This window comes from Schistocerca americana, chromosome 7, assembly GCF_021461395.2.
Source record: "Schistocerca americana isolate TAMUIC-IGC-003095 chromosome 7, iqSchAmer2.1, whole genome shotgun sequence".
In the NCBI taxonomy this organism is placed as follows: Eukaryota; Metazoa; Arthropoda; class Insecta; order Orthoptera; family Acrididae; genus Schistocerca; species Schistocerca americana.
In genome coordinates, this window is record NC_060125.1 from 218600798 (window position 1) to 218744976 (window position 144179).

At 43.1% G+C, this 144179-nt stretch overlaps 1 protein-coding gene across 1 annotated transcript; it reads left to right on the forward strand.

Moving 5' to 3' along the window:
* Positions 1-7920: 7920 nt before the first annotated feature.
* On the forward strand, positions 7921-96696 carry LOC124622848 (insulin-like growth factor-binding protein complex acid labile subunit). The gene is made up of 6 exons (XM_047148640.1): positions 7921-8100; positions 44868-45089; positions 56033-56194; positions 68563-68949; positions 83254-83500; positions 96581-96696. The coding sequence occupies exons 1-6, from the start codon at positions 7921-7923 to the stop codon at positions 96694-96696; spliced, it is 1314 nt and encodes a 437-aa protein (XP_047004596.1).
* The last annotated feature ends 47483 nt before the right edge of the window (positions 96697-144179 follow it).

The following is a 144179-nucleotide window of genomic DNA, read 5'->3' on the forward strand; positions in this document are numbered from 1 at the left end:
CGTCAGCGCGCCCATACAATGATTTATAGGAGGGCATGGACCTGTGGCCATGGTATATTTTTAATATTTTTGAAGACGAATGGCAACTTGTAAATAACCATTAAAATTTTTCGGAACCGACTGTGTTAAAAACCAGTGTAGCATTGTCTTTTAAATCGTTGTCTCGAAAATAAAACACCTGTATACCCGTATATGCTATGTCGTTGAAGCTCTCTTAGAAGCTTATTTCAAATGTCACAGGAAAAGTATGTATTCCAATTAGAAAAAGCAAAGTCAGTGTCGTAATTCATCGACTATAAACGATAAAAAATCACTTAATAAAGTCAGAAAATTAGTTATATTGTCGCCTATAACATAGTGAAAACCGAACCTAGGTATATTTATTCATTGTGGATAAATTTGCGGTGACCTGTCTTAGCTGCCTCACCTTGTATATGTAACTGAAGAATGAATGATTTATTATACGTTTGTGCCATACTCAATATATGTGATGGGTTACTCGTACTGGGCAAAGGGTTATTTCAGCGGTTTGATTTTCAAAAGTTAACAGTAGAGGGGAATATTGCATTCTCTTGCTGGAATATACCTCAGTTTTAACATTCTTGACATATACTCCGAGCAGTGGTGGCTGCCGTGTAAGAGCACAAAAGCTCGTGAACACCTTAACTTTCGACACCTAGCGGATTTATTGGTTATTTTTCTTTGAACGAAATTAAACGTACCATAGATGCTGCAATCTGAAGGATGTGACACTTACATCTACCGCGCTACTGCTCCTCAAGACTCCCTGAAGCGTGGTAACAGGGTCGCGAGCACACCTTCGGTGCACGTTTGAAGGAGCTTTTGCGCATGTGCTACCTGAGTGACGTAATTGCCTTACGGGACAAGTACGTATGGTTTTGATTAAGAACGTGCACAACTCTCGATGTGCGCAGCTAGCCCTTGCCACTCAACTAGAAGCTTACGTCAGTGCCACCAGGTGGTAGCACACTGCAGCAGACTTTTATTCCCATGCATTCGGCATAAGTCTTGCTAGTCGGTGGCACAGTCGTCGGATATGCTAATTCTCTCGCTACATACAGATACTCGTCTTCAGACCACAAGTGGCCCATCGAGACCATCCGACCGCCGTGTCATCCTCAGATGAGGATGCGAATACGAGGGGCGTGTGGTCAGCACTCCGCTCTCCCGGTCGTTATGACGGTTTTCTTTGACCGGAGCCACTACTATTCGGTCGAGTAGCTCCTCGATTGGCACCACGAGGCTGAGTGCACCCCGAAATGTGGCAACAGCGCATGGCGGCCCGGATGGTCACCCATCCAAGTGCCGGCCATGCCCGACAGCGCGTACCTTCGGTAATCTGACGGGAACCGGTGTATCTACTGCGGTAAGGCCGTTGCCAATTCTCCCGCTACATACCGCAGTAAAATCAGATCGTTCGTCAGTATACGTTATACTGACAGTAAACCTATTTTTGGGTTTCTGATTGTATTATAGCGTATTAAGGTATGGATTTTATCATACCGTAATCCATTTGAGCCTCTGACAGTGGGAACCCCCAATAGCAACCCCCTCCGATTTTGTGGTAAGAAGGTCCAGTGGACAGCCTTATAAAACCTGAACACAGATCAAGCATGAAAACGGAAAGAAGGTGTACTGTATTACGGGAAAAAGCAAAATAGAAACAGTCAACGGTTCAAGGAAAAGAAGTGAAATATAGACCAAGCTCACAGACCTATGGCGTCGTCGTTAAGTGATCACAGTATTGGACTACCAAGCATGTCAAGTTCCCAGGGTACTAATTTTTTTTTTCGTCTGTTCGCTGTATTCAAATTTGTGTCTGTGTCGCGGTGTAACGTCCGTTTGCAAAAGAGGGTGTTAGGAAAGGACCTATAATGACAGTTCATTCTGCACAACTGTTCGGTTAGCAGCTGAAAGGAAGTGGCTTTCGAAAGGGAACCGCAAACGTTTGATGACAAGGCGACAAGTCAACCGAATCCTCCGCCGGTAATTACGTCTGGTGTGTCATACACGTCATCAGTGGCAGTACGTGCGTCATATGATAGGAATCCCTTACCGACGCAACTAATTTCTACGTATGGTGACTGAAATATGCCTCTTTGCTCGATTTAGGTGTTCGTATGAATGTGAATGTGATCATTCCCAAGGAAAAGATAAAAACATAACAGTTCGCCACATAAGCTGCCAAAAATAACACAACCGTTTCACAATCACACAGTTTCTCTGTGCTCTGTCAAAAGATATGTTGTTAACGTTTTTGAAGTGGCGTTTGTAACACCTCCGATTGTATCCCGACCTGATCTGATCGAATAGCAGCCCAATATTTATTATTAACATGACCGTGAACCTAATGGGGCTGGTAATCGGAATTGACTGCTACGGAAGTTGTTACTTTCCAGTTCGTTCTGCTCAATACTATAATACTGAATGTCTGGTAATAAAGAACACTAATACATTTTACTAATTACCAACTTAAATTCTTCTCAAAACACAAAAGGAGACAGCCACTGCCTTCGTCATACATATCTAATTACGGCTAATCTCAGCACAGGCTTTCTTCATTTTCCATTATCGTCACACGCTAATCCATCACTGCATCCAACACTGCAATCCAAGGTTAGGCCGGCGCGGTAGACGCGAAACCAAATATCGGCACTAGTAACGTCACTGATCACTTTCGTAATGATACTTCTTCACTTTCCCGGTATTAATCTATTACATAGGGGTCTAACCACGGCGATGGCGACACCCTTCTCCGTTAAAGCCCTGTATTTCAACAATGGCCTTCACACACACACTACTTCCGCCAACCACTCTGGCGCAACTCCACACTCGATCTTGCAACACGTCACAATCGATTGTTCGTCCTATCGACCTGTGCCGAGTGCAAAGTTATAGTAAGGGCCTACGGACCCCTTACACGTTCCGTTTGGGAAGTTTTGACTCTTGAATTCCTTTGTTGTACCATAGTTCACACCCGTTTATTTGTGCTCTTCATTTCTGTGAGACGTCTATGTGTTATCTCGCCTGCTCTCACTATTCATCACGTTTACTTGCAACATGATTCATATTCTATTACCAATGTGTAGTACCACAACTGCCAAGCCTGCAGCAGGAGAACAAACATTTCAGTTACCGGATGGACAGTTGATAATGTTGTGAAAAAAATAATAAAATAAAAATGAATGGCACGGAAGACTTATACCCAAGACGTCACGTCTCTAAATACGCCCTTAATATTGCACTGTTCACCGTCTTTTATTTATTTATTTATTTTATTTAAACAGTTCAGTTCACCTTCTCCCTGGTTTCACGCTTGATCTGTGTTCAGTATCTGACTGGCTGTCCATTGGGCCATCTTGCTACTAAACCTGGAGGGAGTGCTATGGGGAATTTCCCTAGTGAGAGTCATTAGGGTCCAAAGCACATCACTGTCTATTGTGAGCTCGTAAGATTTATTCATGCTTGTGAAATCTCTTGATCTTGTGGTGAGTCAGGTGTATCTGTGCTGTAGACCCACGCTGCAAGCATAAAAATTCACGAAAAGCTATATCATGATTTCTCTGATATTCACTTAATTGTGAGATTGACGGCGGTGCTATTTAAGCCCTTGTGGGTTTCAGCGCCTCATTTGTACTGTAATCAAGTGACCATGCTGGTAGATATTACTGCTTGAGCGTTATCATTTACACAAACGACATTTTGTCTTTGGAGTTGGTTGTTTACTGGGCGGGAATTGGCTTTCATGTGCAGTGTAAACATGAACTACGTTGAATCTATTTAAATGGTAACAGCTGTGAGGACGGGTCGTGAGTCGTGCTTGGATAGCTTACTAGTGGTCACACACTAGTAGTACGTCAGTCCTAAATGACACTACAGTTTATTTTGAGATTCTTTTTTCGGAATATTACAAAATTATGTGCTGGACTCCATGTGGAAGCTTGCTGCGCTTGATGCACTTACGGCTCGTGAATTTATATCAGCCATACGATCGTGGTGTTACAGCAGGACACGTTGCAGGAAATCTTCGTAATTTTTCCCCTGGTGTAGTTTTCATCTATTCTACATTACGACATGGAATGGACGGTTGGGCAAGCATGGGTATAACTCGTAGTGACTTGGTTGTACCACCATTTTCTCGTTTGCCTGGTCTCATTATTTCTCATAATTGTTATCAGAAGCATGGTCATAATTCCCACTATATATTCTCCAACTGATGTTTTACATTTGAGAATGAAGACGTAGTTCATTGCAACCGCTAATGTAACCCCTTTTTCAAACAAAAATTTTATAACAGTGTCTATGGTTTCACTATTTTAGAGTCAAACAAACATTTATCTTGCATTTCTATTGAGAAGAAAAGCACGCGGTTCCCCTAAGACGCGCAGTCAAGAGAAAGAAAACCCAAACAATTCAGCGTGGCTGCAAGGCCTTCATGGTCCGCGGATACGACGCTGAAGAAGAGAACTAGGATCCAGGCAATCTCTGAAATCGCAGAAAATGCTGGGAAGAGGAAACGCAGGAGAAGGCGATGCAAGAAAACCGCGGCTTCGTTTCCAGAGAAGACGAAGGGCGAGACGACTGTGAGCCGCCCTCCCGCGCGGCCTGCCGCCACCGCCGCTAGAGACAGTGGTGAGGGTGGCGAACGGCTGCGCACGAATGCACCACGGCAAGAGACTTAGAATCGCCGAGTGGATCAAGTCGTCGCAGTGGCAGAAGGCAGCACATCACCAATATCCGATGAAGGAAACCCATGCGCGGACATCGTCGCTGCCCTGATGGCGGCGGAATTTCGCTTCACAGTCGTGCTACACGCGTTTTTTCCCTTTTTTTTTATCACTCTACCAGTCTACTGACTGGTTTGATGCGGCCCGCCACGAATTCCTTTCCTGTGCTAACCTCTTCATCTCAGAGTAGCGCTTGCAACCTACGTCCTCAATTATTTGCTTGACGTATTCCAATCTCTGTCTTCCTCTACAGTTTTTGCCCTCTACAGCTCCCTCTAGTACCATGGAAGTCATTCCCTCATGTCTTAACAAATGTCCTATCATCCTGTCCCTTCTCCTTATCAGTGTTTTCCAAATATTCCTTTCCTCTCCGATTCTGCGTAGAACCTCCTCATTCCTTACCTTATCAGTCCACCTAATTTTCAACATTCGCCTATAGCACCACATCTCAAATGCTTCGATTCTGTTCCGGTTTTCCCACAATCCATGTTCCACTACCATACAATGCTGTACTCCAGACGTACATCCTCAGAAATTTCTTCCTCAAATTAAGGCCGGTATTTCATATTAGTAGACTTCTCTTGGCCAGAAATGCCTTTTTTTCCATAGTGAGTCTGCTTTTGATGTCCTCCTTGCTCCGTCCGTCATTGGTTATTTTACTGCCTATGTAGCAGAAGTCCTCAACTTCGTGACCATCAATCCTGATGTTAAGTTTCTCGCTGTTCTCATTTCTACTACTTCTCATTACCTTCGTCTTTCTCCGATTTACTCTCAAACCATACTGTGTACTCATTAGACTGTTCATTCCGTTCAGCAGATCATTTATTTCTTCTTCACTTTCACTCAGGATAGCAATGTCATCAGCGAATCGTATCATTGATATCCTTTCACCTTGTATTTTAATTCCACTCCTGAACCTTTCTTTTATTTCCATCATTGCTTCCTCGGTGTACAGATTGAAGAGTAGGGGCGAAAGGCTACAGCCTTGTCTTACACCCTTCTCAATACGAGCACTTCGTTCTTGATCGTCCACTCTTATTATTCCTTCTTGGTTGTTGTACATATTGTATACGACCCGTCTCTCCCTATAGCTTACCCCTACTTTTTTCAGAATCTCGAACAGCTTGTACCATTTTATATTGTCGAACGCTTTTTCCAGGTCGACAAATCCTATGAAAGTGTCTTGATTTTTCTTTAGCCTTGCTTCCATTACTAGCCGTAACGTCAGAATTCCCCCTCTCGTCCCTTTACTTTTCCTAAAGCCAAACTGACGTCACCTAGCGCATTCTCAATTTTCTTTTCCATTCTTCTGTATATTATTCTTGTAAGCAGCTTCGATGCATGAGATGTTAAGCTGATTGTGCGATAATTCTCGCACTTGTCAGCTCTCGCCGTCAGTGTGTAAACTTTTAGATGGCAGACCTCTCCCTAGTCCTGAATCGGTAGAAGTCGGTAATCGTCGGGAGGTTCGGTAGGCACACAGTTTCGACTGCTGCCAACATTACGTAGCTGACTGTGTTGTACAAGGTAGCCATTGTCGTCTGCATCGTTATTGTTTTGCGCTGTACTGTTCTGCGTGTTTTAATTGTGCAGTTGTGCTAAACATTATCAAAATGAGTGTAGAGGCAGTTGGTGGCCCATCTCGGGAGTCGCCAACAACCCCTACCGGTAGGCCTACGCAAAATTATATTGCGTATGATTGAATGCTGCGAAAGGGAAAGGGAGCAGAAAAAATTGCTTCACCGCATTTTCAAATCTTGAGTGAGAGCTGCTACATACACAGGAGAAAGCATGCGTAGCATTGGAAGATTCAAATAGTTTTCCAACAATCATCCTGGCGTATCACCACAAACGCCTGGCAAGAAAAGGTGAGTTTCCATTTCAGATATTTCGTTCGCGATCACTTTGAAGGAGCCCCCTATTTCGTAAGAATTACCTTATATTTCATTTTTCCTTGCTACCGTATATATTTGTATGGAAACACCACTGGCTACTGTATTATTTCGAAACACATTCATATTACAGTACATTTCCAAATTCAAAAAAATACATGCAGTGCAGAAGGGATGTTCTTATAAATCTTTCTCTCTCTTTTAACTTAGGAAAAGAAGTGGAGAAATCGAAGTAATGATCGATGATTTCAACCAGCGTGTCATTCGCGACACGATAGCGGAATTTTATTCAGTGCAGAAGATTGTGCCGAGCCTGCGAACACTGCTTCCAGTTTTGCACGACAAAATAGGCTGGAAGTGGAGTATTGTCTCGCTGAGAAAAGTACTTTTGCCTATGGGATTCATATGGCGTAAGGTGGAAAACAAGAGGAAGTTGTTGTTAGAACGTCCAGACATTGTGCACTGGCGATCTCGTTTCATTGTTGACATGAAGAACTTCAGGGAAGCAGGCAGAGAAATATTTTATCTCGATGAATCGTGAATCGTGGATCGATAGTAACTTAATGTTTAATAAATGTTGGCAGAGGAAGGGTGACTTACGTGAAGAGAGTGTCGTTGGTGTCATTGCATGGGGGAGCTCATCGAGAGGACTGATAGTTGCAAGTGTCGGATCCAAGAATGAAATAAAATGAAAAACAAATTGCGAACAGTGGGTATCAAACCCGGGTCCGCTGCATGACAAACCTTTACCTAATCAATTGCGCTCTACATGCTACATTAACTCCACTTCCAAGAACAACTTATCAAAGCTTCATTGCAATCGGATGAATGGTTTGTGAGCGCATAGTAGAGAAACATATATATATTTTAATGTACATGATGATTTCAGTTTCGTTTACGAACAACATTTGAAGCGAGTTTTACTTCCAAGCCTTTCGTCTGCTTTCGTGTAAGCATGACGCGCAATTTGCAGTGCCAGCACTGCAACTGGTAGGCGTGCCTCGTTCCCCCCCCCCCCCCCCCCCTCCCTCCAACGGCTCCAAACCCCTCGCCAGCAAATGCTTGCTTCCTCCTCTCCCCGCACTCCCCTCACAACTCTGCCATCTTACAGTTAACACACTGTAGTTGGAGGTAGCCTGCCTCATGCTGAGACAGGCCTTCTTCCGCTCCAGCCATGCGTGGAGTAGAGGGCCACGCAGGTGGAAGCATCAAGGGCAATGTGCAACCACACAAACCGAAGATCAGAGCAATCAATACAGACAGCACGCGACCGGAAAAAGATGGTCGTGAACAGGGCGTCCCAAAGCGACACCTCTGGAGAAATCAAACCAGGCAGACAGCGTCCAGAGAAGCAAACAATGGACGAGGTAGTCATGGCAGAGGAGATCCTCAATTTGTCCAGCAGACTACAGAAGCTGCAGAGTATCGCCTGGGACAAACAGAGGTTCGAAGAAGATAAGGCGGCAGGGAGATGTCATGCTAAAGCCATTTTTATCGACCCATACTGGAAGAGAGACAGACACAAGTGGTGGGAAGAGTACAGCTCGCCACGGAGCGACCAGCAAGATGACATGCACTAATTAAATGTACATCATAACGGTGGTAAACCACCAGCTGCTCCAGTCAGGCTTTGCAGATTTTCCTCGGGCAGTAAGATGAATACTGGAGCTGTCCCCCAAACTCCCTACACGTAAATTCCCAATTGGGAGATATAGGCCTCCCCCTTTCCCCACACAGAAATGCAAATAAATCGAGCCCAACAGAATAATCAGAACACCATTGGTAATTAGTGAACAACTCTTAAGGCACTAAAACAGCCCGCCTTCCTCCTTAACAGGAAGGAATGAAACTACGGGAGGGTCCGAAGCCGGCTGGTCCTTGAGTCAGAGACAAAGCTCTATTGTCCGACAGGGTGGGGTGGACACAAAGCCAGCACGTGTTCAGGCCAGCTACAGGCAGAGGCCTGTGAGGGAAAGGAAAATGCTATACGTATCAACAACTCTTTTATCTGCTTTCACAACCGCGGATATGAAAATACTGTAAGCCCCTTTAAGCCGCTCGGTACGCTGGCGTTTCGACGGCAGGGCTGCGCCTGGATTGGATTTTAATCTGCTGTAATCGGACCTCGTCATTCACATTACATAGACAAAAAATGGAGAGACCGCTCGCGAGCACGTTTAAACACAACATGGTCTCTTTAATTTTTAAAGTATTCATTAAGTTACAACTTTCTGTCGTAATTACTGAAACAGATTTTACATACATCAAAAAAAGCTTTGCATCACTCCGGTTCGCAGAACTCCTGAAGACAGACGTTGACTGTGAATATTGTATCAGAGACACAGGCCCTCTTACTGTTCAGAGATGTCACTAAACCCACGCTAAGATGTAAACAATCGTGCATGCGCAGCGTCTATCAGATGGAGGGGGTCCGATAGCCGATCAGTTGCAGCCATTCCACCAGGATGGAGGTGCACGGCTCCTGTACCTAGACGATTCGATCGAGTCCGCATTGTTACTTTGTGTCAGGAAGGGCTCTAAAGAAGAGAAGTGTCCAGGCGTCTCGGAGTGGACCAAAGCGATGTTGTTCGGACAGAAGAGATACAGAGAGATATGAACTGTCGATGACATGCCTCGCTCAGGCCGCCCAAGGTCTACTACTGCAGTGGATGACTGCTACCTACGGATTACGGCTCGAAGAACCCCTGACAGCAACGCCACCATATTGAGTAATGCTTTTCGTGCATCCATAGGACGTCGTGTTACGACTCAAACTGTGTGCAATACGCTGCATGATGCGCAACTTCACTCCAGACGTCGATGGCGAGGTCCATCTTTACAACCACGACACCATGCAGGGCGGTACAGATGGGCCCAACAATATGCCGAATGGACCGCTCAGGAGTGCCACCACGTTCTTTTCACCGACGAGTGTCGCATATGCCTTCAACTATACTCGTCGGAGACGTCTTTGGAGGCAACCCGGTCAGGATGAACGCCTTAGACACACTGCCCAGCGAGTGCAGCAAGGTGGCAGTTCTTTGCTGTTTTGGTGTGGCTTTATTTGTGGCTGACGTACGCCGTTGGTGGTCATGAAAGACGCCGTAACGGCTGTGCGATACTTGAATGCCATCCTCCGATCGATAGTGCAACAAATCGGCAGCATATTGGCGAGGCATTCATCTTCATGGACGACAGTTCGCGCCCCCATTGTACACATCTTGTGAATGACTTCCTTCAGGATAACGACGTCGCACGACTATAGTCTCCAGCATGTTCCCCAGACATGAACACTATTGAACATACCTGGGAGAAATTAAAAAGGTCTATTTATGGACGACGTGATTCACCAACCACTCTGATTGATCTACGCCGAATCGCCGTTGAGGAGTGGGACAATCCGGACCAACAGTGCCTTGATGGACTTGTGGATAGTATGCCACAACGAATACAGGCATGCAACAATGCAAGAGGACGTGCTACTGGGTATTCGAGGTACCGGTGTGTACAACGATCTGGACCACCACCTCTGAGGGTCTCGCTGTATCTACATGCAATATGTTGCTCCCACGAGCAATCAAATGGGCGGAAATGATGTTTATGTTGACCTCTATTCCGATTTTCTGTACATGTTCCGGAACTCTCGGAAACGAGGTGATGCAAAACTTTTTTTGATGTATGAATATCATTTTCCGCAGAAAATTTCTTCAAGAATGGGAAGTCCGCTGAAGTCATGTAAAAATATGTCGTCTCATCTTCCTTTTTGTTAAATGTTAGACACATTGTTCTTATATCAAGTGTACTCCATTTCACCATAATGTTAAGTCGTGTTGACATGCTACAATTTTCAATTATGTTAGCGTTGCATTGTGCTCTTGTAAATATCTTTAAGTGATACTTTAATAGCATCACTGATTCCATACTACCAATGGTTATGTCGCATGAGAAACACAAACAGGAGTGAGACCACAAAACGAAGACTCCAATGGACTGCCCTAAATCAGCCTTCCGTTAGATTTGTGGCAGGTTTTGGTCTCTATGTTTAAGTGCCTCCCTTTAAAGTAAACCATATGGGAATAAGTCAGAAGTAAGGCGGCTGATGGATGAACGGGCAGCTGTGTGGAAAATCAGTAAGATCGCCATATCTCCATCTTCAGCTCTTGCATATCTCCACAGGGCATCCAGCGTCTTCAGAACACCGCTCATTGAAGCCAATATGGTGGCATTCAGTCCGTAATGGGTAATACTTGTGCTGGCGTATTCTGGTGGCAGCACACAATGCGGCTTAGAGGTTACGAAAGTATCGACAGAGACCAACAACTAGTCTCGCTGGAAACATGCGCCAATGTCCTCTCAGGATCGCCGACGCGGACACGAGGGCCAGTTTAGCCAGTTATTTCGAGCCTGTTACGTCATTCATTTCGAGTCCGTACGTCATGAGAGTCCCAGCGCGTCACCGAGATGGAGCCGCAGACTTAACCTGTAGCACAGAGACAGCCAGCACAAATCGTTCAAATGGCTCTGAGCGCTATGGGACTTAACATCTGAGGTCATCAGTCTCCGAGACTTAGAACTACTTAAACCTAACTAACCTAAGGACATCACACACATCCATGCCCGAGGCAGGATTCGAACCCGTGACCGTAGCGGTCGCGCGGCTCCAGACTGAAGCGCCTAGAACCGCTCGGCCACACCAGCCGGCCAGTCAGCACATAGCAACCTTATAGTGAACACAGCAGACTTCTACGAGGGTAAGTCAATTATTACCCGCAAAGTAGTTATAAAATTTTATTGTAATCAAATAGGAAACATACAAGAACATCATTTTTCGACATAGTCTCGTTGCTTTTCAACGCCCTTGGTCCATCGTTGTACAACGTACAGCGCATGCGAGCCAGCGTACGTCAACACTGTCTAAGGATTCTTAACGAAATACAGAGACTGAGTTTAACAAACATCTACGTCATTCGCAAAATAATTTATGTGACACAAGTCCTGCCTTTGCCGAAAGATGTTGCCAAGAGAATTTCATCCACTTTTAGTCACTTCATCATCAGCAGAGATAAATTTAAAATGAAATTGATACGCTGACATTGACGACAAACACTGGCGGTTTAGGCCTTACAGATGCGCACAACAAGACGCAAGTGCTGTGCATCTGTGAAACGTACAAACAGCGGAAAAGAATTTCCTAGTAACATGACGGCATCTCTATTAAATGAAACCTTCGATCCCCAGTAGATGTCCACCATATCTGGAATCAATTATATCATCTGAAACAGTTCCTTATGGAATACAGTTCAATGGAAATTAGGTCTGAAAAACGTATGACCAGAGAGAAATATGTGTACCATAACTTGTCGAAAGGTGAAATTAGGAATGTCATAGAACAACAAGTATAAAGATTTCAACTGGCATAAATTCTGGAAAAATGTCCACAACAAACTATTAGCAACCAACGTAAGGGGAAAGTTGTACTACGCTGTTCACAGAAAAATCCCAGCAAAATCAACACTCCTCTTCATTCTTCTGGAAGATGCTTTAAATGGCTCTGAGCCCTATGGGACTTAACTTCTGTGGTCAGCAGTCCCCTTGAACTTAGAACTACTTAAACCTAACTAACCTAAGGATATCACACACATCCATGCCCGATGCAGGATTCGAATCTGCGACCGTAGCGGTCACGCGGTTCCGGACTGGACCGCCAAGAACCACTCGGCCATCCCGGCCGGCCATCTGGAAGATTCTCCACTGTGTGCCACCTGCAATCTCACTTACACTGAAGAACACAGATTTGTTTGTGGTAATACAAATAGCGCATGGTTTTCCATCAGAACAAAATTAGCGAATATCCAAAGGATATCGCCGGCACGATAACACCAATTAGCCTTCTACGCTCAGATGAAGAAGCTTACACGAAAATGTAGAAAAATTCCATCCACTGGCTAAAGAGTCATATGATATTTTACATATTCTCAACAAAAAAAAAAGAAAAATAGTAGAGACAGTGAGAAGAGGTTAGAAATGGCTGTAAATCCCACAAATTACAAATAAATTACAGTTATATTTCAAAAGAACTATAATGCGAAATCTACAAAAGTTTCACCTAAGAGATTCCTCAATGGACATTTTATTACAGATATCCACATTAAAGACCGAAATGTGAATGTGTTGTAGATTACATACCTGCTCAAATGTTTTGCCTGGTGATATTTTACCGTCAGCAGAAAATATGTCGCATCGGAAAGTGTTAATGCAATTAACTTTGCAGTCTGCTGCATAAAGAAGCAGTGAATTTCGTGATGTTAACAGCTACGTTGCGCAAAAACGTAGCAATGTAAACTGGGATATTTAGAAGAAAAATGAAACCACGTTTTAGCTGCGGAACTCTTTGCTTTTTTTGAAAAAGGTGTGATCCGATAGGAAGCCAAGTGAATACAAGCGGTAATTAAATGCATCACCTTTACCTCTTTTTATTGCGACACTCATTCCTGTTTTCGATAATAAAGAAATAAATAAAATCCAAATAAGCATCAAGAGGCATTACTTGCGGCAACTAGCATTAAATAAACAAAGACGAAAAAGGCAACTAATACCATTGGGTTTCAATGATAAAGATATAAATCGTACACATTCACGTTATAAGTGAAGATATACGAGGGTCATTTCAAATTATGCACATTGTAGTATACAGTTGAAGAAAATAATTTGTTTTACAGAATACCTTTACAGGCTACAATATAGTCTCTATTCTTGCTTATGACAGCTTCCTAACGTTTTGACAACTTCTGTATTCCGGATAGGGCACCTTCATTGTTGATCTGATTACTCACGGGGAACTTCATCGGTTGTATAAAAAAGTTTCCCATGGAGCTGTTCGGTTCAGTTTGGGAACAAATCAAAGTCTGGTAGGCTCCTATGAGGACCGTATGGTATGTGGGGAAGTATTTCCTATCCATATTTGTCGAGCGTTTCTCTCTCTGGTAGGGCAATATGCGGTCTTGCACTGTCGTGGAAAGTGGACCAGCTCCAAGCGTGAACTTTCGGGCGCAAAAATTTTTGCAGGAACAGCTTGCAGTATGCGCTTGTTACAAACGTCCCCAGGGGCCCTCCGTATGTAGCTATGACTATATTTGTGTCATATGGAATGATCATAGTCATTTCACAGTTGACAATCGGCGGTGGATTTTTTTCGGGCATGCAGAGTCCGAACTTTTAACTGTGACAGCTGACACTCCAGTTCTCGCTCAAAATTTCGCAAGCAACAGTTCTTTTCAAAAACTTTTCTTCTTCCGTTCGATAACGTTGAAGCAAGCCTTCCGCGATTCTCTTACGACCTGCTTTCTTCTCCTAACCAAAATCATGCGGAACCCCTCTGGCAAAATTTTTTTTTCGTTTTTAACTGTTTCGCCAACATTTTTGTGACAATTTATTCTTGGTGGATGGTAATTTTCGTTCTCATCGTGCTGTTCTGGTGAACACGTTCCTTCAGCATGCAAGGATCTCTAGAATGAAGTGGCCTGCCTGGTTCCCGGACATGAACCCAGCCAAACATGTGTGGGAACGACTGAAACGAGCTGCTGTTGGACGTAGACAACGACCACGTACTCTGCGCGACTTACCCAGAATCGTCGTTGAAGAGTGGGACAATTTGGAAGAGAGATGGCTTGATGACCTGATCAGTGCTACGCCATGACGAATTTAAGCCTACGTCCGAACAAGGGGACGATGCTTCGCGTTATAGAACCTCTAATGTTTTCATTGTACACAAACCTTCTATAAGATACGATCAGCAGCACTACAAGTTCGCTGACAGTTGCATTCTGTACAGGAAGGAATCGTCACTGTTCGAATTGAATAATTGAAGAAAGACTTAGAAAAAAATTAAAACTACTAGCCGAAATGAATGTGGATAAATGTAAAGTAATACCTAATAAGAAATAACAACTGTATTGTGTCTCATTACAGTTGTTACAGCACAGAATAGTAAGACGTAGAAATTAGAAATTTTCTTAAGACTCATTTACATTGCCACACACAAAATCAAGTCGTGTCAAAGATGGGAGCAGGAAGCGATCCAGTGTATGAAAGTGGGTCAAGTCGTCAACACATTACACCATCTGCCAAGTGGGGATACACGTTCAGCAGAAAGGAGACGGCTACCGAAAACAAAGGGAAGAGAGTCGAGCTTATTCGTTAGCTTGTAAGACAAGGAATCGAAACAGAGGTCAACAGCCTCTTAAGTGAATATAGAAGGAAATATGTAGTCATTACACACCTAACGTCACATCGTAGCCTCATGCCAGATCTTTTTACGTATTTCAGCGTTCCAGCTTTCGATCGATGGTATTCACAGTAATAGCTCTCGATTCCATGATTACGATGTTCAGCGAATCTATGTCCTAGATGCTCCAGGTTAGTGGTGAACGTCTAAAGTACGCCACATCCTATGAGTACTTATCGGTAATACAAAAAGGCAATATGAAATGAGACGATGACACAAAATAAGTATTAGTGAAGGTGAATGGAAGACGTAGATTTGTTGAAAGGATTCTTGGAAAATACAATGTACCTCTAAAGAAAATCGCTTACAATTCTCTGTAGAGCCCAGTCCTAGAGTATTGTTCCACTTTTTGGTGCCTTATCAAGAAAAATGACAACAGACAGCGGATCAGTTCATAGACACGCTGTTAGGATAGTAACAGCTCGGTGTAGCATCTACAAAAGTGCAACAGAAATTCTAGACAAATTCACAATACAAATCCTTTCAGAAAGACTCTGTAATTGCTGCGAAGCTGTGGGATGAACTATACTTCAGCCGCCAGTGTAGTACAGGGCGTCCACATGAAACCTCCCTGATCTCCAAACGCAGATGAAAAACTATGATAGATACTGTACTTTGCAGCAGCATCTAAAATACTCCAGAAAGTGTTATACTAAATGTTAATATACTTCTACATGTTTTCCTTTCGTAACCCACAAAATGTTTGTAGTTGGCTGGTTGGTTGATATGGGGGAGAAAACCAAAATAGGAAGTCATCAGTCCCATCGGATTAAGGAAGGAAGTCACCCGTGCCCTTTCAGACGTACCATCCCGGCATTTGCTTGGAGCGATTTTGGAAAATCAATAACAACCTAAATCAGGATTGCGGGGCGCGGGTTTGAACCATGGTCCTCCCGAACGCGAGTCCAGTGTGCTAACCACTGCACCACCTAGCTCGGTAAATGTTTGTACGAACCTCTAATTCAACCTGTGTGTGCAAAAGCATGGTATGGGATAATGGGGGGCATATCATCTATAATTCTGCGGAGATCACATACGTCACGTACAAGCGATGCATAGACAATGTCTGCAGGAATCAAGCCAAAGGAGCTATGTTCGGGGATCACGATGGCTTCTCGGTTGGTCTAATGCGCCCTATCCATTGCTACTGAAATGTTCATATGTGGAAATTACGAACATGTTAACTCCATTGTGTTGGTGTTTCTTCTTTCTTTTCATTTTACTTATTTTATGCTTGGAGACCTGTTGCCTCATATTTTAACAAGGGTCGTACATTTTACAGTTTGTCATGTGGTATCAGAAATGGTTCCATATTACAAGCAAAGATTGTTTTCTGTAATAAAAGAACTGGAAGTAATAATATTGACTTACTAAGAAAAATTAAATTACTTAACTTAAACGGTGGTTACTAAGTAAGAATGTTAATAATTAATTGAAGTAGAAGGAAGTTTAAACATGACAGTGAAGGTCGTAGATTCCCACCAACAAATTCCAGCGTAAGGATGGAGTGGAAGAGCCTTCGAGGCGGAGTGGATACTTCGGACACACAGCCATGGTACGTGTACGTGTTGTGCCTAAGCTGTGGGCTTCTATTTACACCATACAGGTTTTACATAGTTTTGGATACAATACCCTGTCACAACTTATGTACTGGAAAGTAACGTATCTTGGAACACTTATCAGACTTTCGCCTGTAGCCAAACCTGTAACTGAACTTTATTGTATTCTTTCATTTCGAAATGATAGCAGGCACTCTATATATTGCAGTCTCTTTCAGAAATTAAAAAAAAAAATGACCAGAAAAGTAACGTTTTCCTAAATTTGAAGCAATTTTTCAAGGTACAAAATCTGTTCGATTTTAAAAGTGTTGCAATCGAGAACGCCTTGTCAACACTGTATTTAATAGTCTATGGGTCAGTTTATTACTCTATACCGGTGATCGATAAGCCAATCAAATTAAAGAGAAGTATTAACAAAAACTAGTAACAATATAATTACAGCTTGAAATGGAGGCTATTCGAAACTAATACAAGTTTCCAACTTGAAATAGAGGCTATCCGAAACTGACACAAGTTTACAATTTAGAAAAAGGGGAAATGTTTAAGACTTAAAAAAAAAACCTCAGTTCATTTGCAAAGCTCAGCTGTTCCATAGGAGAAAACTAAATACAGTTTAAAATATAAGCTATTCGAAACCAACACATTTTTCATTTTACAAACAGGAGAAATCGTTAAGGCATTAAAGAAACTCAGTTCATTTGCAGATCGCAAATGTTCCACAGGAAAAACATTCTATCGTTTCCAGGTACAAGATATTACATGACTGACATAGTACGGCTGAACCGTCCACACGTTTTGTAGCTAGTTGTTAAAGATGAATGTAATTTTACTGGGGATAAAACCCTGTAACTGAAGAATTAACAATATCTTTCGAACAGCTTTAGTACATTATAGAAAATTTAAATCTCTAGAGCTAGAAATTTTTAGAAACGCCACACAAAACACATACTCCCGTCTGACAATAACAAAAAATTTACAAAATGCCAGAAACTGCTTATGACTGTCTGCTGTGCATTCCTTCGTGTGATTCTAAAATTGGTCGCCCACAAGAAAGAATCATTTATTTCTAGGTATTCTACCCTCCAGGTAGGACACTCTCCCATACTAGGTGATTTGATCAATGAATTTGCCATCATTATCGTCTGTATTGTTGCTTACATCAGTTCCATCACATTCCTGAGATATGTGTGTGATGTTGATTTTTTATTGCGCCCTGGGACTCATTTGTGGCTATTTTATGTACTGAAATGACTGTGATATCGAGTCTGTCTTACTATCGATATTTTCAAGCTATTTTGTCTGTAATCGCATTTTGTAAGTCATCCTACACAGACAGTTCAGTTTAAAAGGAGTGGACATGTACGAAAGGGGCAGTCACGGATGTTGGACAGACAGCCACAGGTTCAAGGAAGGTAACTGAGAGGAAATTTTGGGTAACAAAATAAAAACTTAAATTGATCGACGAAAGGAGGAAGTGCGAAAATGATCATGCAAAGACATGAATAAAACAGTATAAATCCCTTAGGAATGAAATAAATCGGAAGTGCGGGGAAGCGAATGCTAAAATGGATGCAGGAAAAATGTGAATAAATAGTCAAAGAAATGATCATCGGATGGACTGACGAAGAATATACGAAAGCGAAAGCAATCTTCGGTGAAATTAAAACCAAGGGTGGTAACATTAAAGGTGCAATGGGCCTTTCTCTGTTAAATGCAGGGAGCAGAGCGGTAAGGTGGAAAGAGTACCTTGAAGGTCAGAGGAGGAATTGTCTCACGACGTGAGGGAATAAAAAATTTGGATCGACATGGAAGACATAGGGAATCCAGTATTAGAGTTCTGGAAGACTCGAGATCATATAAGGCAGAAGGAATAGATAACATTCCATCGGAATCCCTAAAATCATTTTGGGAAGTGGCATCAAAGCGATTATTCAAGTTGGTCTTTAGAGTATACCAGACTTTCGGGGGAAAATCATACACACAGTTCCGAGTATAACTAGGACCGATAAGTGCGAGAACTATCGCACAATCAGCTTAACAGTTCATTCATCAAAGCTGCTGACAAGAAAGATATCCAGAAGAATGGGAAAGAAGATTGATGATTTGATATATGACAATACGTTTGGCTTCAGCAAAGGTAAAGCCACCAGAGAGTCAGTTCTGACGTTAAGTTTCATAATGGAAGCTGGACTGAAGAAACAAATCAAGACACGCTCATAGTATTTGTTGAACAGAAAAAAGGTTCGACGATGTAAAATAGGGCAAGATGTTCGAAAGTCTGAGAAAAATGGGTTTAAGTTATAGGGAAAAACGGGTTATAGACAGTCTGTCCAAGAACCAAGAAGGAACTCTAAGATTTTATACCAAGAACAAAACGCTCGGTTTAAGAATGTAAAACAAGGATGCTGTTTTCCACCCCTACTGGTCAATGTATACGTGGAAGACGCAATGATGAAAGAAAAGGCGGCTTCAAGAGTGGGATTGAAATTCACTATGAAAGAATAGCAGTGATAATATTCGTAGATGATAGTGCTATCCTTGGCGAATGTGAAGAAAAATGGCAATCTAATGAGTACACAACGCAATAAGACCACAGTAATGAGAAGCAACATATATGAGAACTGCGAGAAACTTAACATCAAAATTGGTGACCACGAAGTAGACGAATCAAGGAATTATGCTACCTTGGAATAACCCATGATGGACGAAGCAATGAGTACATAACTACAGATAGCAGATGCAAAGAGGGCATTAGTGGCCAAGAGAAGTCTACTGGTATAAAAAAATAGGCATTTATTTATTGAAGAAATTTCTGATAATGTAGATTCGGAGCACAACATTGTATAGTACTGAATCAACGACAGAAGAGAATTCAAGCATTTGAGATATGGTGCAACGGAAGAATTTTGAAAATTACGTGGACTGATTACATAAGGCATTGGGATTTCTCCGTGAAATCTGTGAAAGAAGGAGCACACAGAATACACTGACAAGAAGAAGGGACAGGATGATAGGAAGATATATTGAGATATCAGGGAACAACCTTCATGGTACTAGATGGAGCTGTAAAGGCTAAAAACTAAAGGGGAAGACAGAGACTGGAATGTATCCAGCGGTTAATTCAGAGACGCTGGGAAGAAGAGGGTGGAGCACGAGAAAAAAAAAATGTTGCCGATGAAGGGGAAAAAAGGGAGGAGGAGAGAAAAAGCAACTCTCCAGTCCTGATGACTGCTTTCCATTTCCTGTTGTCAATTATCTGACCACCACTTCGCCACTACTTTAAGTGGCGTATGTCCCTTATTTCTTCACCTGTTCTAGTAGTTAGCTTGTTTAGTCGTCCCATCTCGAGCCAATACACTTCGTGCCGGTATCTGATGGTGTAGTCTGTCTGATAGACTATCACCACCACACAAAGAGCTTCATGTGATGTGATTCGGAAAGTCCTTTATAACCTTACCACGTCTTTGCCTTCGCGCGACAGCTATTCAAATCGTTCAAATGGCTATGAGCACTACGGGACTTAACAGCTATGGCCATCAGTCCCCTAGAACTTAGAACTACTTAAACCTAACTAACCTAAGGACATCACACAACACCCAGTCATCACGAGGCAGAGAAAATCCCTGACCCCGCCGGGAATGACAGCTATTCTGTTAGTAACAAACCTCAGATGGTGCGCCTGTGCACTGGCCACGATCACACGATCGATCAAATATGGCGCAATGGTATGTGCCCAGAGTGCAAGTGCTTATTTCAGATTTTCAGTGTTTTCCTTTACTAGTCTGTAAATAGTTTTTCTGCTTCTGTGGGAGCAATGCGTATGTGGTTATGAATGTTAAATCGTTCGTAAATTCCAAGGTACTGTGCTGTTGTATTGCGCATTATGGTAGTTTTGCCTAAGCTGATCATGGGGTTCCCTTGTCGTTTGCCTTTTAGCATTACGTAGACAGTTCTGCTGGCCACTACGTTTATTTTATTGTTGTTACGCCAACTGTTTTTGTGTTTTAATAAGTTTTTTTTTTGGTTTTCATTTCTAGGTCTGCTCTTCTGTCTGCCGTTAGTCTGACCAGTACACTGTCTGTATAAGTACTGATTCAACTGCTGTATTACTTCCCCTCTACCAGTTGTAGTAGTGGTTCCAAGACAATATACCAAAAGACCGTTTCCACAGATAGAGTCCAGCTGACATCCGTTAGTCATTTCCTTCACCAACTTGCGATGTCCCCAGCCTCTCTGCTACTCCGTCTTTGTAATAGTCAATGATGGGTCTACAGTTCTGTGAAAGTACCGACAATTCTCTAAGATGAGCAAACGCCTCTCATGGAAGGTTTTAGTGGACTTGTTTTGCCGTTGCTTTTTCCCGATCTGCTATGAAGTGTTAAATGCGTATTGTACCTGTATAGTGTTGGGTTGTCGTTGTTTTCGAAAGGAATGGAGTAGGAGAAATCCGGCGCCGGTACATAGCCTACACCTGGCGACTAGCTGCAAGGCGGCGACCGAGCTAACATCCCCATCTGATGGACGGGTCATCAATGGCGTCACATGCTGTCACATCACGAAATACTTCGGACTTGTTTTGATTTTAATCTAGGACACATCTCAATTGCAAACTGAAGACGTAGCTGCAAGTCGTTTCGCTTCAATGCTTGCATAATCTGAAATTTTCAATCGTGCAAGCGGGGCCGTTTATGTAGCAGCTTGTGGACTATTGAGAGCGGGTTGCTTTGGTCCTCTGATTCCCGGAGAACTGACATTGATGGGCTTTTTGGAATGTCCCTTTGAGCTCCTCTAGCACATTATCAGCTCTGCGTTTTATGCCAAAACATGACTCCCAGTGGCCAAAATTTCTTTTGAGAGCTGTGGACGATTTCGTTACCGCACGCACCGTGTTCCGGGATATGTCTTAAAGTGTAGCTATTTTTCGTTATTATTTGCCAACCAACACAACAAAAGGAATCGTCTGGAAAGTAAATACAACTTTTTCTGCTGTTTTCCATGATGCCACCAACTGCAAGCACATAAGTATCATTTATCTTAATTGCATTTGGAAATTATGGAGGTGTCATGTGGAGACCATGTTTATCGCACGTCGTGGTCACGAGGATGATATACATTAGGCACGTATACGCTTTGCAACTGAAAATTTCCCGTCGAATAAATAAAAGAAATAATTGAACTTACTTTCCGTCTAATGAAACAAAGAAAGAGAACTGAACTTTTTGTGCTTTGCATCTTTCCTGTCGGGACTTGCTTTTGACAACGTGTCTGATCTTATAGTCTTTGGCGTACACAATGTTCTACGCCTTGTGCCTTTATTGGTAACAATATCAATGTGACTGATCAAATGAAGATTATTTCGACGTGAACACTTAAGCTTACGCCATGCCCTTAGTACTGGGTGTCTATGCAGTGAACCTGAAAACATAGATATATATTTTCCTTACCTTTTATTTTACTGGGTCGCCTCTGGATAACGTCATCTGACTGCATGTCTGAATATACTCACTCTGATCTATTGTTGATAATCATTGGGGTTGGCATTCATTTACTGGGATTGCAAATGTGTCAGCTAAAACTGTACTTAATATTCATTTGCTTCTTTTGGCCGGCCGGAGTGGCCGAGCTGTTCGTGGCGCTTCAGTCTGGAACCGCGCGCTACGCTCGCAGGTTCGGTTGGTTGGTTGGTTGTTTGGGGAAGGAGACCAGACAGCGTGGTCATCGGTCTCATCGGATTAGGGAAGGAAGTCGGCCGTGCCCTTTCAGAGGAACCATCCCCGCATTTGCCTGGAATGATTTAGGAAAATCACGGAAAACCTAAATCAGGATGGCCGGTCGCGGGATTGAAACGTCGTCCTCCCGAATGCGAGTCCAGTGTCTAACCACTGCGCCACCTCGCTCGGTAGCAGGTTCGAATCCTGCCTCGGGCATGGATGTGTGTGATGTCCTTAGGTTAGTTAGGTTTAAGTAGTTCTAGGTTCTAGGGGACTGATGACCTTAGAAGTTAAGTCCCATATTGCTCAGAGCCATTTGAACCATTTTTTCCTTTTTTTTTTATGGAAGTTACTGGTGAAAAATTCAATGTCATTATTAAATAAAAAAATTGACAAAACTCAACAAAAGTTAAATCTTGTAGTTACTGGTTTCAATGAAAAATAATACGATATTGACTAAGATAAACTGATCTATTCTGAAAATGATTGAATATAAATATTTAGGTCTTTATAATGATTTAATTTATAAAACTTTAGTTCGGGGATCGTTTACATAAAATAGATTAAAAATGTGACAACGAACTTTCGATATGCAGTTAGCGCTTAAATACCTTTGATGTCTTCATGACGTCGATTTTTAATAATTCATACATAATTAACAATGATATTATTATAGTATTCTTCATGTAATATATAGCTGGTGGTGAACAGGCTCACTGCTCTGTCTCTCCACACAACTTCTTTGCACAAAGGTTAACTCAAGGGTGTTCTATCGACAATGCTGCGTGCTTCTCGCCACGCTCCCTACGTATCAATGTGCGGGCTCTCCCGCCAACAAAGAGCTTGGTGCGGGTACTTCACTGTCACCATCGATGCGCATAGAACTTAAATAAATTTTACAAAACATTTTTCTTAACATTTTTCTTACACACTAAAATTGTTACTTACTTATTTCTTAGCTTATATATATTTTTCATGCCCTGTTTGATTTTCTACTGACATATTTCACGACAGAAAAAAGAAGAAAAGCAGCGCACGATAAAGGAGTTAGCCATTATCCGAATGGGACGGAAATCGGTAAATGTGACGTACGTGTACAGACAAACAAATGGTTGTAATTTAATAAAAGTGGGATGATATATTCAAAATGATGATGCCGTGTGGCTAGAGCCTCCCGTCGGGCAGACAGTTCGCCGAGTTGACACCACTTCGGCGACTTGCGTGTCGCTGGAGATGAAAGGATGATGATAAAGACAACACAACACCCAGTCCCTGAGCGCAAGAAATCTCCGACCCAGCCGGGAATCGAACCCGGGTCGTTGGGCAAGACATTCCGTCGCACTGACCATTCAGCTGCCAGGGGGCGAACATATATTCAACAGAAACAGCCTCAAATATTGACTAAGCTAATAACGTTTTGTTCCCCCCATGGCCTTTATGCAAGCACATGTTCTGACTGGTATTGATTGATAAAGTTGTCGCATGTCCTCTTAACCTCCTGAGTGATGGCGTGCCACTTTATCATCAATTGGCACATCAGATCGCCAAAATCGCGAGATGGTTCGAGAGACCTGCCATACTGCACCAAACGATCTCAACTGGGAAGAGATCCGGCGACCTTGCTTGCCAAGGTGGGGTTTGGCAAGCATGAAGAAGTCTGTAGTGTTATTTTCGTAGCAGAACCACTATGGTTGTCATCTGTGGCAGCCGTAAAGTAGAGCGGCGCACTGACAATATTCTACGCCTCGGCTTGTTACCCTTCATGGAAAGTTATCATGGGCTTACATTTCAGCAAGATAATACCCGCCCAATAACGATGAGAGTTTCTACAGCATACCTTCGTCCTTGCCAAACCCTACAAGAAGGCCGTAGACCTCTCCCCACTTGATCACGTTTGGAGCATTACGTGAGGTCCCTCCAATCAGCTCGGGATTTTCACGATCTAACGTGCCAGTCAGACAGTATTTGGGTCGATATCCCTCAGGGGGTCATACAAAATTTCTATCAGTCGATGCTAAACCGAATAACTGCTTACAAAAAGGCCAGAGTAGGACCAACGCGTTACTGTCTTGCTGATTTTGTGAAGCTCTTTCTCTTGCGTAACCATCCAGTTTTTATGAAATTGTGATCATTTATTTGCCTGCACATGTACATCACATTTACTGATTTCCGTCCCATTCAGATAATTCCTTCTTGTTGCTACTTTTTGTCTTAGAATGTATATGCTTACAGGCAGTCATTTTTGTCTCTCTCGGGACGTGAATGGAATAGGAAAGAAAATCGGTTGACATTGGTACGATTTTAATCATAATGATGGATATACATTTTTTTAAATAGTTGTGTTTCGTGTCGGGTAACTGGAATTAACATTACATGAACATAAAACGATTGTTATGTACTCTTTTAACATTCCTCCGACTGACGCATCTGTTCCCCCGTATGTTTTTTTTTTTTAATGTAGATAATGCTGTGCATATGTTCTTTTGTTTTTTAATTAATAAATGTAGTTGTTGTTCTTGTTGTTGTGGTCTTCAGTCCTGATACTGGTTTGATGCAGCTCTTCACGCTACTCTATCCAGTACAACCTTCTTCCTCTCCCAATACCTACTGCGACCTACATCCTTCTGAATCTGCTTAGTCTATTCATATCTTGGTCTCCCTCTACGGTTTTTACCCTCCAAGCTGCCCTCCAATACTAAATTGGTGATCCCTTCATGCCTCAGAAGATGTCCTCCCAACCGATCCCTTCTTCTAGTCAAGTTGTGCCACAAACTTGTCTTCTCCCCAATCCTATTCAGTACTTCCTCATTAGTTATATGATCTACCCATCTAATCTTCAGCATTCTTCTGTAGCACAATGTTTGGAAAGCTTCTATTCTCTTCTTGTCCAAACTAGTTATCGTCCATGTTTCACTTCCATACATGGCTACACTCCATACAAATACTTTCAGAAATAACTTCCTGACAATTAAATCTACACTCGATGTTAATAAACTACTCTTCTTCAGAAACGCTTTCCTTGCCATTGCCAGTCTACACTTTATATCCCCCCCCCCCCCATTTCGACCATCATCAGTTATTTTGCTCCCAAAATAGCAAAACTCCATTACTACTTTAAGTGTCTCATTTCCTAATCTAATTCCCTCAGCATCACCCGACATAATTCGACTACATTCCATTATCCTCGTTTTGCTTTTGTTGATGTTCATCTTATATCCTCCTTTTAAGACATGTACCTGTGGTCTAAGGCGCAGTCTTCCGCCGGCAGTGCTGCGAGGCGGTCACGCGCCAGAGCGCTGCGGGCGAGGCGCGCACCGTGTGTTTGTGTTTACTTCGAGCGCTGTAAGTGCCGTTTTCCTTCTAGACCACCATGGCGCACAACTATCGGAAGAAGACATTACGTTTCAACTTTTGTTCCGACTTCGCCCGACCCAAGTCCCTGGAGGTAGAACGATTCATACGCGATGAAGTTAAAATACCACCAACGGATCTAATTGGTATCCACTTGTCCATAGTTAGCAGTACCGTCTATGTCAAAATGATCAACGATGCGGCGTGCGACAAGGTGCTTCAAGAGGCAAAACGTGGACTGCGCTTCTGTCATTCCGACGGCAACGTCGGACCCGTTACCGTCGATCACGCAGGTCTCGGCACATGGACGATAAGGATTTTCGAACTGCCGTTCGAACTACCTGCAGACGTCGTCATCGAGGCGCTCCGTCCCTATGGCAACGTTCTGGAACATGTTGCCGAACGATGGGTCCAATTTCAGACCTATCCAGTTTTAAACGGTGTTAGACAGGTCCACATCGAGTTGCAGAAACACGTGCCTTCCTATCTACGTATCGGAGGCTGCCGTGCCATTATAATGTACGACGGCCAACCTCGGACCTGTTCCGGTTGCGGGAAAGAAGGTCACCTACGGTCTGAATGCATTCAACGACGTGTCGCGCAGCTCCCGTTGTCGGAAGCGTCCGTCACACCCACGATGACCGCCCTACCGGTCACTTACGCAGCGGCTCTCGCCACGTCTACAGTTTCGTCCAGTCCGTCGCCCGGTCCTTCCGATCGGCACGTCCCACCGTCCCAGTCACCAACGGACGGTACATACGTCCCACCTGACAACCTTGCCGCCGAACAGGCTCCCGCACCGGACGCTGAGGAGACCAGTACATCTTCACAACACCTGTTTGACAATTTCATTGTACCCACCGACGCCTTCGAACCAGGTCGACGCTCCTCCTTGCCGTCGTCCGACACTGAGGAGCACGTGCGCAAACAACGCTCACCACGTAGGCGCAAACGCCGTCGCCGTTCACCCACGGGCTTTCAGAGCGTTGCCACCCGCGACGACGAAGACGACACCCAAGCAGCCGACATTTCCACGCGGAAGTCGGCGGACAACTTTCACGATGAACAAGACGTTTCGCAGGACGGGACCACTATGGAGGTCGCCACGCACAATGTAACGATCGGTGCGCCGGTTGAGACGCCTGTCTCCCCGCCGACAACTCCAGATCTCTCTCACCACGACGCAATTCCCATGGACATTGGACAGACCCACGGCACAGGAGCATGGGCCGACGACATTGAGGAAGGTACGCCCCCTCCTCCGGATGAGTTACCTCCGCCGGACGAGGCTGCCTGTTAACATCAAAGCGAGGCATTGCAGCTGATGGGACGGGACTTCCTGTCGGTGCCCTCCTCTTACTTCCCTTGGTGATGGTAGATGCGCGTCCACCACCACTGAAACAAACATATCGGTTTGCCACACTGAACATCAACATGATCGGCACTGCACCCAAGCTGCAACTCCTATGTGACATGCTTCGGGCCTCTGACGTCGACGTCGTCCTTCTTCAGGAAGTACGCGTTGCCACACTACCACCAGTCTACGGCTACGACTCATACACGTCCACATGTGAGCAATCAGGGCGTGGAGTGGCTTTCTACATACGCGAAGGAATCCCACTCACGGACACGACAATCCTTCCCTGTGGAAGAGGCATGGCTGTTACCATCTTCGACATGCGCGTCATCAATATCTACGCTCCGTCTGGCTCCACGAACCGTCGGCAGCGGTCCACTTTCTTCGGACATGACGTGGCGCCCCTGTTTTCTGGACGCTATGATCGCCTTATCATGGGAGGCGATTTCAACTGTGTCCTCCATCCGCAGGACCAAGTACCTGGTTATTCGCCATGCCCGGCGCTGCTCACCTTAATCGAAGATTTTCATCTAGTGGACGTTTGGGAGAAAATTCATGGCAATACCCCCGGTTTTACCCATTACACAGCACATTCTGCGAGCAGACTGGACCGGTTTTATGTCTCTGCTCACCTCGGCAATGAAGTCGCCCAAGCTGAACGATGGCCCCTTGCATTTATTTGCGGACCATTGCGCCGTCATTTGCACCCTGGCTCTGCCACCTCAGTCAGTGTGGCGCAGCAGAGGTTACTGGAAGCCTAATACCTCCCTCCTTAATGATCCACACTGCCGACAATGCATTGCCACTACATGGGCGTCTTGCGAAAGACGCCTTCCGCAGTACACATCCACGTTCCATTGGTGGCTCAAATGTGCCAAACCTGCGATCAGAAAGGCCTTCATACAATGTGGCAAGGAAGCAGCAGCATGGCATCGAGACACCACAAATTTTCACTACGCCGTCCTCCGTGAGCTCGATGCGCTCCCTCCATCACCTGACACCCACAGGGAACGACAACGTACTAAAGCTCGTCTTCTCTCTCTTCAACGTGCATGACTGCATGGTGTCGTGGTGCGCTCCCGACGACAAGACCTCCTCCACGACGAAACCCCATCCACAATCCATGCCGCATCCGACCATAGTCGTCGACGTCGGCTTTTCATCCCCAACATCACGACCTCTAATGGTGTTCACCACACGACACAGGCGGCAGTCGTGTCCGCCTTTGCTGAACATTATCGCCAATTTTATGATGATGAACCGATGGCGACGCCCATTCCTGATGATCTCCGTCCTTCCCCTCATCGGACCCTCACCGTAGCGGAGTCAACGTCCATGATGTCTGCAATCACCGCAGAAGAGGTGGTAGATGCGATCAACAAAGGGGCCAAGAACAAATCACCCGGACCAGATGGTCTCCCAGTGGAGTTTTACCGGGTGTTCACCACGTTAATGCTTCCTCGCTGGACGGAAATGATTCAGGAACTCTTTACTCCGTCCTTCCCAGTTCCACCTGAATTCGTCACTGGCATTCTTCTACCTGTGCCTAAACCGAAGGGAGGGTCTCATGTCTCTGCATATTGCCCCCTTACACTACTGAATGCAGACTATAAAATCTATGCACGCCTCTTAGCAGCGCGCATACGCACCGTCTTACCTACGGTCCTTTCACCTGAGCAGACTGCACGTGGTTGTGGGGCCACCTTACAAACAGCCCTAGGAGAATGCCGTGACCTCATTGCACTGGCGTCGGTTTGTCGCCTTCGTGCAGCACTGGTATCCGTCGATTTCACGAGTGCCTTTGATCGCGTTCGGCACCCATTCCTCCTCATGGTCGCGACACGTATGGGGTTCCCATTGCTTTTTGTCGATGCCATTCGCCGGTTACTCCTTCCCGCGGTCTCGATCGTACAAGTCAATGGGAGGCTTGTAGGACCGATTCCTATACGCCGCTCTGTGCGTCAAGGATGCCCTATGTCTACATTACTATATGCCATTGCACTTGAGCCCCTCATCACTGGACTTACCTCTAGACTGCAGGGCCTCACTTTGCGTGACCACACCTTTCACTGTAGGGCTTATGCGGACGATCTCCTCTTTCTCACCTGCTCCTCCACGGAACTCAATGACGCCATCCAATGGATCCACCAGCAGAATCTGGTAGCATTCTTAATGTCCGTAAATCGACTATGATGGACATTGGGCGCGGCTATGGTGCCGACCCCACTCCCAGTCAGTACCACCCTTCGTTACTTGGGTATCGAATTTACGAGCTCCACACACCGCACAGTGGCCCTGGCTTACCGGCGGCTTTTGCAGTCGATTCGGCACCATGTCCGCGGTCAAGTGCACCGTAACTTAAACCAACTCCAACGTGTGTCCTATGTCAACATCTATGTCGCCCCTAAACTGGTACACGTCGCCCAGATGCTCCCAATGCCGTTACTCCTTGGCCGCCGCATCCAATCAGCCTTTGGACATTTCGTGTCAGCAGGGGCACTTTTCAAAGTCCGCTACAACACTCTAACACTGCCTCCTGCAAAAGGCGGCCTCGGACTCATCAACGTTCGGGCACGCTCTTCTGCACTCTTTGTCCACACTCTGTTGCGGCACTGGCAGGGGCCGGTCCCGTCTCTTAGATATCCTCCGACCAGCTTCTCTCGATCCACCGATCAATGTGGCACCTATTTCTCCATTATTGTACTACGTCGCCAATTGTTTCATAGAACTCAGCTACGTTCGGGCCGATCTTCCAGTCACCCGTCCTCCCCGTACAAAAGATTATATTCGTTTGTTTATGCTGTCCAACCCTTGCGACCCCATGGTGCTACAGCATCCTGACATTAACTGGCGTACGGTTTGGGGGTGTGTGCATGCACCCTTTTTACCGTCGTCTGTGTCTGCACTCTGGTATGTTTTAGTCTATGGAAAATTCCCGACTAGTAGTCGACTTTATCGCATAGGACTGGCCACCTCCCCACTCTGCCCTGACTGTCAGCTCGAAGACACCGACGAGCACCGTCTTACGTGCCCCCTGAAACAAAACGTATGGCTCCTCATCCAACGAATCGTGGGCTTTTACCTCCGTGCCCCGCCAACGACGGTAACCACGGATTTCCTGTTGTTGCCCCAGACATTTCACTACCCTCTTGCTAAGCACCATACCCTAATCTGGTTTCGAGGACAGGCTTTAGAATATCTCTTTCGGAGTGGTCCGCATACAGTCCTTGACTTCTGGTACAAAGTTGTGACCGCGCATAGCACTCTCACCCAAAACCCATCTTACCGACAAACTTTTGCCGGTTATCTCCGCAGCGTCTTCCTTGACCCCCCTCAAAGTTGGGGTGTACCATGCCTACCTGTCACATGATGCAACACCCTTATCCACGTTCTCATGCATCGGCCAAAAAAAAAAATACAATTTTTTTTAAAGGAAGAAGACAGAATATGTTTTATTTTGTTGTATTTAATGTTTTTCTTTTTTAATATTTTTTTTGTTTAACTCACAGTCATTTGTATATTTTTAAATGGTACCTTGAAGAACTCTTGCATAGTGAATATATATGTACTTTTAGTTTGTTCAATACAAATTTTTAAACAAAAAAAAAAAAAAAAGGAAAGGGGTAGCGTCTTTGATTCATATTCATAACGTCTTTGGTCCCGGGTTCGATCCCCGCCACTGCCTAAATTTTGATAAATAATCAGCATTGGCGGCCGAAGACTTCCGGCATAAGAAGTCAGCCTCATTCTGCCAACGGCCTTGTCAAAGAGGGCGGAGGAGCGGATAGAGGTTCAGGGCACTCTCTTGTCCTAGGGGCGGGAAATTGCCCCTAAAGGCGGAAGAATCAGCAATGATCAACGACATGAGGATGCAGAAGGCAATAGAAACCACTGCATTAAAGACACATAACGTATATCCACAGGACATGTGGCCTGTAATAGAAGAAGTGTCATGATGATCTCTCCATTGGCAAAAGATTCCGGAATAGTCCCCCATTCGGATCTCCGGGAGGGGACTGCCAAGGGGGAGGTTACCATGAGAAAAAGATTGAATAATCTACGAAAGGATAACGTTCTACGAGTCGGGGCGTGGAATGTCAGAAGCTTGAACGTGGTAGGGAAACTAGAAAATCTGAAAAGGGAAATGCAAAGGCTCAATCTAGATATAGTAGGGGTCAGTGAAGTGGAAGGAAGACAAGGATTTCTGGTCAGATGATTATCGGGTAATATCAACAGCAGCAGAAAACGGTATAACAAGTGTAGGATTCGTTATGAATAGGAAGGTAGGGCAGATGGTGTGTTACTGTGAACAGTTCAATGACCGGGTTGTTCTAATCAGAATCGACAGCAGACCAACACCGACAACGATAGTTCAGGTATACATGCCGACGTCGCAAGATGAAGACGAACAGATAGAGAAAGTGTATGAGGATTTTGAAAGGGTAATAATGTAAAGGGGGACGAAAATCTAATAGTAATGGGCGACTGGAATGCAGTTGTAGGGGAAGGAGTAGAAGAAAAGTTTACAGGAGAATATGGGCTTGGGACAAGGAATGAAAGAGGAGAAAGACTAATTGAGTTCTGTAACAAGTTTCAGCTAGTAATAGCGAATACCCTGTTCAAGAATCACAAGAGGAGGAGGTATACTTGGAAAAGGCCGGGAGATACGGGAAGATTTCAATTAGATTACATCATGGTCAGACAGAGATTCCGAAATCAGATACTGGATTGTAAGGCGTACCCAGGAGCAGATATAGACTCAGATCACTATATAGTAGTGATGAAGAGTAGGCTGAAGTTCAAGACATTAGTCAGGAAGAATCAATACGCAAAGAAGTGGATTACGGAAGTACTAAGGAATGACGAGATACGTTTGAAGTTCTCTAGCGCTATAGATACAGCAATAAGGAATAGCGCAGTAGGCAGTACAGTTGAAGAGAAATGGACATCTCTAAAAAGGGCCATCACAGAAGTTGGGTAGGAAAACATAGGTACAAAGAAGGTAGCTGCGAAGAAACCATGGGTACCAGAAGAAATACTTCAGTTGATTGATGAAAGGAGGAAGTACAAACATGTTCCGGGAAAATCGGGAATACAGAAATACAAGTCGCTGAGGAATGAAACAAATAGGAAATGCAGGGAAGCTAAGACGAAATGGCTGAAGGAAAAATGTGAAGACATCGAAAAAGATATGATTGTCGGAAGGACAGACTCAGTATACAGGAAAGTCAAAACAACCTTTGGTGACATTAAAAGCAACGGTGGTAACATTAAGGGTGCAACGGGAATTTCACTGTTAAATGCAGAGGAGAGAGCAGATAGGTGGAAAGAATACATTGAAAGCCTCTATGAGGGTGAAGATTTGTCTGATGTGATAGAAGAAGAAACAGGAGTCGATTTAGAAGAGATAGGGGATCTAGTATTAGTATCGGAATTTAAAAGAGCTTTGGAGGACTTACGGTCCAATAAGGCAGAAGGGATAGATAACATTTCATCAGAATTTCTAAAATCATTGGGGGAAGTGGCAACAAAACGACTATTCACGTTGGTGTGTAGAATATATGAGTCTGGCGACATGCCATCTGACTTTCGGAAAAGCATCATCCACACAATTCCGAAGACGGCAAGAGCTGACAAGTGCGAGAATTATCGCACAATCAGCTTAACAACTCATGCATCGAAGCTGCTTACAAGAATAATATGCATAAGAATGGAAAAGAAAATTGAGAATGCGCTAGGTGACGATCAGTTTGGCTTTGGGAAAAGTAAAGGGACGAGAGAGGCAATTCTGACGTTACGGCTAATAATGGAAGCAAGGCTAAAGAAAAATCAAGACACTTTCATAGGATTTGTAAATCGGAGAAACACGAAGGTAATGAGAAGTAGTAGAAATGAGAACAGCGAGAAGCTTAACATCAGGATTGATGGTCACGAAGTCAATGAAGTTAAGGAATTCTGCTACCTAGGGAGTAAAATAACAAATGACGGACGGAGCACGGGGGACATCAAAAGCAGACTCGCTATGGCAAAAAAGGCATTTCTGGCCAAGAGAAGTCTACTAATATCTAATACCGGCCTTAATTTGAGGAAGAAATTTCTGAGGATGTACGTCTGGAGTACAGCATTGTATGTTAGTGAAACATGGACTGTGGGAAAACCGGAAGAGAAGAGAATCGAAGCATTTGAGATGTGGTGCTATAGACGAATGTTGAAAATTAGGTGGACTGATAAGGTAAGGAATGAGGAGGTTCTACGCAGAATCGGAGAGGAAAGGAATATGTGGAAAACACTGATAAAGAGAAGGGACAGGATGATAGGACATTTGGTAAGACATGAGAGAATGACTTCCATGGTACTAGAGGGAGCTGTAGAGGGCAAAAACTGTAGAGGAAGACAGAGATTGGAATACATCAAGAAAATAATTGAGGACGTAGGTTGCAAGTGATACTCTGAGATGAAGAGGTTAGCACAGGAAAGGAATTCGTGGCGGGCCGCATCATACCAGTCAGTAGACTGATGACCAAAAAAAATGCATTCCGTTTAACTGCTCTTCTAAGTCCTTTGCTGTCTCTGACAGAATTAAAATGTCATCGGTGAACCTCAAAGTTTTTACTTCTTCTCCATGGATTTTAATACCTACTCCGAATTTTTCTTTTGTTTTCTTCACTGCCTGCTCAATATACAGATTGAATAACATCGGGGAGAGGCTACAGCCCTGTGTCACTCCCTTCCCAACCACTGCTTCCCTTTGATGTCCCTCGACTCTTATAACTGCCATCTGGTTCCTGTACAAATTGTAAACAGCTTTTCGCTCTCTGTATTTTACCCCTGCAAACTTTTGAATTTGAAAGAGAGTATTCCAGTCAACATTGTCAAAAGAATGTAATGAAGGCTAATTAGAATTTCTAATATGATTAACTGGAATCAGTCAGTGCAGAATTTTTTTGATACATCGTGACTAAATAAATCCATTAGTAGGTAGATTAATTTCTAACGTGGGGCTTTGACACACATTCATCCTCGCAGTGCTACAGGCATCTTTGCCGGAGCCACAGAATTTTGTTGGAAACTCCTCTGTCATTCGTCACCAGGCGTGCAAATTGCGGGGCCCCAGAGAGACGTACCTACTCGACTGGCGCCAGCAGCTGCACAGAGGAACTTACGCGAGACGAAGTCGGGCGCAGACGGATGGGCCGTAAGTCGCGGACGGCGCATAATTGCTCGTTAACGGCGCGACCGCCACACACGCCGACCTCTGGCGCACCGCGGACCAAGTTCCCTCATTAGCGGCGGCGGCCGTGCCAACTGCCGCCTTCCCAGGTAAACTGGGTCCGCGACTCTCAGGTGGGCCGAAACAGTCGCTAAGCGCTCTGCGATAGTGCGCGAACAGCCCGCGCTGCAAAGTCCACTCAAATTATTGCGGCCACCGCACTTCGCAAGCCGGCAGCGTGTACGGTTGCCTGCGCAATGTGACCTGTTTTGAGACACCGCATTGATGTTTCCTACAACGGATCCATTCAGTTTCCAGATGCGATACACTTTGAATCTGTACCAGAACCTAAAACCTGTCCATACGTCGATAATTTTGGGACAAATACATTTATACCAGAAAAACTGCAAGGTATTGTATCCTTAAACGCACTTTCAAGCATTTCTTGTACACCTGGACTAGTTTTGAATATGAGACGAAATATACAACTTACGCTACATTTTCGCAAACCAACCAAGGTGTAATCTCAATTAAACTCGTGTAGTGTAAAGAAAAAACACTAGTCTACACATAGTATAAAAATGGATGTATGCATGTGAGTATGTGTTTGTTTGTATGTTCCACATGTCGTCCTAAGCCATTGGACGGATTTCACTGAACTTGCTGTACACATACGAGTAGCTGACTGTCAGGAGACAATCGCTATAGAGTGGCCGACGGTTCTAGGCGCTACAGTCTGGAACCGCGCGACCGCCACGGTCGCAGGTTCGAATCCTGCCTCGGGCATGGGTGTGTGTGATGTCCTTAGATTAGTTAGGTTTAAGTAGTTCTAAGTTCCACTGATGACCTCAGATGTTAAGCCCCATAGTACTCACAGCCATTTGAACCATTTTCGACAATCGCTATTGCCCATTAAAGGTGGGGGGGGGGAGGGCGGGGGGGGGGGGGGTGAATAACAGGAGTAGATCGTGAGGCGTGAAATCTCAGACTCATTCATCCAGTATTTGGGAATGAGAGCACTTACGTACTTGCCGCGCGGGATTAGCCGAGCGGTCTGAGGCCCTGCAGTCATGGACTGTGCGGCTGGTCCCGGCGGAGGTTCCAGTCCTCTCTCTGGCATGGGTGTGTGTGTTTGTCCTTAGGATAATTTACGTTAAGTAGTGTGTAATCTCAGGGACTGATGACTTTAGCTGTTAAGTCCCATGGGATTTCACACAGTTTTTTGCACTTACGTACTTGTAACATCCTTCACACATAATTTCAAACATTTACCAGATTTTTTCGCACTGACAACTCCTACAAAATGGTGAAAGGAAAAATGTTGGTCGCTTATCATTTTTCCACTGTCAATACCCACATTTACCACTGTATGTAAGTGCAAACATATAACACTGTACGAAACGTAGTTATTGAGATACGATTTCACAAACAATGAGTTGCGTGAAAAACTGGCGCATCATTAATGACGTGTAAATTTGTTAACGCTTTGCAACTAACTCTCTTCGCAATTAATTTTGCAGACAGCATCAAAATATGTCACTGAATGTACCTACAAAAATATATCGTTGTAAGACATATAGTTAAGGAGATATGACGACATAAACAGTGAGATGCGTGAAAAACTAAGGCATCGCGCATGACGTTTAAATTTATAACTTTGTTGCTACTACTCCAGTCGCAATACATTTCGCAGGTCGTCTCCACATATACCGCTGGATGTAGCTACAAAATTATATTATTGTACGACACATAGTCCAGGAGATATGACGTTATAAATATTAATCACAAAGCCACACGCTGCGTGGTACGGGCGTGGTCGCACAGTTATAAATAAATACCTAGGCGAGACGGGTTTCTCCACTAGTAAAAAGTAAAATATAGGGCACGTGGAATTAAAAACATTAACTGTGTTTGTTCAGAAATGGCTCTAAGCAGTATGGGACTTAACATCTGAGGTCATCAGTCACCTAGACTTAGAACTACTTAAACTTAACTAACCTAAGGACATCACACACATCTATGCCCGAGGGAGGATTCGAACCGGCGACCGTAGCAGCACCGGGCTCCGCACTGAAGGGGCTACAACCGTTCGGCCACAGCGGCCGGCTTTTGCGTGTGTTCATTGATTCATATCAATGGTGCAAACTAAAATTTTTGCCGCACCGGGATATTAACCTAGTTTCCTGCTTACTAGACAAATGCGCTGACCAATGCGCCATCCACCCTTCCTCTACTTATGCGCCAGCCGCGGTGGTCTAGCGGTTCTGGCGCTGCAGTCCGGAGCCGCGGGACTGCTACGGTCGCAGGTTCGAATCCTGCCTCGGGCATGGTGTGTGTGATGTCCTTAGGTTAGTTAGGTTTAAGTAGTTCTAAGTTCTAGGGGACTTATGACCTAAGATGTTGAGTCCCATAGTGCTCAGAGCCATTTGAACCATAACCATCTACTTATGCCTTACCCTACTGATGTAATGCCCCTCCTCATTAGCACCATTGCTCACGGAATCTCGTCGATTCTAGTAAGAGTTCAAGCTTAGGCATGTTCGGAAGGACTCTTGCCACATTTTGGAGATGGTGGCCAATAATCCCTTCAGTGCAGATGCACGCCACCCTCGAACTCATAATAATCACTGAGATGCCACCACTAATAAAGCCAGTGAGCACGGGCACTACATCAGTAGTGTGCAGTATAAGTTGAGAATTCGGGTCTGATGGAAAACGTGCTAGTACAGTCCGTGTGGTTATGGTGACCACAATGTTTGGATGGCGAGGTGGTCAGCTCTTCTTCCTAATAAACAGGAGATTCGAATTCGAATCCCAGTCCAGAACAAATTTTCAACTTGTCCCATTGATATAAGTCAGTACCCACTGGCAGCTAATATATTTAATTCCACTGTGTCTTGATTCATAGTGGACATGTTCTAAAGAACACTCACTAAATATCAGACATAGAACTTGTGACAAATTTTGTTCTACACATATACCGATGAACCGAAACATTACTGTCACCTGCTTAACAGCGAGTTCGTCTACCTATGCAACAGAATACAGCGCCGTTTCGGCGTGACATGCATTCGACAAGTCGTTTGTAAGTGACACGAGATATGTAGCCCCACATTAAGGGTAGGTCACACAGTTAACCCAAATTATGGCCGCGTGATCTGTGGGTGTGTATCTGGCGCCCGATAGTATCCCGGACGTGTTCCATCACGTTCAAGGTACGAAAATGTTGTGGACAAAACACCAACGTCTTGCGACACGGACAGTTACTCCTGGTACGAAAATGTTGTGGACAAAACACCAACGTCTTGCGACACGGACAGTTAATCCTGCTGGGAGATGCATCGCCGTCGTGGAATATATGAAACCTGAAGGAGTATAGCTCGTCCACAATATTGTTCACGTGGTCTCCTGCTGTCACGAAGCTCTTCTTTTAATACTGCAGGCCCATGGCAGCCCAGTTGAATGCTCCTCAATGCTTAACACTGCAGTCCCTACTCCCCCCTCCATCTTCCCCCATCCTCCGGCCAGTGTATGATGCATATTTCGAGAAGCCACTGGTTGACGACACATACCGTGGATCGACAGAATCGTCTCATCTGGTCGGATGAATGATCACCATCGACATGGCGTCTCAAGACAAGTGATTCATCAGACCAGCCGACACGTTTCCATTCAAACAGTGCGCTCCCCAACACATGTGCCCGCACTTTGTCGTCATATCTGCAACAGATCGCCGCCTATCGCGTTTTACACAGCGGGTGTGCCTCCGACCGCCACATCCTGTCATTAGACGTTGTCGGCTACTCGTGGTTTCATCGTCCTTCGATTAAGTTCTAGAGACACTGGCGACAGTTCCATGCCGGCATCCGAGCAGACATACCGCGAAAGGGTCCTGTAGCCACCTTTCATTAGTCCGGTAGCCCATTTTCACTAGCATTTCTCTTTCTTTCTCTGTTTCTCTTTTCTCATAACTCTCTTAGTGATGTGATTGAATGAATATCGTTGTGTATCACGTTGCTAGACGGTGGCGTAGTCTGCTGCAGAAAGTCTGCGATAGTCATACAGATTCAGCAGCAGTTGTAAAGAATAGCCAACTCTCGTAGTGGTCAAGTAGGCAAAGACGTTTGCGCTACTTGTGAGAAATCCACCTGCGTTAGGTTGGTGGCGGAAATGGGATCTTTGGGTTTTCCGGGCCATGAGGAACGTGGAAGAGCCTGGAGAAGAAAGCGGGAGGCAGTCTGCCGCCGGTACGGGAAGCGTCCACAGCTGTGCTCCAGTCGAAGAAGGGTGAGTTAGACTGACTGCGTGGCGCTTTGTTACTTGGCGAGAGGAGAGCTGTTAGCTTTTGGTCTCGCTTTTCAACTCTGAAAGATTGCTTTGCCTTGTCGCAGCAAGGAATGCAAAACTTTGGCAGATTTTTCTTTTAGAAAATTTCTATAGCAGACTTGGATCCGCCGGAAGAGCGCCACACAAAGGTGTCGATAAGAAGTGAGCACTCGCTTCTGTATGAATGTCTGTTTGACTTCAGCTGTGCCTGTATAAGCTTTAATCTTTCTAAATATTTATAGCTTTGCCTTCTCGTAAATTTTCCTTGCTTTATGTATCTTTCGTCCGTGGGGGGCCAACCACATGGTTGAACATTAGAGTTTCTTGGGCTACCGTAATCACTAACTGTCCGATCTCATGTTTGTTTTAAAGAATGTTAACTGTTCATGATTGTGTGATGTGATATTGTTACAACTTGGCCACGATACCTAGAAATTGCGTCTCCACAAACCACGTGGGCACGCGGTCGTACTGCGAAACGTGTACCGCCTCACGAGTTATTGCGATCAGTTATTAGGCAACAGCAGTTGTATGAATGATTCACACCAATTATTTTAGATGTAGACTATAACGGTGAATCTATCGATGCTTTTCTTTAATGTTTTAGGAACTAATGTTATCAGGAATTGTGTACATGCCTCACATCCATATCTTAGGAATAAATGATTTTATCTACAATTTTCTCTTGTGTTCCGAGGTTACGTTTTTCAACTAAGCCACCCACCTCGTAGTTTTCCCGTTAGCACATCCAACGCGTTTCCTTACGCACAGGTCCAATGATTAGTGTCCCCTTTTATTTAAAAAAAATGCCTTAGATTAAGTCTTATTTTCAGGTGTGTTGCTGGGAGCTGATCTTCTGCACAGTGTTCTTGCATGTGCTATTTTATTTTAAATGGTTGTTTCTCGTGAACAGTGCACGGGCAATACTATTAATTACATCGCATTCCCTATGAGCGATATCACGACGTATGCATTTTTATGAGTTTTTGGTCTGTGATCAAATTAATTTATTTTCCAACTCGGCCAAACCTTTGATTAGTTGTATGGTTAGAGTCGGTGGCGACCCTAATCTTAACGTAATAACCCGTAGAAACAGGTTAGTTACAACCGTTTCCGAGACGCTCATTACCAGTGGCTGATCCACAACGGTCTGCTCTTCGTCAAAATCGTTAATGTCAGCAAATTTTCCCATTATACGTCTGTATCGTAACTAGAATAATTCCCTATTCGTATCGCCTCCGTCCATGTAGATTCCTCACCGCTTCACGTATCTACGACCCCACCAGATGAACATTCACGGTGGGTAATCGTTATAATCTTGTGCCTCATCACTATAGGTCCCCTTTTATTACAGTGGATGTGCTGAGCATCATCACTCACTTTTGTCACTACTGGTGTCACTACTGCCAACGACCTTGCCACAGTAATAATATCGGTTCCGGTCAGATAACCAAAGTTAAGCGCTGTCAGGGTGGTCTTGCTCCTGGATGGGTGACCATCCGGTATGCCGAGAGCTGTAGGCAAGCGGGACGCACTCAGCCTTTGTAAGGCGAATTGAGGAGCTAATTGATTGAGAAGTAGCGGCTCCAGTTTTGTAAACTGACATACGGCCGGGAGAGCGGTGTGCTGACCACAAGCCCCTTCATATCCGCATCCAGTGACGCCTATGGGCTGATCTTTGAAGAATCCCAAATGCAATTAACCTTAAGGGTGACGAGGCACATTTCCACCTAAATGGGTCTATTAACAAAAAATTATCGTTTTGGGCCCCTGGGACCCTGGGCAGACTTGTTCATGAAAGACCTCTTCACTTGCCGCGCGTGACTGTGCGATGTGCCATAGTTTCTGCTGGAGCAACCCGTCCTTATTGTTTTTGAAGAATGAAACACGTATGTAACATAGCAGCGATGGCGAGGCATTGTAGCATCTGTGACCAGAAAGTATGCGCTTGACCGCGCGAGTGTTGCGAGCGGTTCTCAGTCTGTCAGTCAGTCGTTGCGAGTCTGTAGCTGTGTCTAGTGGAGGGCAGTACTCTGTCAGTAGTCGTCGCGAGCAGTAGCTCTGTTCAGTGGCGTGCAGTACGCTAGTAGTCGTCATGCAGAGCGGTCGGTCAGTGGTGGCAGCCCAGTGGGGTTGCGTGATGTGGTCTGGCGACAACACTGGTCAAGATGCTGAATGAGGTATACTGTTAATTAAGATAATCATCGGATAATGTAAAGTTTAATTATTGTAACTAATTTTCAACAAGTGCCCCCAATAATAACTTTGATTTCAAAAGCAATTTTACATAAAATTTTCATTTTTTATTGAAGTAACTATTTCGTTCCACTTCCCCTAAACAAAAGTTTCAGTTTTCAATTAGATTACAAAAAAAAAAGGGAATATTATTATTTGCAATGCAGTTGCTCCAAGCGGTGCGCAACAACAAGAGCAGAAATTTGACCAGGTGTTGCAATGAGGTAAGAATTTAATTTTGTTTTTTTTGCACAGGGCCAAAGAGCGATATTCCGGTTTAATTGAATCATTATTATCACTAATATTTTCTTGTCACTGAATGGACTTTAATTTTTTTATGAAAAACTTATACTTGAGTCAGATTGCGATTCTCACTTTTATTGTCATTAAATTTAATTGCTAGGGAGGTTACGTTTGGCTCCCATTTCTATTAAGTATTGTCATTACATTCCTTTTAAATTTTTGTGGGGAGGTTACAAGAACAACGACTTAACAGTCAGGGTGGGTTCCGAATGGTACGTAAGCATACTGAAAATGCTCTTTCTGACAGAACTGTGTAGGAGATGGAGTATATTTCTAGCAGAATGGTGCAACATGGCACATTGCGTTCAAGCAATATTGAGGAACCTATTCCCTGGACGCGCATTTCGTTCTTCAGTGACATGACGTGGTCAACAAGATCATAAGAACTGGCCGCTTTTGGCTATTTCTTGTGGGGGTATATAGGAGAGCATACCTATCAGAAACTCCAAATTTTCATAAAGTTGAAACCTGCAATTAAATAATAAGTGACTTTGTTCACCAACAAAAGTTGGACGAGTTGTAACTTCTGACGAAAATTGAAAATTGTATTCGAGAGAGTGGCCACTAATCAAATGATATAATTTTCGTGAATGACTACGTTAATCAGATAAATAGAATATGTTAATCTTTGATTTAATGTAAATAAAACTGTTTTCTTAGCGATCAACATACAACTGTTGATTTGAGGGTAGTCTGTTTTGGTAAGCCACCGTGTATTTCAAAATACTAACGCGAATTCTTTACAGACGAATGGAAAAACTCGTGGAAGCCGACCGCGGGGAAGATCAGTTTGGATTCCGTAGAAATATTGGAACACGTGAGGCAATACTGGCCTTACGACTTATCTTAGAAGAAAGACTAAGGAAAGGCAAACCTACGATCCTAGCATTTGTAGACTTAGAGAAAGCTTGTGACTATGTTGACGGGAGTACTCTTTTTCAAGTTCTAAAGGTGGCAGAGGTACAATACAGGGAGCGAAAGGCTATTTACAATTTGTACAGAAACCAGATGGCAGTTATAAGAGTCGAGGGACATCAAAGGGAAACAGTGGTTGGGAAGGGAGTGAGACAGGGTTGTAGACTATCCCCGATGTTATTCAATCTGTATATTGAGCAATCAGTAAAGGAAACAAAAGAAAAATTCGGAATAGGTATTAAAATCCATGGAGAAGAAATAAAAACTTTGAGGTTCGCCGATGACATTTTAATTCTGTCAGAGACAGCAAAGGACCTGGAAGAGGAGCTGAACGCAATGGACCGTGTCTTGAAAGGAGGATATAAGATCAACATCAACAAAATCAAAACGAGGATAATGGAATGTAGTCGAATTAAATCGGGTGATGCTGCTGGAATTAGACTAGGAAATGAGACACGTAAAGTAGTAAAGAAGTTTTGCTATTTGGGGAGCAAAATAACTGATGATGGTCGAAGTAGACAGGATATAAAATGTAGACTGGCAATATCAAGGAAAGCGTTGCTGAAGAAGAGAAATTTGTTAACATCTAGTATAGAATTAAGCGTCAGGAAGTCGTTTCTGAAAGTATTTGTATGGAGTGTAGCCATGTATGGAAGTGAAACACGGACGATAAATAGTTTGGACAAGAAGGGAATTGAAGCTTTCGTAATGTGGTGCTACAGAAGAATGCTGAACATTAGATCACATAACTAATGAGGAGGTATTGAATAGAATTGATGAGAAGAAGAGTTTGTGGCACAACTTGACAAGAAGAAGGGATCGGTTCGTAGGTCATGTTCTGAGGCATCAAGGGATCACCAACTTAGTACTGGAGGGCAGTGTGGAACGTAAAAATCGTAGAGGGAGACCAAGAGATGAATACACTAAGCAGATTCAGAAGGATGTAGGTTGCAGTAGGTACTGGGAGATGAATAAGCTTGCACAGAATAGGGTAGCGTGGAGAGCCGCATCAAACCAGTCTCAGGACTGAAGACCACAACAACAACCGTGTATTTAAATCTTGAGTCCCCATTCTCAAGCCGAGAATATTTTACAAATCTCTAATCGATAGTACTACAGCAGTTCATAGTCATGAGTGCAAAGCTTTACCGGTAAAAAGCAAACTAGACTGGGTAATGAAAATATCACTATGAATCTACATCCAGATTTTCTTGCCTCAGTAAAGGGCTCTGGTGTGAAATAAATTCTTGCAATGTGCGAGGTGCGTTCAATAAGTAATGCAACACTTTTTTCTGGAAACAGGTTAGTTTTATTCAGGACAACAAAACTCCATATTATTCTCGATTCACTTGTCTACAAGACCGTATTTTCCAACACGACTGGCTTACGCCACCTCACTAGGAGGGCACGTATACCCGCTTGGTAACACTCCACTGGTCGACGTTGGAGCCAGCGTCTTGCTGCATCAATAACTTCCCCACCATCCACGTACTGCTTCCTACGGAGTGCCAACTTTATAGGACCAAACAGATGGAAGTCTGAAGGTACGAGATTCGGGCTGTAAGGTGGATGAGGAAAAACAGTCCAGTGAAGTTTTGTCTGACATTGTATTGCTATGGAGAAGTTCGTTTGTATTTTTGTGGCAACGAACAATGTGAAATCGTTGGTTGAATTTGTGGAGGGTAACAACACACCTCAGAGTTGTTCGTTGCATCATGAGGGAGGACATCAAACAGAATAACCCCGTCAGGGTCTGAGAAGACCGTCGCGATGACTTTAACGGCTGAGGATGCGACATTGAACGTTTTGTTAGCAGGAGAGGTGGGGTGACTCCGTCCCATAGATCCCCGTTTTGTTTCTGGTTCGAAGTGATAAATCCATGTTTCATCGCCTGGGACGGTGTCAGACAAAGTTTGTGACGCAGTTTCTCACCAATGGACCTTCCTTGCTGTTCATGGTCTTCTGTTACACGGCGAGTAGCTCAGCTGGCACACACTTTTAATGATGATGTGTGATGATGATGGTGGTGATGATGATGATGATGATGATGATATGTGGTTTGTGGGGCGCTCAGTCGGCCGCAGTGGCCGAGCGGTTCTGGGCCCTTCAGTCTGGAACCATGTGACCGCTACGGTCGCAGGTTCGTATCATGCCTCGGGCATCGATGTGTGTGATGTACTTAGGTTAGTTAGGTTTAAGTAGTTATAAGTTCTAGGGCACTGATGACCTCCGATGTTAAGTCCCATAGTGTTCAGAACCATTTGAACCATTTTGTGGGACGCTCAACTGCGTGGTTATCAGTACAGATTCCCAGTCTTTTCAGAGTCCAGTCTCGCCACTTTTCCGAATGATTATGAGACGACGAAAAAAAGCACCCAGTCCGCGGGCGGAGAAAATCCCTGAAGCGGCCTTGAATCGAACCCGGCAACCCGTGATCCTGAGGCATCAACCATTAGACCACGAGATGCGGACGACACGTTTGTGTGTCCCAACTGGTGGGCGAGTGTGTCGGCACTATCAGCAGAGACGTCCGGTTGAGGAGTGAGGTGTTTGGTTCTGATCCGTCGATGACCTCGAATGAGAATGTCCACACGTTCCAACATTGCATGATTCACAGCTGTGTGCGGCTTTGCCCAATGACTTATCCTGTTCCTCCTCATTTCCAGGTGACCGTAGACATTCTGCAAGCGCCTGTGAATATCCAACCAAAAGGAACTCAATAACAGCTCTCTGGTTGGAACTCACCGCCGCTACAGACGTCATTTTGCTGGATACGTATAGCACCACATCAGAAGTTGATGAAACTATAGGGGCTGAAACGGAAATATTCCTCGATGTCCCACAATAAACTCTTCTTTTTTTCATCCTAAACTGGTGTATTGGTTAACTATTGAACGCCCTTCGGACTACCGGCCCTTCGTCACGATTGGGTGCCACTTTGTGGAGCAGCCACTACATAAGACGTCCTCACCGCAGGTGCTGTGCAACACGGGCGGCCTGACGGAGATCCCGGTGAAGGCGCTGCCGGAGACGGTGGAGCAGCTGTCTCTATCCAAGAACCACTTCCCAGTGATCCGCAGCGACGCCTTCTCCGGGCTACGCTCGCTGCGCAAGCTGTCCCTCGACGGCAACAACATCTCCGTCATCAAGCCGTTCGCCTTCCGCGGCCTGCCGCGCCTGCGTGAGCTCTCCATCCAGGTAGGTCCACACTACCCACCAACCAATTGTGCATCTAAATCTCGTACAGTGATCTCGTGTAGCGCCTGCAAGTGTTTTCTTTAACAGCTTTTATGTGGAGAGAAAACGAAGGATAGAAGATTAGGGTCTACCGTCCCGTCTGCGATGATGTCAGTGGAGTCGATGCACACAGCAGGATTTGGAAAAGATAGAGAACGAAATTGTCGGGTCGTTTTCAGAGGAATAATACTGGAATTATCTTAATTTCTTTTTAGATACCAAATCCGATACTAGACAGTAAATCTGGACGGTAATGCGAACCCCGGTACAACTGAGTGCAAGTCTCTAGCGAGCAGTGCAGTGGTAACACGATGGACTCACAGTTCAAGTCCCTGCCTGGTCATCCAGATATACAGACGAAATTGGAACGTATTACGCCATGAACCACCAGTTCGATATTTTCCAAACACTTTGGAGATGTTTATCATAGAAAAAGATATTAAATGATTAAACTTCCTTTTCATTTGCGACTGATGTCTTTCATCAACATAAGTATGAGTTGTGACCCACACGGGCAAAATGCACCTAAGTATTCATTGTGGCATGGAAACATATAGCCTCCGGATGTCAGCCTGAGGAGTGACTGGGAACTACTGAGACTCATGCTGAAGCACTTGACGACGATTTGTGCCAGGAGACTGGTATGAATATATACGTGCTCCCATCGCATCCCAAATGACAAATCAAATGAGTGCCCAGGCCTGTCAAGGATGCATACGTTTCTCAAGACGTTAGTGGTGTGAACGAGGGTGGGTCTTGCATTAAATTGCTAGATTTTTCCATTTGGTACCATGTCATTAGGGGTCAGAGAATTCAGTTTTCCTACAAAATTAAAAGAATAAACCCTTTTGTCATAACGCACCATAATTGCAAGAGTTGGAGAGATATCACTCATTCCTGTCACATTTCCCCAGGTTGCCTGCTGACAAGTTGCCGTCGATGAGTGCCACTAATAAAGGCGAGACTTAGCTTATTTTATTTATTTACTCGTTCGGCATCGCAGAGGCATAATTTACAATATTCTTATCACTATATACTAAAAAAGAAAACAATATAATTCTACACTATATTAGATACGTTTTTGAGCCACTCTATGGCTGAGTCACTGAGTCTATGTATGTCCATGAGTTCACCACCATAGCCATACACTTTGCACACGAGTAGATGGTCCATTGTCTGTATTTCACCGCACTCACATACAGCGCTGTCTGCCAGGCCCCACTTGTTCATCAGGTGTTTACATCTCCCAACACTCGTTCTGACCCGGTTTAGAGCTGTCCACACTCTTCTTGGTAGGTTGAAGCCATCAATCTTCTTGTTCGGATCGTGTACTAAATTTTTGTTCTTAAATTCACTTGCCGACCATACTTCGTTTCAGGCCGTTCTCGGCTCAAAGGCTTGTACTTCTTCACCGATTTTCCAAAAGGGTGATCTGGATTTAAGCCTGTTTGTCGGTGTCAGATCTTGGTGGATAGGGAGGTCCGGGTTGTCTATAATTTTCCTGTAGGTTTTTAGGGCTAGCTGTGATCGCCTGATTTCTGGAGGCTCTATGTTCGCTAGTACAGGAAGCCACGCACAGGGGGTGGTCCTGAGTGTTCCCGAGATTATTCGCATTGTCTCCCTCAGCTGGACATCCACTTTAGATACGTGTGCACTTCTCCTCCACACTGGTGAACAGTATTCAGCTACACTGTAGACAAGGGCTAGTGCTGAAGTTCTCAAAGTGCTCGCTCCACATCCCCATGTTGTTCCAGCCAGTTTTGAAAGGATAGCATTGCGGGATTTTAGCTTTGCTTTGTGTCTTCGAGGTGTGAGTTGTACGTTAGGGACCGGTCTAGTTTCACTCCCAAATATTTAGACTTATCCTCATGTCTTATGCTTTGGCCAATCGAAAAGATCTGTAATTTTCTGTGTGTCTCTCTGTTGTTGAGGTGCATTATAGTGCTGGTTGTTTTGTTGGGGTTGGGAAGTAGGTGCCACTTGGAGTAATAGGTGTTCAGGACTTCAAGGTCTGCATTCAGTGTTTCGTCGAGATCGTTGTAGTTTTTACTCTGATATGCGATGGCCAGGTCATCTGCATATGCAAATTTGCGTGATTTAGTTTCTGGCAAGTCAGCTATATATAGATTGAAGAGAGCGGGTGCTAGTGCCGAACCCTGTGGCAGACCATTATTCAGAACCATGCTCTTACTGTTCGTGCCATGGAGTGAGACCTTGATTTTCCTGTTCGTTGGCATGTTCTTGAGTAGTTTGTAAGTCTGCTTGCAATTTATGATTCTAGTTAGCTTAAGCAGTAACCTTTCAATCCATACTGTGTCGTAAGCTGATTTGAGGTCTATGAGGACCAGGCCAGTTTTCATCTTGTTCTGGAAGCCTTTCTCAGTATAGGTTGTGAGGGACAGCACTTGATCGCAGCAGTTTCTACCTGCTCGGAAACCCGCTTGGTAAGTTGGGAGGTTGGCTTCGATGTATGGAGTTAATCTAGTCAGCAATATTCTCTCGAATAATTTATAGGAGGTACATAGCAGGGATATTGGTCTGTAATTCCTAGGATTATCTCCAGTCTTTCCGGGTTTCAGCACTGCGATGACTTTTGCTTCTTTCCATTCCTTAGGCACAACCCCCGTGCTTATTCATTCCGTACATAGTTTGGCAACCAGCCTAGTTGCAATAATGACTGTGTGGACGATGCGGCTTATTCTACACCTTATTTTAGATCTATATGACGATGCTATGCTGATTATATTTTTATGTTTTGAAGATGCCGTTATGGCCTTATCACTTTAGGACATGGTGTAAAAAAGATCTGAGGATGGTCATTACGGACTGAAACCGGTCATCGTCTAAAGAATTCATATTGTGATCAAAGACTGGAATCAAAAATATTTGACAGTATTGGATCACTGTTTGTATACGCGACCATGTCGCAGTTGGTGAACACATAGCGTGTTTTTAATGCAGTGGTTTCCATTGCCTTTAGCGTCCTCATGCCGTTGGTTGCTGCTCATTCTTCTGCGGTTTGAGGCAGTTCCCCCTCCCCCCCCCCCCTGCCCCCCGCAAGGACAAGAGAGTGCTCAGAAGCTCTGTCTTCTCTTCTGCCCTATTTCATACGGCCTTTGGCAGAATGAGGGTGACTTCTTAAGTCGGAAGTCTTCGGTCATCATTGCTGGTACAAATTTAAATTTGTCACAGATATACAGTACATTGCTGTTCAGGTTTTCTGAACGGATTTCCTTTTATTGATCATCCATCGACTTATTTATTGTAAGTAATAGTAAGCTTAATTACTCGTAATTGTCATACAGGTAAATAACAATTTGTAACTGAATACTGATAACCTTTATATGTAGAATAAAAATGAAAATACGAAAAATATGAAAAATCACTCAAAACGAAAAATTGGTAAGAGATAAATATGCAGCATAAAAGAGAGAACGTTCCCCTAACTTATAGCGTCGTTCTATAGTGTTTCCCGGAATGACAGTTCCGGACTAGACCAAACCGTCGGTTACTTTATGCGTAATCTGTTATACTCTACATCCCGTCAACAGTGTGATGATTGTTTACGTTCAAACAGTAACTATTTCAGTCAGCCGAACGTTCACTCATGATCACACTGTAATGATTGTGTTAACATTACTCGTTGCTTTACGGAATTGAGCTGCTTCGAATATCATTCAACTCCATTTTAGGTACCAAATACTTGGCAGATACACGACCGTTTTGTTTTTTTTTGTTTTTTTTTTTCAAAATACCTGATTTCAATTGCATATACATCTTTCTATAATTTACATCATAGTATATTTATTTCATTATTATTTGACTTCGGTTTAATGTACATTATAGCTAAGGGCTTGGTACAAATACAAAAACATATGCAGAGTGTAAAGATAATATAAAGTGTTTGAACAAGGTCTAAGATTATTTAATGGTATCAACATAGGCGTAATACTTATAGCTAAAAAGTCTTGACGTGATACCAAAAATAAAGGAAATGGAAAATATAGAGATAAAGAACTCACTAGAGACTGGGGAGTGCACGCTTGAAACTTATCGTTTGTGATGATGATGATGTTTGGTTTGTGGGGCGCTCAACTGCGCGGTCACCAGCGCCCGTACCAAGTCCCAATTTTTCGCAGCCCAATTTTTAGGCAGTCCAATATAACCACTGTCACGAATGATGATGATGAAATGATAAGGACAACACAAACACCCAGTCCTCAGGCAGAGAAAATCCCCAACCCGGCTGGGAATCGAACCCGGGATCCCGGGATCTAGAGGCAGGAACTCTAGCCACTAGACCACGAGCTGCGGACTCTTAGCGTTTGTGTAACAGCAGCCCGTACATCATATTTAATAAACACAAGTTACTATCTGGATGTTTCATTAAGGGTTTTATGTTTCAGTACCTTCATGGTACTATTGAACCCGAACACTTGTGGGAGTAGGTACCTTCAATTTCACAGGGTTTCGCAGTAAGCAGTGTTGTTGTGGTTCGTAGAAACTATATGAAAACGGCAAGAGCCTTAAATCTCCTCTTCTGTCCTCTGATAGTCATGGAAAGTGTTAACCTTGCTACCTATCTAATATATGTGGAAAGAAACTGACACATAATTGGTACGCTTTCGGACCAGTGTAGATACCAGCTTCTTGTTCGCTGTAAATTTTCGAAATCTGTGGGACTTCCTACTTCAATTTGTATTTACAGATGGCCAATAAAAGGAAAAGCTCTCATGCCCACACACATACATACACACACACACACACACACACACACACACACACACACACACACACACAGCCGGACACGGTGGCCGTGCGGTTCTAGGCGCTCCAGTCCGGAGCCGCGCTGTTGCTACTGTCGCAGGTTCGAATCCTGCCTCGGGCATGGGTGTGTGTGATGTCCTTAGGTTAGTTAGGTCTAAGTAGTTCTAAGTGTAGGGGACTGATGACCACAGCAGTTGAGTCCCATAGTACTCAGAGCCATTTGAACACACACACACACACACACACACACACACACACACACACAAGATCGCACGCGTGCACTCACATGTTACTGTGGACCATCACTATGTTAAACACCTGTAAAAATCATCTGCCCTATTAAACAGTTCCGCTTGTTCAAAACGACAGTAATTGTTGCCATGCTGAGATTGAAACGTATATTTGCACATACTATATCGAGCGTTGCTGTCCCAAGACAGAGATTAACACGAGCACAGCAAAGGTTGCTTTTAGACGCTCAAACCTTTGGAGAAGATCAGCTCTTTTGATGGATCAGTGTAAGAGTAAACGCATGGCGAAGACAGTGTACGAAAACGTTGAAAATCACATGCGACAATGCATCACACTTGTTCAACTGGTTCAAATGGCTCTGAGCATTACGCGACTTAATTTCTGGGGTCATCAGTCGCCTAGAATTTAGAACTAATTAAACCTAACTAACCCAAGGACATCACACACATCCATGCCCGAGGCAGGATTCGAACCTGCGACCGTAGCGGTCGCTCGGTTCCAGATTGTGGCGCCTAGAACCACAAGGCCACTCCGGCCGGCATCACACTTGTTGTTAGACCGCCTTCCCATAGGATGTTCCATATACAATGCAGAGTTCTACGTAGCCCTTGAGGCACTGCAGCAGTAGCGGAGACTCCAGAGTGAGAATTTATAATCTGCTCCGATTTTCGTACTATCGTGCTGGCCTTGCAAGAAATGTACTCCTTGGAGAGAATGATGCAAAATGTATTGCACATAATCATCTTGGGGTTGAAGCTCCTTTTTCCTGTGTTTGCTTTAACAATACATATGTTTTTGGATGGAGTCCGCCTTTAGCAAAAGTGTTAAATGAATATGCAGCTTTCTGTAATGGAACTCTGTTCTCTGCCCTCAAAGAATTATCAGATAAGACCAACCTACAGAGGTCTCCCCCCGCCCCCCCCCCCCTCCTACACACACACACACACACACCTACTCTCACTCACACACACATACACTCTCTCTCTCTCTCTCTCTCTCTCTTTCTCTCTCTTCCTCTCCCACTCCCCCTCTCTCTCCCTTTTCACAAAAATGTAATAATAATAATAATGAAAAATTCTTAAATCTACTCTCTCTCCCTCTCTCTCTCTCACACATACATACACACACACACACACACACACACACACAAAATGCACAGACACCTCTGAAAGATTCAGAACCACAACCAGAACCACCTTGAACTGTTCCACTGTCAGCCATCTAGTTTTTACACCTTCAACTGTTCCACTGTCCGCCATGTTCGTTTTTACAGCTGGTAAACAGTGAAACAGTGCCAGTGACAGCTCAATATATAGTACTTCACAATGAAGAATATGGGGAAAAAAGAAAACATAAATCAAACATAATGTAAATAGACATACACACACATTCACACAACGTTCCAACCAGAATTAATTAATTTGAGGCATAGATATAACGATTTTCAAATCGGAATTTTGGCTTAAATAATTCGTCTACTGTAAGGTGTATGTGGCTAGAGGTGACAAACTGTGAAACAAAAGTCACTGTAGAAACATAATGCATTAGGGAAACCAAACCATGTGGTAGAAAGGTATGAATTCATAATTTTATGTGTTTCTTCAAATATCTGTAATCAAGATTTAAAAACTAATACTTACATGTGTACAAGTAGTAAATAACATTCTTTATCTTTAATAGCCATAAAATAAAACCCCACTGAAGATGCTGCAACTTCCGTGAAACATGTGTGGGACAAAAAACAAAATTGTGTTTTGCTAAAAGCGGACGCCACCCGATAAACATATGAACACTGCACATTCTTCCTTTTCTTATTCCTGAGCAGGAACGGTAGCACGTTCATTCTCCTTGGTACCAAGGACATTTAGGAATGTGGGGAACCGTACAAGGAGAGCTAGCAGGCAAGGAGATCTAAAGGAAACATTACACAGTGTGCCAATCCTCCAAAGGCCGTCACTTGGCTGTTGAATCTGATATCCACGCCTGTGGGAGGAATGGGTGGCCTTGTGGGACAATAAGCTGCAGTCGGAGTTCCCGATTATGGAACCAAAGGAATCACATACCGGTCATGCTGATGAGGTGCTGTAACTCTGACCGGCCACTGAATACTTTGTGGTGCTCACAGACCGATCCACAACAGAGCCCGAGCTCTAGATCAGATTGGAAATCGATTGCTTGATGGTGAGTCGGCGAAGCCAAAACATGTGGAAGCAGAAAGCTACCTAAAGCTTCTTGGCCTCCACATAAATGTCAACACATTCAGTCTCTTCACAAGTGTCACTCTGCACACCTATCACGAACTTTTCATCCATACTACACTCTTGCTCATAAATTAAGGATAATTGCAGAATGTGGTGCCACACAACGTGGCACTACACAAAACTGGTGCTAATAGCAAGGGCGCATAGGGAACACACATGACACGGATCTGTAAGTCCACTGTAGTGGTGATAAGTTGAGAAAGCTGTCCCGAAACACATGCGCATGTACTCCGACATCAATATGGGATATGATCACCTTGCACACGTGGTCAAGCAGCTGCTCGGGTATGACCTCCCATTCTTGCACCAGTGCCTGTCGGAGCTCCTGAAGTGTCGTAGGGGTTTGAAGACGTGCAGCGATACGTCGACCGAGAGCATCCCAGAGGTGCTCGATGGGGTTCAGGTCTGAAGAACGGGCAGGCCACTCCATTCGCCGGATATCTTCTGTTTCAAGGTACTCCTCCACGATGGCAGCTCGGTGGGGCCGTGCGTTATCATCCATCAGGAGGAAAGCAGGACCCACTGCACCCCTGAAAAGGCGGACATACTGGTGCAAAGTGACGTTCCGATACACCTGACCTGTTACAGTTTCTCTGTCAAAGACATGCAGGGGTGTACGTGCACCAATCATAATCCCATCCCACACAATCAAACCATGACCTCCATGGTAGGGTTCCTGCACTTAACATAGGATCCTCTTAGCATCTAATAAATACACGAAACCCTCCGTTGCCAAATTTACCTTTATTGTAGTTTTAATTAACGTGTAAGCCATAATAACACCGAACATGGAGGCAAAATGTACGCATTTAAAGGCTACTTAAAAAAAATGAATAAAATCACTTAAATTTGTTTCCACAAGAGGAGAATACAACGTCCCAATTCGGACCTCGCTAACCCTTACATTTTACTGAAATAAAATATTGCAAGGTAAATAATCATACATGTGACGAGAACAAATGAATAACATTATCAATCTTTACAGATGAGAATACAACTACACTCCTGGAAATTGAAATAAGAACACCGTGAATTCATTGTCCCAGGAAGGGGAAACTTTATTGACACATTCCTGGGGTCAGATACATCACATGATCACACTGACAGAACCACAGGCACATAGACACAGGCAACAGAGCATGCACAATGTCGGCACTAGTACAGTGTATATCCACCTTTCGCAGCAATGCAGGCTGCTATTCTCCCATGGAGACGATCGTAGAGATGCTGGATGTAGTCCTGTGGAACGGCTTGCCATGCCATTTCCACCTGGCGCCTCAGTTGGACCAGCGTTCGTGCTGGTCGTGCAGACCGCGTGAGACGACGCTTCATCCAGTCCCAAACATGCTCAATGGGGGACAGATCCGGAGATCTTGCTGGCCAGGGTAGTTGACTTACACCTTCTAGAGCACGTTGGGTGGCACGGGATACATGCGGACGTGCATTATCCTGTTGGAACAGCAAGTTCCCTTGCCGGTCTAGGAATGGTAGAACGATGGGTTCGATGACGGTTTGGATGTACCGTGCACTATTCAGTGTCCCCTCGACGATCACCAGTGGTGTACGGCCAGTGTAGGAGATCGCTCCCCACACCATGATGCCGGGTGTTGGCCCTGTGTGCCTCGGTCGTATGCAGTCCTGATTGTGGCGCTCACCTGCACGGCGCCAAACACGCATACGACCATCATTGGCACCAAGGCAGAAGCGACTCTCATCGCTGAAGACGACAGGTCTCCATTCGTCCCTCCATTCACGCCTGTCGCGACACCACTGGAGGCGGGTTGCACGATGTTGGGGCGTGAGCGGAAGACGGCCTAACGGTGTGCGGGACCGTAGCCCAGCTTCATGGAGACGGTTGCGAATGGTCCTCGCCGATACCCCAGGAGCAACAGTGTCCCTAATTTGCTGGGAAGTGGCGGTGCGGTCCCCTACAGCACTGCGTAGGATCCTACGGTCTTGGCGTGCATCCGTGCGTCGCTGCGGTCCGGTCCCAGGTCGACGGGCACGTGCACCTTCCGCCGACCACTGGCGACAACATCGATGTACTGTGGAGACCTCACGCCCCACGTGTTGAGCAATTCGGCGGTACGTCCACCCGGCCTCCCGCATGCCCACTATACGCCCTCGCTCAAAGTCCGTCAACTGCACATACGGTTCACGTCCACGCTGTCGCGGCATGCTACCAGTGTTAAAGACTGCGATGGAGCTCCGTATGCCACGGCAAACTGGCTGACACTGACGGCGGCGGTGCACAAATGTTGCGCAGCTAGCGCCATTCGACGGCCAACACCGCGGTTCCTGGTGTGTCCGCTGTGCCGAGCGTGTGATCATTGCTTGTACAGCCCTCTCGCAGTGTCCGGAGCAAGTATGGTGGGTCTGACACACCGGTGTCAATGTGTTCTTTTTTCCATTTCCAAGAGTGTATATCCACTAGGGTTCGCGCCCTGGCAAGGGAGATACTTATCTTCAACATATAAGGTGATTACAGTAAGCCATAATCCCACTCGACAAACGTAGTAACGATATAAGCGAGACAAATGTACTGAAGGTGGATAGCCGGATGTGCCGTAGTAAAAAGGGCCACTATCAACCGCGTCAGGACGCAACCCCCGTGAACACGTCAGTTTTAGCTACCTGCAACATACACAGAGTCATTTGTAGCTTCTTAAAAACAATCAACATGAAAAGGCACAACGCGTAACACACTAATAAAATATAAACAACTACTTCACAAACTAGCTCCTCTTTAGGCAATGCAAACAGCACAATATCAATAACACGTAAAATACTTCTAACCTATAACTAACTAAGGTACCCGTAGTAGAATATCGTCTAGAGCTCATAGAATACTCAGTTTGACTTGCCTGTTTATAGGTCTTACAACTCAACAGTGTCAGCTTAAGCAAACCCGCGAATACAAAACTCGAAAAATGACATGAATAATGACTGAACCCACTGACAGTGCTAGGCTGCCACACTGAGGAGACAATAGTAATTTGCAGCGGTACACAACCGACCTTACATTTCCAATTTAGTGTAGTCAGAATTAACAATTTTGTGTATAATAATTACTTACAGTATCATGACAACCTCCGAATAACACTTATTACCCAAGGTAGGTGCTGGTATAGAGAGGCACCTTAAGTAATACAGAGTTCGAGTGTATTCACTTATTGTCTGCTGGAATCGTTGCCATAATCTTGAGCCGGCCGGTGTGGCCGAGCGGTTCTAGGCGCTTCAGTCTGGAACCGCGCGACCGCTACGGTCGCAGGTTCGAATCCTTCTTCGGGAATGGATGTGTGTGATGTGCATAGGTTAGTTAGGTTTAAGTAGTTCTAATTTCTAGGGGACTGATGACCTCAGATGTTAAGTCCCATAGTGCTCAGAGCCATTTGAACCATTTTTGAAGGAGCCCATGGCTTGACTCATCGTCACCAACATCAGTTCGAAACCGGGTGCTACACACCGCTTAGTAGATGTGTCCGGAGCACTTATTTGAGACCATATTGAGGCAAAACCTTTACTAAACCGAACTGAACATAGCATGGCCTGTGTCAGGAGATGTGGGACTAGTGGCAGAGAACTGACGGATCTGTCACTGCTTCTCTCTGTCCCACGTGGCAGCACACGCCTCTGACGACGGTGGCGCAGTTCGCGTTCGCGGGCCTGCAGAACCTGACGGCCATCCTGCTGGCGCACAACCGCATCACCCGCGTCGAGGGCTACGCGTTCGCAGGGACCTCCAGCGTGCGGCTGCTGCTGCTCACCAACAACCCCATGCAGAAGGTAAGCGCCCTGCGCGCAGCCATATGCATATCAAAAGTTTATTTGACAGTTATTTGTTTGAGAAATCTTCTCTCGTTATCAGCCCAGGCACGGCGTCCATTTCTCGCAACGTTTCGATGAGTTTGCTACTCGTTATCTTCAGGCAAAGATGACTAACGTCGAAACGCCATGACTCGGACTAGTAACACGAGAAGATTTCATCAGCTAAATTCCCCGAGAAAGCCTAAGTTCCTTTTACTCTATTTTCTGCACGCGGAAATTATACACAGCACTAAATGACCAATTGACCTGACTGTATTAGTAAACCAAATGTCTGAGATAGCAATGTCATACTTCTCGACATAACAAAGAGATGTCGTTAATATTAATGAAATTCTTGTTATCATTGGTGTGAAACAGCAAGAATGAAGTGTGAACCTAAACAGTTCTGTAGTTTTGTTTACACGGCGTGTTCCGGGAGGAGTGGTTAATATAAATGAATATGACAAGAATGCTCATCTGAAGCAAAAGAACTTCCCTAAACCAAATGATTTCCGAGATCGAACATATTTAACGTACGTTGTTATTAATTTTCTGTATTATTCAGTGCATCGTCAGGTTTACACAAGTACACGTGTACAATAATTTTTAAGCATACAACATTCGTTTTGCAAAGCATCAATAGAAAAATACATATAGGGTGAGTCAGGAGGAAAGGTACATGCTTTGACACGCGATAGTATTAGTGATTCTGAACAAAAAACTCGATGCGGATATATGCCCTATTGCGAATGGTTTCCGATATAGAAGTCGTTTAATATCACTTTTGTAGGCTTTTCTTTCACAACTCGAAAACCGCACACTCCAATGAAGACGTGTCGCCGTACACAATTAAACTAAATTAAATTTGCTACAAGAAAGGTCCTATTTATTTTTTGTCTAGGACTAACAGTGTTCGCGGAGAAATCGTGGGAATATTGAAAGTCTAGCGCGACACGCGTGCACTGTAGCTTAGGTACTTTCTATAGGCCGGTTTGGGGTAGTTTTCTGATTTGATAGATCACAAGCTTCCGGTGCCAAAATGTTCGTCTCGACTTCCTCTATATTACTGTGGTACGTTGTAAACAATGACAATGAATAATACAGAAAGTAAATTGAAGTGTACATTAAAAGCGTTCTATTACGGAAGCCGTGCGGAATAGGGCATAAGCCCACATCAGGTGTTTTGCTCAGAATCTGTAATGCTCTCACCCTTCGAAACACTTACCTGTCTTCCTGACTCACCCTGTATTTTAATACAGTCGCCTATAAGCGTTATGAAACACCTGCCGAAAGTCGCCGTGTGCTGGTAGTATCCCTACGCGATTTCAACAATGCGTTACTGTTACTGCACAGGTTGTTGAAGTACATTTTCAGAAGAAAAATGGGAACTTGGAAAAACACCTGTTTCACTCGATGCGCCGAAAACTCTGGTAAACATAGTGTGATCAGTAATTCGAGGTGTTGGAAACGGCGTGTTCTTCGACAACAGCAGAAGCGTTACCATGCCAGAAGCCGTAAACGTACACCATATCTACGTATTATTTATTAACGTACATGTGTGACATCTTAGACAATGCGTGCAGAAACTCGGTTAATAGACAACTGTGCGTTCGATCGACTAGCTGTAACAAGTCCGATTTATGTATCCCGTTCGATCGGGAACTGAATAGCAGCCCAAATAAATATTAATTAATGTGACCGTGTACCTAATGGGGCTGGCAATCGGATTTGACTGCTACGGAGTTGTTACATTCCATTTTGTCCTTCTCAAATGCTGTAATAATGAAATGTCTGGTGACAAGAAGAACGCCAACACAGCTTCACTAATCAAGACCTATATTCGTCTCAAAAACACAAGAAAAAGGAGACAGCCACTGCCTTCGTCATACATAATTAATTACGGCTAATCTCAGCACAGGTCTCTTCGTTATTCATTATTGTCACACGCAAATTCAATCACTGCAATCCAACACTGCAATCCAAATGATGCCGGCGCGGTAGACGCGAAACCAAAAATATCGGCACAGAAATATCACTGATCACTCTTGTAATTATACTTTTTCACTTTCCCGTATTATTCTAACACAAAGGGGTTAAACCGCGGCGATGGCCACTCCCTTTGGCGGTAACCTTGCATTACTGCAACAGGCCTCCACACCGCTCGGCCCGCAACCTGGGAACTAACTGACTCAACTCTCACTCGCTCTCACAACCCGACACTATCGATTGTTTGCCCTTTCGACCTGTGCCGAGTACAAACTTATAGTAAGGGCCTACGGACCCCTTACATCCCCGCCCTCGAAAACTTCTTTGGAGCCACTGGCGTAAAAGAATCAGCAAGGGAATTAGACATTGCTACATCTGAACAAAACATATAGTGTAAATAATTAATGAAATTACAATTCACCAAGTAATCCCTCGACTCCGGTAATGGGCTGCCTCCACAATAATATTCTACAAAAGGTTATTACATCTCATAAACATGGCATTGTCCAAATTACAATTTTTTATATCAAACAGCAATAGTCCTCTATAGTTCAATATTGAATGAAACACACAACATACAATCAAAAATTATTACTTGAACACACGACATATGAACTATTATACTACAAATTAGTTGTTACAGGTTTTATACCCATTCTCAGGTAATCGTCGATATGAAATATGCAATTCTAATTATAATGCATCAGAAAACACAATGTAAATAAACATTCCCCTTTTTCAAATGTCCGTTTAACAACAAAATGTCCTAAATATATCTTAGTAGGTTTATTCGGGTCCTTGTAGCTCTCACTCTTGACCGGACCTCACCTGGAGTGTCATTCAGTTTTCCGGTCCCTCCACCTCTTCCTCTATAATCAGATGAATGATTAAAATGATTCCTTGGGTCATTACTTCCTTCTCTGTTTTGATCATTAGCTTGATTGTGTTCCTGTGATCGAACAGATTACAACTGCTCCAGTATTTCCATCAAGGCCTCCCTATCTTTAATTAGGCTCCCGGATACAGTTTCTTGCATTATCCGGCTCAATCTTCTTTTTATCGCTGATATCATTAAGTCACCACTCAGGGGTTGTTCCAAGGTCTCGTTCAATTCCCACAAATGTTCGGCAAACTCTCTCAACGTTCCTCTCCATGTACTAAGTGACTTGCGGTGGTGTAGGTCCTCAATTGCTGCACACTGATGACTTTTGGACCAGTATTTCTTCAAGAATTCCTCTTCAAACTGATCATAACTAGTAGTCCCTTCCTTCTTCCTGACTCCCCAAGTAAAGGCCTCACCTTCCATCCTATCTATTGCAAATTGAATCTTGTCTGAGTCTTTAAAATGTGCTGGGAAAACTCCTTTTAACCATTTCATAAATATCATTGATTGCAACCCTCCTTTCGGTCTAAATTTCTGCCCTGTATTATTTTGGACGTACCGATTATCAATGCTCATCAAGGTAACGACTCTACCTTCCCCATCTGTTAAAGTGGCATTGCTAATTCGTTTATCGATTTCTTCTGTCTTGCTCTCCAGTTACTGCACTCCCTGTTGTAATTGCCTGACCTCCATTGCAACCCTCTTGTTATCCTCTTCTCGTTGCACGGCTATAGCATTTCTCAGATTGACAGCCAGTTGGTTTTGCCTATCTCCTATCCCCTTAACCGCATCATTGCATTGTTTCTGCATCTGCATCACCTCGGCGATTCGATGACTGCAATTTGTTTCCACTTCGTTGATTCTTTCTCCTAATTCGGCTTTCGTTTCTTCAATATCGTCTTCTATCTTTTTTGTTAACTTTCCTTCCAACTCCTCCACGTCTCCCTGGACTTGGTCTATGCTCTTCTGTAGCTTCCTCTCTCTCTCTCTCATCGATGTTCATCTTCAGTCGTTCTGGTAACTCCTGCATTTCCTTCTTCAGATTACATTCCATCTTCGTGTATGATGTTTTGATCTCTTGTACACCTTCCTCTAATGATGCGTTAATTTCTTGTAAACCTTTCTTAAATGATTCTCTAGTTTTTTGGAAATCTTCCTTTAATGATTCTCTGAATTCTCGTAAATCTTCCTGTATTGATTTGTGGAATATTTCTCTCCTTTCTTGAAAATATTTCTTTAATGATTTGTGGAATTTTTCTTCCCTCTCTCTAGTTTTTTTTAGCAAGGCTGCCAACATCGACCGTATATTTGCATCCTCTGAAACTGACTTATCTCTCGTCGTTTGTCCCGGTGTCTCGGGATAACTAGTTGAATGTGCTAATGGGCTATCTAATGACAATCCATAACCACTGATTCCTGAATCATCTCTGTCTTCCTGTCCTATCCCTTTCCCTTCAACTACTGCCTCACAAACCTGCTTATCTTCAGTAGACATGTTTGGTTTATTTTTAATGCACAGGCAAGTAATATAAAATAACCTCTAGTAACCCAAAACACTCCTAATTACCACGAAACTAATCAAACAGTAACTGCAGTATCTTCAGTTAATCCCAAATTGACACAATATGCATGAGCACTGAACATAATAACTCTCAAAACCTAACAACTTCAAATATCAATTCTCAAAAATACACAGATTATGTAAAATGTTTTAAATAAGATAAATCACATCACTCATAAAATCTATAAATGTAAAATCCCCAAAAACAATTAGCATATCTATATAATCACCATTTAGACTGTGCAGTATGCATAAATAAGTATGCTATATTTCAGAGTATGTTTCGCAAACTTTTCGGAAATTACTGTAATTGGGCACTTTTCCTAATGTAAAATTCCGTTTACAATTGTTTATTTACCGCGAAGACTGCACACTGCAGTTTAATGTTATGCCAACCAGTCGTCTTCACTCACCAACTGACGTTACCACGAGTCGCGATGTTTTAACGTTTGAAGTGGGCGTGGCACTGCACTGCTGCCGGAGCATCGTGAAGACGTGCTGAAGATCTGTGGCGAGTCGTCGTAGTTCTCAGCCGGCCCCTCCGTGGCGCTGCAGGCGGGCGTAGTTTGTAGTTCGGCCGCTAGATTCCAGGTCAGCGCTCAGTGTCGCGCTGAAGACCGTCGGTGTAGTACGTCTGTGCTTGAACTACTCCTTGCGCAGGTAGTTGGGATGACGTGTGAAATCACCTCGCGGATCGAAGCTCTTTGGCGCAACTGCTACTCTGGACTGTGTGACGTCACTCAACAACTGCGTTGCCACATAAATTGTCGCCTGCATAACAGTTTATGGGTCCAGTCGAAGCTGCCCGATTTTCACTATTCAAAAGGCAATTTCAGTCAAAATATTACCACTAAACACTTCTTTAAAAGCTTCCGTGACAAATTCTTAGTTCGTTTTGCTATTTTAATGTTCACACGTGTCTTTCTTTAGTGTCCACTTTTCACAGTTTTTCGCAAGGATTTACACATTTGCACATTAAAACACAGTTTATTGTCACTATTATTCTTATCTAATGTGGCAAGGAAAAAGTTTAGTCACAATCGTAAGATGCTATTACTTCGTATTGTTCAAAATGCACTGTTTCTTGTCGCGATTTCAAAGTTTATGCTCTGTCTCGATCCAAAACTGGAAAAAATTATTTTCTCGCGTTAAGCAAGATAAAATTACCTATTGTTCTTTACGATTCGTCCGAAAATTGCACTAGTCCTTTCACGGTAAGCCAAGGGTGTAACAAGTCCGATTTATGTATCCCGCTCGATCGGGATCTGAATAGCAGCCCAAATAAATATTAATTAATGTGACCGTGTACCTAATGGGGCTGGCAATCGGATTTGACTGCTACGGGGTTGTTACATTCCATTTTGTCCTTCTCAAATGCTGTAATAATGAAATGTCTGGTGACAAGAAGAACGCCAACACAGCTTCACTAATCAAGACCTATATTCGTCTCAAAAACACAAGAAAAAGGAGACAGCCACTGCCTTCGTCATACATAATTAATTACGGCTAATCTCAGCAAAGGCCTCTTCGTTATTCATTATTGTCACACGCAAATTCAATCACTGCAATCCAACACTGCAATCCAAATGATGCCGGCGCGGTAGACGCGAAACCAAAAATATCGGCACAGAAATATCACTGATCACTCTCGTAATTATACTTTCTCACTTTCCCGTATTATTCTAACACAAAGGGGTTAAACCGCGGCGATGGCCACTCCCTTTGGCGGTAACCTTGCATTACAGCAACAGGCCTCCACACCGCTCGGCCCGCAACCTGGGAACTAACTGACTCAACTCTCACTCGCTCTCGCAACCCGATACTATCGATTGTTTGCCCTTTCGACCTGTGCCGAGTGCAAACTTATAGTAAGGGCCTACGGACCCCTTACAAGGTTGTTGAAGAACATTTTCAGAAGAAAACTGGGAACTTGGAAAAACACCTGTTTCACTCGATGCGCCGAAAACTCTGGTAAACATAGTGTGATCAGTAATTCGAGGTGTTGGAAACGGCGTGTTCTTCGACAACAGCAGAAGCGTTACCATGCCAGAAGCCGTAAACGTACACCATATCTACGTATTCTTTATTAACGTACATGTGTGACATCTTAGACAACGCGTGCACAAACTCAGTTAACAGACAACTGTGCGTTCGATCGACTAGATTAATGGCAGAAAGACATCCCGAAAAAAGAGGCTAAAACCAACGCGGCCCGTGAGGTTACAATTAAATGTCAAGAGATGTTGGCAGGGTTAAACAATTATTTAACTATATGAAATAAAATCCACTTTTCTCGCTAGGGCGTTCAGACTGCACGATTGGTCCTGGGGCATGATAGGAATTAGTATGCGCAGTATGGTTTGGTTTAGCGATGATGCCAACTTTAATTTGGATTGGCTCGTCAATAAGCAAAATTGGCGCATTTGGGGGACTGAGAATCTGCGTCTCTACACTCTCGACGGGTGACTTTGTGATGTTTAATGTTCAATGTCCAGTCACGGAATAATCGGTGCGATATTCCTTGATAGCACGGTGACTACCGAACGGTAAGTGAAGGTTTTGGAACTTCATCACCATTAGCCAAAGTGATCCTGATTTCGACAGGATGTGGTTCATGCAATAGAGAGCTCGACCCCATCGAAGCAGGAGAGAGTTTGTTGTCCTGGAGGAGCACTTTACGGACCGTGGTCTAGCTCTGGGGTACCTAGAGACCATTCGCATGGGCCTCGATTGGCCGCCATATTCTCCGAACCTGAACACCTGCGGCTCATTCTTATGGGCCTATATTAGAGTCAATGTGTACAGCAACAGCCACAAATTCGTTAATGAGCTGAAAACAGCCATTTGGGAGCTCACCTACAGCTTCGATGTTCCGGTTTATGAATATTTCGCTATTCGTCTGCGCCACATCATCGCCAACGATGGCGGGCATATCGAACATATCATAACCTAAATCCCAATATCTGTAGTGACGTTTACTTGTTGAATAAAGTGTGTGCACGCCGTATTGTAAGTAATCTACGTTTATTTCCACATAGTTCAATACGTGTGCGGCACTAGCTCAAAAACAAATGTATATTAATCCGGAATAGGGGAATGTCCATATGAAGTATTTTACTTCAAATGAGCTTTCCTGTCATATCTCTGAACACTGACTATTCTCCATAACATTCACATTTTTCTCTTTTTCTTGACGAATATGAAATCGTTGTATCAGGTGCCCGCAGAAGAACCTGTTAATATCTTCCAGTGTTTAATATGGAAGGATTATCTCCATGCAGAGTTAGCAATTTATAACTGGACTGTCCCCTTGTTAAAAACTGACTGAAACGGTTTATCAAGGCACTGTTGATCGAGATTGTCCCACTCCTCAACGGCGATTCGGCGTAGATCCCTCAGAGTAGTTGGTGGGTCACGTCATCCATAAATAGCCCTTTTCAATCCATCCCAGGCATGTTCGATAGGCTTCATGTCTGGAGAACAAGCTGGCCACTCTAGTCGAACGATGTCGTTATCCACAAGGAAATCATTCACGATGGGGGCGCAAACTGTCGTCCATGAGACGAATGCCTCGCCAATATGCTGCCGATATGGTTGCACTATCGGTCGGAGGATGGCATTCTCATATAACATAGCCATTACAGCGCCTTCCATGCCAAGCATCGGCGTACGTCGGCCCCACATAATGCCACCTCAAACCAACAGGGAACCTCCATCCAGCTACACTCACTGGGCAGTGTGTCTAAAGCGTTCAGCCTGACCGGGTTGCCTCCAAAGACGTCTCCGACGATTGTATGGTTAAAGGCATATGAGACACTCATCGGTGAAGAGAACGTGATGCCAATCCTGAGCGGTCTATTCGGCATGTTGTTGGGCCCATCTGTACCGCGCTGCATGTTGTCGTGGTTGCAAAGACGGACCTCAGCCTGGAGGTCGGGAGTGAAGTTGCGCATCATGCAGCCTATTGCGCACAGTTTTTGTCGTAACACGACGTCCTGTGGCTGCACGAACCCCATTATTCGACATGGTGGCGTTGCAGTCAGGGTTCCTCGGAGCTGTAATCCTTATGTACCGGTCATCCACTGCAGTAGTAGCCCTTGCGCGGCCTGAGCGATGCATGTCATCGACAGTTCCTGTACATCTGTACCTCCTCCATATCCAAACAACATCTCTTTGGTTCACTCCGAGACGCCTGAACACTTCCCTTGTTGACAGCCCTTCCTGGCACAAAGTAACAATGCGGACGCGATCTAACCGTGGTATTGACCGCCTAGGCATGGTTGAACGAACCGTGTACCTCCTACCTGGTGGAATGACTGGAACTGATCGGCTGCCGGACCCCCTCCGTTTCAGAGGCGCTGCTCCTGCATGGTTGTTTACATTTTTGGGCAGGTTTAGTGACATCTCTGAACAATCAAAGGGACGTTTCTGTGATACAATATCCACAGTCAACGTCTGTCTTGAAGAGTTCCGTGAACTGGGGCGATGCAAAACTTTTTTTGATGTGTGTATTACCTCAAGAAGACATATGATCAATTACAGCATGGAATGTAGGCTTCTGTAATCAGTCGTCTGACTGGTTTAGTGGAGTCTTCCACAATTTCGGTAACTATATCATACTCTACATCTCAGTGTGGCATTTGCTCCCGGCATGCACAATTAGTTGTTGGATAATTTTCAATATCTCTGTTCCTTGGCGGTTTTCGTCCTCTGCCGCTAGCTTAGGTACCACCGACTATATTTTTTCCAAAGCAGTAAATATGGGGTGACCCAAAATCCAGTACTTCAGGGAATAAATGCTTGAAGTAACATGGGGTGTTATTGAAACAAAAGAAACAAAAAAAGGTTCATATGTGACCAACAGCTAGTTTCATGTGAGGCAAAATCAATTATTTGCATAACAATTGATTCTTAGGAAAGTCGATATTCATTATGACAAATACTGAACACTTGGGCCGTCGTTAATCAGCAGTGCTTGTAGTTGACGGACAGTGTTGTGAACAGAATTATACAGCATACCAGTAGGTGTGGTGAGAAACTGCCTTCGGATGTTGTCTCTTCGCATCCCTAATGAGACCGGACGATCGCGGTAGACTTGCGATTTCAGGTGACCACACAACCAGTAATAACACGTACTGAGACGACCGAGATGTAGGAACCTCGGAGGTCAAGCGTGACGTTAGTGGCGGCTCAGTACGCGATAGTCACCAAACTATGTTCGCAAGAGATTATTCACACGTGTCGCAATAAAGGGTGGAGCGCCATTCTGCATAAAAACAGGTTTTATCAGCCAGGCTAGGGATGATGTGGTCAACGGCCTTAGCGAAGTGGTAATACCGGTTCCCGTCAGATCACCGGAGTTGAACGCTGTTGGACTTGGCTAGCACATGGATGGGTCACCTAGTCTGTCGAGTGCTTTTGGCGAGCGGGGCCAATTGGGGAGCCGCTTGGAGGGAAGTAACGGTACCAGTCACGAATACTGCCCCTACATATCTGGTGACGCCTTAGGGCTGAGCACGACACGGCGGCCGGACGGTACCCTTGGCTCTTGAAGGCTTCTTCGGACGTTGTTCTTCTTTTTTTATTTCGTTAGGGATGATGTGATTTTCTAACATATCGGCATACCATGCACCCGTCATACCGACAATGCAGTTCCTCGAAGTAAAAGGTTCCTGTCATCTCCGATATGGTAAATCTATATCGATCACGATTGAAATGGTATCCCACGGCACGTAGTGACTTTCTTGTCATGCAGTGGAGTATCCGAGACAGTTCCAAGATTTTCGGTAGCTCAAATTCTGCAGTTTCGAATCCTCACAGACCCTCGGAGTGTGAAATGGACTTTGTCGAACCACAACACGGTAGACAACTAATTGTTATCTTCCCCTATTTTTTGAAGTGCCTGCACCGCAAATGCTCTCCGCGTCACAAAATCGGTAGTAACAGTTTATGACGATGCTGGATTTTGTACGGATAGCTTTGGAGTGTACGCCTTAGTGTTCTCCAAACATTGTTGTTGTTGTGGTCTTCAGTTCTGAGACTGGTTTGATGCAGCTCTCCATGCTACTCTATCCTGTGCAAGCTTCTTCATCTCCCAGTACGTACTGCAACCTAAATCCTTCTGAATCTGCTTAGTGTATTCATCTCTTGGTCATCCTCTACGATTCTTACCCTCCACGTTGGCCTCCAATACTAAATTGGTCATCCCTTGATGCCTCAGAACATGTCCTACCAACCTATCCCTTCTTCTAGTCAACTCCTTTTCCCCCAATTCTGTTCAATACCTCCTCATTAGTTATGCGATCTACCCATCTAATCTTCAGCATTCTTCTGCAGCACCACATTTCGAGAGCTTCTATTCTCTTCCTGTCCAAACTATTTGCCGTCCACTTTTCACTTCCATACATGGCTACACTCCATACAAATGCTTTGAGAAACGACTTCTGTCACTTAAATCTATACACGATGTTAGCAAATTTCTCTTCTTCAGAAATGCCTTCCTTGCCATTTCCAGTCTACATTTTATATCCTCTCTACTTCGACCATCATCAGTTATTTTTCTCCCCAAATAGCATAACTGCTTTACTACTTTAAGTGTCTCACTTCCTAATCTAATTCCCTCAGGATCACCCTACTTAATTCGACTACATTCCAGTACATGGAATACCGGCGCGACGTGCGATTTCACAAGCGTTGACTGCACCATGCGGAGATGTACCCGCTAAAGTCTCCAATTCCTCCTTTACTGTCCGAGCAGCAGTAGCACTTGTGTCTGGTCGCCCACTATGGGAGTGATCGTCTAAACAACCCGTGGCATCCATCTTCATGGTCATTTTCACACTGACGTTTATTACAGGACCTTTACAAGATCGAATATCCTTCTTTCGGCGATAGGATCGTAAAGCTATAGTTGCGGATTCTCTATTCTCATAGGAAATCTTCATCAACAGTGGCTTTTCTGGTAAAGTCCACACGCCGCGATTGCTGGCGCAACTAGCTTCCGGTCTCACTTTGAAACATCCCCTTAGAAAATATAAGGAATTACTGTGCTGATAAATCTCTTAAGTTATTTGATTTTCAAACAGCTGAGCGGAACTGAACGTACTCAGACGTTTCTCTCTTTACTTATTCTGATCAACACTAAACTGACGCACAATATTTTTAGCGCAACGCAAACTGAATTTCAATAATCCCAACAAAAGAATGGCCCTGACTGACAATAACCTATACCTTCCAAGAATCACTTACCTCACAAAAATCTTCGTTACTCGAACTACTGCAACACAGCGAGCGCCAATATTGCCAGCTAAATAAAATATTCTAACTACTGAAGGCACTAACTACTGATAGGCATAGTTAGCAAATGAAATATTTTGATAGAGAACAAACAACATCCAGTCTTACAAATTTACTCTCTCTGATAGACGCAGTCCAGATCATCCGCTCTCAAAACTCCGCCATCTCACTCCCCACATCCACCACTGCTGCCGGCTCACCTCCAACTGTGCAACGCTACGCGCTGTTCACATTCAACTGCACAACACTACAACAGCGACTTTTCCAACAATGCCAACCAGCCACAGACTTCACACAGCACAGCCAGTGATTTTCATACAGAGCGCTAGGTGACGTTACCAACATAAAAACCTAAACAGCGTATTGACAACTGCAGCCCGTTTTATACACGAGTCTTAAGCGGCGTCCACATTCATCTCACGGCCGATTTCTGCACCCATTTCTGATTTAAAAAAAGCCATTTAAGACACTTGCGTCCCACTGTAGATTATTTACTGGTTTTCCAGCTGGCTGTCGACCTAGCAAACCCTCTTCTGTTCATGTTTTGGGCGTGGGAACGGAAAAGGGTGGAGTGAACTGCATTGCACCGACAAGAGGTGCACTGACTACTGTCTGTCGCAGGTGGAGACATCGGCGTTCTCCGGCATGACGAACGTGGAGCGCCTCATCTTCCCTTCGGGCATCCGCAACGTGGAGGTGGACGCCTTCAACGGGCTGGACACGGTGGGCGTGATCAAGATGGCGTTCATGGACCTGAAGTCGCTGCGCGCGCACACGTTCCGCGGCCTGAGCCACGTGCACGTGCTGTCCATCCAGGAGAGCGACCTGGGCGTCATCCGCGCCGGCTGCCTCGAGGGCCTGACGCACGTGGGCACGCTCAACGTCGTCAACAACAAGATCGACGCCGTGCAGCAGCTCGCCATCCGGCCGGCCAACCGCATCCGCGCGCTCCGCTTCCTCGGCAACCACCTGCTCGAGACGCCGCGACCCGGCGCGCTCATCATTCAGGTGCGGCGCAAGCGACGAGCCCGAAGTGTCCACTGCGGCAAACTATCTGCCGTGTAGTTTTAGGAGGCGTACAGCCAAATTTTGTAGACTAAATTAAATGAAACTATAGGAAATGAATTTGCAATTGCGAATTATGTATAGTCCAGCAGAGTTAAGCCTAAAAATTAGACAAATCGGAAATAATTGCTACAAAATGTTTTATTGTTTTAAGGGGGGTAGGACGTCAAACGGGCCGACTTTGAGCAGGAGAGGTATCACAGGACATTTTAATTTCCAGTGTCTAAACTTTTACAAATAAATTCATAAAACTTTGTCCAGCATCACCAGGAAGGATTCAGGATTCACACTCATTGCAGTGGAAGTTCGTATACAAAGCAAAATAAATTTTTTTACGTGTGAAATTTCATCATTTTTTCACTTATTATTGGCTCCACTTGTTGCTATAGGTACACTTTTCTTCATAAGTTAGAGAGATTCTTCGATGAATTTTGCACAGCATACATACCATACTTACAGGCGTATGAAACTCTAGAATTTATTTCATTTATGGAAAACGAATGATCTGTAGTATTTTAAACTTCATGTTTAGAAAAAACACAAACTTTGTAGTTAATTACCTCAATTTTTAACCCAGTTTTTAATAGATTTGGAAAATTCTAGAGTTTCATACACCTTTAAGTATGGTTTGTATGCTGTGCAAAATTCATGGAACCATCTCTCTTACTTATAAATAAAAGTGTACCTATAGCAACAAATGCTGCCATTAGTAAGTGGAAAAAATGATGAAATTTCACATGTAATAAAATTTATTTTCTTTTGTTTTCGAACTTCCACTGCTATGAGTGTGAATTTGGATCCTTCCTGGTCATGCTGACATAGTTTTATGAATTTATTTGTAAAAGAATAGACAGTGGAAATTAAAATGTCCTGTGGTGCCTCTCCTGCACCAAGTCGGCCCGTTTGACGTCCTAGTCCCCCTTAATGGCGTCATTTGGGGCCCAGTATGACTATCCTAGGTATTCACCCTCAGCAGAGTTGTGGAAAAGTGATGGGGGGCAAAGTTGAACCCGAAGAAGGGGTATTTTTTCTGTTTTGTGATTATATTTCGTAAATGACTCACAATATCGAAAACATAGTGCAGTTAAAAATTGTAGGGCATGAACTTCTGCATTGAATGAGACCATCCGCATATTTTTTGGACCACCCGTTTCCATACTAGTGTTCTTCAAATTTGGACCAATTTTACCAGGTGTACCGGTATGAAATGAGCGTTTTTTTTGTGAAAATGAAACACTAATTTTGAATTCAAAAGTAAAAACATTTTATTCAAAGTACTGACCATTGCTTTCTATACATTTTGACGACCTTTCTGGCAATTTGTGGACGCCACGCCAATAGCAATGTTCGTCTTTTGAAGCAAACCACTCAGACACCCAATTCTCGACTTCTTCGTAGGAATCGAAGTGTTCCTCAGCCAATGCGTGTCCTAGTGATGCAAACAAATGTTAGTCGGAAGGGGCCAAGTTTGGTGAATACGGAGGATGGGGTAGCAGCTCCCAGTCAAGTGTTTTGATTGTATCCTGAACCAGTTTTGCTTTGTGTGCAGGTGCATTGTCGTGTGAAAAAATTGCTTTGCCATTTCTTCTGGTCCATTCTGGTCTTTTTTCGATCAATGCATAGTTCAAATTGATCATTTGTTATCTGTAGCGATTAGTATTCACAGTTTCACCGGGTTTTAGAAGCTCATGATACACCACACCTTTCTGATCCCACCAAACACAGAGCATTGTCTTCTCGCCGAATCGATCTGGTTTTGCAGTCGATGTTGATGGTTGTCCCGGATTAACCCATTATTTTTCCCGTTTATGAGTCTTAAAATAAATCCATTTTTCATCGCCAGTAGCAATTCTATGCAAAACTGATTTTCTTTCATGTCTTTGAAGCAAAATTTGACAAATGGATTTTCGGTTTTCCATCTGTCTTTCATTCAATTCATGTGGCACCCATTTTCGACACTTTTGGTTCTTTCCCATAGCTTTCAAACGGTCAGAATTTGCTTGTTGTACAACATTTAGCATTGCTGCCATTTGCTTCTGACTCAAAGTATCATCTTCATGCAATATTGCTTGCAATTCGGCGTCTTCGAACTTTTTTGGTGGTCTTCCACGTTCTTCACTTCTTACATCAAAATCATTATTTCTGAACCGTTGAAACCATCTTTCGCATGTTGCTTCTGATAGATCATGATTACCATATGCCTCAACAAGCATTCGATGCGACTCTTCAGCACTTTTTTTCAAATGAAAACAAAAAATTAATGCTTTCCCAAATCATCACTTTCTGGTACAAAATTCGACATTGTTAACACGATGAAAACATATGATGTTGTTTGTTCCATGACTTAATGTAAACTATATATCATTGACAGATGTCATACCAACCAAACAAATAAAAATTAAGGCTCGTTGACAATAACTGTTCCTTAGCGACACATTTGTATCTTAACGCTCATTTCATACCGGTACACCTGGTACATGTTCATGGAAAACTTTAGTTTTAAGCTGTGTTTCTTGGTAATATCGTTGAAACTAATCCATCTATCAATAAAGTGGTTCATACAAACGATATAGAGGAATAAATTCTGCGTTTGATGAGACCAAAAGTGAAATGGACCACCCGTTTCTGTACGGCTAAGTTTGTACTTTCTTTGCTGTCCATGTAAGGTACTTCACAATTATAAATCTAGATCTCTACATCAGTTTTATGCAGAGAGCTCAAAAATAACATTATCATGAGTAAAGATTGAAAAAAAATTTAAAACTCTTCAAAGTCAGGGGTAAATTCCGTGACAAGAAATTTAAGATCAACTTTCGCAGTCCCTTATTAAACCGCAAAGCATTTTTGCACCTTGTTATTCTGCCTTTGTGTATATGTTCTGCCTGGTAAGCCAGTGTAATAATGACAAAAGCGTATCTTTTCTAATTCCTAAGGTAATCGTCCACAAAGTTACCTTAAAAAAATCAGCACCCTACATTTGACCAAATTTGGAGGCAAATATAATTATATAGGTCACCTCTGATTTTAATTTAAAATGCACCATTTGGAAGAGCATCTTTTGCTTTAGTAGAATATTGTGCATAATGTGAGTGTGCAGTTACCGGGCGACAGCATCCTACGTCCGACCTCTAGGCGACACAGTGTATTGCCCTCTAGTGGCGCCTGGCGCCACCCACAGACAAAAGGACAGGTGTGGCCCTGGTAAAAACTTTTTCTGGCCGGGTATCGCCAGTTCCCACCTTTGTTCCGGGATGGACGCACGCCAAAAGATGCAGCTATTTACCCATAGAGAACGACACGTCACGCGGCGATCAGTGCCGGTGTTTCGCGCGACGGCGAAGTGCGACTTGCAGCGTGCCTCCGCGCCATTGGAATGATGACACTGAAAATTTGTACCGGACCGGACTTGAACACGGATTTCCCGCTTTATATAAGAGGTTGCCTTTAACCGCTTTGGCTGTACGTGCACGACCCGCCGCCAGATCCGAATTTACGTATGTCGTCGTTCACGCCTCACAGCCTGTGCTCGTACGCACATTATGCAATTCGCGTACGGGGGAAGACCTTTTTACTGATTGGCGCTGCCTGGTATTGGCGGATAAATACGAAATAGTAGTGCCTGCGTTATTAGGAAATTCAATGCATTGTTCATTCGGACACGCATGCATGTCTGTAGAAACAGCCACTGCAAGCCATCAAGGAATACTTGAAGTGTATTCCCAATTGCGAGTGTGAACCACCATATGCTGTATATTGGAACGGCGACAGTGAAAATTTGCGTGTCCTAAGGTACTTTGCATCGTACTACTTAGTAACACAGGCACTGCTAATTCGTATTTATTCGTCAGTATCTGGCCCCCGACCTTCTTATAAATTTGTCCTTCCTGGATGGGAAAATACGAAACGAACGAGTGCAGTTTGTTACAGCTGGACGGCGACTTATGAAATTTTGTGTCTGGTCGTGATTCGAGCACGAATAGCCGAAGAGATTGAGGCAAACGTTTGCTTAAAGCGGGCAATCCGGTTTCAAGTCACGGTCCGGCACAAAGTTTCACTGTCATCATTCCATTATACAGCCGACGGTGGTTCATATTTGCAATCAGCAATGCATTTCATATATTTCTTTATGCCTGTTGTCCCTGCAGTGCATGGATACCCGAAGGAATATTGAATCGTACTCCTTAATAACACAGGTACTGCTATTTCGTAAATTAAACTAATTTTAATATGTTCATTGACACCAAAGATGATAATAAGAAGGTTTGCAACTATAATGGTGGCAACTATTTATTCACAATGTTGACTGGCATATTGTCCCCGAAATTCTCAAGCTAGCAGGTGAAAACTACTGGTTGCGAAAATTTATCTACAACCTGTGCAGAAACCACTCTGCAGGTCAAAGTGTCATGGAGGGAAAGCAGTAGCTGATACGGGATGAAGCAGCACTGTATCCCCTCGCTAATATTATTTAGTCTGTGCACTGGACAAGCAGTGCAGGGAACCAACAAGTAGTCTGGAAAGGGAATTGAAGTTCAGATGAAATATGAAATTTTTGTTGTTTACCAGTGAGACTGTAATTCTATCAAACAAGTTTAGAGCTTGAAAAAGCTGTTTGAACGAAATGTTTAATGTTTTGAGAAGAGATGAACAGTAACAATAAAAGAAGGGTAATGGAGTGCAGTCAAAATAGGTAACACTGGTAGAATTTTATTAGGAAATGACAATCTAAAAGTCTACATTGTACGTCCGAAAGGATAGATACCGTTTTGATCCTGCAGCCACTATACAGGGTGAGTCACCTAACATTACCGCTGGATATATTTCGTAAACCACATCAAATACTGACGAATCGGTTCCACAGGCCGAACGTGAGGAGAGGGGTTAGTGTAATTGGTTAATACAAACCATAAAAAAATGCACGGAAGTATATTTTCAACACCAACCTACGTTATTTAAATGGAACCCCGGTAGTTCTGTTAGCACATCTGAACATATAAACAAATACGTAATCAGTGCCGTTTGTTTCATTGTAAAATGTCAATTACATCCGGAGATATTGTAACGTAAAGTTGACGCTTGAGTACCACTCCACCGCTGTTCGATCGTGTGTATCGGAAAGCACTGAATTACGTAGGGATCCAAAGGGAATGGTGATGGACCTTAGGTACAGAAGAGACTGGAACAGCACATTACGTCCATAACCTAATACCTTTTTATTGGTCTTTTTCACTGACGCACATGTACATTACCATGAGGGGTGAGGTACAGGTACCACGTGGTTTCCGTTTTCAATTACGCAGTGCAATAGAGTGTGTCCCAACATGTCAGGCCAATAGATGTTCAATGTGGTGGCCATCATTTGCTGCACACAATTGGAATCTCTGGCGTAATGAATGTCGTACACGCCGCAGTACATCTGGTGTAATGTCACAGCAGGCTGCCACAATACGTTGTTTCATATCCTCTGGGGTTTTAAGCACATCACGGTACACATTCTCCTTTAACGTACCCCACAGAAAGGAGTCCAGAGGTGCAAGATCAGGAGAACAGGCTAGCCAATTTATGCGTTCTCCACGTCCTATGAAACGCCCGTCGAACATCCTGTCAAGGGTCAGCCTAGTGTTAATTGCGGAATGTGCAGGTGCACCATCATGCTGATACCACATACGTCGACGCGTTTCCAGTGGGACATTTTCGAGCAACGTTGGCAGATCATTCTGCAGAAACGCGATGTATGTTGCAGCTGTTTGGGCCCCTGCAATGAAGTGAGGACCAATGAGGTGGTCGCCAATGATTCCACACCATACATTTACAGTCCACGGTCGCTGTCGCTCTACCTGTCTGAGCCAGCGAGGATTGTCCACGGACCAGTAATGCATGTTCCGTAGATTCACTGCCCGTGGTTTGTGAAACCCGCTTCATCGGTAAACAGGTAGAACTGCAACGCATTCTCTGTTAATGCCCTTTTGGTTTGTGAAACCTGCTTCATCGGTAAACAGGTAGAACTGCAACGCATTCTCTGTTAATGCCCATTGACAGAATTGCACTCGATGATTAAAGTCATCACCATGTAATTGCTGATGTAGCGACACGTGAAACGGATGAAATCGGTGACGATGCAGTATGCGCATGACACTACTTTGACTCAGTCCACCGGCTCTCGCAATGTCCCGTGTACTCATGTGTGGGTTCATGGTAACAGCAGCTAGCACACCAACTGCACCCGCTTCTCCTGGGACGGGCCTGTTACGGACCCATTTGCGTGCTACGACCATACCTGTTGCATACAGTTGGCGGTAGATGTTTTTCAATGTGCGGCACGTTGGATGCTCTCTGCCCGGGTACCGTTCTGCATACACCCTGCAGGCTTCAGCTGCATTTCGTCGACACTCGCACATAGATGAGTATCGTGTCCGCCTTTTCATGGTCACAGCTCCTACAACACTACACTATCACAGACATCTGGTAACACCGTGTACTACAGTTGGTCTGCGCGCGGAGACGAATGCAGAATAACAATAGCAGCAAGCGCTACATGCGGACCCTGTGACAGCTACACCAAACCACAACAGTGCACTACAGCCACACTCGTAAACACGGTCGTCATCGTACACATGTCCCTGCAGATGCTGCTCGCCGACCGTGCCCCGCGTTTGTTACAACACGCAACTGAACGTCGGAGGTTTCAAGCGTCAACTTTAGGTTTCAATATCTCCAGATGTAATTAACGTTTTACAATGCAACAAACGGCACTGATTATGTATTTGTTTATATGTTCAGATGTGCTAACAAAACTAACGGGGTTCCATTTAAGAAACATACTTCGTTGCATTTTTTTATGGTTTGCATTAACCAATTACACTATCCCCTCTCCTCACGTTCGGTCTGTGGAATCGATTCGTCTGTATTTGATGTGGTTTACGAAATATATCCAGCGGTAATGTTAGGTGACTCACCCTGTATATCAAGAAGCAAAAGAGTTACAGAAGACATAAGCTGCCAGTGGGCATTAATTTATATCAGTGGGCCCTTCAGTGAAGAGGCACACCATGTTCGAAACGCCGCGAGTAACAAGGCTAATGAGTAGTGGGCGCTACATCGGTAACCTGTGGCATAAGTTAAGGAATTTGGGTCTGACGGGAGGCGTGCTAGGGTAGTCCGGGCGGTTGTAGTGACCAGTGGGTCCGGATGACGTAGTGGTCGACGCAAATGGCTAGTAAGCAGAGGACATGAGTTTGGTCCCAGTCCGGCACAAATTATGAGGCTGCTGTCCCACTGCTTAGCTGAGTCGCAAAGTGCTTGCCTATCATTTTGCGGGCCCGGGTTCGATTCCTGGCTGGTTTTCTTCCCCACGTGGACTGGGTGTTGTGTTGTTATCATCTCATTATCACGCGCAAGTCGCCCATTGTGGCTTCACCTGAAATAAGACTTGCATTGCACGCGGCGGCCGAACTTCCCCGGCGGAGTCTCCCCGCCAACACGCCACACGATAATTTCATTTCATTTTTTTTCTTGGCCCTGTTTTTTTGGTTGCCCTGTTAATATAAACCAGTGCCCACTGGCAGCTGATGTCTTTAATTCCTTTGTGTTTTGACACTAAAAGCAGTCCATGAGTTTTTTGTGTCTCTGCAGCAAAATAGCGAATTACTGCCTAAGTAGAAAACTACACTGGCAATAGTAAGAAAAGTGCTCCTAAACAAATTTTGCTAGCAGAATATTTAAGGGTTTGGAAGTCTTTTATGACGGTATTTATATAGAATGTAGCCTTGGACGGAAGTGGAATATAAAGGATAAGCTGTTCAGTCAAGAAGAAAAAGAAGTGCTCTGAACGCTGCGTACTTAACGACGACTCCAGAGGCGACGTCCAGAATCGTATAAGTTCGCAACATTACACTGCCTAACCGTTCACAAACTATAAAATCTCCTGAGATTTCAGAAGGCGACTCATATTTTGGAAACCACGGAATATTCTCCTCTCTACAGATTCTTCCGACCGCCGAACAATCTCGCTACAAACTGGCCAGCTACCCCTCTATTGTGCTTGAGCGCACAAGTGTCCCTACCGTCCGTCGTGGGCTACTTCCTGTGTTAAGCAGCCAGGATCTCAAACTGGTCATTTCCTGTCACTCCACATGTATTAAGCTGGACCAACACACCTGTCCGGGGTTTTCCATCCATGGCCTGAGTTACGCCTGCCGTTTCGTTTCCACTGGCGTTCCAACCTCTACTAGCACCAGCGATCATTCATTACGCCATTTGATCATAAAGACAATTCATCACATTTCACTCAATAAACGTTAACAACTATTTACAAAGTGTGCATAACAATGTCAGCCTTCTTTAAATATTCGTATATACGATGTACAACCTATCAAATGGCACCTAATACCGATTGTAAATCACGGCAAAGTATGTAGATGAGTCTTTGTAAGGTGCGAAATTATAGCCACCTAACATATTGATATCCTTATACCTTGAATTTTAATTCACTCTTTAACCATCATTTTATTTCCGTCAATGCTTCTTAGATGTATATATTGAACAGTAGGGCCAAAAAGTTTATCCCTGTCTTACGCACATTTTAATCCGAGTTCTTCGTTCCAGACCTTCGACCCTTAGTGTTCCTTCTTGGTCCTTGTAAATATTGAATATTACCCGTCTTTCCCTATAGCTTACCCCAATTTTCTCAGGATTTCGAACATCTACCAGCATTTGACATTGCCGAACGATTTTTCGACAAATCTATAACCGTGTCTTGATTTTCCTTTAGAGTTGTTTTCATTACCAACTGCAACGTCAGAATTTCCTCTTTCGTGCGTTTACCTTTTCTAAAGACAAACTGATTGTTGACTAACACTTCCTCAATTTTCTTTTCCGTTATTCTGTATATTCTTCTTGTCAGCCACTTGGATGCATGAGCTGTTATGATGATCGTGTGAAAAATCTCGCACATGTCGGCCATTGCAATCGGAATGTTGTTTCTAAGAAAATCAGGTGACATATCGCCAGACTCATACATTCTACACACCACCGTGAATAATTGTTTTGGTGCCACTTTCTCCAATGATACAAGAAATTCTAATGGAATGTTATCTATCCGTTCTTTATTATTCGACTTTAAGTCTTTCAAAGCTCTTCTAAATTTGGGTTCTAAAACTGGATCCCCTATCTCTTCTATATCGAGTCCTGTTTCTTCTTCCGTGACGGCATCATACAACTCTTCCCGTTTACAGAGGCCTTCAATGCACTCTTTCCTCCCATCCGCTATCTCTTCTGCATTTAACAGTGGAATTCCCATTGCACTGATAATGTTACCACCCTTGCTTTTAATTTCACCGATGACTGTCCGATGTTTCTATATTCTCAGACCTTCCGACAATCAGTTATTTTTCGATCCCTTCACGTTTTTCTGCAGCCATTCCCCGCAACTTCTCTGCACTTCCCATTTATTTCATTATTGAGTGACTTATATTTCTGTGTTTCTGATTTTTCGTGAACATTTTTGTACTTCATTCTTTCATCGATCAATTGTAACATTTCTTCTGTTACCCATGGTTCCTTCGAAGTTATCTTATTTGCACCTATAACTTTCTCTCCAACTTCTGTGACGGTCCTTTCTGAAGTGTCCATTCCTCTTTAGCTGAAATGGCTACTGACGTATTCATTATCGCATTATTTATAGCTGTAGAGTACTTCAAGCGTACCAGTTTTATTCCTTAGTGCTTTCGTATCAGGCATCTTTACGCATTCGTTCCTCCTGACTAATCCATGAAACTTCAACCTACTCTTCACCAATTGTACATTGTGATCTGAGTTCATATCTGCTCCTGGGTACGCCTTACAATCCGATATCTGACTTCGGAATCTCTGCAAACCATGATGTAGTGTAACAATATTTCCTATCTCCCGGCCTTTTCGTGGGTACTACCTCCTCTTGTAGTTCTTGAAGTCACGCCATTACTAGTTGAAGTTATTTGCGGAACCGAATTATGCTTCCTGCTCTCTCGTTACTAGTAGAAAGCCCGTATTCTCACACAACCGTTTCTTCTGCTCCTTTCCCTGTAACCAAATTCCAGTTGCCCATGACTAGTATATTTTCATCTTCCTTTACGTACTAAATTGGCCTTTCAGTATCCGCATATACCTTCTCCATCTGTTCACCTTCGATCTGCAGCGTCGGCATGTATGCATGAACTATTGTCCTCGGTGTTGGTTTGCTGTCGAATCTGGTAAGAACAATCCTATCATTGAACGGTTCACAGAATCGCACACTATGTGCTACGTTCCTGTTCATAACGAGTCCTACTCCTGTTATAGCATTCTCTGCTTCTGTTGATATTGCTTTATAATCATCTGACCAGAAATCCTTGTCTTCTTTCCATTTTACTTCACTGACCCTCACAAAATCTAGACTGAGCTTTAGCATTTAAATTTTCAACCTCTGGCAGCAATACAGGCCTGATGACGACGGAGCGTGCTGTGAGTGATGTCATCAGTCTCACGCTGAGGCAATAACGCCCACTCTTCCTGCAGAGCTACCCGCAAGGCTTGAAGAGTGGTTGGTGTCTCCCTAGCGCATTCCAGACATTCTCCATGGGATTCAAACCGGAAGAGTGAGCAGGCCACGTCATGCATGCAGTGTCTTCCATTTCCAAGAAAATATCAACCACCCGTGCTCTATGTGGTCGAGCATTGTCGTCCATCAATGCGAAGTCGAGACCGACAGAACCTCGCAACAACCGCACTTAATATCACGTCGCAGTTAAATCTCGCCCTTTCACCCGTAAAATTTCCTGAAGAGGTGACCGAGTGGTTGATATAATCCCTGCCCACATAATTAAGGATTCTCCTCGATATCGGTACCTTTCCATGTTCCCTCAGTATGCGAATGTGTCAACAATCACTCTCCAGATCAAAACGAACGTTGGTACTGTTTGACCGACCAGGTGGCATGTTGACGGCTCTACTCAAGACGTTGCCTTCTCTACACCGTTTGACTCAATACAACAAGTCCAGTAAATCCTGCGAGGTCAGATTTATTTTCCTTTCTTTCACTTGGCGCCCTGATTTTACGACCCACCACCTAATTGCTTAAGGTGGGTCTTTATTGACCACTTAGCCGCTACGATCGGTATATGGGCGCTGATATGGCTGAACCTCCACACCAGTTCCCGCATCCGATCGCAGCGTTGCCCGTGTCCCGCGACATGGAGGCGGGTCATAGTTGATCATGTTTTGTTTTTGTGTCTTTTATTTTGTTTTCTTTTACTTGGTTATGTTTGTTTGGTATTTATCTTTCTTTTTTTTCTTTATGGCAGCTTTCCCAAACCATTTAGTAAAAATTTACATGAAGTTTAAATTTTGAAAAAGAAGTACAAAATATGTTTTAGAATGAAGAAGAGGGAAGAAGATAGGAAAGGAAGAAGTCCCTCCACCCTCGGGAAATGAGGATGAAAGCCTTGGAATTATTCGTCAACGCGTTGATCCTCAGTCTCCAATCCTTTGCTTGCTTTAAGATCAATGCTAATCTAATTTCTATGCTAATTACTGAAGCTGTTACTAAGATAATTACGCTATTAACAGGTTTAAAGTGCTGTGTTTACCTGTGGCAATTGCGTCGGTGCGCCGACACTGTTTACATCTATTCATGTTGAGCTATAGTTATGTGTAATCTATTGTGATATCTGTACATTATGGTTAGACTAATGCATTTCTGTCGGTCTTCTTTCTGTCTCGGTTTTCATCCTCCTCACTATGGCATCTATGTAGGTGCTGCATCTAGGTTTGTCGTCTGTACGGTTTCTCGCGCCTGTACTGTTTATGGCATTCATCTGAGATTTTTTTCTGTCAGTACGTTTAGTTCGTCACATAATTCTGGTGTTCTGATTGCATCGTATATTTGTAAGTATTGTATTCCTGGTGTGTTCCTGTGTTGTCTGTGCCGGCCTGAGTGGCGGGGCGGTTCTAGGCGCTACAGTCTGGAACCGCGCGACCGCTACGGTCGCAGGTTCGACTTCTTCCTCGGGCATGGATGTGTGTGATGTCCTTAGGTTAGTTAGGTTTAAGTAGTTCTAAGTTCTAGGGGACTGATGACCTGAGAAGTTAAGTCCCATAGTGCTCAGAACCATTTTTTTGTGTTGTCTGTATTTCCCGCAGAATAGGATTGTGTGTTCGGGGGCTCCCATACCTCCGCATGTACACGTAGATGTGTCGTTTAGACTCACGCGGTTCAAGTGCGTGGGATGAGGTCCGTGACCAGTCAAGAAATGCACCATGCCGTGGCTAGGATAGACATGTTTCATTCTTAACCTTTCCGTGATACACGGAAAAAATGTATGTACTCTCCATCCCTTATCACTTGTGCCCCATTCTTCTTGCCATGTATCGATTTTACATTGTTTGAGGTCCCGAGGTCAGATTCCAGTTGACGCGAAGTACTAACGCGGAATCGTCGTGCCCTAACGGCCATATAATGGTTCTCTCTTTTTGATACCACACGTGGGCGGCCCTGCCCTGGTCTTCGTGATACTACAGAACTGGCCCTTAAAATTGCTACACCACGAAGATGACGTGCTACAGACGCGAAATTTGACCGACGGAAAGAAGACGCTGTGATATGCAAATGAATAGTTTTTCAGAGCATTCACACAAGATTGGAACCGGTGGCGACACGTACAACGTGCTGACATGAGGAAAGTTTCCAACCGATTTCTCATACACAAACAGCAGTTGACCGGCGATGCCTGGTGAAACGTTGTTGTGATGCCTCGTGTACGGAGGAGAAATGCGTACCACCACGATTCTGAGTGATAAAGGTCGAATTGTAGTCTATCGCGATTGCGGATTATCGTATCGCGACATTGCTGCTCGCGTTCGTCAAGATCCAATGACTGTTCGCAGAATATGGAATCGGTGGGTTCAGGAGGGTAATACGGGACGCCGTGCTGGATCCCAACGGCCTCGTATGACGAGCAGTCGAGATGACAGGCATCTTATCCGCATGGCTGTAACGGTTCGTGCAGCCACGTCTCGATCCCTGAGTCAACTGATGAGGACGTTTGTAAGACAACAACCAGCTGCACGAACAGTTGGACGACGTTTGCAGCAGCATGGACTATCAGCTCGGAGACCATGGCCGCTGTTACCCTTGACGCTGCATCACAGACAGGAGCGCCTGCGATGGTGTACTCAACGACGAACCTGGGTGCACGAATGGCAAAACGTCATTTTTTCGGATGAACCCAGGTTATGTTTACAGCATCATGATGGTCGCATCCGTGTTTGGCGAACGCACATTGGAAGCGTGTATTCGTCATCGCCATTCTGGCGTATCACCCGGCGTGGTGTGCCATTGGTTAGACGTTTCGGTCACCTCTTGTTCGCATTGAAGGCACTTTGAACAGTGGACGTTACATTTCAGATGTGTTACGACCCGTGGATCTACCCTTCATTCGATCCCTGCGAAACCCTACATTACAGCAGGATAATCCACGACCGCATTTTGCAGGTCCTGTACGGACCTTTCTGCATACAGAAAATGTTCGACTGCTGCCCTGGCCAGCTCATTCTCCAGATCTCTCACCAATTGAAAACGTCTGGTCAATGGTTGCCGAGGAACTGACTCGTCTCAATACGCCAGTCACTACTTTTGATGAACTGTGGTATCGTGTTGAAGCTGCATGGGCAGCTGTACCTGTACACACCGTCCCAGCTCTGTTTGACTCAATGTCCAGGCGTATCAAGGCCGTTATTACGGCCAGAGGTGGTTGTTCTGGGTACTGATTTCTCAGGATCTATGCACCCAAATTGCGTGAAAATGTAATTACATGATAGTTCTAGTGTAATATATTTGTCCAATGAATACCCGTTTAGCATCTGCATTTTTTCTTGGTGTAGCAAATTTAATGGCCAGTAGTGTATTTCGGTCTCTATAAATTGTTGCCACAGAAATAACAGAATGTTCCGCAGTAAATCTTCGGGCCACATCAGTTTGTGACCGCCCTGCTTCCATTCTTCTTATGGGGCGTAATCGTTGACGTGATTTTTCATTAATCGGAGTGCCGTCTTCCGTACAGAAGACGACGGTACGGACACCTGTTGACACTTTGTATGATTTTATCGTGAATTAGACACTAGCGGTTTGTTGCTTTAATTTTTGACACGAGTATGTTCCTCAGTTCTGGATGTCAAATGTTTTCAATATATCAAATATTTCCTACACCGACTTGTTTGCGTGTGTTCTGGCAGGGCGTGGACACGATGGCTGTGCACGGCAACCACTTCCCGTGCGACTGCCACGTCCACACACTGCTGGAGAGCGCGCTGGCCAACGGCAGCGCAGAGTTCCGCGCGCGCAACTTCTGCATCTCGCCGCTCGAGATGAACGGCAAGCCCATCGCCGAGCTGGACCTGGAGGCTATCGGTCGCTGCCAGGAGCAGGTGACGCGCGGCAACCTGGAGGCGCCGCTTGGAGCCGGCGCCGCGACGCCCCCGCGCCGGCTCACGTTGCTGCTAGCCGCCGCCGCCGCCACCGCCGCCGCCTCCCGCCTCGGCAGCTGAAGGTCCCGACTCACATCTCGAGCGGCGATCACCCCTCCGCCACACTGCCACCAGCTGTATACTACATCCCAAACCTACCAACACTGCTATACACCGTCAAAAACATCACTTCTTGTTTACCATTATCTTCCAAATTCTTTCATTCCCAATATTTTATAGACCTTCACGTCAACTCTAGTACATCTAAACACTTTCAAATTCTTACGTCCCCTTGGAACATTCAAGGGACGTTTTTCCGAGAGCTAAAGACCTGATGTTACGATCAAGTATACTCTAGTAAGCTTCGTTGTCATCAATTCTGACGCGACAGAAAGATAAAAAAAATCGAGGTGATATATATCAAATGAGGCACAGTGAGACTTGATTACCGTGAAATGAAAGTATGCATTGTTGCGTTTGGTGAAGTGACGTTACTATTAATGATTAAGGCCTAGCAGCTAACATTTACCCTCGTTATAGTAAGATGTTACAAATTTGTGCAGTGGTCTGTTATTACCTCTAAATTCTAATCATTCAAGGATATCTGTAACACGTAACAGGGTGGACTGTTTATAAGGGAAAACTTCTTGACTGACGGAGGAACCTCATAGAATGGACCCCCAACGAATAGCTTCGGACTTATAGAATTTGAAAATCACTGACCAACATCAGTTTCTTCAAGCAGTAAAACACGCTTTTAAAAAACGCCCTTAAGAATCGTCAACTATGAAAATTTTCAACAGCTGTTGAGAAAAAAATTTGGAGTTGTTTAACAGAGCTGTTCGCTTCTTCATGTGTAACTGTCTACTCTTGTAAGCGGGATGTTTGTCGTTCAATTCCCGTGATGCGTAATATTTAACTTTTCACTTTTATTTGGATCGTATATTTATTATCAAATCGAAATTTGAGTTAACAAATATTGAATAGCAAGTCATTTAATAAAAATAATACTTCATTTTTAATTTTTAATTATAGCATAACGCTATCATTTACGATAAATTAAAATTTGGTACAAAAGATGTAAATGTCTTATTTGTTATGAATACTCGATTTAGCATTCAATTTACAATTGAAAATAAAAGTTATTCTTTTTATTAGGCCACTGTGGTTCTATATTTGTTTATTAAAATTTCGATTTGGTAATAAATATAGAATCCAAAAGCAAAATAAGAAAACGTATAACAAGAGCCGAAATCAGCAACCACACGGTTGCGTGCTTGACGTAATACCCACACAGTTACAAGTGGTTATGATAGTTACAAAGTTGGTTGTCCCTAACACTGCTCACAAAAAAGTCAAAATTTCTTTTTCTTGGTGTTTTTGAACAGTGCGTTGTACTGCTACAGCTGATTTGCGGTCACGTATCTGCAAATCACGTAAGTATGAGGTAAATTTTAAACTGCTAGTTCGTAAGGCCTCCTGCATAGATACAAATCCATATTGACAGTACTCCAGAGTCAAAGTTGTCCATAATATCATGTGTTCGATTTCTCCCTAAACAATCTGTATACGATAAATACTAATTTGTTCTTTTTCTGTCTTAAGTGTACTGTAATTTCACTGAGTGCTACACCTGGTGTGTTCGGTTTTCATCGAAAAGCTTCAGCGGTAGCTATATAACTGATGAATATATTTTGCTTCTTATAGATCAAAAACAATTTTTACTTATCAATTTTTCCGCCTCTAATAATCAAAAAGTAGAAACGTTTTATGTGTGAAACATTTGCTGACGGAAAATAGTTTGTCAATAGAAGCAAAATGCATTTGTTGCAACGCTCTCCTGCACTTCGGTGCACTGAAGACAGAAGAAAGTGATAATAAAGAACTACGGAACATGGACACCCGAACATATAGTCTGTTTTCACTTTTTGTATGGAAAATAACTTTTTTGTGGTGCAAAAACATGCATATGTTGACGTTCCCCGAAGATAACAGCATGGTTCGCATGCAAAACTACCTTCTCTAAAACCCTAAACGAAAATTTCTGCTCACCTCAGGATAACGAATATGTGGAAATAAATACTTGAAGTATTCATAATTTCAATATAAACTCAAAGGAAGGGTGACATAATAGCTTACATTTACGTACAGTTGACGGCAGTTTATGTCGAAAGGCTTCATACTTTTTGCAGTGTTTCAGGTAGGAAGTAAAGTTAAGGTTGCTAAATGTGTGCAACCCATGTTTTAATTCTCCAGCTCCCAAACTTCGAGGCTAAATTCTTGCTCAAAGGAACTGGCAACAGCATGATGTGACGGACCACAACAGTCACTGCAGTTTCTGTTACCGTAATGGAATTGTTTGAATTGTAGAACTGTGCTGGAGCCATTTCTTGTGTGTTGCTGGCAACGGAATCTGTTTATGTTATGTGTGTGAAGACTGAGAAACCCCTAAACTACTGTGCCAAAAATCTCACACGCTTTTTTATTTGGTGCCTGTAGCAAACTGGAAGGTACGAAATAATCTGAAAAACAAACAATATGTGTTATTTTTCTCATGACGAAATGTATTTGGCTGAAATATGAACGGTACCTTAGATCAAACTCATAAGCTCTGTTTGGATTTGTTTATCGGAATTGTTCAGGTCTAAAGAGAGAAAGTGTAATTTTCATACTGTTACAACCACTGCAGTCAGCATGCAACTGCTGAACCATGAGAAGTTAGCAAACATACACGAAGAATACTCAGAATGAATGTGTCTGATTCATTTTACAAACATTTTTAATTGCGAAGAAGATGATGATGTGTACCCACTGTTTTCCTTTATATTTAATGCACTTTGTGACACCTATTCGTTGAAATTACGCATGAAATTTTCAAGGCATGGAAAATAATATGGGCTTGATATTCATAGCAGGTAAAAGAATAACAATACACTTCCTATATGTGTTTAACTAAGAATAGTATGTGAATATTAACAGACAGTTTTGTGTTAGTGACGTTCAGTCTCAAAAAACTAAAGTGCTTTTCTTTCAGCTGGAGTACTTTACATTAAGGAAGCGTTGTTTTAAGGAAATAAGGTTTTATCATCAGATGTTATTCCACGAGTAATTGCTCCAGTTTTTCAGAACTCTTCTAAAGTCTCTTCCTTACATGAAACAATACGTACTACATTTACTTATTGCTTTGCGCAGCATCTGAGGGAATCTGGAAATGTGTCGTGAGCCTGTCTGTGGCTAAAAACTGATGCTTTTGTATTCCGTCTCTGTGACACAATGAACCAATTAAACGACAAGTGGTAGTGAGTGACTTTACATACATGGACGCAGAATCCCAAGTAAAAAAATGAAACATAAGATAAGACTAACAATATGAAGTTATTTAATAAATGAACATCAGTCTCGTTTGATTTTTGGTAGAAAATGAATTTCATATCCCAGTGCTGATATATTTAATGTATAAGTGATGAAAAGTATACTAAATATTAATAATGAATGTTGCTGAATGTTACTATACTACCCACGTTCAAGACGTTAGTAGCTCTTCTATAGGTCAAGAAACTACGCTTTAAGTGGGCGGTCGACATATTCGCAGAACCTGTAACAAATCTTTCAAAAGTGTGGTAAGTGCATCGCCAAATGGCCTAAATATATTGAAGCTGATATTTCCTACGCAGTTGCGTATAGCCACTGGTGTAATTAGCAAGCAAATAGTATAAAAATAATATCGGGCACTCACCGCAAAGTTGTATCTTCACACTGCACGTCTGGATGTAATTTAATGTGTTGGTCAATGTTCAGTGTGAAACGGTGGACACCGAAACATTTCGAAGACTCTGTTGTGGATGGAAATGCATGACTTATTTGTAATCAACGAAATGAATTTTTAACTTCTCCTTGCGAGTAATCAGGCCAATATTTTGAAGGCACTTTGCTAATGCAGAGGCTATTTCGTTCTGCGTAATGTGACGTCGCAGAGAGGAATATGGGTAGTATTCAGTATGTCAGCCAGCTGACCCCTCAGATGCCACATTTTTCGTTCCACGTCCCTCCCCCCCCCCCCCCCCCTCCCGCTCTCTCTCTCTCTCTCTCTTTGTCTTTCTCTCATTCTCTCTCTGCCTCTTTGTGTCTGTCTCTCGTTTTGAGTGTTTCCTCGTTGACTACGGAAGACAGGAGAAATAAATGCATACGACTTCATCATGTTCAGCTGAAGTAGTTACTCATTTCCCTACGTTCCGTCATAGACGAGTGACAGTTTTGCGAATCTGTCCGGTGTTCACTGTACAGGAAACCTTAGCCATATCGCCTAGACACTTTTTCTTTTCCTCTATTACGCAACTGAGTCAAGTCATAATTTTTTTCCTAAGTTGTAATTATTCATCACTATACATTAGTACTTCTTCTCTGTCTTGTGATTCAGATTTGTTTAGCAATGTCGAGGACGTAGTGTTTTCGTTTTTAGGCATGTATCATACACTGGACGATTACTAGGTAGTGTGGTTAAACTAGGAAGCGATAATAAGAGAATGTCGCCTTTACACGCACATGAAAACGTTTCTGTCCCATACTACAAAAAGTAGTCTAATTGTCAGTTTCGTAGAAAAATACAATTAGTGTGTTACGTTGAGAGTCTGAGACAATATGTAATCTTACCTGAACCGTTAGGCCTCGGAAAGTGTAACATGCTGCTTGTCATGATCAGAGTATTATTACCGTATCCCTATTAAGAGGGCTATTAGAATAAATAGGTTTTGCCCTATGAATCGCGCTGGGTATTATTCTGAGTGCACAGCCACAGTTATCAGTTACCGATAACATATTTCTGCGTCCATAAACAAAATGTTTTATCGTCTCAGTCAATTTTATCACATGCAGGATGCTTCCCTATGCTTACGGCGTCATCTTTAGGCGGAAACTGATTTTTTAACATTTGAGTCGGTGAGTTCGCGTGATTTATTTAGCATTGCTGAGCAAACAGACCAAAACGGCATGTACTGCATTGTATCAGAAATCCGGAATTTAAAATTCGATGATCCAATTTTAAACTTGAAAGTGTTTATGTGGTTAACAATCCGCTAAACATAAACATGTACTTCACCTGTACAAGACATAAAGCTGTTGCTGCACTTTCGTATTAGAGGTCGAGGTATTCGTAACTGCAGATGAAGTGACACAATAATTTTCGAAACTTGTAAGCTGTTGTATGTCAATCGAGTACGGTAAAGACGTCTGTGAATAACAAAGATTGTCATAGGAATGCCCGTAATGTTGCTTCACAATGAAATTACGAGAGTAATGATGCTACATATTTAAACAAGAAATGCCAATTTACAAAATGTGCAGTTACTGTATTTTTGTAAATGGAGAAAAAGTTGTATTGCAGTTTCCGACGTCTATCGCAAACAAATGGATAGCCCTGATCCCAGGCACGGAATAAAATGTAGATCCTTCTATGTAATTTTCGTTGGATAAACCATCGCTTTTAAGGAGCCTGACAAAAAAAATTCCTGATAAAAATCAGGGAGTCAAAATAAGCGTCTGACTGCGTAATGTAAATATTACGCAGCTGCACGAAGTCTCTCCTCAGACAGACGAATCAAAAGTTGAAATTCCAAAGAATAAACAGTTGCCGTAGCTTGTAAGCGCAAATGATGATTTTTTGGTTAAAAGTTTTATATCACTTTAAACAAAATGTTGCAGTTTCAGGCACACTTTTCTCATCAAATAATCCATACTTCATAAGATGCGGAGCGGTAGGAAGGTAAACAGTTACTAATTTCGTCATGCAATATGCAAACTCTACGTCCAGTTGTTTTTACTAACATTGTGAGTCTAAAACAATACAATCGATAGTTCGAGCTCGACGTAACAAACATTCGTCAGTTTAGTGCGAATATAAAGAAACAACTGAGTTTCGTACGAAACCGTCTTGAAGTTCTTTCTTCACAAAACTTCTGTATTCTGAGTTAGACCCCATTCGTCTCGGCCTCCATCGCATCTACATCAGATTTCCGGGTACTCTGTCCCCCCGTATGCGAAACTGTGTGACGGCTCCTATGTTCTTCGCGTAGCAGTAGTACGAAACGTGTTATTCATAGTGTGCACCACAGTCAATTGTTTATTAAATGAATGCGGAATTATTCCACTTGTGCTATAATTTAAGCCATTCATAAATGTTTACCTGTATAAAAGATCACACTGCATTACCACCATTAAACATAAACACAATGCTGTGTAAGTAAAAAAATAGAAGTATAGTTACATAGAAAAATGTGCCATACGTACCAAATTGTAGCGAAGGCCCTTTGTGTGTAAATTATGTAAACAAGTCTACCTGTCAGAGTGGAAACTAAAAAAGGAATTTCTAAATTGATTTCTGTTAGCCGTAAGTATAATGTGAGCAAAGTTATCGAAATACCATATGTTTTGTAGATCCGTTTGTATTTGTATGTATGAAAGATTGATTTTTATATTGGTTAATTGTTTTAATTTTTCGAATTTCCCAATTTTCTAAGCCACTTTATTTTTTTGTAATTTTTATTATCTTTTATTTCTTTAAAGTATACGCATAAATTTACGTGCATACATCTCTGAATGTTTTTGTCCGACCATAATTTTATTCTTGTTTCATCGTTATATCGTATCACATTTTCCTGCATTACACGCTCCAACTATCTGTCAGAACAATAAAATTTCCTAACCAAAACGAAAAGAAATACAGCAAGTGAATACGCTACGATTTTCATACTTATCGCTCGCTGCTTTGAGCAGCTAACTCTCCTTCCGTTAATTTACATTCAGATCGCGGTGTTCGCATTTCCTGGTGGTAATGTAGCGCGTTTTTGTTTGGAGCTGTGCACTCGATAATGGCTTAAAAAGCCGAAAGTAGTCCTGAATCGAAGTCGAAGACTAAACTTACAAAATATTCGCGGAAATTTCCACATTCAGTTAAAATGAAACATTTTACTTTTACTAAATGGAATTTCCCATTTTGTTTCTCTTTCTCCAACATTCATTTTCTATATACCCTCTTTTGATTTAAATTAATATTTTACGGGGAATAGCAGCTGCAAATAGTGCTGAACAGCTACAGTGAATGCTGTCGTCTAACTAGCGTCAGCACGTTGAGAGAACGCGAGGAATGAAATCCAAGAGCGTAGTCCTACTTTCCTAATCCTCGCTGCCTAGTACCCACATCCCAAATGTCGAGCTGGCCTGGACTAGGGCAACTGAGTGGCGTACCCACCACTGCGGTTGCCACTCTTCAGTTCTGCAAGGTTCTGCGTAGTGTCGAGCGCCCACGTCTCTGTCCTAGCGGCAGCCAGCTGCGGCTTGCACAGCGCCTTGCGACAGCCCCTGCTTCCCTGGTGGTTGTTAAGCCGTTCCGCCAAGTAATACTGCCACGTAACAGGAAAAAAAGGATAAAAAAGTGTCCAGAAGCTGCATGTCGGAAAGAACGCATTTTCCGCGGGAGAGGTTTCTGCTGTTTCTGTAACTACTGAGCGACGGATTTTCCCACTCTGGGACTGGAGGTACGTTTCGGGCACACTGCGTACCTTGTGCACACCAGGAGTTACCTCGTGTAGTAAGGCGTAATCGTATTCCTGTAAATGTAGGGAACAAGTGGCAAGGAGAGGTACTGGTTACAAATATCTAAGGCTGCCAAAATAGTTTCATTGCTATAGTGTCACTGCTGTTGTTCTTTAAATAATCTGACAAGCGATGGTATCCTGGAAAAACCGGAAAACAGAAAACACAGGTGCTTGAAACATTGTGTTGGGATATGATATGACAAATATGTAGTGCGGAGCTTGACTCCGTTTTTTTTTTTTCGTGTGCAACAGCAGAGGACCGCTGATTCACAATGCACATAAGATGCGTAAGACTTATTTCATGAAATTATCCGCGAACTTCTAGCGTATCAGAAGGGACGTAGGAAAACCAGTTTCTGCTCTACGTAACAACATTACATTAGTATTTACTTCGTTTGTATACTGTAACTGTAGCTATTACGAGTAGTACATTTTTAGATTGGTTAGTGGCAAGAGAAAGCCGTTAATGATTATTTTTCCCTGGGCAGCAGATCAGGTTTTGAAGTGTAGACACGTGGACGAAGGACAAGCGTATTCTATTCGTGGGGCAGTTTTAGCCATGCAGAAAACATCAGGTCGTAAATTCTGCGACGTGTTTGTGCAAAGACTCTTCCATGGACAGAGAAAACAACCAGCACGCTCGTGTGTGTGTGTGTATATATATTAAAGTATCACAAACAAAAATATCTGAACTTACAGCAGTTACATCCTGCATAATTGTTCGTTTTTTCAAGAGCTTCCGAGTGTTATTTAAAAATAGGCACTGAGAAATAATAAAAGCATATTTCATTCAATATCTCGAATCCAGAACATTTGCAACAAAATTACGTGATCCTCTGGACACTATCATTTGCCAGAAATGACATACAGGTATCTTCGAACCGTTTACGAAATGAAAGGGATGTTACCTACCACGCATTATTTTAACGTTCAGATATCTTAATAGCCCCTGAAACATTGTTACATCGTTTCACAGTTAGCAAGAAGCAAAATTACTACAATTTTATTTGCAATCGAATCTAGGTTTCCTAGAAATCTTTAGAGAGCACACACGTCAATGCACCCACCCTCAATAAACATACAGTAGAGTATCAGTCAATTATCCGAAAAACAACTAGGGATGCAGGGGCTGGGGGAAGGGGTGTGTTTGGATAATTGACCTCTCGCATAACCGATCAATTCTGAAAAATATTGTATCTTGATCATAGGAATATGAAACAAGGAAGCACAGAATTAAACGCAGAATTGAAAGTATATATTTTGTATCACACATCTTACGAAGCCGAGAACGGCCTACACATCTTAATTTGAAATGTTCAAAATGGTTATTGAAGTAAGCCATAAGTAACAAAATATGACAGATTTAAGTATTAGTGAGTTTCACGTTGTTTGTGCCTATTACTTGAAATACCTCCAGAATCGTTCTCGCCACTGGGTGGGTATCAGGAAGAACACAAATTCTGGATACTATATTTAAATGTGAGCGTCATAAGATGCTTATTTTTATTTCAGCTCGCTAATAAGGCCTACCAGTAGAGCAGAAATTGGTGAAATCTACCTTATAATAAAGGTAATAGTTGTGACGATCACAGTACAGACATGGTCCGGATTAAGGCATAAGAACGTTACCGAACAAGTGGGAAGGCTTCCACTGTAAAATAGCATTTAATATAGATATGAGATGTTACTAAATATGATTAAACCGCCAAGTAACGGTATATTTTGTTAAGAAATGGTATTAATTTCCATAAGACATGAAGTGTCACTGGACAATTTCATTTCCATCTGTGCTGCCTTAGTTCAGCCAGTTAACTGTTTGCAGACTGTAGAGAAGGACAACTCTTCAGAATTTCACATGCGTGCCCATCAGTTTTATTTCTAAAAGCGTTATAATCAGTCACTGTATGGACGAATCTGTCGCTCAGACGGCAGTAGTAACCAGGTGATGTTCTATAGGGGCCGTCGCAATTTGCTGTGTCTGGACTACGAACTGTTTTTGTGTGCTATACTCACATGGTGGTACTTGTCGTTATATGTATACATGTTGATATTGATCGAAATAAATCTACTAATCAAACTGTGTAAGATAATTAATTCTTTTTCTGACTGTTCCTCGCAAAAGTATAATCCATTCAACACCACCTCATTTTATTAATGTAACTTAGATGGTTATGCCAATTCTTGTACAACGTATTTGTAACAGTAGTATTAGTAGCATGAGATTAGTATGTAGAATTCCTTCCGCTAGTGCTAAGCTCAAATTGATGACAACTCCATCAAGAATCGGAAGGTAAGATTGTACAAATGATAAAAGAACACTGACATTTAGAATCAAGAATGACATTTTATTTGCTTGTTTATCACCCAGTACCCACATAGATTCACACCGAAGCACAATAAAGGGCGTTCCGAAACTTTCCATGCGGACTGTGGATATGTGAATGTCAGTACACAGTCCCAATCAGTGACACAGGCTCAACAGCTTACATCAGCTCCACAACAAAATGTTCCCTAACACTACAAGCTGACTTCGGAAACCATATTACATTCCTTACCGAAATATATTTGTTTTGATGTGCTTGTTGTAATTATTTTGAATGAAAACACGTTTTATTTAGCTTAACCATCTGATTAGTCGACAGTGCTTCCCTTTCAAAGTACAACTTGTAGATAAGCCTTCCAACATACATGCCAGAGATATGATTTCCCTAGCAGACGGGTGCATTGATAGTCTTCGTGGCATGCGAGGGACTCACAGTCCACGTCCTTATTGTGAAAAATGTTCCCAACATACGGCTTTCATTACTTACGGAATAGTGTTAAATTACTGTTTAGAAAACATTCTGCTAATTATTTAGCGGGAGACGTCTCACAAATGATTTTAAATCCCCAGACATACACAGGATGTTCTTTCTCAGGGTACTCAAGCGAATTTTCTCTGGTGTTTGCAGTTTCGTTAATTCAACGTGTAGATGGAGTCAGTGCTGCCACGTCTTTCATGCGACGCTCAGTGTCTACGGAGAGCGTCGGTTTGTTTTCCATAACAAAGAAAACGATATTTAAAGCGGAATTTATAATTGTCTTTTCGATAGAACGATACAAAGTTCGTCTAGTGCGGTATTCGCTTCATCGATATGTACTAACAGCGGTAATAAAACACTAAAAATAACAAGTATTCCAGCAACGAATGAGCAGCGTGGCTGCGTGGTGCTAGCAGTCAGCGCGGGCCACGGCGGTGCTGTCGCCAGTGGAGTGCCGCTTGTTCAGCGTGTTTAGTATTCCTGTGAATACATACTGCCAATAAGGAATACCGCACTATCGTAATTTGGGACATCTCCATGAAATGGGCAAAAAATATTCTGCTTTAAAAATCATAATGTTTGTAACGGGAAAGAAATTAACGCTTTCCATCGACACTGAAAATGTGATGAGCAACGTAAGTATGGCTTGGCTCCAACTATAAATTGGAAAAAAGTATATAAATACATAAATAAATAAAATAAAAATAAAAATAAGAAAAATAAATAAAAAGAAGGGAATTGCAAGTATCTGCTGAAACAACATGGGGAACCCCTATTTTAAATCATTTCAAGAAAGCTTTCATAGTGACAAGTCTGAAATGCAGACATATATAATAGTACTTCATATTATTTCTCATAGTAAGAAAGATTCATCATTAAAACAATATGCAGAACATTAAAATGAATGTGAAACAGTCCTGCCTGTAGATTAAACATTAACTTAGTTAAAAAGTAAAGAGGGAAACTGTTATTGAAACATACTGAGGAATGAAACACACGATTTTTTTTTCGAGCGAAACGTACCCATAATTGAGTGAGAATAAAAATTATTTGTCCGGACAAAATTTAAGTACAAAAATTAAGAAGGTATGATGTGGGAATCCGACATTGTGATTACATCCTTCACTATCAACGTTTTACTATTTACTTTTTAACAAGCAAGTTTTTCCGAAACCTATACGCAGAGTGAGAAAAAGTTATTAACTTCACTCATCAAACATCCATTCGACTTAGCGGCACAGGCGCCAACGCACAAGGAAATGGGACTTAGGTGTGAGATGTCTTTAGTTCTTATTGCGTAGTTAGTAAGCGACAGTTGGGAGGGCTGGGAGAATCTTGCTGTGAGCAATGAATAACTTGTTGATGGTAAGGACTAATGGGAAGATGCATCGCTCTATTTACTATATGGCCCATCACATACTTTTTCTTGATCCCCTATCACCACATGCGACTGCAGTGGGCACCCTTTCACTACACACCCCAGTGTCAATGAAGTCGAAATTGGTGAAGTTTGTACCTCATTCTATGAGGGAAACTGATTTCAATATCGGTCAGGTGTGAATATCTCTGTGCAGGGCTACTGACGTCTCGCACTGGTCCTCCATATTGTCCAACGCTCTCCACCGATCGAATAACTTGATTTCTCGGTCTTGTCAAGTTGGAGAGCTTTCTATAAATTGCCCATCTGTTAATCTTTGTAGGCTGGCAGTTTTGGTTGGTGTGATATTCCATATTGCTTCGTAGTAATAGAGTAAAAATATTAATAATGCGAATATGAAAGGAAACACCTGTGATCAGTCCTCAACACTTCATCTACCATATGGAACAACACTACGTATTCATACCAGTCAGGACAAAAAGAACTGCATTTAGCACATAGAAAATTAGATTACTAAGACAAAAAATACACAAAAAATATGGATACATATTCCTAATCAAACTATCATATGCAAGAACACTCTACTCTTTTTCGTCTGTCATACATAAAAAGTGTACACTACCTCATGTCATATTTCTTACATTATGTCTGACATTCACATATTGAATTAATGTAAACATATCATGACTGTTCACAAACAGAAAAATCTAAACTCATGAAAATGATCCCAAACGGAACATGTGGAAGATCCCTGGCTACACCAAGAAAGACTGCTAAATAATAAATTGGTGAAAAACAGAATTTTTCATAGTGGGACTGTAACATTGGAAAATGTAATACTCCCACAGTTTCTCGCACTGACATCTGCTCTCGACTCAGTTAAAACCTGTGAAGTTGGTATCTTATTCTTCTCCATTTGGGCTCTATGTATCTTACATGTAGAGTCACATGAATTGAAACATGAGACAGTACGTGACGAAACTCTCCTCTTAAAATCACCAGCTCTCAGACACATTAAAATCCCATTGCATTGGTGCCACCACACTAAATAAAATCAGGCGATTCCTCACATACATCCAGAAATGGAAACGAATACATACTGAAACATTAACACTTGAAAGTATTCACAAAGTTACACTCATCTCTACAAAAATTGTCACAACAGTAGCGAATTCACCTCTCCTAACTAAATCATTACTTGCTCGATTATTATTGACTGATTTTCAGTAATGTCCTGACAGGTTCCACATCTTGTATGTTCTGTTACTCTTCCATTATTTCAACAGTTAAATCGTACTGCACATTTACTGTAAATAATTCTGCCTCAGATCCATCCTCAAGCTCTCATCAAATACTGTATGGTCAGCAGCAGTGGAGAGCGTTGGACAATATGGAGGACCAGGGCGACACGTCAGTAGTCCTGCACAGAGATATTCACACCTGACCGATATTGAAATCAGTTTCCCTCATAGGATGAGGTACAAACTTCACTAATTTCGACTTCATTGACACTGGGGTGTGTAGTGAAAGGGTGCCCACTGCAGTCGCATGTGGTGATAGGGGATCAAGAAAAAGTATGTGACGTAAATATAGTAAATAGAGCGATTCATCTTGCCATTAGTCCTTATCATCAACAACTTACTCATTGCTCACAGCCAGAAACACTTCCTGAAAAGCTGTAACCTTCTACTTCAGTCTACTCCTTTAATTAATAAGCCTTATTTATTATGGTTTTATGCTCCCCTTATCAATACGTTAACATTAGTGTCCATCTATCCACACTTTCCTCCTAACACATTGTAATAAGCCTTCTTCTGCCTATTATTAGATTCCACTTTGTTTCTTTCCCTTTTAAAATTAGTGTCAAATTGGAAATTCCGTTCTTCAGGGAATTGTATTTATTTGCTCCCTTACTTACTCTACTTTTTCGTGTCCGGAAACTACAATTTGTTGGCCCAGTGTTGGGCAATGTCCAATGCTTCTTCTTTAGCCAGCCATAGATCGTCGAGGGTGCATCTGTGGGGGCAGGCAGGGCATTGTAGATGTTCCATGTCCTGTCGAGTGCGGCAGTCGCATTTGTCGTCATTTTCGTCCAACAAACCCCATTCGATCAGATTAGATTTCATAGGAGCCACCCCAGTTCTGATGCGGTTAAGCATTCTCCAGGTTTTCCAATCACCAGAAACGCCGCTTGGTGGGTCCTCTCTTAGTGGATAGTAGATGGGGGGCTCATCTAAGGCGCAACTTAGGAAACGGCGTCTGGATTTGAGTCTGCTGGGGCCACACTCTAGGCCAAATATTGAGTGACGGGCATCAAAGATTTGTTTTAGCTTCTCGGTATGTTCATGGGATTTCCTACGTGAGTCAGGGTTTGTGAAACCTGCGGCCCTGTAAAGATTTTCTATGGGGGTTGGTTTCACGCAGCCTGTCACTATCCTGCATGTTTCATTCAAGCTAATATCTACCTTTTTTGCGTGGGCGGATCTGCACCATACCAGGCAGGCATATTAGGCGCATGAGAAGCACAAAGCTTGAGCTGAAGTTCTGACCACGATAGGTTTGGAACCCCATTTGCTATTGGACAGCTTTCTTATGAGGGAACTTCGTGCTTCTACTTTTTTGCGTGTTTTTTCGCAATGATGTTTGTATGTCAATGTTCTGTGCAGCACGACGCCAAGGTAGGTGGGAGTATCTGTGTGTTCTAGTAATGTCCCATCCCAGGTAACATTGAGCCTGTACTTTGCCTGCCTCGAGTTCAGATGAATGCAGGGATTTTGGAGGGATTGGGTTTTAGAGAATTCTTTTTGTAGTAGCTTGACATTGTAGAAAGGGCGGTTTCTAGTTTCTCCTCGATGGTTTCAAACCTGTTGCCTTGAACTGTTATTGCCAGGTCGTCTGCATATACAACAGTTTAGGTTTTGTCTGGAGTTGGTTGGTCATTTGTATATATGTTGAATAGGATTGGCGCCAACACGCTCCCTTGGGCGAGCCCATTTTTCTGATTCCGCCATCGACTCTTTTTCCCCTCAAGGATTACGAAGAACTGTCTATTTTGGAGCAGGGATTCGATTATCTTGACTGACTGGTAGTCTTTCAGGGTCTCGTAGATTTTATGCAGTAGTGTCCGGTGATCTACTGTATCATAGGCGGAACTTAGGTCGACTAGTGCCAGCCCGGTGATTAGTTTATTCTCAAACCCATCCTCGATATGTTCCGTCAATGCCAGAATTTGACTGGCACAGGACTTTCCAGGTCTAAAACCTGCTTGGTGTGGAATTAGCTTCGAGTCAACGATCTTCTCTATTCTGTTGAGGATCAATCTTTCATAGAGCTTCAACAGGTGGCAGAGAAGGGGTATAGGTCGATAGCTCTTCGGAGACTCTGGGTCCTTCCCGGGTTTAAGGAGAGCCACCACCTTTGACTTCCTCCACAGTTTCGGGATTTGAAAGGTTTCACGGCACACGGTAAAAAGTCCAAGCATCCAGTCCCTGGCGCCAAAGCCGAAGTTTTTAATCTGTTCCACGCAAATATCATCAAACCCAGCGGCTTTCCCATTCTTCATGGTATTTATGCCTTTGTTCAACTCTCTCATCGTAAATGGTTTCTGGAAGTTGGTGTTTTCCGTTGGCAGTAGGCGTGTGATTTTAGTTTGCTGACGTTTGGAGTTGAACTTGCCGTTTAGAAGGAATTGGTTGGCCACCTGGTTTGGAGTTACGTTGGCCGAGGCCTTGCTCAACCTTGGGTCACCATCCAGTTTCTTAATCGGGTTCCTGGCTATTTTGTTACTGTGGGACATATCCATTCTTTCTAGGGTTGCTATCCACTTCTTCTCGCGTGCCTCGCTGAGTGCTAACATTAAAGCTGTGCCGCAGATGATGGTTTCGTCGCTGAATGGGTCTTCCGCGAACAATACTACATACTTCTCCAGGATGTCCTTTGAGGCATTTGAGAACCCTGGGATATACTGTTGTCTGCAGCCCCTAGGAATACAGCGTCTAGATACCTTTCTAAAAGTCTCAACAAAGATAAGACAATTATTTGGTGTTGGGTTCAGACGGGCTAATTCCTCATCCAGCACTTGGGAATATTCTGACCACCTAGCCTTTTTAAAGTGGAATCTCCTACGGAAAGGTATTTTGGTTGTTTTGATTGTTGAGTAGACTTGGATTCCAATAGGTCGATGTTGTGTCTTTGGGATTGCATCATATACTCTTTTGCAGCAAGTGTCGTAGATGCTCCGGCTGACGAAGCAAATATCAGGATTGTATCCACGCTTCCAAATTTTGCTGTTGAAGGAGCAGGAGAGCTTGGGGTCGTGCAGAAGTGAGAGGTTATTTGCCTCAGCCCATTGTTCTAGCAGCTGACCATTGGCGTCTGTCTCGTCGTAGCCCCATGTGGTGCTGTGGCTGTTAAAGTCGCCCACAACGAAGTGTGTCCTTTGGTTGTTGAAGATTTCTGGCGTCGAAATGTGTAAGTTCTGGCCGGGAGGTTTATATACGGAGCATATTATAAATGATCCACTCTCTATGGCTAACACTTCAATGTTGTTAGTGGTTGTCTTACTCGTGGAAGAGAGCAGCATCTCGGATCTGGTAAATATTGCGCTCCCATACCTTCTGTGAGGGGCTTCTACTGCCAAGCGCATTCCTTTGATATTGGGTCTGCTTGCTGTTTCACCTCTATGCTTTTCCTGCAGGCACAGTACGTCCCACTTTTCTGACTGGCATAGTTGCGATATCACATCCTCTTTATTCTTGGTGATTCCCTCGAAGTTCAGGCTGACAATCGTCAGGGTTGGTCCTGAAGAGGACCTGTTTTTGTTTTTGGCTTTTGATTGCATTGTCCCCATAATTCATTAGTAATAGCCTCCATTTGCTTTATTCATCCATCAGCGTCAGTCTTAATTTTCTCAGTATTAGCTCTTAATTTTTCACTACACTTTTATAAACAGCCTCTTTCCCCATCAATGCGTTCAATGTAATCTCAACTTACTTTTGGTAGCGACACACCCATAAGCGAAAAGTGGCTATCGTCCAGGTACTCGAACACTCTACATTTCCACACAAGAGAGTTACAATAACTACAGATGATTTTCACTACACGTTCACACAAAGGAATTGAATAATAAATCATCAAATCACTTGTATTAAGCACAAGCAATAAGTGGAGGAAAGAGAACCACTTGCATGAATATCACAAGCTCAGATGGAAACCCAGTTCTAAGCAAAGAAGGGAAAGCAGAAAGGTGGAAGGAGTATATAGAGGGTCTATACAGGGGCGATGTTCTTGACGACAATATTATGGAAATGGAAGAGGAGATAGGTGAAGATGAAATGTGAGATATGATGCTGCATGAAGAGTTTGACAGAGCACTGAAAAACCTAAGTCGAAACAAGGCCCCGGGAGTAGACAACATTCCACTAGAACTACTGCCAGCCTTGGGAGAGCCAGTCCTGCCAAAACTAAACCATCTGGTGAGCAATATGTATGAGACAGGCGAAATTCCCTCAGTCTTCAAGAAGAATACAATACTTCCAATCCCAAAGAAAGCAGGTGTTGACAGATGTGAAAATTGCCGAACTATAAGTTTAATAGGTCACAACTGCGAAATACTAACGCGAATTCTTTGCCGGCGAATGGAAAAACTGGTAGAAGCCGACCTCGGGGAATATCAGTTTGGATTCCGTACAAATGTTGGAACACCTGAGGCAATACTGACCCTACGACTTATCTTAGAAGAAAGATTAAGGAAAGGCAAACCTACGTTTCTAGAAATTTTTTGACAATGTTGGCTGGAATACTCTCTTTCAAATTCTGAAGATGGCAGGGGTAAAATACAGGGAGCGAAAGGCTATTTACAATTTGTACAGAAAAGCAGATGGCAGTTATAAGAGTCGAGGGACATTAAAGGGAAGCAGTGGTTGGGAAGGGAGTGAGACAAGGTTGCAGCTTCTGCCCGATGCTATTCAATCTGTATATTGAACAAGCAGTAAAGGAAACAAAAGAAAAGTTCGGAGTAGGTATTAAAATCCATGGAGAAGAAATAAAAACTTTGAGGTTCGCCAATGACATTGTAATTCTGTCAGAGACAGCAAAGGACTTGGAAGAGCAGTTGAACGGAATGGACAGTGTCTTGGGAGGAGGGTATAAGATGAACATCAACAAAAGCAAAACGAGGATAATGGAATGTAGTCGAATTAAGTCGGGTGATGCTGAGGGAATTAGATTAGGAAATGAGACACTTAAAGTAGTAAAGGAGTTTTGCTATTAGGGGAGCAAAATAACTGATGATGGTCGAAGTAGAGAGGATATAAAGTGTAGACTGGCAATGGCAAGGAAAGAGTTTCTGAAGAAGAGGAAGTTGTTAACATCGAGTATAGATTTAAGTGTCAGGAAGTCGTTTCTGAAAGTATTTCTATGCAGTGTAGCCATGTATGGAAGTGAAACATGGACGATAAATAGTTTAGAGAAGAAGAGAATAGAAGCTTTCGAAATGTGGTGCTACAGAAGAATGCTGAAGATTAGATGGGTATATCACATAACTAATGAGAAGGTATTGAATAGGATTGGGGAGAAGAGACGTTTGTGGCACAACTTGACTAGAAGAAGGGATCGGTTGGTAGGACACGTTCTGAGACATCAAGGGATCACCAGTTTAGTATTGGAGGGCAGCGTGGAGGGTAAAAATCGTAGAGGGAGACCAAGATATGAATACACTAAGCAGATTCAGAAGGATGTAGGTTGCAGTAGGTACTGGGAGATGAAGAAGCTTGCACGGGATAGAGTAGCGTGGAGAGCTGCATCGAACCAATCTCAGGACTGAAGAACACAACAACAACAACACAATAAATGGTCAGTATTTTCAGACTAATAAACACAAAAAGTCAAGTCATACCCAAGAGTATCTCATACTTCATCGGGCTACAATATTTTTCAGATTTTCTTTTCCAAGGGTAGATAAATCAAGCAAAATTACTAGCATGTATATGTGTGAGAAAGAATACACACACCGTCGTGACGATTCTCACACGAGATCAACAAGGGTGGGGACGGAGGTGCTTGATCACTTCCTGTACGCTGTCAAGACCTGCAGTTTCTTTCCGATATAAATCGTGACTGTGGAACTGACATTCAAAACTTGGCGCACAGTTCACTTAAATCAGCTGTCAAAATGCCACCTGCTACAGCAAAACACATGAACTCTGAAAGTGAACTTTATTAAAACAACCAGTTGCTAACTGACAGACTGCGTACCTACATGAACAGTCAACAGTACACACATAGTTCCAGTTAACTGTGTATGAAATTGTCAAATACAAATCATAGACAAGGATAAGCATCACATTCACAGCCATTTCACGCAATCTCAAGTGAAGAAAAGGTAAGTTGCAACTAGACTTACATATTCAGTTCCATAAACAAATCGTAAACCTCCACATCAAGAGAATAAAATAACAGCCGAATGCAAAATAAAAAATTGTATTCTTTATAGAATGGTATAAGATATTATACAGCATCAACAGAAACTCGAAAACGAGTAAGATGCCTCAAAAAATCACAATTATCTGCGTGTGTATTATTACAGTATCACTACACAATCGTGATAAATTCAACAAGTTTCTCAACTTTCCTAGCAATACATCTTCACAAGGATATGGAGACGTCTGATGTTAATGACACATAAAACTGAAATTTCACCGTATTATTAGACACATAACCCACCGTCAACTAAAGAACATATTACATCTATCACACATAAGATCACTCACAAAAGGCAGAAAACGAAAATTGTGTATCAAAGAACTATATTCAGTCTTAACACTATCTTGTACAAGTGTAACACTCCCCCTAATGAATTTCCATTAGTTATAGGAAAACAACATGTATATCAAGGCAAGTGCAGTAAGATAAGTATGTTGTACCTTATTCAAAGCATTAAAAAAAAATGAAGCGTGATTGACATGGCTACTTGAAATTCAAGACACATCAAAAAAATTCAGGCACTTAAGCTCCAATGAATGAAAGCAATACGAAATATGAAAAAAATATGTTAATGCTCTCAATTGCGAAGCTACACATCACAGTATTTGCACACAAACACTGCAGTATCCACTCAACTGAAATTCAGAGCTAACATTCACAATTTATTGAGTAATTTCAGCCTGAATGTAGCATGCCAAAGACATAGCTTTCATGGTGTCACCATTATACACAAAATAATATAGTTAAAAGCAAGATTAATAGATGCAGACAACCTTCCCAGTTAACTAGCAGCACCAGAACACCACAAAGCACCAGTTAACGGTATCACACCTACTAAAATTCACTCTCCTTACATCTTTCTCAGTTATCGTTATCTGAATGAAACAATGTTTTACACTGACATATAACTGTGTATTAAAACAGAAAACCGTAGAATCACCAAACAATAAAATAAACTCTATAGTTTGCGTAAGAAAATTGTAGCTATTAAAGATACATAATATATTCTTATAAAATAATTACTTCTGCTGAATCTCATCAAAATATTCCGCTCAACTGTACAGAAGTCTTCTCACCAGTTAACTGAAATTAATATAGAAACAAAATGAGCTAAGTACAACTTCAACAGATAATCACGCTTTCTATTAAAACTATCTGCAACGTGCCTTAGCAACTCAAGCTCCCAGTACTGCTTTTATAGCAATTTGAAACCCCACACCATGAAATTTTCCTCGAGTTTATCTATATGAATAGTTGCAGCATAAATAATGTTACCGACAACACACTTCTTTCAGCTGATTTTCAAAGGAAGATTTGAAACACATTAATGTAAAAATGAAATTACAATTAAGCTGAATTTTATTTCTCTCAGAAGATTCACAGAAAAGAAATCTTGGAACTAATGCCAGATGAGAGGTTAATGCTACTTATTAGACTTTAACTCGAGTGCATATGAGCTATGACTTTGGTACTAATACCCTGAAAGTATCCCATTTCTTGTACAAAATTATGACCCATGAATGAAAAAAAAGCGCGATCTGACTGTTCTTAATGAAATAGAATACATAGAAGAAAATATGCTGTCTACTGAAAACAGTTTATAATCGTATTAATTCTGCTTAAGGCAATTTGATTTCGATAAGCTGTCACACTAAATCTGACCACTGAATTGGACACCGACATTAATAAGGGAGTGAGCATAAAGTAAGATGGAGGAAAGGAGGAAAATAATTAACTAAGAACTTGAGGTTAGTTCCAGTTATTCAATATATGATCACCAGGGTTCAAGAACAGTACATGCATATGTCCCCCAAAAAACCACATGGAAACACAATGCCATAAGATAAAAAATAAATAAAAAATTCCGTACGCCTCCATTCACCGTAATACTCTTAACTGAGTGAGGAAGTAAAACAGAAAGTGATTAATACCTGTAGATGGCTCGAATGAAAGTAGATGCTAAGGTTAAAAACATCAGGCAAGAACATTTTTACAAAGTGAAAACAAAAATCATGTAATAAAGAATTACCTCAAAGCAACATTAACAAGCAACTCTCTCCCCATGAGTACTGCATACTGTAGCTTAGGGATGCGTATCTCAGCAAAGCACAACACAACAACGTACCAACGGAATAAATATGATGATGCTGGTTGCTGTGGGTGACGAACACGCAGAGAAGCAGAAAAAAAGCAAGCGCTTGCCCTGTGGCCTTATTGGAACTGAACAGGTATAGCCTAGTCACCTGATTAGTGGACACGGCTCTGTTCTCAAAGTATAACTTGCAGATATGTTAACCATGCAACCAGAGATGTGACTTCTCACGAAAACAAGGGCTTTGAAGACATAGACCTTTTGGATCGTTTAGTGAATGAATCGGTACACTGGGAAGCCCTGCTTCTCCTGTTACAGGGCTCTTACATTCTTCTGAAGCTGGTACCTTATAATGTGTGTTCGTAAATTCTCTTACCATTTCTGTCCCACGTTTTGAAGATTTTAATTTTCTCGTAGGTAATATAAAAGAATGATCACAGCAGAGGGAAGAAGAGCTGTTGCTGCTGACCAAGTACATCTGCGACTACCTGAATACATTTCCTAGGAGATGGAATGTTAATGCCTTGTCAAGCCTCTGGGCTCCCCGCTCGCCTTATGTGACCCCAGCGAAGTTTTTCACCTGGGGTATCAGATTCGAGGTGTGTCAAGTGAAAGTCAGTAATCTTCAGAAACTGTAAAACCGCAATCCACTGGAGTCACATAAACCGAGCGCATAGCCCAAAGCCTTGGTGACGAACAGTAAGTCCATCTGCTAGGGAACGTGGCACCCAGGTTGTCAGTTAGGACCAACAGCTGCTCTTCCTTCTACTGTGTACATTCCTTTACATTTCCTTCAAAACAGACAAAATGTTTACCTATTAGACTTAGATGGTACGGGACTTTACAAACACCCCGAATAAAGGGAGGGCAAATGAAAACGAGACATACGGAAAATAAGATAGTAAACTGATTATCATTTCTAAAGTAATTGTCATAAAAGTTAATATATTTATCCGACTGTGAGACAAATGGAAAAAAAAAATAAACTGATTATTGTTTCAAAAGTAATTGTCATAAAGTTTAATACATTGACGCACCTGTGAGGCATGACTATCAATGGCTTCATAAAAAAATGTTTGCGGTTGCCTACTGAATCATGAATGTAACCAGGTGTGAAGCACTTCCACCGAAGCAAATCTACGGCTACAGATATCTTACTTCAGGGTTTCAGAAATATACCTGGTGACCTAAACGTCAGTATAAATTTGAAAACTGAATAAATCACGGAATAACGTAGATAGTTGTTGTTGTGGTCTTCAGTCCTGAGACTGGTTTGATGCAGCTCTCCACGCTACTTTATCCTGTGCAAGTTTCTTCATCTCCCAGTACCTACTGCAGCCTACATCCTTCTGAATCTGCTTGTGTATTCATCTCTTGGTCTCCCTCTCCGATTTTTACCTTCCACGCTGCCCTCCAGTACTAAGTTGGTGATCCCTTGATGCCTCAGAACGTGTCCTACCAACCGATCCCCTCTTCAAGTCACGTTGTGGCACAAACTCCTCTTCTCCCCAATTCTGTTCAATACCTCATCATTAGTTATGTGATCTACCCATCTAATCTTCAGCATTCTTCTGTAGCACAACATTTCGAAAGTTTCTATTCTCTTCTTCTCTAAACTATTTATCGTCCATGTTTCACTTCCATACATGGCTACACTGCATAGAAATACTGTCAGAAACGACTTCCTGACACTTAAATCTATACTCGATGTTAACAACTTCCTCTTCTTCAGAAACGCTTTCATTGCCATTGCCAGTCTACATTTTATGTCCTCTCTACTTCGACCATCATCAGTTATTTTGCTCCCCAAATAGCAAAACTCCTTTACTACTTTAAGTGTCTCATTTCCTAATCTAATTCCCTCAGCATCACTTGACTTAATTCGAGTACACTCCATTATCCTCGTTTTGCTTTTGTTGATGTTCATCTTATACCCTCCTTTCAAGACACTGTCCATTCCGTTCAACTGCTCTTCCAAGTCCTTTGCTGTCTCTGACAGAATTACAATGTCATCGGCGAACCTCAAAGTTTTTTTTTCTTCTCCATGGATTTTAATACCTACTCCGAGCTTTTCTTTTGTTTCCTTTACTGCTTGCTCAATATACAGATTGAATAGCATTGGGGAGAGGCTGCAACCCTGTCTCACTCCCTTCCCAACCACTGCTTCCCTTTCATGTTCCTCGACTCTTATAACTGCCATCTGCTTTCTGTACAAATTGTAAATAGCCTTTCGCTCCTGTATTTTACCCCTACCACCTTCAGAACTGGTAAGAGAGTATTCCAGTCAACATTGTCAAAAGCTTTCTCTAAGTCTACAAATGCTAGAAACGTAGGTTTGCCTTTCCTTAATCTTTCTTCTAAGATAAGTCGTAGGGTCAGTATTGCCTCAGGTGTTCCAACATTTCTACGGAATCGAAACTGATCTTCCCCGAGGCCGGCTTCTACCAGTTTTTCCATTCGTCGGCAAAGAATTCGCGTTAGTATTTTGCAGTTGTGACCTATTAAACTTATAGTTCGGCAATTTTCACAGCTGTCAACACCTGCTTTCTTTGGGATTGGAATTATTATATTCTTCTTGAAGACTGAGGAAATTTCGCCTGTCTCATACATCTTGCTCGCCAGATGGTAGAGTTTGGTCAGGAGTGGCTCTACCAAGGCTGTCAGTAGTTCTAATGGAATGTTGTCTACTCCCGGGGCCTTGTTTCGACTTAGGTCTTTCAGTGCTCTGTCAAACTCTTCACGCAGTATCATATCTCCCATTGCATCTTCATCTACCTCCTCTTCCATTTCCATAATATTGTCCTCAAGGTTCTCTTTTCTCCAAAGGTCTCTTTAATTTTCCTGTAGGCAGTATCTATCTTACCCCTCGTGACATAAGCCTCTACATCCTTACATGTAGATAGAGAGGTACAAATAAACACACATGCTTGTAATGACATGTGCTTTATTAGAACCAAAAAAATACAAAAGTTCAAAAAATGTCCAACAGATGGCGCTTCATCTGATCAGAATAGCAATAATTAGCATAACAAAGTAAGACAAAGCAAAGATGATATTCTTTACAGGAAATGATCAATATGTGCACCATCATTCCTCAACAACAGCTGTAGTCGAGGAATAATGTTGTGAACAGCACTGTAAAGCATGTCCGGAATTATGGTGAGGCATTGGCGTCGGATGTTGTCTTTCAGTATCTCTTGAGATGTCGGTCGATCACTATACACTTGCGACTTCAGGTAACCCCAAAGCCAATAATCGCACGGACTGAGGTCTGGGCACCTGGGAGGCCAAGCATGACGAAAGTGGCTGCTGAGCAAACGATCATCACCAAACGAAGCGCGCAAGAGATCTTTCACTCGTCTAGCGATGTGGGGTGGAGCGCCATCCTCCATTTACATCGTACGTTCCAGCAGGTGTTCATCAGCCAGGCTGGGGATGATGTGATTTTGTAACATATCGGCGTACCTCTCACCCGTCACGGTAGCAGTTACAAAACCAGAATCACGCATTTCCTCGAAGAAAAAAGGCCCGATAACGGTAGATGTGGTAAATCCAACCCATACTGTGACTCTCGTCGTGCAATGGAGTTTCCACGACAGTTCTAGGATTTTCGGTAGCCCAAGTTCTGCAGTTGCGGGCATTGCAGACCCTCGGATCGTGATATGAGCTTCGTCGGTCCACAACACGTTACTCAACCAATCGTCATCTTCCGCCATCTTTTGAAACGCCCACACTGCAAATGCCCTCCGCTTCCCTAAATCTCCAGGTAACAGTTCATGCTGCCGATGGATTTTGTACGGATAGCATCGGAGGGTACGACTCAGTGCCAACCAAACAGTGGTGTATGGAATGCCGGTGCGACGTGCGACTGCACGAGCGCTGACTTCCCCGTGCATAGACGAAACTACTACAGTCTCCATTTCTTCCTGAACTGTGTCAGCAGTATTAGGCCTTGCGCTCGGTCGGCCACTACGGGGTCTATCGTCTGAACAACCCATGGCTTCGAACTTCGAAATCATTCTCACCGCAGCTGCATTTGTCAATGGACCTTCACCCGTTCGAATCCCCTTCATAAGGCGATAGAATCGTAACGCTGAACTAGCACATTCCCCATTCTGATAATACAGCTTGACTAAAAGCGCCTTTTCAGGTAACATCAACAAAAAAAATGGTTCAAATGGCTCTGAGCACTATGGGCCTTAGAACTACTTAAACCTAACTAACGTAAGGACATCACACACATCCATGCCCGAGGCAGGATTCGAACCTGCGACCGTAGCGGTCGTGCGGTTCCAGACTGTAGCGCCTTTAACCGCTCGGCCAATCCGGCCGGCGTAACGTCAACACGCTGCGACTGCTGGTGCATCTGATTCTCTCTCTCATTACAGCTCATTTTATACACGATTGTCATGCGCAGTCACTGACATTTTGCTGTCCAGTGCCATCTGTCGAACATTTTGTGAACTTTTTTTGTTGGTTCTAATAAAACCCCATGCCATTCCAAGCATATGTGTCAATTTTTACCTCTCTATCTACATTATTCCGTGGTTTATTAGGTTTTCAAATTTATACTGACTTTTTGGCCAACCGGTAGAAATGGCTTGGGGAGAGAGAGTGAATGTAAATTTCCTAGCGAAGCTTCTGCAGCGTGGTCGAAATAACAGGTAAGCCAGCTCGGGCAAAGTCATCTTGACCTTTTTGCAAGATTGCAAGGGCCCGCTGCTCATTGACTTTCCGGAACACGGTGCCATATTTAACGCACAGCGGTACGGGGGACACTTTGCAAATATTTAAGCGTGGCATCAAGTCCAAACGGCCAGGAATGTTGACCGATGTCATCAATCTGTTACAGGACATGCCGTTCCATACATTAGTCTTACAGAAAAAACAACAGGACCGTATCTCTATGTATGTAGTATATTTTGTAGTCAGAAACATTTCCCCCCACCGAAGCTCATCCCCCCCCCCCCCCCCCCCGGGGGAGTTATAGTATACTGGTCATGGTACTCTTTCCTCTTACAGTTCAGAAGTTTGCGTCTGTACCAATTTTTCCCCTATTTTTTCTTCGCTAACTGGGCTATTAATTTCATCCACCACCTTTTATTTTCTTCTAATCTTTGAAGTGGCATAGGTCAAGGGTGACAAGCCTGGGGCCGTAAGCAAGGCACTTGCATCATCATTCTGCCATGACAGCAGCTCATTTCAAATGGTTCAAATGGCTCTGAACACTATGGGACTTAACATCTGAGGTCATCAGTCCCATAGAACTTAGAACTACTTAAACCTAACTAAAGTAAGGAAATAACACACATCCATGCCCGAGGCAGGATTCGAACCTACGACCGTAGCGGTCGCGCGGTTCCAGACTGAAGCGCCTAGAACCGCTCGGCCACTCCGACCGGCCAGCAGCTCAGTAATCACGATCCAGTTGATGGTGCAAAATTCAGTATTGAAGCCATTTTTGTGGCTGGCTGTGTATGTGACACCTACTGCATTGCCTGACATGTATAAATTCCAGCTGTCTGACCAAGCTGAGGATGGGTACAGCTGGGCTTCTAATCGGCATCCATAGCGTGTCGGCTTTCGCTGTGAGGTCACCAACTTCCTTCTGCCAACTCGATGGGACTGCTAGCCAGGTGGTCCAATCACAGCCTGGATGGACAGAGCATGGAACTAAGCTCCTCCCAGCTCCTAGCCACTTGGCTCCACCAACACCAGCTGCCCCTATCTAGACATCATTTCAGGATTTGATCCTGGACAAAACTGCCACTGGGACTGAATGTGTGACCGTTTCACTCACAGTTGCGAGAAATTATGTGTGACTGTCCAACACAGCGCTGAGAGAAGCCAGGAATGCGCTGCTAAACAAGGTCGCGGCAGAGCCACGTGGACGAGAAATGCTGATGCTGCCAGCCTCCTCGAGCTTGAAGTTCATCAATTGACACCTTATCTCTGCCATCTGTCGGCACACATTTTATATGCCTTTCTAACGAGAAAATCAATGACTTGTTTCGCTGACTGCTGGTTGCCTATGTGTTCTTCACTTATCCACTCCAACCAGAGAATCTCACACCCAAACCCAAGTTCATCTGGCCCAAAAAGAGTCATAAGAGTTGTTGGAAGTTGGAATGATTGTCCAACGAAGAGCAGTGTTCATACTGGCAGTGAATCAGTAGCTCTTAAAGAAAATGTACAAGTGAGTGTATTTTGTATTTTCATTTTTTATGTAGGTATGTATATATGGGTCTGTATGCCCGTTTTACTTTTTTGCTATATATTGTACGTTTCTGGAAGTAATATGTGGTCAGTGTGAGCTGATGGTGAGGGTTTACATAGTCAGCTAGAATGGCTAACAGAGGAAGAGAAGCAACCAGTCAATTCCTAACATAGCTCCATCTGTCTAAGATGCCAGTACCACCTCTTAGCAACTTCAATTTCGAATAAATCTGAAAGGGATGTATTGCCATTTTTATACACACTGATCAGCCAGAACATCATGCCACCAGACTAATAGCCGATATGTCCACCTTTGACACAGACAACAGTGCCAATGCATTGTGCTATGGAAGCAATGAGGCATTGGTAGGACGCTGGAGACAGTTGGCATCACATCTTCATACACAAGTCACCTAATTCTCATAAATTATGAGGAGGAAGGGGGGAGGGGAGCGATGAGCTCTGGCATCACATTCAACCACATCCCAGATGTGTTCGATTTATTTCAGATCTGGTGATTTTTTGGGGGGGGGGGGGGGGGTCAGTACATCAATTGTAACTTGCCACTGTGTTCCTTGAACCCCCATAACACTCGTTGCCTAGCGACATGGAGCATTATCTTGCTGAAAAATGCCACTGCTGTTGGGAAACATGATCGTCATGTAGGGGTGTATGTCGTCTGTAACCACGTGGTGCCTTGTATGAGCCCCACTGGGCCCATCAATACCCACGCTAATGTTTCCGCGAGCATAATGAAGCAGTTGTCAACTTGTCCCCTTCCTGAATTGCAGGTGGTATGGAGCTGCTCTCCTGGAAGACAACGGATTCGCACACTACCATTGCCATGATGAAGAAAGTATCGGGATTAATGATATCATAAAACGCTCTGCCACTGCGCCAACATCCACTGCCATTGGTCACATGCCCATTTCAGTCGCAGTTTCCAATGTAGTAGTGTTAACATTGACATGTGCGTGACTTGTCCACCACAGAAGCCCATCGTTAGGAGTGTTCGGTGTACTGTGTGTTCGACACACTTGTACTCTGCCCAGAATTAAAGTCTGATGTTAGTTCCGTCACAGCTCACCGCCTGCCTTGTTTTACCAGTCTGCACAGCTTACAATGTCTGACATCTGTAATGAGGGGGTAGGCACCCAGCCCCATTATGTCTGGATGCGGTTTCATAATGGTTTTGCGATTCACTACGGCATTTCTCGAACGCCTGGCAAGTCGTGCAGTTTACGAAATGCTTGTGCCACGCCTATGGGACATCCCAGTCTGCCCTCCCTGAAAGTCAGATAGATTGTGCACCTAGCCCATTGCACACACGAACAGCACGCTTCCTGATACTATATACTGTGCGTGACTTTGACTAGCAGTCCTTCCGCACCAACTGAGGCTGCTATCAGCTGAATAGGTTTATATTGGTAGTAGATTGATGGTCATAGTGTTCTGGCTCATCAGTGTAATTTACATACAGCTTCAACATTAGGTTATGAGCGATTGTTAATTGTTAATCATGCAACTCTTAACTGACTGATATCATCATAAAAACGTACCATACGCCCTTGGGCGTCCTTGGAAATGCTTGAGCCACGCCTCTAAGTCATCCAGGCAAATAATATATTGTTTTGGTTCAAGACTTGTAGCACACCATCCAATAGGAAATCGATGGTCGCAAAATAATGCAATTGCCAAATGTCCTATGAGGTCTTTGTGATGTCAGGCACTGGGTATGCACCCAGGACTATCTACTGATTTAAATAACGATAGTCACAAGAAAATCTACAAACCTTGCATCCACCTGAGCACGTTTTTTGATACAATTACCTCTAGCCCCTCTCCCCCCCCCCCTACTCAAAGCTGGTACTCTCTTTTTTAATACAACTGGCTCTGAGCACTACGGGAGTTAACTGCTGTGGTCATCAGTTCCCTAGAACTTAGAACTACTTAAACCTAACTAACCTAAGGACATCACACACATCCATGCCCGAGGCAGGATTCGAACCTGCGACCGTAGCGGTCACGCGGTTCCAGACTACAGCGCCTAGAACCGCACGGCCACTTCGGCCGGCTTTTTTAATACAATTACGGTGCTGCTGATTAATAAATTTGTAGATTGTACCACAAACATTATATCAAACCAACGACGATGAAATTTATTAGTGAGCACCTCCATTATGGGATTAGAAAGGAGAGTACCAGGCTTTTGGACACACGAGTGGTAATTTCTCCAAAACCGTACACGGACGGATAGAAGGCTTATACTTCCACCACTCATCTATGTATATCCTAACATAGTATATACATAGATGAGCGCCGGCCGTAGTGGCCGAGCGGTTCTAGGCGCTTCAGTCTGGAACCGCGCGACCGCTAAGATCGCAGTTTCGAATCCTGCCTCGGGCATGGATGTGTGTGATTTCCTTAGGTTGGTTAGGTTTAAGTAGTTCTAAGTTCTAGGGGACTGATGACCTCAGATGTTAAATCCCATAGTGCTCAGAGCCATTTGAACATAGGTGACTGGTGGATGTCTCAGTCCACTGGCTAGGAATTTCAGAGATTTGCAATCAAACTCAGTTCACTGCTGGCAACAGAGTGTTATGCAAGATGATCAGAAATAGTCTAAAATGTTTCTAAGGGTTTTCAGGGGAGGTTGTACCGAGAAAAAATTGCAAAGAAAAAATTCGGTATGTTGCATCATTTACAAGTTATTTAGCATTGAGTTCAGCCATTCAGGTCGTAATGCACACAAATTCAAGCACCTGACCCAGTAAAATGTGGTAATGCGCAGAAATTTGTGGGTCTCTGAGTTAGCACTTGATGAAGTACTCATTACCTGTTAAACTGTGCCTTTTTCGGAAATGATAAATTTATGTGAGGTGAACAAAAGCTACATTTATTCGGTCTGAAGAAACCGGATGAAGAACACAATTGGCAACATTGCTTTGGAGGGCTGCTTGAATTTTCACGTAAAATAATTCGGAAACGGTGTAACTAATCGAATGTTTTTCTTAACAATTATTTCTCAGCACAGACTCTCGTGCAACAGCGTTACGACTTTTTCAGGCTGTTTATGACTACCATGTACAAACAAACAAACAAGGTACACTTGGTTCATAGTCATAATGAAGTGTTGAAGAAGGCCCATGGTACTATCATGGCACGGTATGGTGACTGAGTGACTGAGGAGCTAGAGAACAATGCGCCATAGAGAAGCATTGATGGAAATAATATAAGATTGGGATCAGTATGTCAAAAATGGCATACCATGTGCAGAAAGACCTACAAAAAAGTGGCAATTGCAAGCTAGTTGCCATTTACTAATCTGAAAATAACTCCAATATATAAAAACGAATAAGTGTAGTTATTTTGTCTGCTCATAAGAGAAATGGACAGGAAATGCTGTGCAATATTGTCTGTCTGTAAACTGAACAGCAGGCAGCATTCTTCCCTGAAGAATAGTGCAGCTACCGATAGGATGACTGAGAAGCAGCTTCCCCTCCAACAGTATAGAACAGAAAGCAGTGATTTTTAAGTTTATCCCGTCCATAAGCGTTAGTTGCAGTGGTATATTAGTAACTCGTATCCGTATTCTATGTAGTATTGACATACTTTGGGGAAAATAAGCATCCCCAGGACACATCTGCGAACTACGTCGAAAGCGCTCATTAGGCACACTGCAGAGGGTTGGTACAACTTCATGACACACCCCGTAGTCTCATCTTGTGACGTAGTGGGGTAGGTTAAGCGGGGAATCACCTACTAGCTCTTCAGTTTGCTCTTCAGGAAGGAAGTGCTGACGAGAATCCGGCTACCTGTCATCCTCCGAGCTTTCCACTTCCGACTCCCCATCACCCCTTAATCTGTTACACCCCCAGAACACAATTTATCATTTAATATGACTCTACTGCACTTACACCTTTACAAACATTTAATAACTGTCCTTAACCCACTTCATTTAATTAATAAGGTTAATGCCATACCACTAAAAGAAATTTTTTTAGTAATTTGTTATTTTTTCATCCCCTGCAACGCAGAAACTGGTATGGTAGGAGCTGCAGGAAGCGGTAATGTCCAGGGGTAACATTAACTCAGACATGTTTCTAAAACATATTTATTATCAATAAATTACTGCCCAACACATATTGCCCAACCCTTTCTTAAAGGCAACCATTACAATACCCCTGATTAAATGTTAACCTTGATCCCTTATTGACACAGTGGCAGTGATACAGTGATGTCAAATTTAAGCGTGAGACATTTACAACGACGTCAATTATAAGTTTCAGCTTAAACTACGTAACTATTTGACATTAAAATTTCAATCCCCAAACCCATGTTACAAATACATATATGTAGTGAACTCTTAAACAACATTTATAATGATAAACTGACATCAATTCAAATTTCAAAACAGTTTTAAGATAAAATAAATTTAGCAACAAAACGTAAAATATAGAATAACAATTACAGTGGGGCCCTAGTCATTACTTTTATGCACACTAATTTCGCTCACACCGCAATTTAAGATTAATCAAGTACTGTACAGAAGTACCAGACAATTTCAAAGAAGATTTGTTTCAGAACGCTTTCAGATGAACGCCAAATAAGGAGACACGAATTCTTTAGTTACAAAAGGTGATTACTTAACACAAAGACTGACCTTCAGAGGGTTTGCAGTGCCGTAAGCTTTGAATCATTTTTTTTTTTTCGCACTTCAGTCTTGCATATACTTCTTCGTGGTACATTATACACGTCATTAAATTGGCATGATAAGGCCTGAAACATAAATTTGTTACGATCGACCCAACATGTACATATAACACAAATGGCGCCCACAATGGAAGACTCAATGACAACCTTTGCAATACGCACAGATAAAATTAACAGATCATCAGCTATTGATTCGCAGAGCAAGTAAGCTTCGCATGGAGTGAACCTGTACTCGTCCATAAGTGCAAACACGGTGCAGCGACAGTGTAGCGAAGAGTGTCCCGACCTTCCAGCTCTGCTTTGATCGACAATCTCTTCCGGGGAACAGATATAGGATCCGAAAGTGTAGGTACCGTTCGCTGTCAACACGTCAACGAACACCAGTGCAGTGCGACCAGCGAACACTTGGATCCAGAAGAGAGGTTCGTTTCAAACAAATTGCCGTCAGCCACAACGTGGGCTTGCTGTCACTCCACGTCCAGACAAGACGTTTTCCAACTCCTCTTACCGCAGCTAACCGAAAAACTCCTCGCTGATCTGCTCACGCCACCTAACGAGCACATTCACAAAATAAGGGAATCTATGCCACCACCGACTCCACTAGAAGGGTACAAAGCTGGGAAAATACAAAGTAACTATCGGGAGGGTTCCGAGAGAAAAATTGAATAGCACTTTTTTGAATGAAATTTAATGTAGTTTCATTTTGTACTGGGATACACTTTCTCTAGTAGCAGCGCACGAATAGTTGCAGCAGAAAAACATAAAAATGTGATTTACAACTCACATTTCTCCTTGAGTCACGACCATGCTCTTCCCTGAGATGGAGCAATGACTGGATGACCACAATTCTCCCAACTTAGAGAGAACAATGATGGTAAATGTACAAGATGACATAGAAAGTAATTCAGGAATTGTGCGAAAGGTTTTCATTTCATTCGTATAGACAAACACACACACACACACACACACACACACACACACACACACATATATATATATATATATATATATATATATATATATATATATATAATGGAAGACAAAAAGGGCTTTTGAAATATCTGAAACAGCCATTACTACTGCAATGGGTTTATCAAAGACTTTACGAAGCGTGCTGAGTTCAGTGACAACTAAAATTCCGTTAAAAATTATACTCCTTTGAAAATTTGGTTTGACAATTAATGCAATTTCATCGTGTCTGCTTTCCCATATATCGGTAACGTTATATCCTGCATTTGTGGTAGGTTTTTGATGATTTTTCCAAGCACACTATTATCAATTTGAAAAATTGTTTCTCAAAATCATTGCGTCCACTCGTGCGTTTTTGAACATTAATTTCAATTTATGGCTTCAGCCAGGCAGTTTCCCTAAGGAACAGAGTTCAATGATTTTTTATTAAAAACCAATCATTGTGGTAAACATTGTTTCAAAACTGCACATGTTAATAATGTACTTTCTCTTATCCTTGCTTCTGACTATGACATGGCGGTGACACTTTATCCACATATAAAGGCAAATTTGTATCTGAATCGTGACTAGCCTCGGTATATTCCAGATACACTTCTAAAATCGACCCTACATCAGAATCGTCCGATGCATTTGCCACTACAAAACTTTCAACACTATCTTGAGACAGTCATACAAAATTGGACACCAGAATATACTGCAGCATCACCAAGCTGTACAGGTATTCCTGTGAATGGAATTGATCTAAGATTCGTTCATTTTGGCATCATAATCGACCATGAATCTGTTGGTGGCAACTGCGTGTCTACGAGAAAAATGGACAGTAACACCTATAATGCCTTTTATAACAAACTGTTATAAGCTGCAATTCCTCTTTAGTAATTTTCCTCTTTTGTAATTCCATACCAAGTGAGGTAAAGATGACAATCGTTTTCGATCATGTAAGCAAGGAGTAGCATGTCAATTTTCAAATATAAATCGGATCATTCTCCAGGTGTTTTGCGCTTGAACATATTACACACTTTACAAGGTTTCTGTTATCATTTCACCTGTTAATAAAGTATTATGCCTTTCAGTTGAGTGTAAGAGAACTTCCAGTGAAATCGATTCATTACTCACAAACTTATAGGAAAAATTACCTTCTCATGCACCACATTAAATTATTTTCCCAGTGGGGAAAACATGTCCTCAATGTCTTGAGTGAGATGACAATCGTTTTCGATCATGTAAGCAAGGAGTTGCATGTCAATTTTCAAATATAAATCGGATCGTTCTCCAGGTGTTTTCCGCTTGAACATATTACACACTTTACAAGGTTTCTGTTATCATTTCACCTGTTAACAAAGTATTAAGCCTTTCAATTGAGTGTAAGTGAACTTCCAGCGAATGAGGAAATTTAGTGAATCGATGTATCCGAAATTCATATTGCGGTGCCGATCTTCATGCAATACTGCAACATTTTTCATAAAAGATTTACACTGACGAGCCAAAACATTATGACCACCATCTTAATAGCTTATTTGTTCGTCTTTGGAACGAAATACATCACTGATTCCGCGTATCGGGTATCCGACAATTTGTTGGTAGTTTTGAGGAGGAATATGGCATTGAATGCCTACTCAGAGGTCATGTTATTCACGTAAACATCTAGCCGCTGATTTCCGTATGCAGTGATGGCACCCGATGGTGATCCAGGTGGGTTCCATAGGATTCACATCGTGTGAATCTGGACACATCAACATGAGTTCACTATACTGCTCCTCAAACCACTGTAGCACGGCTTTGAGTCCGAGACACGAACAATTATACTGATGAAAGATGACAGTGCCGTCGTGGAAGACATCAAACATGAAGGGATGTAGGTGGTTCGCAGGTGTCAGCGTGTCTTCGATTGCTACCACAGGCCCCATGCAAGCGCAGGAGAATGTCAGAATGTCTCCTGTAGCAAAATTGCTCCCACCAACCTGCGTTCGTAGTGCACTGTACATTTAGAGCCGCCATTCACTTCGATGACGGAGATGGTGGAGAAGACAATCGACCCAGTGTAGCAAAAATGTGATTCACCCGAAGAGCCGACACGTATCCGTTGATGGGCAGTCGAATCCGATGGTTCCATGCCGACTGCAATCGTAATTGACGATGTCGTTGGGTCAACACGTGATCACGTAGGGCTGGTTCGACGTGGAGCTCCAACAATGTACGATGAACGGCGTGCACCGAAACACTTGTGCATGCACCAACATCTGCTCTTTTGGCAGAGATGCCACAGATCACCATTTTCCTACTTTACAGATCAGAGAGGCCTCCGAACCCACGTTCTGTGAAAAGTTGTGGGCGTCCAACCATTTAGCGCCCAGTGGTAGTTTTACTGTCATTCTACCTCTTTCAGTAGATGCTCACGACAGTAGCACGTGCACATTCGACCAGCTTCGCCATTTTCGAGATACTCGTCGTCAGGCTCTGCGTGCTATTAATCTGCCCATTGTCAGAGTCGCTTATCTCCGCATTTGGAGCCCATCTCTTTGGTAGGGTTAGCCTCCGTCCGTGCCTGCTCCTCTTACATACTTTTAGTATCACCTCACTTGCCCACAACGCTACCAGGCGGCATCCAGGCATCCAATTTCGCGGTGGGAAGTGCTCATAATTCTTGGCTTATCAGTGCATATGTCTCCGCACTAAATATCAGAAGTGAAATGTGGCCTGGATATCATTTAACTTCTTCTTCGGCCTTATTTTGTTCACAAATGTTTGTGATCAAGAAATTCCAGTCGTAATTGCTCAGATTTTGGAATATTGAGGGGAATGTGTAGTTCATGTTGCAACTGGAATGTCCTGCACCTCAGTTTACACAGATGGAATGCCAATGTTTGGTTTGTTTAGTATCGCCTTCCTTGAATGGTGTCCAGCAAATATGGTAGAAAAATGCTAACTCTTCTTTGGGACTTATTTTCGTCTTTTTATTTTTCTAGACAAAGTCGTTCACACTCTCGATGGTGCTTGCAGCTATTCAGTGAACTGTTCCAAGTAATCGCTGCCACTAAAAAAAATGTACACTTGGGAACTGCCTCGCTATAGCTGCAGTGTTTATAGTTGACAGTGTTGAACGGTATATGCAAATGTATCTCATCAGGGTATGCACTCTCTATCATCGTGAATTACAAACTGCAGCTTCAGTTTGTTGCTGAACTTGGTATATTAAATAAACTATTTTTGTAACTAGGAAATGTACTGTTGTATGGTTTAAATTGTATGCAGACAACTAAATGAGCATGTCGGTTTTCCTTGGAATGAAAAAAGCAGATGCAACATTCAATTGTTGATAAGCTGTAATGCTACTTTGAGCAATCCTCCATACATTTTTTATGGACTTGATATGGTATGTACTTGTATTACCAACCAGCATTAATTGGTTTATATCTTTCTAGCAATGACACTTTTTGATACGTAGTTTTACAACTGGAAATTCTTCCTCATCTCTCCTATCTTATACAGTCATCTATTCACATTCTGAATATTGGAAGCCGGAGACGTTTCCATTCTGTTTTTCGAATAAGTTAACGTCTTCCAGTTCACTACAAGTTAGAAAGTTAATTAATTTCCATATAACATAGATTTAAAGTTCTGTATGTTTATTTATTTGGAATGATCCTTCTATTATTGACCACCTGAACCAGGCATTGTCTTTTGACTGGAAAACTGATACTGTGGATTTATCGGCTATCATGATTGTTTTTTTTTTTTTGTATAGTCCTGGGTAAACCCCTTTGTTTTAATTGAAACTGACATACAACTGAATTATTTCTTTCAGTATCCAGCTGTAATCTCTCTTCAAAGGTTTCAAGTTTCTTTAACAACTTATCAACGGCACTGGTCAGATGCTAATCATTACTAATTTTGCATGACATTAGACTTGGATCCCTTGTGTTGAATTACACTTATCTTTTCTTTCAGCTGAGTTTGGCAAACCAAACATGCAGACTAGCAAAGAACTGATTTTAAGAGCTTTGACAATAAACTATGTTCTCGATAACACGAAAACAGGCATCCAAGACATATCTAGGCTCTTTAGACTCAACCGTATTATCTATCACACCTGTACATATTCGACTTCTGAATGCAGACTTAACAGAAACCCACTGAGGATCACTGGTCACATCAAACTAAATGCGTTTTGGTGCTAGTTCACACATTTCTATTAATTCAGCAACATAACTAGACTAGTGTCAAAATAGATGACACCCACGAAGTTCAGTCTACCAAGAGAGCTCTCGCCTCTGTATGTCCATCTTTTCAGAGATGGTTGCGGGATTCGGCTGTTCGACACAGGATGTCAAATTAAACACCTTCCAGCTGTCTAGTTGCCAAACTTATTTTATTTGGCTGCCGATTAGCCAGCAGATGATGGTTGAATGTATCGCTATAGCAAGCAGAAATCTACTGATACCAGTATTGCTGGTTCCTGTTTGGATCAGAACCGAGGTGGAATCTTCCTACAAGTCGGTCAGGGGCCACCCTCTTTTAACATTTTCTTTTATTTTCTGTGTCAGACAACAAAACAGTCAATATGGAGTCCCACATTGCACAGAGAACACTGTTTCCTCACATTTTTGTTGCAAATTGCACGTTTTCTTTGTTTCCCCAGTGTTGTGCGTTCAACCTCATGTGCGTTTCCAGATCTCCTGCGTTTAATTGGTTAATTGGTACACGTGAAGGGGATAATTTTGGGTATGATGGACGTCCTGCCCTTTTTGGACCAGAAGCAGATCACTTAAGAAGATACGAGCTTGTCACCATGCTCCAGAAATGAAGCAGTGGAATATTTTCATTCGAGAGGTAGCAGATGACGTGCGCATTGACCAGCGCTACACCTAATACGTTGGTGAACAATGGGATGCACCATTTCTTACCGACAATTCTCACACGATGTTTCTCCACATTCCAGTCCAGCAGATTTTCCCTTTAGTGCAGCCACCAAAATGGATTCTCGCTGTTCAATTTCTGCTGTATCAGGATAGGTTTCCGAGTAAGTCGCATGTTCTGTTGTCCAATTTGAAGTGATAAGAGCCTTCACTTTCTCCTTTCGTTTTCCTGCATGTTTCTCATTTTTCTTTTCTCCATCGACATGAATTTCCAAGGAACTTGCCACATCAGATGGAACAGTATTTTCAAATATATTTTCGTCGATATCTTCACAGACAGACATCTCATATACATGATCTGGACGGAATGCTACAATGACAATGGTCTGATTAACATCATCATCAACGTCAAAAGATCATTTACAATTTTTTCAGTTTCCCCCACAGAAAGTTTTTCATAGCGACTCATTGTACCTGAGGAGCAAATAAACGCAAAATTAAGTTTTACGTGTTAACTGCTATGAGCCTCAAATGGGGATCGAAGGTCAGACAGGTGTCATACAGAAATGAAATAGATATTTGAAATAAATGATCTATAAACATCTTCCCAAATCATTACAGAACATGTCTGTACACAGATGTTGAAAGTTATTTACGTAATAATATAACTTAAGCTGTTTTGAAAATGTGCAACTCTTGTAACCCTGAAAAACGTAGTTTCTTCACAAAAATAAAAAAATGTACAACTCACTCGTTTAACAACAACTGACGAAACTTCAATTCAAGCGCTCGACAAAAATCTGGACAACAATGGGAAATGGCAGCATTCGCTGCCAGCATCATTAGAATTGCAAAATGTCTGTTACAAAGGGAAATCCCCAAATGGGGATCATGGCACTTAATGTGTTAAGATCGTACCCGCCTTACCTGTACGTTAAATGTGCTGCATCCCTATCAGGCGTATCCACGTTTTGATCGTTTTGTTCGCATATGCGACCTGTGGCTTAGTAGATTCCCCTATAAATCGGAATCGGTGATGCGCCTAGAAACTGGCTGAGGATACATAAAGCGCCGCGTAACCTACGGAACATTCTTTTTCTATTCATTTATCTTTCAAGCTGCTACTTAAAGTAGCAAAATTGAAATTTTCAATGTTTAATTGAGATTTCATTCGTAAATGGCTGCACTGTAAAGTTAGACAGAGGAATGGTGTAGTAAAAATTAAAAACAATACAGAGTTATCAAATAGTGCTAGAAAACGCTGCAATCCTTCATCGACATTGTATAAAATGTTTTTCTACTGTTCATGAACAACTTCTACACCTATCAATAATAGCAGGATACTCTTGCCTTTGATAATGACGAATTACGTTCTATAGACTACAAAATAACAGCAATAAATACTTATATCTTTTGTTGTGTATGTGATTGCAAACTGTACTTGCATCAAAAGTAATTGCCTTGGTTACAGAAAAAAGCGCACATGTTTCGCTACCAACTAAAACTACCTGTGAGTGCCATGATCCCCATTTGGGGATTTCTCTTTGTGACAGAAATTTTGCAATTATAATGATGCTGGCAGCGAATGCTACCGTTTCCCATTGTTGTCCAGGCTTTTGTCGAGCGCTTGCATTGAAGTTTCGTCAGATGTTGTTAAACGAGTGATAGCATGCACCATCAACAAAACCATTGCTTATAAAATGAAATTTATATATTTTAATGATATAAAATACACAATGGACTAACAATGAACGATGTTCTGTTCTAATTGTGTGCAAAACAAACTAACTAACAAAAAACAAAGAGATGTCTACGGCTCCCAGGTTCTCTCTCACTCATTCACATTACGTTCTACAAAGCCGTGGTTTTGGTAGAACGAAATCCTACTCAGCAGCCAACCTCTGTCACCAACTTTTTCAGTAAATTCACAGCTTTTCTAACGGATGTGACTGCTTCCACCGATTATCCTTCAGTCGTGTGAGAATGCAATATCGGGGCTCTCTGCCTGTTTGTGTATGAAGATTTACGTTTGTATATTCTGGGGATCAGTTGCCAGTCGTTGCACCAGCCGCCGCTTTTCCGCAGAAATTCTGTTATCGTTGCAGTTTTCTGTCATTAATAACTCTCTGTATGCAGGGGGATTCAGCTGCCCTTACCATCCGTTTTATGAATTTCGCACTACGTCTGTATCCGGAAGCGCCTCCAGATAGGTGACAGTCTCGTGATGGGTATAGGCTCCCACTCAGAGCTTTGGATGAATGTTAGCAAACGAAATCATACTGTAAAAATAGGAGCGAGGATTGGCCATGAGTTACACCAGTATTTTTTAGAAGATATATGTTACTTCTGTAATACTTGAATGTACCCAATCTTTCTTTGTGTACTTAGCGGCGCAACCATACAGGTTTACGATTTCTCTATAAGCTTAATCCTTTTGCACTACTGGCCATTAAAATTGATACACCACGAAGATGACATTCTACAAACGCGAAATTTAACCGACAGGAAGAAGATGCTGTGATATGCAAATGATTAGCTTTTCAGAGCATTCACACAAGGTTGGCGACGGGGGCGACACATACAACGTGCTGACATGAGGAAAGTTTCCAACCGATTTCTCATACACAAACAGCAGTTGACCGGCGTTGCCTGGTGCAACGCTGTTGTGATGCCTCGTGTAAGGAGGAGAAATGCGTACCATCACGTTTCCGACTTTGATAAAGGTCGGATTGCAGCCTATCACGATTGCGGTTTATCGTATCGCGACATTGTTGCTCGCGTTGGTCGAGATCCAATGACTGTTAGCAGAATATGGAATCGGTGGGTTCAGGAGGGTAATACGGAACGGTGTGCTGGATGCCAACGGCCTCGTATCACTAGTAGTCGAGATGACGGGCATCTTACCTGCATGGCTGTAACGGATCGTGCAGCCACGTCTCGATCCCTGACTCAACAGATGGAGACGTTTGCAAGACTCAACCATCTGCACGAACAGTTCAACGAAGTTAGCAGCAGCATGGACTATCAGCACGGAGACCATGGCTGTGATTGCCGTTGACGCTGCATCACAGACAGGAGCGCCTGCGATGGTGTACTCAACGACGAACCTGAGTGCACGAAAGGCAAAACGTCATTTTCTCGGATGAATCGAGGTCCTGTTTACATCATCACGATGGTCGCATCCGTGTTTGGCGACATCGCGGTGAACGCACATTGGAAGCGTGTATTCGTCATCGCCATACTGGCGTATCACCCGGCGTGGTGGTGTGGGGTGCCATTGGTTACACGTCTCGCTCACCTCTTGTTCGCATTGACGGTACTTTGAACAGTGGATCTTACATTTCAGGTGTGTTACGACCCGTGGCTCCACCCTTCATTCGATCCCTGCGAAAGCTAACATTTCAGCAGGATAATGCACGACCGCAAGTTGCAGGTCCTGTACGGACCTTTCTGGATACAGAAAATGCTCGACTGCTGCCCCGGCCAGCACAATCTCCAGATCTGTCACAAATTGAAAACGTCTGGTCAATGGTGGCCGAGCAACTGGCTCGTCACAAGACGCCAGGCACTACTCTTGACGAACTGTGATATAATGTTGAAGCTGCATGGGCAGCTGTACCTGTACACGCCATCCAAGCTCTGTTTGATTCAATGCCCAGGCGTATCATGGCCGTTGTTACGGCCAGAGGTGGTTGTTCTGGGTACTGGTTTCTAAGGATGTATGCACCCAAATTGCGTGAAAATGTAATCACATGTCAGGTCTAGTATAATATGTTTATCCAATGAATACCCATTTAACATCTGCATTTCTACTTTGTGTAGCAATTTTAATGCCCAGTAATGTACAATTTTTAATCTTTCGTTAATGATTTAGAAACGTTGCCTTAAAAAGTTTGTTTCCCTAACAGAAACAACGAAATTAACAGGCCATGTCAAAATAGGAATCGTGGAAGTAACACTCTGCTTACATTGTTGATAATCCAGCCTGGAGTTTTCATTATTTAATATGTAACACATTAACTTATCTTTAAAATAATTAGACATTTAAAGCTGATTTCTACTTCGGGAGATCGATTTCTTAAGGAATAGGTTGTGGGATGTTTAGTGGTAAACTTTAAAACAGTTCGGTGAAGAAAAAGGGTCAGTGTTGGCGTTCGCAACACTTCTGCGCGTGGTACCCGCTGAGCATTCTACACTACTGGCCATTAAAATTGCTACACCAAGAACAAATGTAAATGATAAATGGGTATTCATAGGACAAATATATTATACTAGAACTGACATGTGGTTACATTTTATCGCAATTTGGGTGCATAGATCCTGAGAAATCAGTACCCAGAAATACCACCTCTGGCCGTAATAACGGCCTTGATACGCCTGGGCATTGAGTCAAACAGAGCTTGGTTGGCGTGTACAGGTACAGCTGCCTATGCAGCTTCAACACGGTACCACAGTTGATCAAGAGTAGTGACTGCCGTAATGTGATGAGCCAGTTGCTCGGCCACCATTGACCAGACGTTTTCAATTGGTGAGAGATCTGAAGAATGTGCTGGCCATGGCAGCAGTCAAACGTTTTCTGTATCCAGAAAGGCCCGTACAGGACCTGCTACATGCGGTCATGCATTATCCTGCTGAAATGTAGGGTTTCGCAGGGATCGAATGAAGGGTAGAACCACGATTCGTAACACATCTGAAATGTAACGTCCACTGTTCAAAGTGCCGTCAGTGCTCTCAAGGCGTGACCGAGACGTGTAATGGCACCCCATACCATCACACCTGGTGTAACGCCAGTATGGCGATGACGAATACACGCTTCCAATGTGCGTTCACCGTGATGTCGCCAAACACGGATGCGACCATCATGATGCTGTAAACAAAACCTGGAGTCATCCATGAGGATGAGATGCCTGTCATCTCGACTGCTAGTGCTATGAGGCCGTTGAGATCCAGCACGAAGTTCCGCATTACCCTCCTGAACCCACTGATACCATATTCTGCTGACAGTCATTGGATCTCGACCAACGCGAGCAGCAATGTCGCGGTTCGATAAACCGCAATCGCGATAGGCTGCAATCCGACCTTTATCAAAGTCGGAAACGTGATGGTACGCATTTCTCCTCCTTACACGAGGCATCACAACAGCGTTGCACCAGGCAACGCCGGTCAACTGCTGTTTGTGTATGAGAAATCGGTTGGAAACTTTCCTCATGTCAGCACGTTGTAGGCGTCACCACCGGTGCCAACCTTGTGTGAATGCTCTGAAAAGCTAATCATTTGCATATCACAGCATCTTCTTCCTGTTGGTTACATTTCGCGTCTGTAGCTCGTCATGTTCGTGGTGTAGAAATTTTAATGGCCAGTAGTGTGGTAAGGGTGAATCGTTATAGCGTCCCAATCGCTGACACCTTACAATTTGTACCGAGAAGCTAAGAAGGATGGGTTAGTGCGGGCAGATTGTCGCGCTATGTAGGTGGGCACGGCTGTTTGCGGAGCCGGCGGCAGCCGGTATTCCGCGGCTCCGGGCAGCCGCTCGCTATGCGGGTCTCGTCCCTCGCACCCCCACCCCCCCCCCGGCCCCGTCCACCCTCCCCGCTCCGTCCCGCACACAGCTGCCTTGCTAACTTAATGTAGTTGTTTATTGAGCGCCGGCAGCGCGCGGAATGCTGATGCGGCCGCTCCTTGTCGCTATTATAGCGGCTCTCTAATCAATCTCCGTCGCGTCCCGGCAGCCCGCCGCCTCCTTGCCTTCCCTTTGTTGCACGCCACCTACCACCTACCACCTAGGGGGCGGGGCGCCGCGTGCACCGGCCAACTTTTCCACTTTCGCCTGCATCTGCTGCACCAAGTTTCTTCTCCGTCTGCCTTATCGTGCGTAGCGGAGGGGAAGAGAAAACGGGACCGTTTCCTCTCTCTCCGGCAGGAGGAGGGGCTGAGACAGTTTACTTGAGCCAAAGGGAGCTCGTTGAACCATCCGCTGTCTCGTTCGGATTCTTTTCGAGGCTCAATTCGGAGTTTATACTCGAGCATTTCGACAAAAGGAAAGAAAAAGCTCTGAAAGGACTCTTCGTCCATCTCTCTCGCCTCTATCTACCTATCTATCTGCACGATAATGTCATGTATGTCCTGTTTGCAGCCGGTACAAGTTAGATATGTCTCCTCCTCTGAGATGTGAGAAAAACTTCAAGCTTAGGATTGAAAGCACTTGTGTCTCTGCAAGCGTAGACACTTGACAAACTCTGAACCATTAACATTTGATAAGCATGATGTACAAACTTAAAGAGGTATAAATCCAGTTTAGTGAACATATACGGTGAACAGCCAGAAACTTGCACCCCAAACACTTCTCAAATAGATAGCGACTTTGATGTCGACAAATTTCTTTCCTTTGGATGTGCTATAACTTGAACACATAATTATATATGAAAGGCATTTTAAAAATAGCAGTAGATTTAAATCTGTTAGACTGTATAAATTAATGGTGGTATCAACATTTTCGTATCAGTATGAATGTTGACACTGTAATGGTACTTGAATTACGTAACCGTTACGGCACCTCACCTCAACCTCTCGATACCAGCAATATTCCACTGTGTTCTGTAAAGTAGTTAACATATTTCTGAGACAACATTCAGATTTGATTTCATTAATGTAGAGGTACTTTGATACATCGATATGTTTATATTGCAATGATATTATTCTTACGTGTATTCTTTCTTTTGTCACTATGATTTTTGTCGTTCTTGTAACTCTGATTTTTGGGCGCGTAAGCGGTTATTAGAGAGTCAAGTCTTGGTCGTCATGTTGAAAAGACACAAATTGTAGTCAGTTTATAAAATGTGAACTTTAACAGTGAGGAACATATTTTCAAGTAAGTTTTATATTGTGAAGTGATGTTTTCTTTGTTACGTGATATTGCAACAAAAATAATAATAAAGAAGTGTAACTTAAATTCGGAGTGCTGATTAGTTTTTTACATCACCATTGTGCTAACTTACAAAATTTTAGTCTTCAAGTATGGTTTATGAAACACATCTATAAAACTTTTGAATATCGCAGAATAACACCTAGGCCTTTCTGCATCCGAGCTTGGAATCATCACCACCTAGATTTTCGACGATTGAGCCATGAGTTCACAACGAGACCAGAGTGGGAAACAAGAAAAGATGAGTGCCTAGTTTAGCCATTATTTAATGGAATGACTTCATTAATTGTGCTCTAATGACACCTGGCACATAATATAACTTTGTAGTTGCCCGAAAATGCAGTATTTAGCAGTGTGAGCAACACCACAATTGTAATTAATTTTTGATCTTTGTTGTGGTAGGGTTGTTAGAACACTTACCGAACGATGTATCGAAAGGCTACAAAGTCCAAAGATGAGATTTCTGAAACCGGATCGTCGTCGAAGCAACAGACTGACAGAGGGGAATACCTGAGATTGTGGACAGTAGAAGCTGTCTAATCCTTCTGTTGTTGTTGTGAATCGTGATAATGTTAGAGAATATTGCAAACATACAAAAAGAATTCATGGTGAAACAAAAATAAAAAAAGGAAAGTTTCATACCTTCGCCAAAGGAATGTTTCTTAGAAGTTTTACAGTGCTAGAATACGAAACAAAAATAAAAGCAATAAAACTTTTCCATGGAAACCCAATGAAAATCCATAGAAAACCTTGCGCAGATTAAAAAGGAAATGAAGTTAACATTGAAAACATAGAAAAAAATAGATTTGAAAACGCCATAGACAAAACAAACCCAGTGACAGATGGCGGAAACGTGACAATAAAACTGTAGGAAGAAAGCTGTTCAAATGGTTCAAATGGCTCTGAGCACTATGAGACTTAACATCTGAGGTCATCAGTCCCCTAGAACTTAGAACTACTTAAACCTAACATCACACGCATCCACGTCCGAGGTTCTGGTTCAAATGGCTCTGAGCACTATGGAACTTAACTTCTCAGGTCATCAGTCCCCTAGAACTTAGAACTACTTAAACCTAACTAACCTAAGGACATCAAGCACATCCATGTCCGAAGCAGGATTCGAATCTGCGACCGTAGCGGTGGCGCGGTTCCAGACTGAAGCGCCTAGAACCGCTCGGCCACACCGGCCGGCGAAGAAAGGTGTAAGCAGATTAAGAAATACCGAGGAAAATGCAAAACTTGATTTCTGTGAAGAATCTACTATTGCGTAATACTGGTGTCACCATAACATTCGTCCTGTCTCAACACGGTCTCTGCATGACCTATGCGAACGTCTACAGTGAAGTTCCCCTAGAACAATGGTCTCTTGAATGCCGTCAAAAATCAGCTGATGAGCCGGAACGTTCTCCCTTCTAATGCCGCGACGCTGCGTGTCCCCTGTTGTCGTCGCGGGAACGTGGAGCGTTAAGGAAGATATTTTAGCGAGTAGCCCTATCTGAACTGATTTTAGTATTTTTTTCTTTGGTAAAATAAAAAGTAATGCTAAATCTGATGTTACAGTTTTATTGCTTACAGTTTTTTTTGTAAGAAATCATTCTCATTTCCACTTCGGACGCACCCTGAAACCGCTGCGTGGAAGGACCCCTTGCAGCCCGAACATTGGTCATCGGCCAAAAGTCCGAAAGCCCTTTCTTGGATTTGTAAGGAAACAGTTTTACATAACTTATTCTGAATATTTTTTCTATCAGCATACACAGTGTAATTTAAAAAATTAAGTAGTAGCAAAATGGCAAATTGCTGACGCAGATGTTATTTTCTTCGCACATAAAATTGAGACAAAAGCGTGCTCCGAAAATAGGCTTTTGAAGATATCGCAAAACGGCAACATACAGGTTGTTTCAAAAAGAATGTACACTACCGGCCATTAAAATTTCTACACCACGAACATGACGTGCTACAGACGTGAAATTTAACCGACAGGAAGAAGGTGCTGTGATATGCAAATGATTAGCTTTTCAGAGCATTCACATAAGGTTGGCGCCGGTGGCGACACCTACAACGTGTTGACATGACAGTTTCCAACCGATTTCTCATACACAAACAGCAGTTGACTAGCGTTGTCTGGTGAAACGTTGTTGTGATGCCTCGTGTAAGGAGGAGAAATGCGTACCATCACGTTTCCGACTTTGATAAAGGTCGGATTGCAGCCTATCACGATTGCGGTTTATCGTATCGCGACATTGTTGCTCGCGTTGGTCGAGATCCAATGACTGTTAGCAGAATATGGAATCGGAGGGTTCAGGAGGGTAATACGGAACGCCGTGCTGGATCCCAACGGCCTCGTATCAGTAGCAGTCGAGATGACGGGCATCTTATCCGCATGGCTTTAACGGTTCGTGCAGCTACGTCTCGATCCCTGAGTCAACAGATAGGTAAGTTTGCAAGACAACAATCTTCTCCACTAACAGTTCCACGACGTTTGCAGCAGCTAGGAGTATCAGCTCGGAGACCATGGCTGCGGTTACCCTTGACGCTGCATCACAGACAGGAGCGCCTGCGATGGTGTACTCAACGACGAACCTGAGTGCACGAAAGGAAAACGTCATTTTCTCGGATGAATCCAGGTCCTGTTTACATCATCATGATGGTCGCATCCGTGTTTGGCGACTTCGCGGTGAACGCACATTGGAAGCGTGTGTTCGTCATCGGCATGCTGGCGTATCACCCCGCGTGATGGTACGGGGTGCCATTGGTTTCAGGTCACCTCTTGTTCGCATTGACGGCACTCTGATCAGTGGACGTGAGAGTTGGCAATACTCTCTTAGGATTTGAAGGTTGGCCACTGTGGTGTGCGTACTGTAAGACATTCGGTACACACACCATCAGATTATTTGACTTGTCGCTCTAACGAAGTAGGCGAGTGTAAGCAATACGTCTCGTGGTCTTATCGTGGCGTGTTTATCTTCTGTCGTTAGATCAGACGATAGAAATGCCACTTGCACGCTTAGAGTAGCAGATTGACGGTGACCAACTTTAACCAAACTTGATTAATTTTCACACATATTTATTAAAATAATAAACATGATAGATATTACGTAACTTGATTCTGGATGCTGTTTACATTTGACAATCTGAAGTTCGTTTGTTCTTGGTACGTTAATCTTATTCTCACATGTCTCTGATACTTGACAAAGTGTCTATACATTTCTCTTCATGGCCATGTACAGGAATATGATAATCTTATCAGGCGCAGACTGCAGACTAATGCAGACTAATGCAGACTGACTGATCGGAGGTCTGTACACTCGTTATAATACCTCGAGCGTTCAGTATCACTGCGCGAGTGTGATCCGCGAGGAGAAAAGGTTCTTCTTTAGCAGCAATCTTATTGGCTGCGTTACATATTAATACCTGGATCGGCGGAAGCAGAATTTGGTCCGTTTCTAAGACAGCGCCATCTCGTATTGCGGAGACGGGCGAGCGCTGCGCCTGCGCTGTTGTGCTTAGCGGGGCGCGCTCTATTGAGAAAGTTGTGTACGCGCTGACTACTATGCACACAACAGTTACAGAACGCATACACAAGCTCTGGAATCTAAGATATTGTTGTCGCGCTTCGCAGCGCCGATTTACTAGCGGCAGTTTGGAAGCCAGTGTAGGAGCCCGCCTGCTGTGGTGCGCACGTGTGTTGGGCGAGGGGTCGTCGCCGAGCTGCCGTACTGCTGTGTCTGCCAGCAGCGACACAGGATTTGGTAGTGAGTTGATATTTTTTATAAAATGCAGCGCGCTTATTAATTTAAAGAAAATGGTTTGTGTATGTGCGTAGCAGCAGACGGTAGTTTCGATAATGATAGGAGTTGAATTCTTAAGGGAAGCCATTGTTAGGCGAATAGATTAAGTATTGATTTTTGTCATTGATTTCTTTTGTAATTGTCAGGGAATTTTTTTGCTATGCATTTAACTGAGAAGTATTTCAGTCTGTCTCAAGAGTTTGACTAATTTTTAATATTGCTTTAATGCCACTGGAGGCAGATTTATATACGAAGCGATTGTTCAAAGAGCTTCTAGCGTTTTGTTAATTGAATGAGAAAGAATGGTTTTCAGAATATAGTTTTTTTTTTAAAAAAAAGGAATTGGATTTGAGCAAACCCTTTCTCTTGAATTATATGTAGGTTTAGTAAGCAGCAGCAGCAACAGCAACAGCAGGAGCCGCCATACAGAACATGCACTGCCCTCAGCATGAATAATAGTTTTTTTTTTTTTTTGTTTTTCTTAAATAATGGAATGCAGCAGATCAAGCAGTGGCAGCAGAAAGACCAAGAAAGTTATTTGTTGCGCACAGGACCAGTTAAAAAAAATAAAGTCTAGGCGATCTCTGTAATAGTAAAGTTAGCAAGGGTACAAGCACGAGATTTCCAGTAGAAAACACGAGATAAGAAGATAGAGCTCGCGACTTTCAGACGTTACATTTCAGATTCGTTACGTCCCTTGGTTCTACCCTTCATTCGATCCCTGAGAAACCCTACATTTCAGCAGGATAATGCACGACCGCATTTTGCAGGTGCTGTATGGGCTTTTCTGGATACAGAAAATCTTCGACTGCTGCCCTGGCCAACACATTCTCCATATCTCTCACCAATTGAAAACTTCTGGTCAATGGCGGCCGAGCAACTGGCTCGTCACAATACGCCAATCACTACTCTTGATGAACTGTGGTATCGTGTTGAAGCTGCATGAGGAGCTGTACCTGTACACGAAATCCAATCTCTGTTTGACTCAATGCCCAGGCGTATCAAGGCCGTTATTACGGCCAGAGGTGGTTGTTCTGGGTACTGATTTCTCAGGATCTATGCACCCAAACTGCGTGAAAATGTAATCACATGTCAGTTCTAGTATAATATATTTGTACAATGAAAACCCGTTTATCATCTGCATTTATTCTTGGTGTAGCAGTTTTAATGGGCAGTAGTGTATATATTTATTAAATTCTAAGACATACGAATATGAAACTTTAAGCACATATTTACAAACCTCTCAAGTTCAGATTACGGATGTTCAATAGATCCTCCATCAACGACATGAACAATATGACATCGATACTCAAATTCCTCCCATACTCGAGCAAGCGTGTCCTTCGTCACTGATGTTATGGCAGTACGGATTCGACTCTTTAACTCTTCCAGGTTCTGTGAGAGTGGTGGTACATAAACGTTGTCTTTAACGAAACCCCACAGTCGGAGGGTGTCAAATCCGGTAACCGTGGACTCCAGCCGAGATATGCCAAGTCGCCAGCTCCTGGACGACCAATCCAACGGTTCGATAGAATTTTATTCAGATATTGACGCACTTAGCGACTCTAGTGAATGGGTGCTCTGTCTTGTTGAAAAAGAAGTTGTCTTCGTGCAGCCACGGAAACAACCAGTTTTTTAACATAGCGAGATACTGCTGACCGTTAACCGTGTTTCCATAAAAGGAGAATGGGCCGTAAACAATCGCACAAAACACATTGACTTAGGGCGAATCTCGTACATGTTTAATGGCTGCATGTGGGTTCTGTAGTCCCAAAATTCGAACATTGTGTTTGTTTACCTAACCACTAACATGGAAAGTCGCTTCATCACTGAACACGATGCGTTGTGCGAAAGTGTTATCATTGTCAATAGCATCAAGAAGCTCGTTACAAAATGCCACACGTTTGCGTTTGTCATCAGTACGCAGAGCTTGTAAAAGCTGTTAACTTGTACGGCTTCATAAACAAACGACGTCTCAAAACACGGCAAATTGTTGTTGCAGGCAGTTGTGACTCCTGACTGGGTCGACGACTTGAATTCGAAGGACTACGTTGGAAAGCCGTGCGGTTAAAGGCGCCGCAGTCTGGAACCGCAGGACCGCTACGGTCGCAGGTTCGAATCCTGCCTCCGGCATGGATGTTTGTGATGTCCTTAAGTTAGTTAGGTTTAACTAGTTCTAAGTTCTAGGGGACTAATGACCTCAGCAGTTGAGTCCCATAGTGCTCAGAGCCATTTGAACCATCTTTTTGACTACCTTGGAAAGCAGTTGGAATTCGTGCAACATTTTCTTCAGGAACACGAGGTCGGCCAGGACTCATTCCTTTACATACACTTCCTGTTTCTAGAAACTGTCGATACCATCTGCGAATGCACCACACATTCGGAGGATAAACCTGAAACGTCTTTGCACTGTAATCATGGAATTGCACTTCGCAAACTCGAGAACACAAAATGATTTCTGCCGCGGAGTAGCCATTTTAAACATATGACGGTTACCAAGCAAAACAAAAGACAAGCCACAAATGGTTCAAATGGCTCTGAGCACTATGGGACTTAACAGCTGCGGTCATCAGTCCCCTAGAACTTAGAACTACTTAAATGTAACTAACCTAAGGACATCACACACATCCATGCCCGAGGCAGGATGCGAACCTGCGACCGTAGGACAAGCCACATCTAGCTGCTATTAATATGAACTAGACTATGTATTCGTGTCTCCAATAGCAGAGCCGAGGCGAAGCAATTGATAGTTTGGACAAAATAATACTCTGTGATACTTTTTTTTTGAAAGACCCAATACATTATAGCATTTTTTTTAAAAACACCCTGTACATTATAGCACATTGGTCTCGCATTCGGGAGGACGACGGTTCAATCCCGCGTCCGGCCATATTGATTTAGATTTCCATGATTTCCCTAAATAGCTCCAGGCAAATGCCGGGATGGTTCCTTTGAAAAGGCACGGCCGAATTCCTTCCCCGTCCTTCGCTAATCCGATGAGACCGATAACCCCCCTGTCTGGTCTCCTCCCCCAAACAAACCAACCAAACCCTCTACATTAACAGAGAAATATGGTTCAAATGGCTCTAAGCACTATGGGACTTAACATCTGAGGTCATCAGGCCCCTAGACTTAGAACTACTTAAACCAAACTAACCTAAGGACATTACACACATCGATACCCGAGGCAGGATTCGAACCTACGACCGTAGCAGCAGCGCGATTCCGGACTGAAGCGCCTAGAACCCCTCGGCCACAGCGGCCGGCCATTAACAGAGAAATCAGTTTAGAATGCCGACATCAAATTGCGGTCAGAGCCGTATGTGTCGTTGTCCTGTTATATTTCCCGCCAATTTGAAAACAAAGGTTTCGAAAAAAACGTGTTAAAGTTTTGGATTACATTTTTTTGTAGTTAAGTTAGACATACCTCTATTCATCGATTCCTGGACCATACATCAATCCTTGCAGATCCACAACGAGATCTTCCTCGATCTTATTCCTCACCATGGTGGACCTGCGGGCTACTTTTGCAGGTTCTGTCATACATTATTGTACTCGTTCGGTAGGCCATTCGTCCACTTTCATGCAGAAATTGTAACAGTGATTCCATCCCTAGTTCGAGCACGCTTATAATTTCCATAATGCCCAATAGGCCGTTGCTTAAATTACATGTCGATTATTTTTTCTTGCTGTGAACGGTTTTCGGAGGCACTTTCTCACAAAGTACCTTCTATCTCTATAGCACAATTTCTGGCGAACTTGGTGTTGCGGATTGGCAGGAGCCAACCCACGGAGTTTAGAGGAAGCCGAAAGGCACGCGTTTAAGCTCACGCATGCTGGCGTGAGGTCTGGAACAGGACAAGGAATTCAGACTTCAGAAAAAAGGTGGTATTTGGTGGAATACTTAACTTTAATCCATCAATGTTGAACGAAGCTCTTGTCTGTACATTCTTCACAATATCAATAGCAACTGATAATGGCGCCTTGCTAGGTCGTAGCAAATGACGTAGCTGAAGGCTATGCTAACTATCGTCTCGGCAAATGAGAGCGTATTTTGTCAGTGAACCATCGCTAGCAAAGTCGGTTGTACAACTGGGGCGAGTGCTAGGAAGTCTCTCTAGACCTGCCGTGTGGCGGCGCTCGGTCTGCAATCATTGATAGTGGCGACACGCGGGTCCGACGTGTACTAACGGACCGCGGCCGATTTAAAGGCTACCACCTAGCAAGTGTGGTGTCTGGCGGTGACACCACACTTGGTATGAACACTCCAATCAGTCAAACATCCCAGACAACATTTTGAAGCCAAGAAAAAATCGATTTGTTGAAATTTTCAATGAGGTCTAACCCCTTATGGTGAATCATACCGGCAACGCTACGGCACGTAAAAGGATAAATCAATGGCGTAAGCTGCTTTGATGAAGGGCAGAATATTATAGCCCTGCGCCTGGGAACGAGTATGTCGGAAACAACGAAGCTGGTCGGCTGTTCGCGTGCCACGGTCGTGAGCATCTGTGTGAAGTGGATCAAGGAAAGTGTGTTATACGTCAACGAGTCACCACTGAGCATGGAGATCGGAGGCTTGCCCGCTCTGTAAACAAAGATCGGCAGTGATCTGTGGCACATGTGATGAAAGAGCGCAATGCTGCTGTAGACACGTTTCGAAGCACCCATACATGCCCTCATTTTGACCCAACGAAACATCAGTTACCGTAACAGGCACGGGATCGTCAAAATTGGACCTTGGCTCAATGGAACCTTGTCGCCTGGTTAGATGACTCACGTTTCTAGTTATACCACGTCGATGGTCGTGTCCGGATACCCCTGCATCCAGGTGAACGGTTGCTCGAAACATGGACTGCGCTAACGTACAGGCCGGTGGGGGTAGTAATGCAATGGGGCGAATTCACCTGGGCTTCCACGGGACCTGTGGCGGTAATGGAAGGCGTTATCACAGCGTAGATTATGGGAACATTATTGCAGACCAGCTGTATCTTCTTATGTTTAATGCCTCCCCCGATGGCGATGGGATATGCCAGTAGGATATCCAATCACGTCACAAAGCCAGTACCGTGTTACGGTGTTTTTAAGAGCATTATAGTGAAGTCACGATGTTTTGATTACCAACTTTGTCTGATCCGAACCCGGTGGAATAAATTTGGGACGCTATCTGGCGACATCTCCGCGTTCACAAACCACTGGCATCTAATTTACGCGGCTTGCGTAAATCCTCCGGAAACATACCAAGAACTTACGAAATCCATGACACTACTATGCTGATATCCAGAGGTGGACCAAAACATTATAAAGCGAGTGGCCGTAATGTTTTGGTTCATTAGATTGTAGAATGCTAAGGTGGCAAGTAGTGGATTTCCCAGTCCAGTAGCCGTTGTCGAGTTTGGATAAAGGAAAATCAAGACAGTTATCCACTGTTATTTTAAATTCTTTTTAGGTATCGTTAATTATGTTGATAGGAGAGCTGATTTAACCTGCAGTCAGAGAGAGCAGTGTAGCTTTGGGTACAGTCAGTGTCGTCCTAGAGAAGAAAGTTGTCGGAAGAGGGTGGTTTAGGGATTTCTGTACTGTGAAGGTATTACAGGAATTAAGCGGGGCATACCGGGGAAAATCTGTTATTCGACTTTACACACGGGAATCACAGCCTCAGATACGTTGACACAGACTCTTCTGCGAAGATGCATCGAGCTCTACGAAATAAGTCTGTTGCTATGTGAGAAAAGAAAGAAAAAAATTTGCCTCCTTTCCCTCATTTGTTTGAGGGGAAATGTGGCTGAAGTCCATTAACAACGCGCCTAGCAACGGTAAATGCCCGCTCATTAAAAATCTCATTAAGTAAATAAATGAAAGGCGACGTCCCGAGGCCAGTGCGAGCTTCGCCTGCGGCCATCAATAAGGCCGCCTACGTATCTCTGCCCGCACTCTGTGGGTGGCGTCTGACCAGGAGCTGGACCGGCGCTAACTCCGAAGAGAGCAGTGCTATGCACTCGCCACAACATGCTGCGAGTGTAGGATGATAACTCTGGTAAAGGAGCAATGAATAACTGTGTGCGCTTTCTGCTCCTCTATGCAGTCGGCATTATATTTGACCATAGAAAGTCCACTTTCCTCCCCATCGGGCAGGTTGGTGTTGTGAAACATTCCAGTCTTATTCCCTAAAACACCGGTGCCTTCCTCATTTCATAAAAATATCGCATCATCAAATCAAATTAATTAAGCAGTGGTAATTATCCTCTTCATCTTTTTGTTTCCACTACTCTAGTTTACAGCGACTGGTACTCAAGCTCTCGACATTTGTTCCAGCATTTGTACAAATTTTGGTGCGTGACATCTTCCCAATCCCAGCTTTTTCTCTCCTCCTACAGATTTACTGTTGCTATCGTATCCCTGGTCTTTCTCTTGGAAATTCTACGTAAAAGGATTTTCTTGCAGTTTTCCATTTCTGCATTATTGTCAAAAAATATATCTTTACAATATGAACAATCGTATCTCAGCTATGGGTATTTTAATATTATCTTCGATCCTGTTTCTATCGTTATTGATCTCGTCTTTATCTGTCCTATGATTTAATCCCCGGAGTGTCAGTTTTGTAGCTTGGATTTTTCAGTTCCCCTTGTGGCAAATATCTCTAGTCCATAGGTCACAGCTCATACGAAATGAGTAGCTGTGTAGAATACTTTATAGTCACAGAGCCGGCTCTGTTCCGTTATAATTTCTTGAGTATCACACTGTTAAGTATTTTAGGGTGGAAATTGATTTTAGTCTAGCGTCATGAAAAAGGATTCAAAATTTATATTCGCAGTTGATTGTCATTCCGACTGACTTGATTTTTCTTATTTCAAAATACGAACACACAAATTCGTTATTTTTGGCATTAAGTTTCTCTAGGAATCATGCTACTCTTGGAATAAATAACTCTGGACAAATCTGAGGGATGCAGAGGATGTGAAACCATTTCCAGTCGCCGTATTTCAGGAACTACGATCTCTTTGTGTCCCACCATTCTTGTTACTCACTGGAATACAGTTTAAAACTAACCAAGAGCGAAGCACAAGGAAGAAGTCGATTAGAACAGCCTAGAATGCCATGGCCACCAACTTTTCACCCGACAAAACTCTCGTTGATTTCTTTGAAAAACTGACAAACATTTGCGTCTGACAAAAAGGTTGTTTCATATTTTAACCGTTATGTGGACTAAGGGCTGTGATAACAGAACCCATTTTCACCCACAGTTACGTCTCACAGTCCGCAACTTCCACATGGTGCCAAAATATTGACCGATTTTTCACTAAAATGTGTGCTGTTGTCTCTTATTTCACTTTTTCTAGAAACTTACGGAGCGTGTTAAGACATTGTCGTTGAATATTGCATGTTTCATCAGTTTCAAAGGGATTTGCTACTGATGTAGTCTTCCAGTTTCAGAATTTTGCTCGACGCTTATGAGCCAAAATTAGAGCTTGCGCATTACACTGTGAACATCAAAAATTGTGTCACTTAATTCGACAGTAATTGAGCTGCAGGATGACATAGCGCATATTTTAAATTAAACATAATGATCTAGCTGAAAAAGGTGCTTACCTCTTTATTTCCTCACAGTATTACAAGCAAACAATTAGAACCGCATATTCAGTAATGAAAAGCAGAAAACTAAAAATCTGCGGAGAGTCTATACTTTCATAGTATCTGCAAACTGAAAGCTTCTGTTCCATTATGTGAAGCAAAGTAACACTTTGAAAATTCTGAATTACATATTGATAAATTATATACAGACAAGTACTTGCCAAAAGTTGTAAAAATCGGGTGGGGCTGAAAGATGCAGAAAATTCTGAGACGCAACTGTCCAATAAGAAGGATGCAAAACGGTGCCACCCCTTGTGACTATAATTTTTAAATTTGAGAAAATTAACGAAAGAAGTACATGAAAGTTTCAGAGATGAAATAAAAAGAACAAGACAAGAAACAGCGAAGGTAGCATCCGCAAACAACCGATTTCTATCCACTAACCAAGATCTCTTAAGGGAAATGGGTCTAATCCTTTGAACGAAAATAACAGATTAAGACAAAACAAAAGTGGCAAAAAGTAGCAGCAACATGACTAGCGGATTGCCACTAACTACTGCTGTTGTAATACAAGAAAATTGAATCTTGCAACCAACAAAAGTAATAGGTCCTTGCAATAACTCCTGTTGACCAGTCTAATTTGGTGTAATTGAAAATGTATCCACTGTCTTGTACACTGGGAGTGTGCTCCTCCTCCTGTATCTTCTACGATGGTACGGCATGGTTGTGTGCTTCGTGCGGCTGCCTCGAGTCGAATAAACATGCTGCTGCCTCTCGACACAGTTATCAAGCACCATGACGTCAGAACTTCCGGCCCCCACTCGCGCGCACAGAGCCAGCGCGCCTTATCAGTGTTGCACAATCTTGATTTTCCAGCAACACGGGCCTAGTAATACTAGGGCCCGTGTTGCCCGGCAGCCTCGCTCAGCGGCTAAGTCCACTTCAAGGTCACATGCCAGCACAGAGCCACCGCGCCTTATCAGTGTTGCGCAATCTTGATTTTCCAGCAACACGGGCCTAGTAATACTAGGGCCCGTGTTGCCCGGCAGCCTCGCTCAGCGGCTAAGTCCGCTTCAAGGTCACACGCCTTGAAGCGGACTTAGCCGCTGAGCGAGGCTGCCGGGCAACACGGGCCCTAGTATTACTAGGCCCGTGTTGCTGGAAAATCAAGATTGCGCAACACTGATAAGGCACGCTGGCTCTGTGCGCGCGAGTGGGGGCCGGAAGTTCTGACGTCATGGTGCTTGATAACTGTGTTGAGAGGCAGCAGCATGTTTATTCGACTCGAGGCAGCCACACGAAGCACACAGCCATGCCGTACCGTCGTAGAAGATACAGGAGGAGGAGCACACTTCCAGTGCACAAGACAGTGGATACATTTTCAATTACACCAAATAAGACTGGTCAACAGGAGTTATTGCAAGGACCTATTACTTTTGTTGGTTGCAAGATTCAATTTTCTTGTACTACAACAGAAGTAGTAGTGGCAATGCATGGTTAACAATTGCTGTTGTGAGAGGTAGTGACAAAGCTCTTGAAGGATTGGAAGCCTACAATGAGAGGGACATTATTTCTTATCGCACTTTTGCAGTTGGAGTTATACCTAACCGTAATTATGGGACATGTGTTGTTACAACAGACAAGCTATTTTCACTTTACACAAGGAATCATCGGAGGATTAATGCAGATGAGAAGATAAATGTTTGGTGCAAACTGTCTGGTGTTTTAACTAAATATATTCTTGTACAAGGAGATATCACTTTGTATTGCTCCCTCCTATGTATATCTCGTGAAGAGATCATGCGGATAAAATCAGAGAGATTAGAGCCCACACAGAGGCATACCGACAATCTTTCTTTCCACGAACAATACGAGAATGGAATAGAAGGGAGAACCGATAGAGGTACTCAAGGTACCCTCCGCCACACACCGTCAGGTGGCTTGCGGAGTATGGATGTAGATGTAGATGTAGATGTAGGAAGAAAATGAAAGAATTCCTACATCTAATATTCAAATTTACGGGAGACTGTAGGTGAAAAGTCGGTAGATTTGTTTAATTTTTCTTATCATAATTTCTCTATTAATTCGCATTGTTGACTTTAACTAAATAATCTATTCTTGTTATTCTACGTTAAGAGCATAGCGTTGTCGTGTCCTTGGTGGTGGAAGATTCAGGCGTTGAGATTGCCCTCAACACTGTCCAGGGTACGTCCGATTTTCAATCATCGAAGGGACAACGGCGTTACGGATAGCAAAAGAGAAGCTACCACCAGGATGCAATCTTCAATACGGGGCCTTGAAGACTCATAACGGTTTGAGAACAGGGCTGATTAGGTGCAAGGCTAATCCGAAGACGTGGGATGTAACAGATGATGAGCCTTGTGAAGGTAGTATGGGGCAAAGCAAGATTCACACACACACACTTCGTTGCATTATAGAGTTTCATTGAGTCGGATAAATGTACAGGGTGGTCAGAAATAGTGTGAAAGCTTGTAAGAGTGTTGCAGAAGAGACTGCGCTCAGAAATAATTTTTAAACAAAACGTCGATACGTTGCACAGTTTCTGGGTTAATTATCATTGAATGTAGAGAACTAGGACGTCGCGCGCACAAATTCAAGCACTTGCACGCAGTAAAATGTGGCAATGCACAGAAGTTTGTGGGTCCAAGAGTTACTTGTTCAAATGCTCGTTACCAGTTACAATGTGCCGTTTTCGAAAGTCATAAATTTAAGCTCTATGAGCAAAAGCTACTGTTTTATGTTTGAGGAAACCAAATGAAGAACAGGTTTGAGGACACCACCCATGGTAGGCTACTTCAATTTGCGTGCACGCTGACCCGACTGGCTAATTTAATCGCTAAATAACTCCGAAATGGATCAGCTTATGTAATTTTCTTACATCTATTTCTCGGCGACATCCTTACAAGATTTTCAGGCTTTTTGACGATCCTCTACAGATGAGAAATTCTTTGTAAATGGGTAGTTGACACAGGGACAATGAAAAGGATGTATTCTTATTATCGGAGGGAGGAACACATCAACATAGTTATCCACGTCCATACAGGATTAGAAAAAGTATTGTTCCAGATAAACTGGGTTATAAACATAATAGCAGTCTAAATATATTGGTAATACAACAATATGAATTCTAGAGATAATTTTCCTGTGAAAAACAAAATGAAAATCTATAAAAACCAATAAACAGAAAAATGTTACTCCCACAACTGTATAATAACTGCGTGCTGGGAGCAACTAGCCACTGATATAAAGATTTTAGTGATTCGTTGAAGGTTAACACAAAAATTTACAAGGCATATGTGACTGGAGGCCTTGCGTTTGATACTTTGTACATCACCGCTCACACTGGTGTAACTAGCAGGGTCACTGCACATCACTACCGGTAGCGAACAGTGTGCATTAAATCAATATGTGGGGTACTGATGTTAACATGGAAGAAGCACCACAAGCTGGTGCGTCGTCTTACTGAACGAGGAATTCATGCATCAGATGACAATGTCCTATTTAGAGACCCGTTCGGTACGAGTTATGTCGTATGTTGGCAGACGGCATTATCAAATGTACCTTGTTGATTTGAACTTCCGTCTTCAACTGAATTATCTGAGCCATGACAGTGTAGTCGGTTTTAGCAAGAGTTGTTTGTTGGCTGTCACTTCCAGCTAAGCGTTAATGAGCTCCATCGTGGCCGAGTAGTTTGCTTTACCGAGCGCAACTTGTTAGCTCTCAGTTCCAGATACTCATGAGTGAGCAGCTTCTCCGTTAAACAGTTGGCCTTCCCTAGAATAGCTCATTACTTACGCACGCGTGGTTACGTTACGATCAGTTAATTTGGTTTACTTTTCAACCACCTCTCTCTCTCTCTCTAAACCAGTCACTGACACACGATGTTGGCCTCTATCAGTGAGGTAACTGCACGTAAAGTGCGCTACATTAAGCGAAACTGAAGATAATATACGCCTCATTAAATTTTGCATCCACTAACTCATTGGCCGTAAAACCCTCTATTCCCTGTAACCAGCGGAATAGCACTCCCTTACCTAAAATCTATGAGCGGAAAGAGTGGTGTGGCAGTCGGAATGTCTCATAGCTTTAGTTCTCTTCGTCATATTTTACGTCTAAATCGACTGTATACTTCGTCAGCCAATGTATTGTGAGCGCCTGAGAATACTTGGTACCACTATTAGCGATTTTCTATCCTAATCCATCGATTATCTAACTGGTTCTCTACAAACCTTTACCTTTCTTACTGTAATGGCCCCTACACGGGCTACACGATGGTGGAACCGAAATGACAGTCCG

What these genes read in the sequence shown, in the direction of transcription:
- LOC124622848 (XM_047148640.1), top strand. Translation starts at nt 7,921, where the DNA reads ATGGTCGTGAACAGGGCGTCCCAAAGCGACACCTCTGGAGAAATCAAA. An exon ending in AGAGGTTCGAAGAAGATAAG is followed by an intron (nt 8,101 to 44,867) that starts GCGGCAGGGAGA and finishes TCCTCACCGCAG; the next exon opens with GTGCTGTGCAACACGGGCGG. An exon ending in CCGGCGCGCTCATCATTCAG is followed by an intron (nt 68,950 to 83,253) that starts GTGCGGCGCAAG and finishes GTGTTCTGGCAG; the next exon opens with GGCGTGGACACGATGGCTGT.